The sequence below is a fragment of the Falco cherrug genome, chromosome 4 (genome assembly GCF_023634085.1).
Source record: "Falco cherrug isolate bFalChe1 chromosome 4, bFalChe1.pri, whole genome shotgun sequence".
In the NCBI taxonomy this organism is placed as follows: Eukaryota; Metazoa; Chordata; class Aves; order Falconiformes; family Falconidae; genus Falco; species Falco cherrug.
The window spans coordinates 81,345,580-81,485,971 of record NC_073700.1 but is presented as its reverse complement, the minus strand read 5'-3'; the positions used below and the strand labels follow the sequence as shown (position 1 = coordinate 81,485,971).

Genomic DNA, 140,392 nt, shown 5'->3' with positions numbered 1-140,392 from the left:
TTTTTTATAGAATTAGATTTGATATACATGGGGATTATGCTGTTTCCAAAAGCAATATACCAAGATTTTCCCTGTATCTGTGTGTCTAGTAGCTACAGTGAAATTTTAGTCATCCTACAAGGTACCTACTTTGGTATGCAATATCTATATGTGGAAGTAAACTATTTGCTTCATATGCCATTATTATGCAATTATTTTTAAGATGAAGAGGTGTTTTAATGCTGAAGGTGAGAGGATTTACACTTTCTCAAGTATTACACAATGACCTTTTTTTAAAGTCCTCTTAAGCCATCACTGCGGAGTTGATGATGCTCATACAAAACACTCAATTATTGATTTTTAAGCACTTTTAAGATTCTCAAGATGCAGTTTATATGCTTGTATAGTTCAGAAGATGCACCACAGCTCATGCTTTGGAAAAGATGCCAGATATTTATGCTTGTATTTCACACATGACTTCCCAAGGAAGTACTCCTATAGTTGAAGTGCAGTCAAATCAAAAGAATAGAAAAAAGTGAAATGCTTTAGTAATAATTAACAGTACCTAAAAACATCAGTCTCTAAAACCCAATAGGCGCGGCAATGTGAAGCACAAATGGCATTTTTCTTTCCATGTAATTTCTTTCTTAAATTATTTCTCAAAATCCTTAGATACTTTTATAGACACTTCCTTTTAAGTCATCGACATAGCCGGATGTCAAACCAGAAAACTATGGTTAGCCTTTAGCATACTGCAAAGTGATGGTGGTGTTTAGGGGTGAGGGGTTTTTAGTGCTTTTTTTTTTTTTTTTTCTTCTTTACATTAAAGAACTTAATACACAGCACTTTCTCAAGTAGGTAGTAGTGCTGCAGCTTAAGACCAGATAAAGTTTGTATGTGATCTATTGTAAAATCCACAGGAAGGAGTGTCTTTTTTACTTTTTTGAGTAGATGTGGATTAAATTCACCAAATAGAGAACACAATCTCATTCACATACATTGATAATAATGTTTTCCTCCAAGTTGTTGACATTTAGGATTATATTTATATTTTTCGTTAGACTCCTGAATATGTTGGTAATGCATAGCTCCTATTGAATTCAGTATGAGTTAGGAGCTTCATATCCCTCTGTCTCTAGACACCTTTATACCTGTCAAAACCATAGCTTTAACTCTCTGAATACAAAGTACTTCCTTTCAAAAACAGGAATTGCATCAATTTGTTAATGAGTTACAAGAATGGATGCTCTAAACCAAAAGTTTAGTTTTCATTAGTAAATACGGATCTAAGTAATTTTCTCAAATAATTTTGAAGTACTTCTCAGCTTCATTTTTAGACTGAAATTCAGAGAGTATAGAAAGATAACCTCTATTACTTATATTTTGTGACAAAATTTTAAAAACTTATCATTTACATGCAAATACATGAGGTGTACTTACTAATACTGTTTGCAATTTCTGTTTGTAGCGTCCTATCAGAAATGTTTTAATAATTTTCTATTTCTTGGTTAACAATCTAGTCTCTATTTAATAGAGTTTTAAATAGAACTAACTAATTTTTTTATGTGAGAAATATATTTGTTCACAGATAAGACCGAGGTGGAATAGTTTACTCACCAGTTTGGGTTTTGTGATCAATGAGAATTTTAAGATGATGCCAACAGTTCTGCAGATTGCTATAAAATGCAAATCATGGGCTATCTTTAAGCTTATTACTGTTACAAAATCTGCTACTTCTGTTAGAATATTTTAAAAGTCACAATTGTCAGGTTTCATTAATGAATTATTCTAATATTTTTATAAATATTTTCATATATTATTGGTTTTGCATTGCTTTTTTGGCAGAGTATGGTGTACTGATTTTGGCTGGGACAGGGTTAATTTTCTTCATAGTAGCTAGTATGGGGCTATGTTTTGAATTTGTGCTGGAAAGAGTGTTGATAATACAGTGATCTTTGTAGTTATTGCTGAGCAGTCCTTACACAGAGTCAAGGCCTCTTCTTCTCCTCACCCCACCAGTGAGTAGGCTGGGAGTGCACAAGAAGCTGGGAGAGAATACGGCTGGGACAGTTGATCACAGCTGACCAAAGGGATATTCCATACATGATGTCATGCTCAGCTTGTAAAGGTGGGGGAAGAATGAGGAAGGGGAGGACATTCAGAGTTACGCCGTTTGTCAAGTAAACATTATGCTTGATGGAGCCCTGCTTTCTGGAGATGGTTGAACACCTGCCCGTAGGAAGTGGTGAATGGATTCCTTGGTTTGCTTTGCTTGTGTGTGTGTGGCTTTTGCTTTACCTGTTAAACTGCCTTTACCTCAACCCACAAATTTTCTCGCTTTTACCCTTTCAGTTCTCTCCTCCATCCCACCAGGTGGGGTGGGGGGTAGCAAGTGAGTGGCTGCATGGTGTTTAGTTGCCAGCTGGGGTTAAACCATGACAGATGGGTTGCACAATATATCCAGGTGAACAAAGAGTATAGCTCAAGGGCGGATAATCTGGTTTTACGTGTCCGGACGGAACAGTCAATTTCAAGTCCATATATGTATAAAACTGAATATTTCTTCAGACATTTCAGGGGAAAAAACAGCCATATGTGTGATTTCATGGCTGAGAACTCTCCCTCGCAGGCTATCTGCCTTGTTTCTTTGCAGCTTCTATGTTGCAGTCTGTTAAAAGCCATGTAGTTTGGAAAAGGGACGCTTATGTGCTTTTGGCATGGCTGCTGGATACTGGGCAGGGAAACCTTCCAGATGAAAGGGGAGATTAGACCTTTCCTAGGAGCAAGTAGTCATGCATAGTTGGCAGAACCTTCTGGGATATGGCACGGAGTAGCTGAGGTACTCGCTGTAAAGAATATTACTTATTAAAAAATAAAATTTAAAAAAAATCCACTTTTAGAAATGTAAAAATCTTCATTTCCAAATAAGAAAAAAAAGTGCTTACTTCAATGAGAAGTTGCAGGAAGTTCCCATTAAGATATTGGCAAACTTGGAATGTAATTGTGCAGGTAAATACCAGACCATTTTATCAGATACCATTTTGCAGTGGGCTGTGCTCTAAAAAATTGCTTTGCTGTTTAAGGATAGTACTTTAAACAGTAGATCTTGCTGAAACCCTTTCCCAGGTTTTCCTATTGATTTGATTCCTTAAAAATCAAAAAGTCAAACCAAAAAAAAACCAACCAGTAACAGCCCACACACACATTCAGTTGCAAACAGCACAGACTGAATGTCTGTATGATGCTACCAAGGGTTGACCTCTGTTCTTACAGATGGACATGGCTGCAGCGTTGGAGGGCAGAAGGAGGTGTGCTATGTAGTACTGTAGCTGTTGTCTTATTATGCATCAAGGAAAATGCAGAATTCTGAGTAGTATTGTCTGGCACTGGTGACATAAAAGTAGGAAGGTAGTAAGGATGTCATCTGCCCCCCAAAATCCCTGTCTAACCTCTGTTAGAGATCCAAGATTTAACAGTCTTGTTGAATCTCTGTGTGGTATGCTGATTTATCACCTACAGAAATGAAGTGCTGGCTCAAGTGAAGATTATAACTGAATGCAGTGGATGCTTGTTAAAATTCTCTATTCTACTCTGTTGCAGTTTCATAGCAGAGAACGGATGGATTAAAAATGTGTGCTGATTACTATACAGCTGGGACTTTTTAACAAAACGGCTGCATACTTGTGGTACACCAAAGAGCTAAGCTATGTTCTCAGAAGCACTTAAACTGTGAATCTATGAGGACTCTTACTTGTAGGGATGAGGTCTGGGCTTCAGTCCCTTGGCATGCTGGGCTGTGTTCCTTGTATGGGTGATGTTTCTGGGAAGCATAGGGAAGTTCTGTGACTCTCTTTAGTTTGATATGGTTGGGAGAAATACAATGCACTCTGCTGCTTTTTGTCTTTTTGTTTCCTTCCACACACTTGTTTTGTTCAAACACAGTAAAAGGAAAATACACCATATTGCATAAAACCCTCACAAACATTTGAATTGCGTTCTATTTTCACTTTAAGGAATTAATTTGCTCCAAATGCTAGGCAAATTAGGTGAACTGGAACATGCAATTAACGTAGCTTGCTAAGCTGAACAGAGCTCAGCTCTAAATATGGTCATTGCTACCACCTCGTCTGTAGAGTGTGGTGTGTGTAAGCTGAAATCTAAAATCAAAATTTGTTTTGACTTGAAATGAGAGAATAACTTTTTCCTTAAAAAACCATTTTCCTCAACATTTTTCAAAACTTTTCACTGAAATTCTAAAGTATATATGAAAGCTTAAGTAGAATTTCTGACTGTAAAAATGTCAAGTACCTGCGAGTTTGGCTATGCCCATTCTATCTGTCTGTGTAGCATTGATGTGATCGCGTTATTTTTTTACTGCATGTGTTCTTTGTTTTGCCCATCTCCCTGGGGGGAAAAAAAAAGTAATTCCTGTAAATCAGACTCCTCAGTTGATATTCTACATATACCACCACCTTTCTGGAGAATTTCTTCCTCTTCCCAGTTTTGGTGGACATAAAGGCTATAGGAAATGATCTGCCTTTTATCCTTCAGTACAAAGCTGAATAATAGCATATGACAAGTACATGCTTTCCTTGTCCCATCTCAAGACCTCTAGACCCCACTAATATTAGTTACACTGGGCATTACCAAGGACAGCCCTCTAGTTGTCATACTAGACAAAAAAGTCCTGAGCTCATTCTGCATAATTGTTACCTCTACGGAAATCTTTTTCAGAACAAGAAATGTAATGAGTTAGGCTAGAAAATCAGACTAGTATCAATAATTACAATGAAAATAAAGTGTGCACCTGATGACCTTGGAGTGAATTGGTCAGCTCTTGCTGTTTTCCAAATCTCTTCTTTTGGATTGCTAGATGTGGCTCATTTGATACTTAACATTTTTGATAGCTCTTTCTCTTTTACTATAACAGTTACTAAACCACTGCTTAAAAAACCCCCTGCTATTAATAAACAGCATATGACACTATCATCATCAGAGTAAGTAAGCAAGCTACTTTTTTTTTTTTTTTTTTACTTGTCTTTCTGGTATTTACTAATTTATCTTAACATTGATAAATAGGATGAATGTGGTTCTGTATTCATGCTGAGGTGAGTTATGTTTAGTGTTTCACTTTAAAGCTATCTGTAGTATTTTTGTAATGGTTGATTCTGGAGATGTTTGTACAGATAAGAGAGGGGTTCTGAACATGTTTCTATATACTTATATTGCATCATAACATTCAGAACAGCAGATGATATCCATATGGAAAGCATAACAAATATAAGAAATGCTATATTCAGGCAGAAAAAATAAATTGTGTTTAGTGGTCTTGCAAAAGCACCATTAGAGTTGGCAAGAATACTTTTCTTGTTGACAGTCTTTGCTCAGAAGCCTAAGCCTAAATGCTCATCAAGACTCAACTGCACTCTTGCCATAGATGTGTTCCCCTTGGAAAAGCTGAGGGATGTTTGTCAGACGGTACTGGCAACACAGATTTTCTGCTATATAAAACCTAATAGAAAACTGCTACTTTTAAAATGTGCAATGTAGAGTTGCCATTCCAGCATTTTCCCAAAGCACTCCGTTCCCTACCAGCTGATGTTTTTTCATTGTTGATTTTGTTTTGGTTTTGTTAAGTAAATGCCAGAAGTATTTGGTCTGTCTTACCTCTAAGCAGGGAGGTACTTGGGCTTTCAGGAGAAAGCCCTGAATTTAAGCTCTGAGTGAGCTTGCAAAATTTTCATAGGCTGCACAACCATGTAAGCTACATTTAGCTGGCTGCCTCACAGACAATAAAAGACCTATTGCTAAAAAGAGTCACAGAATAAATGAGAAATATTTAGAAGTTATAATAAATTATCTCTAATAGTCTTAATTTACTACACTGTTGTTGTAAAGTGGCATGGAAAGACTATCTGAAGAGCCTGTGCTAGTTTATGCAGAAGCTATTTCTGTATCATCAGGTGCATTCCTCAGAATCAAAAGCCACTAGGAAGCAACCTTTAGTTGGAAAACGGTGAAATTGCATCCCTTTTCTAAAGCTGTCGAAGGAATTTTACAAACACTAGCTCAGTCTTTTGTGACCTGAGATCAAGTCCTTTCTTCAGCACTAAAGAAAACAGTGCAGTCTACACTTGCTCTCCTCTAGGAAGGAGGAAAGTTAAAACAATTACAGAAGCACTAGTTCAATCATCCTTTGTTACTGTACCATATACTGGAAATTAGGCCAGCATCTCTCTTTGTAGCCACTGGTCATTCCAGATTAAAACTATGTGAACGATTGACTTTTCTCGGGGGGGGGCAGTTCCAAAAATGTGAAATGTGAATTTGCTCCAGAACAGCTAAAATATTTTTTAAAACTCAGTCATCAAAAGTATCTATAAACTTAAAGCCTGTCATTTCAGGTAATTTCAAATATTGCTACCTACTATTTTCAAACATTTTTAAGAAGTGCCTTGTATATTTCTAAAAGAAAGCTAGAATCTTTTACTTGAAAAACCAAAAATGTTTTGATTTGTTAAGACATTGGTAGTCATTCATACATGGTAGGCTTTTTTGTTTGATTTTTATTTTTTTTAATGGGAGGAAATCAGGAATACCCAACAAATTAATGATACATTTTTGTATACATGAAGCTGGACTTCTCAGCTGCAACAAAACCCATCTCATCAAATAAACTTGACTGACAACCACTATAGCAAAATACTTCTGATGAAACTAGAAAAATTTGATTTGGAAAGCACCAGAATGTCTGCTACATGGAGTATCTAATCTACCACCTTTAAAAGTGGAGTTGAAGCTCAATCATCCATCCAAGGTCTACATTGTTTTACTTATCAAATATGCAACAGCACACAGGAAATGTACAATTTTGTGAGGGATGATTTAAAAACAACAGCAAATGTATCTCCTTAATGGCTTGGTGGAAAGGTTTTAAAGTCATGATGGTAACTATGAGAATTTCACAGATGAATTACTATTACAGAAGAGAAATGATCATATTTAGAGCCCATGGACTGAGTAGCTTTAATGCCCTCCAGTTCTCCACAGTATACAATATACAGTGAAACCCAGAATGAATTGAACTAATAAAGAAACAGAGTAAAGAAGTAATAGAACAAGTGATACATATGAGCCAAGGTCTCAAAAGTATTTTAAGCTCATGCTGAGGAGCTGCCCAAGACCCAACAGATAAGGCAATTTAGCATTAGAGATGCCAAACGGTCCTGGTTAAACTGTTAAAGCAAATGAGACAGTGACACATTTTGTAATGTTTAGCATCATATTTAGATGATCTATCCATTTTTTTTCAGTAACTGATAACATTCAGGGCATAGTAAATGGTCTGCAGCCAATTTACAATGGCTTCTAACAGGTTCTGATCATGGACGTGCCCACAGTAAGACACCAAGCACTCCCCTTCTGTGCTCTATTTTACAGAAGCAAAAGGGTAGAAGTAAGGAGAACAGATCTGGAAAAACTAGCCAGCATCATGAAAATAAAGCTTGTGGAACTGTGCAACATTAATCAACAAAATATCTGTAAATATCTGCGAAGTTCTCTAATTTCTGTGAAATTCCAAATGCTTTTCTTATATGAGAAGCAAGAAAATAAAAGGCAGCCATATTGATTTCTCCAGTTGCCTTTTTTTTTTTGTTTCATATTTTTATTTCCTCTGGGTGAGGAAATAACACTGTATGTGCATAACCCTAATAAAGGAACAGTGGAAGGAGAATGTCTTGGCAAACCTGTAAGTCTTTGGCTTCTCTGTGCTGGTACAAGGACAGGTGGAGGAAGGGGAGTTTTTCTATTTTTAAATTCAGGGTGATCTCCTAGGATCCTTATACAGCCCTTTTAAGTAATAATTTTATTCATAAATGCCTTTTTTTTAAATTCAATTTTAGTTCTCTGATTTCTTTGGGGAAGCAAAGTTTCAGTTAAATCTTCAAGCCAAGTCAGAAATCACTGTTCAGAAAGCAAATCTAGGCAAAGGTCCCTACAAAAGAGACTACATGCATAGAAAGATTACTCCTATAGACCAACAGAATCTCTCGTGATCCTCTTTAGACTGTGAGAGGAAATGTGTTTTTAATCAACTAGTGCAAAGGGGTTTAAGTATAGATAAATCTTTCTATATTCATGTCAGTGAAAATGAGCACAAATACATGGAGGTCCCAAGTGCCTAGGAGATACCAAGTAGTTGAACAGAAAATATTTGCTTTGTGTGTATGTAACAAGTTTGTGTAGTGGAAGTTTCTTTAAATAGTACACTAAGCTGGTGCTTAGTAAGCAATATCTGGCTTAAGAATAACTACTATTTGGATGATGAAGGCGTTTTTGACTTACTGAAATGCAGGCTTTTAGCAGAAAGTAGATTCATCTTGCTTTTGATCAAGGTAAGAGAAGATGCTTTGATCAGAGTAAATAAGTGATAAATATGAAATTTCAGTGACCTCATGAATCATGATGACTGTTATTAACATTTTGCCACAGGTTTGTAGCATTGTGAGGGGGGGAAAAAAGGGAGAAAAAAGTCCTTCTAATTATGTTTTTTATAAGCAGAACTTAGTTGAAAAGTCAGTTTTACAGAATCTAAGAAAAGAAATAAATCTCATGGTATGTATTGTAAGGTTGCTGACTGATACCTTTGAGAGAACAAAGTGGTTTTAAGTCTGAAATGATAGGATCTATGGAAGATGTTTTCTTGAGCCTAATCAACAGATTGGTATTTTTCAATATTTTTTTAATTTTTTTTTTAATTTTCAATGGTACGATTGAAATATAAATGTTCTTAAATAGTTTGCTAATTTTGAACATCCAGAATTTCCAAATATTTGCTTTCCTGTTTTTTAAGGTTAATCTTATTTTCTCTCTTTTACTCTATAGGGATATATAGAGCACAAATCAGGAAATCTTAATTGCAGATAGTTTTATACTAGCTTTTTATGGGAAACTTTCAGATCCATCTAATAATAAAAAGGTGTTAATACATTCCTGTATGAATAAATGTGGAAATATGTTAAATAAGGAGAGGGGGGAATTTTTCCCTGCTTTTGTAACAAACATTTATCTAACATAGGTTGTCTTTTAAGAGGTGACACCTATTTTAGAGAAGTAACTTCTGATTTTGTCTTCTTAAATTTTTAAGCTCTCAGCTTCAAGGTTAAATTTACTCTCTTTCTGCTTTTGCTGGTCTGGATTCAACATTCAACTCTGGATATGGATATGTGCTTTATGGACATCCATATTTTTACTGTATGATTCAGCCAAAATACTTAGGTATTTTGTTATTTTACCTTGTAATTTGTTAATGGCTTTCTTAACTAATTTGACTTTATGTATTACCTGTGGCATCCTTGTTCTCAGTAGTTGAGCTGAATTGCATTATGCATGACTAACAATTTCCTCATTGCTTAGGTTTTTGATCATTGTCCAAGAATGTCTGAACAAACTGACCAGTATCTGTCAGGTACACCATCTTTACTATCCTAAGGATAGGATTGGGAATGGAATATTTAGGTTTTCAATAATTTTAGGTGTGTCTGTGTGTAAGTGATTCTTTGTCTATGTTACTGCTCCTTTGTGTCTGTCATCCAAGAAACTTGTACCAAAGATGGCATCTTTATGATGATGACATGAACCTCCCTGGGAGGCAAGAATAACTTTCATCCTGTATCTTTTAGTTTTTGAAATTAATATTCTGACACCCTATGAAGAGAACTTGACAGTTAAGAATAGCATCTAGGCTAGAGAATGAAACAACAAAATCATTGTACCGACTTAGAAGACTGATAGTCCTCCTTGGAAGGTTTTTCTTTGACTGGTAGTTCACTGCTAGCCCTCCAACACTTTGTACATGTTTTTTGCCAGGAACTACATTTACAAAATGTAATTTAGTAATCACAGTTGATAAAACCACGTTAACAGAAAGTGCCATAATTCAGGTATGTTTTCCTTTGTATCTTCCCTGTGGAAAAAAAAAATTAAAAATCACAATGACTCAAGGGGCTGTGCTTAGTAAATTTGATCTTTCTTTTGTAAGATGTGAATAAAAGCCAGCTTCGTTTCTTAGGCCATCATCAAAAGCATAGCGATGATAATAGAAAGAGTCAACAGAGTTTCTAATGGTAACACTCTGAATAAAGTACCAGATTTCAGAGATTGTAACCTTAGATATAAGAAGTCTTATATTTTTATGGTTTTCCTGAGGCAAATCTACAAGCTGAGGACTTTTATGCTTTTCTGAGCTTCTGTTCTTATTTGTGCTGGATCCTAACTGAATAAGATTTTTTATTATTTTTTTTTATAAATATAGCCTGGCCCTGCTCACAATGGGATTCCAACATTTCCTGTTAGAATGTGATTTACCAGGAATTTAATTAATCTCCAGTTCAAACTGTACTGCAGGCCTCTAAAATTAAAAAGAAAAATAAACATAGCAATTAACATTGAAAGAGAGCTAAACTTAGCACTTGAAACTAAAATTACAATAAATAAAAATGAACCCAAACCAAAATTGAAAAAATGAATGCCAGTGAAGCCTATTGTGTTCAAAAGCCAAACACAATTGCTGTATTTTAAATCTAGAGTTAAGAAATAAAATTATCATTATATGAATGGTATAATGTCATTAAATAATCTGAGTCCTTATCACATATACACTGTACCTTTTATATTGCCGTTTCTCTTAGAGACGTTTATTTCTTCTCCTTCCCTCTTTCTCAACCAAGATGTGATTTCAAAACACAAGCAAATAAATGTCAAATCCTTCTGCCTCTGTTCTGCCATTCCATTTCTGAAAATCTGCCAAAGTGAAAATTTTCATTCAGACTGACTGGCATTTGCTGAAATGATTATTTTTTTTAATTATTATTTTATTTTAACACTCTTTCTTTCAAAGGTAGTTGAAACTGTGCAACCCTTGCTGTGTCTATGTATGACGCTTTACAAGCAGCTGCTTCTGCAGATCTTTTTCACAATAGTACATTTTTTCCTGCAGATGCTCTGAAATCCTTTCACAAAAAACTTCAGTTGTAAGTCTTGGTCTGTGTTGTTTCCAAACTTATATGTAGAGCAGGTACCACCCAATTTAACACCATGCCAACCTAAGAAATACAGACACCAAATGAAAAGCTACAGTAAGGAGTAAATAAGACGAGTGGAAAATTTGTTAAAATTCTAGCTGTTTACTTATTGAGGCAGTAGAGAGTTCTCAGAATATGTACTATTTTAGTTATAGAACCATTTTTTTAAAAATATACAATAATGGAAAGTCACTGGTGAATTCTTCTATGTTTGTGCAGACCTGAAAAGCCTAAAACTGTGGATCCATAGCAAGATATTTCAGGGAGCAAAGATGTTCCTTTTCTGGGCAGCTTCCTTTAAGCTGCACTCCTGCCATCTTCTTACTTCCCTATGGTGAACCTGTAGCTGCAGCAGCAGCAGCAGCAGCAGATAGAGCTAGGCCATATTTGGCCTTTGTCATATGTAACGGGGCTTCAATTCCACCTCCTGCTTTCAGTTCCTTGTTTGTTTGTTTATTTGAATGCAGGAGATATTTTAAAATAGAATTTATTCTTCAAACCAGACAAAAAAAATATTTATGACAAAATAAAATTCAATATGAACCAGTAACTTAATGCCTTATTAAAACATGATACTTTAAAAAATGAAATTCCTAACGTTCAAAGATTGCATGTTCTTCCCTTCTCCCCTCTTCTTCAAATACTGAAAATAATGAATTGCAAAGTTGCGAATGATGGTAACCTTGTGCACTCTATGTGGAAGAAGCCTCTAAAATCAGAGCTGAGTTTGGTGACCCAATATAGCTAGGTCAGAGAAGCAATGAAGTCCTTGAATATGACTGAAACCCTCCCAGCATGCAACATTTGTCCCTCTTCTTGATCCTTGGTATACTTGCAAGTGCCTAATTTTCTTATTTCTAAAAACAGGGGTAATTATGCTTTCCTACCTCGCTAACAGATTTTGGGAGGTGCAAATGTAAGTTTTTAAGCACATTAAATTCACTGAATGAAAAGATCACTTCCTGCTTCTAAATGTTCTGTGCCTGTTATGTTTTCTATGGGTTCAAATGTTATTGTGTTGGTATATCCTCTGTGACATTTATTATTTCTGTGAAGACTTGCACAATTCGTTTAGGAGGACTCTGGCTTGTAGTTCCTGTACATCCTATTTCATCTGTACATATAATCATAGGCTCCATTTTTAAGTGATTTCTCCCAACCTCGAATTTTTTCTTACCACATGGATAAAATAATTATTTAGTCCTCCATCTGAACCTTGCTAACATTAGCTTTTCCCAGTCACTGCCTACCTGAAATTTTCTTATCTCTGAACTTCACTTTCTGTTTTGGTGGCACCTCTACCTACTACGGTAGTGCTGCCAAGGAGTAGTTCCTTCCCTGTATTGCCATCCTCTCCCTGGTCTCCATGCTCTTCTCAACCATCTTTCACAGCAGCACCCTGCTTTTGACTCTTTGCAATGTAGTTCAACCTGACTGTGATATTGTCTGCTCTAGGTAGCTGCCCAATAGCTGTAATAGCCAAACAAGCAATAATAAAAGCCTGTAGTGACCCGCATCTGCTGCTTATTTTCTGCATTACACGGGAAAAGTTCCCATGGAAATCGCAGGAACCTCATGAGTTGTGTTCTTTCAAACACTGCCTTAAAACCTCTGATTTAAAATGCCTCTGTCTGACACATAGAAGCCATACCTAGCTACTGCCTATTTCATTGCTTCTGCCTCTCAAGGGTACCGGGTTGGGGCTGGAGGGAGGACACATTTTCATTGCTGTTTAATGAAGGAACACCTATGCTCTCTAGGGCAGAGACCAGCATCTTTACTCGGCACCATAACAGGCACAATAGAGCCCCACTGTAAGGCTGTCATTCTCAGCAAGCAAAAATTACAAAACCTACTAAATATGGCAAACGTGAGAACATAACGTATATGATCTGATTATCCCGACAGAAGTTAACATAGTCCTTTTCTCCTATATTAGCTACTCTGTAACAAATACATGCTCCCTACTGCCAATAAACACAAAAAATTAATTCCTCACCTGAACACAAAGGGCAAAACATCTCTCTTACCCCGTCGCTGGCAAAGTAGCTTCCTAATTAACTGGAGATTGGGGCAGGGTTTGTCTCTGAAACAGCATTTGCAACAAGTGTGCTCTTCAACTAACGTCATGGTTTACTTAGGTCTTCATTGTTTCTGCTGTTCAGTCAACTCTTTACTATTTTAAAAAGAATTAAGAAACACAACTCGCTGCCTCTTAATTTTTTCTTTCTTTAAGTAATCTATACCTGCTTTTTGGTGTCTTGCTATTTTAAGTGCATGGAGCTGAGCTTAAGATTTTGTCCTCTTTCTTTGACTCTAGTATTGTTTCTCTTGGAATACTCAGACGCTATATTCAGATATCTGGGTTTAAGGATGGTATGCATGTGAAAAAGGATGGTTAGGTCTGAATGGTTATAGGTGTTTATGGTTTCACATGTGTGTATGTAGCTCCAGAAGGGAAGACTAGTATATAAAGAGGAGAGCATAACAGGTGGTTAACATTAATAATACAGGTATGATAATGCCAATTTGATGTAGTATCAATATAGCCATTGTCTGCTAATAGTAATAGTTTTGATAGTTGCTGTAACAGCCAAAATACATAAATGAACATTTGTAAAGAGAGGAAGTATTTTGTACTAGCCCAGTTGATGCAGCTACTGAAGAACAGAAGATAAACTTAAGGCCCTTCTTTGGGTTCAAAAGCTTGTTTGGTTTTTTTGTCATTATAGCCACCCATTTAATAAACGGCATTGCTTTTTCCTCCAGACTTCTTGCTGCTATGTTAATATCTGTGCTCAAGCTCTGAGCATGTCCAGTAGTGATCTTGAGTGAGAGTCTGTAATTCTGAAAGGGCACTTTGTATCATTTTTGTGCCTTCTGGATTTCAGGCTACTAGAAGGGCTTAAATTCAAAAAAGCCATTTAACGTGCAGTGAACAACTTCTAAACGACAGATTTTCCAGCAAACTTAGTAAACACAAACTTTAAGCATTTCTCTTCCTTTTCCTTCTTTCATGTTTGTCTTAGACTATAACTGCATCAGGAGATTTGAGGTTTTGTACAACCCTTATGAAATATGGTGGGGCAGAAATCTCCCATAAAATATGTGAAGGATTCTGAAGTGTTTGCATGATTTTCTCTTGGTATTCATAAGGGAGGACATGCAAATTACAGCCATCTGTGTGATTAGGGGTTGTGCAGAAATTCTTTGACTGGCCTGATATCCAAATGACTTCTAGGCTTCTTCATTATCACTTAATCATGGCTGGCCATTTCATGAGTGTAATTGTAAGGACAGCAAGCTGGGAACCTCCCTGACCCTGCAAGAACCTATTACAATTCACGTTCCCATGTTTTTACTTGGTTTGCTCTTCCAGTGGCCGATATATTGCTATATTAGGTCCCGGGCTAGTATCTTTTTTATCTGATTTTGATTTGTTCAGTTAGTCAGGAAATGAACATTGTTGAGACAAGGCAGTGATGGTTTATATGAGTCAATCAAACTCATGTAACTTGTTCTCTGGTAGTCTGTGGTAGAGGACTGCTTACTGCTTTGCCTGCGATGGTATGTGGAGCTGGGTGTTCTTTCCTGAGCATCAGTTCACAGGTCTAGATGATAGTCCTCCTTTGTAGCAACTGTTATTGAAGTTATTACCTATGTGTAGCATGAATTTGGCCCTTCACTGATTCAGAAGGATCTAGATTAGGACATTCCAAGGAGCTATGTGCAGTCAGGATCTCCACAATGGACTTTCTATTATTTTCAACAGTACTTCTCAAGTGAAGAAACTGTCGTCTCACTTTATAGGCACAAACCCCCCAATGAGATGACAGGGGTTGCTAGTGCAAGGATTACCTAGAAGACTATTAGCAGAACCTGAACAATACTGAGATTACTTTGCTGCAACAAATGGGCCAGTTCCCAGGCCTTCTCATTTCTAAAGCTTTTCTAGTCAACCCTAAGTTTGAAGTCTTAGTTACACTGAAGGCTGAAAATACTGTTAAACTAAATTTATTTCTCACCTTTCTGCAATAAAAGATTTGTTTGGGCTTTTACCTTCTTGCACTGTTTGTGAAATATCTTAATTTTAGTTTTCCTGGCTAGAATAATTTTCTAGTACATAAATGTTTACTGAAAATTGCCTAGCATTGCATTATCAGGTAAATGGGCATGTAAATGGAGTTACTTATGGAGGCCTCTAGGTTTGTGCAATGGTAGTTCTGAATTATAATGATGTATGCAATGTGTTAAAAACAGCTAAACTGGGATTACTTCTTTGTTTTCCTTCCTCTTTCTTTGAAGATACTTGTTTGCATGTACTTTTAATTCCACATCTGATAGTTTAGCATATGAATATAATCATCATGTGTTTTCTTCCTACTGGTACTTTCCTTTTCCTAGTTTAAGATTCAGTCCTGGATGCTGCATTTCAATCAAAGGCTTTACAAAAAGCCATGCTGCTGGGCAAGTATCTGCCCTATTCCTTTCTCTGTTTTTTTTTTCTGTTTAATTTTGCCATTATACACTACTTTGTTGTATGTCAGTAGCGTCATGATAAAATAAGCACTGTTAACCTGCTGTAAGAGTCAGCATCAGAAGGTTAAAATGTGGTCAAGGGTTAATTTACCAGACAGAAATCTCATTAGATTTTCATGGTTTTGCTGTACTCAGTCCCATAGTTAGTTGTTATTTTATTGAGTCTGCTATAGATTATGTTTTAAAAGTTGCTGCTAAACTGTTGTTTAGATTGATGGCATCCCTTTTATTGTATATCAGACCCATAAGTACTTCACATTTACTGGGAAAATGCCTGGATGGAGTGGTTAGGTTAAACAATTTCAGAAAAACAAGTAGGATTTTTTTAATTTATTGATATTTTGAAATTTACTTGTGTAGTATATTTAAATGGTGACTATCCTTTTTCTGAAGGATTTTCGTTAGCGTAAGCATATCTTATGAAGGTGTCCCAAAAGGTTTATTTTTCAGCATAAAGCATTTTTAGTGTGATTCTTTGCATTGTTATAAAGTCAGTTAATATTTTTTATTATTGAATTTAGATTTTATAATATTGGATTATGATGGAGTCTTTCTTCATTTGAAAATATGGTTAAATTCTTCTCACATTTTCCAGAAGAGACTGGTGTTTATCAAATCTTCTCTTTGCTCTATCTGTCTGGATTTACTTCTATTTTTTATGTTACAGCAATAATTTGTAGCTCCATAGTGTGCCAAATCAAGCAAGAAATATATATTTCATTGTCCTCTTTCATATTAGTGTGTGAAGTATATATTGCAATTATGAAATGGAAATAATATATAATTTTCAATATATAGTGAAGCTTCACAGTGTAATTGAACATGTCTGTTTCTAAAAGAAAACAAGTATCTTGCTTCTAAAGCAGTACCATTAGAAAAGCTGGATTTTTAAAACAATTTTTTCTAGTAATTTTTTTTTTAGATTTTTTTTAGCATATTTTTTAGAATATTTTCAATTTGGTAGAAACTGTTCAGTCTTTTAAGCTAAAAAATAAAGTGATTTTGAGATTACTTTTTTTTTTCTAAAAGGCTTATTTTTTTAAAAAAAGGTATTTAAGAGTACTATTTTCTGAAAATAGTAGTTAAAACATAAAAACTTTATTACAAAAAAACCCCAGCAAAACAAAGTTGCAAGAGTTTTGGACAAACATGCAAAATTACAAAATAATTACGGTGGCCACACCAATTTACAAGTAGATGGGTGTGACCTGTGACAGTAAAATTCTGCATTTCTGCACACAGATACTGGAGTGCATTGCCAGTAGGTATGTCGGTTGGTTGTGGGGTGCTTTGGGGTTTTGTTTGTTTGTTTGTTTTGTTCCCTGTAAGCATCTACTTCTTAATAGTTAATGAAATTTCCCTGAGTAGCACTCAGCACAGTGGATGAACAGACATGAGGATAAAGAGGTCTTCAAAATAGCTTTACTCTTTCTTTCCTCCCCAGCATGTCTGAAAGGGCCAGCTAGGTGGAGGAGGGAAGGAAGAGGCATGTGGTGTGAGGAGTAACAGCAAGCGATACAGCATGCCTCCTGTCAGGACACCTTTAATGCATGGCTTCTCTTGGAGTTCCAGCCCAGCCGGGAGTGCAAAGAGCTCAGCTGCTGCAGAGTGCTGACCTCCTCCGGCCCGGTAATCTAGGGTGCCAAGCCTGTGGCCGTGTGTGTGTGCTGGAAGGTGCCCCTGCTACCGTGCCAGTAGCCTCCGAGGTGCAGGCTATGGTGTAGGGAAGCACAAGATGGGAACCAGTGGTGCGCATTTCACAGGTGGTACATAATACCTGATGGGTCTGAGGTCCCTTGGAAACTTCAGTTGAGGGTGGTTTAATTAGCTTGTCTGGCTGACACACCTACAATTTTTAGTGCCCTGTTTAAAGATAAGACAATCCATCACTGATTTTGGTTTAGAAAAATACACGGTAAAAGCCCAGCGCTTTGGGGGTTGGTTGATGGTTGGCTCAGACACCCCCTCTGCAGGGTGGGGTGGACAATTAGAGATGATAGCTTCATCAGCCCTCCTGGTCCAGGGGTTAAAGTGGCCACATTGCTCCCCAGGGATAGGATAGATTCATAGCCACAGCCTTCCTACAAGCGCAGCAGCTACTCTAGTCTGGCTATGAGTATAAATAAAAAAATGATGGTCTCATTACCCAGGTAATTTCATTTATACCTGGAGCATTTGGTAGAGTTTTATTCCCCTGTAATATCACAAAAGTGGCTTACAGGAGCAGCAACTCCAAGACTTGGCCAAGAACACAATAAAATGATTATAGGTTTATACAACATTTAGAATGTCATTACTTTCATGTAATTCCAGGTGTGCTTCTGCAGAAACAGAAGCAGCAAGAAAACAGAAAACATACTGCTGGTGGTGGATGCTTTTGCTGAACCAGGCAGTATGGGAAGGACAGAAGCTGTGGGAATGTGGTGCTTTGCTCTTCCTTGGCTGGACAGGACAAGTGGCAAGTGAGTACGAATAGTGAGATCAGAAGCGGGGGGGAATCACATCAGAAAGTAATATGCTCCAGAATAGACCGCAGTGAAAAAATTGCAATTTTCAGAACAGAGTAGTACAGAAGATTTAACCTGAATATTGTTAATATCACTGCAGGCTATTTATGCAAAAGCAAGTTTCTTTAGTTGCCTTTACACCCTCAGCTATAAAACAAGCCCTCAGAAGGGGCTGAGGGCAAAGCTGGACTCGCTAGCTTGGGGCTCTGCCTGTTAATTGCAGGACTACATCATAGCATAAAGATCTGAAACTTCATGGCTCGCAGCAAGCCAGCATCGTGAATACCTAAATATACCACCTGATTCCTGTGATACCTGGAATTCAGTGCTCAAAGAGAGGACAAATATAGCTGTTATGAAACCACACAATCTGCTTTGGTGCACTTCGGCAGTTCAGAGAGGGAAGAATTTTTGGACACAGCCCTCCAACAGCCACTCTGTACAGAGAAAAGAAAGCTCACTTTCTTTGAGAAGTCCTCAGAAATCCTGAGATTGATAGGTCCTGGCACCACTGCAGCAAAAAAACCCAACAAAACAACAAACCAAAACCAACAAAAACCCAACACCCTAGATCCGGTGCCTGGATGCTGCCAAATTCTGTCCACAAAACCTAGAAATTATGTCATCCTAGTAGAAATAACAATTGCTTTCTATGATTCAGCTAAGAAAAAAAACAAAACCAAAAAACACACAAAAGAAAACAACAACAACAACAAAATCCAACCCCAAACAAACAAACGGAAGAAACCAACCCCAAATCCCCAGAGCTCCGGGATGCCACCAGCTCCTGACCGGGCAGCGCCAAGCGGCCGCCGCCGCGCTCCCCTCTCCCGGGCCGGGCTCCCGCGGCGCTGTGCGGGGCCGGCTCCGCCGCCGGAACGGGCGCGGGGGTGGGGTTTTTTGTTGTTGTTGTTGGGGTGGGTGTTTGGTTTTTTGTTTGTTTATTGTGGGTTTTTTTTCTTTTCGGAGTCAGGGAGGCTAAACTTTTTTTATTATTATTTTTTGAAACCAGTTCTGTGCGGGGAGGGGGTCGCCGTGCCAGCCGGGGGGCGCAGGGAACCCGGTGTGCCTGCGGCAGGATGCCGGGATGCGCGTGGCGGCACCGAGACGCGATTTCCCCCCGCCCCCGGCCCCCGGCGGGGGAGCCCAGGGGAGGCCGGGGGCTCGCCCCCCGCGTTGGCGGCGGGGCCGGGCGGGGGGCGGCGGGGCCGGGGCCGGGGCCGAGGCCGGGGCGGGCGGGCGCGCGGCGATCCGGCGATCCGGCGGGGGGCGCGGGGAGCCAATGGGCGACGGGGATCCGCCGGCGCGGCTCGGGGGCCCCTGGAGGAGGAGGAGAGGAAAAACCACGGGATTGAGCTCTGTCAGTGGCGCTCGCCGCTTCCAAGGGGGAAGTGCTGGGGAATAATTAATGTTTTTATTAAATTTGGAGGGAATTTTTTGCAGCCGATCGCCGCGCGTGGCCTTCAGGTGGGTCTTCCCCGCAACTTTGTCCGCCGCCCCGCAGGATTGCGCGGTGGTGGGCTGCCAGAGCGACCCTGGGGGAGAAGGTGGCGGGGTGCGTGTGCGGGGCGTGCGGGGGGGCGCGCGCGCGTGTGTGTGCGTGCGTGTGCGCGGCCGCGGGTGGCGGGCGCCGCCGCCGGGAGGTGCGCGGCCAGCCCCGCCGATCGCCATTACGAGTTGAGCACACGTTAGCGAGAGCGGGGCTGCCGCTTGCGCGGATCGCCCGGGGGTACGGCGGGGAGTGTAAATAAACCCTGCCTCTCCCCGGCTCGGCGGCTGCTCGAAGTGCCTTTGCGCCGTGTTTTCCTGGCAGAAGCGTGTAACCCAGGTGAAGGCAGAGAAGGAAGGGTTGTTTTTATGAATGGGACTCTGAGGTTAATTAGCTATGCACATTCAAGCAGTTCATTCATCGGGTTTTTTTTTGGGGGGGGGTGTTTTTTGGGTTTTTTGGTGGTTTTTTTTTGTTTTTGGTGGGTTTCTTTTTTCAATCTAAAAGCCATCTTGTATTCCCCTCTAGGCTGATTGAAGTCCAGATCCCGAGGAAATCTCCAGATCAAATGCCCAGTAAATAAAACACTGAGCTAAGACTTCTGGAAGAGCTGCAGAATGGATGGATTTTATGACCAGCAAGTGCCTTACATGGTCACCAATGTGAGTGATCAGTTCAAAGTTGGTGTTTATAAACTTGACTCCGACTTATTTCTGTGGGGGAGTTTTGCAGACAGATTATCTGCTTTGTTACCACTGTAGGGGCGACTCTTCAGCTGGGAGCTTTGCCTGTGAGATGAGCCTGTCTTCTTAGTTATTTCAATAAAGCGTCATGTTCTTTTAAAGACAGTTTTGGGGATGATTAAAAAATCATGCAAATGATTAGCGGATGAGAGAGGCAAGAGCAGCAGCAGCTGCATTCAAAGTTTCTGGCAGCGTTTGCCTCCACTCTCAGAAGAATGAAGTTGAGGCAAATGTTAACATTTGCCCCCCCTCCTTTTCGCCCCCCCCCCCCCCTTTTTTTTTTTCTTTCAGGACTTTGCAAACAATGTTATAAGTAACACAGGGAAACAGAGCAGTCTGTTATAATCTCGTATCTGAGTTCTCCTGCATAGCTTATGCAGAGGGGATTTATGTGCTGTTGTGTAGGTTTGTGTACTTTAGCTGCTAAAAATACATGGTTGGTATTGTGTTGCTGCTGCTTGAACACATTATGTATGTATCTGTACAAATAGATGTCTACATAGATAGATAGAAATGTGTTTCATTTAGACACAGGAATTTTTTGGAGGGTGTTAGGTGCTCAGCAGTATCTTTTGCTAGAAATTGGAGGCTGCAAGACAATCATTTCCCTGCTTGAAAATGTAAAGGATTCTTGGTTAAATGAAAAAAAAAAGGGCCAACAAACCAACAATCAAACAAAAAATCAAACCACCTAAGATTTCTGAAGTAACTGATCTTTCCTGTTTATAGAATCCGCGTGGGAGAAACTGTAATGAGAGACCGACAAATGTCAGGAAAAGAAAATTCATTAACAGAGACCTGGCTCATGATTCAGAAGGTGAGGGCTTGTCCAGTGGCTGTCCCCCGTCGGTGTGTCTCTGTCCCGTGTCCGTGTCGTGTCCCCCCCCCCCCCCCCCCTTTTCTTTCTTAGACCGCTTTATTTTGGAGGTAAATATATCTAAATCAATCTGAATAAACCAGGCAAGAAAATTGCATTTACTACTGTGATTGCAAACTGGCAAACATAATAAATGATAAAGTTAATATTCTTTCCTTGACTTACCCTGTTGTATTTTAGGTACTGCTGCACGTGCCACATGGATGTCATGCACTGAAGCCAAGCCTTTGCAGCATCTGACACTAGTTATGGCACCTGGCTTTTTCACCTTAAGGCCTCTTGAGATTCAGGGCTTTCCTCATTCCTCCCATCTTTTAACATCCTTTTCACTGGTGTGCATTCACCAGTGTTAGCAGGAGCGAGAATGCTGGTGTGGACGTTGTTGGTTTTCACTCTAGCTTTACTGTAGTGCTGTTAGTCAGGCTCCTGGTGTCTGGCAGCCCGTTTCTATTGCTGTGTAACACTGGTAGGGTTAAAAATCCTGGGAAATTCGTTTAAGGGAGTCTAGAGTGGGCAAAGTTTTAGGTGGCCAAAGATCTGTAACTTGGTCCCATCAGTAGACACTCACATGGTTGTAGCTTGAGAACTGTAGTTGAACAATAGCTGTTAACACATCTTTAGGTTACATGGCCGGTATAGATGCTATGCCTACACCCCTGCGAGTACAAAGACGTACAGGAAGGTATATAGGGACCTACAGTTTACCCCTATATACACCTTCCTAGGTTGAGGACACATGGATACACTTTTCAAAATCTCTACTTACTTGTTTGGAAAAGTTTATTTTAGGGTAGATTGAAAAGAAAACAACTTGCTGATTTTAAGTTAAATGATTTACCAATGTGAACATGAGGTATCAGTCCACAGAATAAATGAATAGCCTCTGTCATTTAAGTGTATGTAAATAGTTATCTGACAGCATTCATAAAGGAGGAAGTCTCTCTCAAAATACAGTAAATTAAAAATAAACCATTTATCTTTTGAAATATCCTACCTAGTAAACAGAATTTTCTTAACTGAGTTTCTGAGCTTTGCAAGTAAGCTGAATGCTGCTCTGGTTTACACCCATTATGAGCAATTGATTTCAGTGAATTGCAAAAAAATACAAGCTGCTGCAAAACTCTGTCCATGGAGAAGGTGGTTTCACTTTAAGTACAGTGAGTACAACATAGAGGAAACAGTGGTGATTCTCTTGTCATACAAAGTAAAACATAAAGGGAAGTACAGAAGATTTCCCATTTCTATTTGCTGTTGCAGCAGCTCAGGTGTTTGGTTCAGAATTTTTATATGATAGTTATGACACTGTGAATAAAAATACTCAGTCATTGCTCCGGCGGGACTCCTGTTGAAGTCTGAGAGAGCTTTTTCTGGGGCAGACACTGCAGGAGGAGGCCCAAATTGTATAAGGAAAAATAATTCACCTTCTAAGAAAGGTTATAATTTTTAACTTTCTATGTATTACTGAATAAGCCTTTTATACTACAAAGTTTGGTTGAGATTCTGGTTATTATTTTAAGGGTTGATAAAACAATTCAGTATGTACTTCTTGATTAGTAGGTGTAGAAAAATCAGGAACTGCAACCCGAAAATACCTGCGTGGTCTATATGTTTGACTGCCAAAATAGAATTCATATACATTGTTCTTCAGGAAAAATGTGTTTTCAAACATATTTTAATCTTACAAGGGATTAAAGGTATGAGCCTTTTATCCATGTCTTCATCTTTTTGCAGAACTCTTTCAAGATCTGAGCCAATTACAGGAGACATGGCTTGCAGAAGGTAAGGGAAAAAACTGCTTGTAAAAAGAGGAAAAAAACTCTGGAGGGGGAGAAACAAAACAAACAAAAAAAAAAGTCCTGAACTTGCTGTCTTAATGTTCAGCCCAATTAATTGAGCTCTAAAAGAGCCACCTCATGTGTCATGCATACATTAGAGCCTCTGATGAGTTTGTCTTTGGGGACTCTGGGGCTGCTCTACCCAGTGTCATCACAAATTACCAGGAGAAATTGCTTCCAGCTCACAATCACATCTGCTTTTGGCAAGAACTAATGCACCAAGACTTCAAGTTCTAAGCCTCGGTTCAGATTTTAATTGCAATTGATCAGGTTTATATTATTGTACCTCGAGAGACTACATACAGCCAGAACTGGGCTTGCTGTTTCCTTTAGAGCAGCACATATAATTATTTGGTGTTCTGGTGGAGTACTTTTCTGATGGCAGAAATTAGTTTCTCTGGGTTCATCGGGACGGGATGCTTCAAGATTTAAGTGCAAGTGTCTTCTTTCCACCTTGTTCACAGCACAGAACATTAGGTGTGTATGGAATACTTAAAAAGTACTATTTCTTTTTTTATTTTTCTTCTATTTAATTTTTTCCCTCCAGAAACCTTTAAATATTTTGCATGTTATTTTTGTCTTTGTATTTGTAGTTGTGAGACTGTGTAAGGGGTGATTGGAAAACTGACATCAGTCTGTTCTACACCGGCTTGTGCTTTTAACTATTTCAAATAATCTTGCAGAGGACATTGTACTGAAGAGAGAAGGTTTAAGACCAATAATGTAGAAATCTGAATTTAGAGTAGCTGTTGAGAGAATCATTTAACAATAGCAAAAAATGAGCTGCTGCATTAAGAGAACTTTTAACAAAATGCAAGGTAGCTTTCTGCTTGTTGAAGTGTATTTGTTTTCTTCAGCTATGTTTTCTGATATTTTTTCCTTTGATATTTATAATAGTGTTTATTTTAAGCATAAAGAATTTTATGTATTGTCTGTTCTTAGTGTTTCTGGTTCAAATTTTTATGTAAACTGCATCTGAAATAAACATGATTTTGATGCAAGTTAACATAATCTCTCCAAATTTATCCTGATATAAATGAATCTGAGTATTCACATATGTTTAATTTTTATCATATACTGGACTGTGAACAGCTGTTCATATACTAGGTATTCTGTTTTTTTGGGAAGGAGGGATGTTGGAGTGAAATGCTTGCTGTTGGTTTTCATAGAAAGAGAAATATGCTGATGATTACTTGCCTACATAGTGATTCTGTTTGAACAGCTTTATATGTAGTTAGGCAAGTTCTTAACCTTTAAGTAAGTTGTTGGGTATTGTTTATTTTGCTGATGTTTTTATTCTCCTAGCATTATTTTTAGCATGTAGTTATTCTATATATAATCAAAAAGTTCTCTTTAAATTAATGGAACAGAGGATATATTTTTATGAATTAATATGATTCTTTCCTAGTCACTGAAAACAGGATGTTCTGTACTGAGATCATTTTTGTAGTATAATGATCAGATACAATTGTAATTGTCTTCCTGTGGTAATTTGCCTAAGGAACTCCTTATTTTGTGTTATCTCATTCATTCTGACAAGCCAGAAATATGTTAAAATGCTACTATTTCTTGGCGGAGAGGAGAAATTTTAGTTTGATTTTTCACTGGCATGGGTGTTTTTATTTCTGAAAATGATTAAATTTCTTTGATCATAAGTCAGAAAAATAGAGGTAGATTCATAATGCATGTGCAGATAGTAATGAAAGTTTGAAAAATAATTTAAAACTGATTTAATAATTTCTGTAGGTACATAGATTACTGTAATGGCAATTTTTATTCTGGAAGCACTGCTTATTTTAGAATGAATTGTTTGACAGCCTTTTTTTCTCTGTAGTGGAGTCTATTTCACTGACTAAATTTGGATAGGTTTTGAGAGAGAAAGGTGTCTAGTCCAGTGTCAGCTAGGTTGAGGAGCCTTTGTAAAAGCAGATAGCATCATCTGGTAAGTATTTAAAAATGAAAAAAACAGAAGTTGCCTTTTCATCTAGCAGAGGATAGTAAAGCTAAATAATGTTATAATTATATTTTCCCACAGCATATTACAACTAAATATTTACAGGTGTTTCAGTGTTCTAGAAATACTTTAAGAAATCTATGTGTTTCAGGCCATGCCATCGTTTTAGGTGTTCCATAAAACACAAACTTTGCACAGCTTTTCTAAAGGCTAAACTAAAGTTGAAATAAAAAGTCAATATGAGAAACCAAAATATTAAGCTATTAACTTTATCCCATATTTTTATTAAAAAAACCAACAAAAACCAACAACAAACAACTAAACCCACTTTTGGTAGTCTTTGTAATATATTAGTATTTGAGGATATTATAGCTCTGCTCAAATGTCTACAGGGATGAGATTAGCCAGGAAACAGATTTTGAAATCAGACTTGTTTACCCATTGCTAGATGTGTCCATTTATGTTCTTCTGGACCTTCATAGGCTAGAAGTCTGCCAATTTGGCAGCGTCAGTAATGTTTACATATTTCTTTTCATAATGCTCTGGAGCCAGGGAAATGACCATGAAATTTTAAAACATCTTGACCCTTTTTAAGAAAAGCAGTGGCAGCTGACCAGGTTTCTCCCACGAGTTCAGATCCCCACTGGGGAGTAACCAGGTCAAAAATCTACTTATTAGTTAGGAGAAGAAAGTGAGTTGCATTTTATGACACACAAAAAAATGCTTGTGGGTTTCTTTTTGTTTGCTTTTCCTGAAGCTATCCTTACTACATCACGTATTTTAGCCTGGAGATTTTTACAGTTAGTGTCACCTGTGAGAAGTTGGTGGTAAACAAGTAAACAGAAAATAAATGTGTGCTTTTCCCACCAAAAATGGTAGGAGGTTCACATGTATTAAAGAATTAATCCAAAATGTAAACAGTTCAGTAACCTCTTTAATATTTTATTGCTCCATAATTAACAAGCTGAATACGACTTACAGAAAACTTACAGATGTGTTCCACTAGCTGCATACTAGATTTTTATGGAAATTAGTTTTTCTTCTTACTCTGTTTAACATGAAATATGTAAGAACATCTAAATGATTTTGATATAAAACTTACTTTGAATAAGATTCCCTCTGGCAGTTGTTACGCTGGACAGAATATAGATTGTAACAGTTTCCTGATGCCAGAAACTTGAAAGTGGGGGGAGCCTTTAATAATTGTTTCAACCTTCAAACTTGAAAGGAAATAGTTAAAATTACCTATTGCTAATGAAGGCAAATATTATTCGGATACTATCTTTTGTTTTATATTTAAATAACTTGATGGCAACATTTTGTCATGATAATATTATAAAATGACTATTGATTCCATATATTTGGAATCAGATAGGTTTTGGCAGATTGCAATTGTTCAGTGACTTGATAAAAATAGTTCAAATATTAATCTAATGCTAGCTTATCATGGTAGCTGTTACTTCTTGTTCTGAAATAAAATGGACAGATAGAAAAAATTCTTAGTGAGTGAATGTCTCCTTTCCATGGTGAAAGCATTTGGTTTTGGGGTATAATGGATTTACAACAAATCAGTTTTTTATTTAAACTTACCCTTTCAGCGGCTAGTTTCTCCTGCAGCTTGTTAAAGGTATGTAAAAGGCATCCCAGGCAAAGACAAATAATGAATTTGTGCACTGGATCTGCTTCTTAAAGCAATAGATAGTACGCTTCTCAGATGTTAATAAACTGAAAAATAAAAATGTTTTTGGGTGACTTGAAAAAAACACAAAAAGATTACGTGAACAATAAGTGGTTTGAAATAATAGCTACAGGTAACAGGTTCATGCCTCTAGTGCAGTTTAGCTAAACAATGGATGGGCTACTACAAGCTACCGGTATTTAAATGGCAGTTCTTGTTATCACAAAGTTACTCCTCCGAAGTAATACCCGAATTTGGAGTGAACTTTAGGAAATAAGTTTCTGTCCTGTTCTCCTACTGTGAAGGATACAGCAGTGTTATGATGTCTAAGCTGGTGTTGACTTCTAGTTTTTTCATTAATTGAAGAGGTATGAAAATAAGTAGTTTATAGTTCTTAAAGTTTTTTTTTTTAAATAAAAGTACTAGATCTTCAAATATTAGCCTAGTTAGAGTGGCTTCGTTTAAATCAGTGAAGATGTGTAGCATCTTACTCTGGCTGACTAGCTTTCTTCTGCCAAAAAGTTATAAAATCTATCCAGTGTAAGGTAAATGCTATGTAGCCTTATGCGAGAACTATCCACGTTTTTATAGGAGCAAAAATAATGAAGAGATGGTAATTTACACCTCCGTGGCTGAGAGCTATCTGATGGGGGCAGACACTCAAAAGCAGTGAAAAGATTTTCATTTTGGAATCTGTAATACAAAAAAAAAAAATCCATTTTTTAGTATCATTATTCTAGTGACCTAACACATTTGGCTTTCAAATACTTGTAACTCTTGATGTTAAATATATGTGCACAAAAAAAGGAGAAAAGTTAATTAGGTAAAAAGGTGTGTGTGTGTGCATTCTTTTAAAAAGAAACCCAAAAGAAATAAAACCACCAGAAATGCACAAGTCTGAAAGTCTCTGTAGTAACAAACTTTTTAACGTTCCTTTTTGCTGGAGTAGTAAATGCCTTTTATTCAAAACAATAATTTCCAACGGTATAGTGAGTTTTGCGATCCATGAAAGATGCAGCAAAATGTTAAATGCGAATATTCCTTTTAAGCTAACTTTTTTCTCATTTTTAATGTAGCAGCAAATGAAGAGCAGATTCTGCAAACCCATCTTCATATTCCTAGGGATTATTCACATAAGGAAGAATTTTGTAATCTGGAGCTAGTTTTGAACTGCATTTGAGTTTATTAGTCAGAGCATCTCACGTTATGTAAAAAGGGGTTTGGATTGTTTTGACAGCAAATCCAGTGCTTATGGGAAATAATATTTTTTACCATCTTGAAATTTGTCACTGTTCTGCCTTCTGAATTCTCCTTTGTTAGAAACAGTTGTTCCCGTAGGAAAAAAACAACCAACAACCACCACCCTCACACACACCCTCACCGCTGCCCCCCCCCCCCCCCCCCCCCCCCCCCCAGCCCCTGCTCTTTCAGGGATACTTCCAATTTACACAATCTTTCAGATACTCAGAAGTGACAATGAATCAAAGAAAACTCAATAGAGTCATTACTGTTGAGGCCTGAAGTCTTATTTTAGCTGCAGCCAAAATACTGCTGTTCTTATATAATTTCCTGCCAATTTCTTTTGCCGCTTTGAATAAATGATTGATATTTTAAAACAAATTGCTCTTAGCTCTAAAAGTGAAGTGTGAGGTCAGAGAACACAGTACCGCAGGAAGTGTTCTGCTGCCCAAAATAAAGTTTTTAAGTGAAGCGAGGCGGTTTGCAGCTTCTTGTTTTTCTGGAAAGTTTCCGTTTTTTAACAGGAACACCTTTCCCTGGCGTGCAGCTGAGCTTTTGGAAGCTGTTTGTGATTGGGAGAAGGAAGAGTTAAATTTAAGCCCTTTATAGTTCGCTTAACTTGTCATTTATTAAATAACGTTCCTCGGCAGGTCTGTGCTGCATCTTGAGACAAAGCAGTGAAATCAGTGTGTTTATGCCTAAAGTTCAAGTTTACTTTGCTGTAGCTTTCTGGAAGGGTGTGACATGAAAAGCTTGTGGTTGGGGCCACATGGTTCATGCTGGACTGTGTTTTTGTGAATGGAGGCAGAACTCCAGTTCTGACTGCTTGTCTTGAGGAATTGCTTCGGAGATCAGCTGTCTCATTCACTGGCAGAAAGAATGACTCATACATCTTCTGCCTTGTTTGGCTCCAGGTCATTGTTACAGTGGATAGAGCTGGTTTTAATTAAATATTAACTCCTTTTGTTCTGGATACTTGCTAGCGGGGACTTTTTATTTTTGTTTACTTGCAATGAAAGCCAGCTAACAGGCCCTAGTTCTAAACCTTTTTTTGTTTGTTTTCTCAAATTGCTTTCCATTTTCAAAATGAGCCGTCAGTTCAGTTTTTCCAAAGGCTTTTTAAAGCTCTAAAAACTACAAACAAGTTTTAAGTATTTTTGTGCTGTGAATGTTTGCTTTTGGAAAACTGGTTTTAACTCAGTAGGTAGTGAAACTGTAAAATCTAAACAGATAACGTCCTCAAGATCATCATTAACATTTCTGTACACTTCCCAAATCCTCTTGAGACGTTATAGCTATCAGAAGAAAAAGAAAACTTTTGGTAATAATCTAGGCTGAGCCTGGATAGTTTATGCTGCAGATGTTGTCTGCTTCAGGAGTCTGAGACTTGATGGCTCTGAATGTGAAATGAACTAATGTAGCTGCTTCTGCTATTAGCAGTAAAAGCCACGTGCTTAATATCCTTCAAAACCTTTTATTAGTCTTTTGGAATATACTTGCCTTCTCAAACCCCCATAATTAAGTAGCTCAGGGAAATATTCTCATTCAGTTAGATGATCATTTCGGATATCTTTTTCAATTTTCCTCTGAATGGCAAAATGGAAAAAAAAAGTTTTGGTGATTTATGCATTGTGTCTTGTGTTGAGTATGTTAACCGAAGACCAGTGAAGATTTTATGGCAGCCTTATTGAACTGCAGTATTTGTGAGTAAAAGAAGAAAGGAAATGAATGGCATACATAAATGTGCAGACAGTTGCAGCGCTGCAAGTTAAATCTTCCTTTCAGACATTCAGGTTGAATTGTCCTTACCTGTCTGTTTAATTTCCAATGAAGTCTGCCTGTACTTATCCAAACTCAAGGTACAAAAGCCCTCTTCCCTTTGAGTAACAGAATGATGTATTCCAGCAGTTTGCCCTCTTGTAGCAAGGTGCTGGGGCAAGACGTGTATTTATTGGGCCTGATGGTGGTTGCTTGCATTTCTGCAGTATGATCATGAGCGAGTTTCAGTTCTGCTAGTTTAAAAATAATAACAGATTAAGTGAAGGAATAGTTGAAGTTCTCATTTCCAACAGTTAACAGGCCCTTTTAATTTCTTTGTATAGACTTGTGGGCTCGTTTCTAAGGTACTGCTGCTGCTAAAATTAGATTCCAGTAGGAAATACATGTTCCTGGGTTGAACACTTTGGATGTTGTTATTTGTTTTGTTTATATTTGGCAGGGTTTTAAACACTTCTTAACTTGCTGTATTTCTTTTCCTACAGAGGCTTTAAGGCTATGTTACTGTTGTATTTAAAATACATTTTGACAGTGTAGTCTCCATCTGTTTCTAGAGTACTGATAAAGTGATGCGCTTTGATCTCTATTAAATATGCCTTCATCAATTTGGGGCATCTATGAATTAAGTATATTTTTCTTATTTGCTCCAGACCAAATCAGGGGTAATGACAATCTCTCTAAAGTAATATATTGGTTTTCCATGACAGTTCAACCAGATGTATTTTATTTTTTCTTACTTTTTGGGTGGGGAAAAAAAGGACCTTATTTGTTCTGGAGTAAGTCAAGTTAGACGGATAAAACCTGAATAAAGCACCGGTGAAGCAGTCTGGTGCACAGAGTATGCTTTAGAAAGTTATGTAAGATTGCTGTCCCGGTTCTGCAATCACTAAATGTAGCCTCCTGATTTCAACAGGAGGGTTTTTGTTTTCTTTAAGACTTTTTTTAGATATCCTGGATTCACAAATTAACATATATATATATACGCATATATATGTAAAACACACGCATGTATGTGTATAAAAAAATTAGGCGTACTAGCTTTCTTGCTGCATTTGAAAAGGATAGCTGGCTTAAGAAAATGCGTGGGATGGGAATTCTGTAAACAAGAAATTACTTGATACAATTCCTTTAACTGAATGTACTCACAAACCCTTCAAAAACAATTGGAAATGTAAGAAATCCTTAGAAACTGATCTTTTAAGTAGGAGACCTTGATTTCATGGTCAGATTCTTCTGTGACAGTCAAACATTTGGCATTTTTGTAAGGAAGGTGCCGAACATTTGCATGCAGTGAATTGCCTGAAATGTCAGAAATTGTGGAGCGTTTGTGTCTGGCCTTAGGCTGTCCCTGTGTTAATTTTTGGTAAAAGTTCTGTGGTTTCTCTGGAGGAAAGAGAAATGTAATCCATGAAAAATATTGGGAATATTTGGGTCGGTAAAATACATGTTTTATACAGCTTCAAACTTCGAGGAGCTAACATGTCCTCAGAGGTACTGGTTTCTCCTAAAAAGGATAGGTTACTGTATTGTGTTGTTTTCTTTTTTGAATTAAAAACCCCAAACAACAAAGCAACAGTAGCTGTGCTTTTTTCCAGGGTAATCCTAATTACACTTTTTGTATTTATCTTACACTTCTTTTCAAATCTGGGTTTGCAGATTTCCTAAGGTCATTTGTTCTTAAAGGGTATTTGCTGCAGTTAAGACATTAGGACTTTAAACGTTTATTTTAAAACTGAGAGCAAATAATTTTTCAGTATAATGAGCCTGATTCTGAACTCTTTACCCAGGAAAAAAACTCCCAGTTAAGTCATTAGAAATATTTCCTGAGTTAAGGAGTGGAGGTCTGGTCCATGAAGAGTACTATAGTGCACATTCAAAAAAATTGTGAGTAATTATAATTAAATATGTATTTTTCATTCAAACAAATTCTGTTAAACTAGTAGCAGTTCACATATATCAGGGGGAATATACGCTTCCTAAACTAAAAAGTGTTCTGAGAGCATTAAAGTTACATTTTATCATTTAGCGTATTTTATTTAATGGTTTGATAGTCATGGTTTTGATAAAAGATTATATAACCAGTATTTACCTCTCAAATCTTATTGGGTAACCAGATCATGGCAGATGTTAACTTTTAATTAAGATCATATGAATTACTTGCTTGTCTTTAGACAAGAACTGTGTAAATTAGAGTATTTTCAAACAGATAATTTTATGCAGCTTTGCTGTGATGATTCTTGTTAGTGTATGTTGAGGAAAAGATGACAAAGTTCAGAAACAATAAGCTGGATCTCTCTTGGGATGTCGAGTCATGCTCCGAGGATGCCGCTTCTCAGTGTCATGTTCTGCAGTTGTTCGAATGTATTCACCTATAATGTATATTCAGTGGTATTTCAGCTTAAATGGTTTACAGAGTTTAGAACACAGTATGAGAGATGGCTAATGTCTTAGACACATAATGAAAAGGAACTGTGGTACCACAGACGCAAAATTATGTATCAGCAGACCGTGAAATGATTGTATTTTATAGCTCAGATTTGTGATAAAAGTTTCCTAAAAGCACAGATGATCTTACGCAAGGTGAATGGATGTTAATAATGATTCTTGCTTTAAGTAAATAACTTTTTTTGATGCCTGAAATGTTGTCGTTGAACCAGGAATTCTGTGGTTTGGTAAAACAGTTCTTTTTGAGTATTTAAAATAATAACAAAAAAAAACCCCTACTGTGTTGGCTGACTGCCATGAGAAATTGGAATCACTTTAAGTAAGATGAAGGTGTGGTAGTTTGGGGTTAAAGATGTGTAAATGTTAAACACTTTATGTAGACTTCATGTGTACCTATTTTGAAACTGACAAGTTTTACCAGTGGCATGGTAGGTCCGGGCCCTGATGCAGGCAGTGAGGCAGGGCCAGGGCCAGTGCCAGCCTTCACGGCCTCCCACCCCTGTCACTGCGCCGGGGCTGCTCTGGACTCGCAGTGTACCGCACAGCTTCACCCCAGGGTTCATCTGATAGTAAAATGGCATGCTTGCCTAATTTTCATGCTCAACAATGAGAAAAAAAAAATTGTTAGTTCTAATCTTGGCTGCGTTTCAAATTAAGCACAAGAGTCTTTATTTATGCTTTAATGGCTTCTTTTAATTCTTTCCTTGTTTTTGTTTTTTGTTTGTTTTTTTTTTTTTGTTTTTGTTTTCCTTTCTTCAGCTCAGGTACCTGACAATGACGAGCAGTTTGTGCCAGACTATCAGGCTGAAAGTTGTAAGTATAGTATGAATCATCACTTTGTTAAAAATTAGTATATTTATATTTGAGTTTTCATATTTGTGATTTATTGTGTCATCTGCAGTCATGTGATAGCTCCTTTTGCTGGTCGGTGACATCAGAATGATGAATAGATAAATCAAGTGGCATTTTGACATGCAGCTAAAAAGAAGGTTTTTTGGTCTGAAGGTACCACCTTTAGCAGTTGGCCCTCTCCTGTAGTTCCCACCTGCCAGCCCCAAGGGAAGCAAGGAGAGACGCAGATTGTGGAGATGGGGGTGTGTTTCTCTGTCCATAGAGTGAGGAGTGGAATGTGTTGAGGCAGGACAAGATCAGATGCTGTGTGATACTCTGATACGCTGAGCAGAAATAGGGCTGCTCAGTATGTTTTGTGTATAAATAAATTCACCACATAATCAATCAAATACAGTCACTGCTGAAGCATTTTTAAGTTGTCTTAGCATGTGGCACTTTGTTGCTCTAACAAAATTTCCCTTTGAATTAATGGGAGGAAGCAGGAGTTACGTTAAGCTGGATGCTTTGCATTGTTTGGTTTGCTACTTTACTTAGTATGTGCCCCAATTTGCTTTTTTTTAGCCTGTGCTCCTCAAATCTTGCCTTTACTTGCTGAAGTGCTGCTGTTCTGTTAAGCACTGATTCCCCTTCGCTGTACCTGCTGTTCTGTGATTTTGGGTGGTTGCAAGGGCCTAATAAAGAAATGGCATGAGAAACTTTATCTGCCAAAGTCACGGGATTCTTGGAGCTTCTTTATGCATCTTTCTTCCTCATGGCAAAGCTTCTCTTTGTCATCGAAGGTCTCTTCTAAACAGTGTCTGCTGATTGCAGCAGAGCGCTTGGTAGCTTTTGCGTTTTGCTAAATAACTTAAGTAATTTATCCTATCAGAGTGAATTTCTGCAGTTCACTAAAGCAGATAGCTGTTGAATACAGCATTCATGTAGTGAAATGTTAGGATTAAAATTAGAAAGATTCAAAAGAATTGCATTAGAGTAGTCTTTAACCCCACAACCAAATTCAGACTTGTTTTCTTATAAATCTTTTAGAGGATTTTTTCCCAGTTATTTAGAAACTGTTTTAAGAAGAATTTGAGCATATTCGTAACAACATTTTGTAGGGAAAGAAAAGAAAAAAAAGATGATTTTTTGTCCCCTGTACTCTTGATAGTATACCTGCACAGCAACAATTTATTTTTGTTTTTCTCTAGAAGTTCTTGTACATATACTAACCAGCAGTCATGGTCACTTTCAGACTTCGAAAGTTGGCTTTTGTAACAGTTGGGTTTTTTTTTTTCCCACCTCTGGCTTCAAAGACTTCTTTTTTTTTTTTTTTAAATGAAACTATATTATGAAAGCCAGAACAGTCTGTAAGTTGAAAATCAGTTATGTTATCCTACATATGAAGCTGTGTCCAAATATAGTCATGTATGCATACATCCTTTGTGTAAGAGTACAAAGTTCAGTTAGGGCTTCTATTAACCCGCAATTATCGTTACACAACAAGTCAATGATTCCTGGAAAATAATTTGTGAACAGTGAATGAAAAGCCTCATTGAAGCTGGTCACTGCTTTTGGTGATAAAGAAATTCTCCTAATATGGCTATTTTATTAATGCTGTTGTATTTCAAAGTTCCTTAGCCACAGCTTACACATTACTATCAAAGGAACATTTATTTCTTCATTTCAGTTGGTTTCTTTATCTTAAGTAAAGGTCAGGAGAGCTTCCTGGAGTGTTATTCTGGCAAAGGTTGTGGAGTTTCAGACATATACTTGGATATAATGTATGTTGCTGTGGGCTCTGCAAAACAGGAACGGAGATCAACATAACCAAAGCCATGGGGAAATTACTGCTGCAGAAGTAGCACAATTGTGACTGTTATCTCTGGGATCCAAACCTGCCTCCAAACGCTATTATAATGACTATATAATCTATAAGTACTTGCCCTGTTACTGGCAGCAGCCTGGCAGGAACACTTGGCGCTTTTTTTAAATTTTTTTATTTTAAAAAATGTTTATTGTTTTGAAACATGGGAGAGGATGGGCAAGCTTTCGTAGGTTCAGTCTTTAGTACACTTAACTGAGCCATAAGCAGTGAAGGACAGAAGTGTATGCCAGTGAAGGGGGTCACAGTCGCTTTAGTTCACAGGCAACCAAACTGTTGTTTGCTGCACAGATTCAGTTTATGGAGCCGTGTGTAGGTAAGGGTGTGTGTGTGTGTATTGTGCAGAGTTCGTGAAGAAAACAAGTGCTCCACTGAAACAGTTATAGTCTGCAGTCCAGGTACAAAAATTAGTGAGGTTTTATTTCTAGTGTCATTGATAGAGAAATGGGCTTTAAACCTGAGGTAGGTTTGTGGTCATAAATGGAAATTTTTAGCACTGAAAGAACTTGTAAGAAACTTTGGTAACAGTAGCAGTGCTGGAAAGCTGTGGTAAAAACTTTCTTGCCTAGAAATCACCAAGTTAGTTAACTCTTGAAGCAAAGATAGGGAACATAGTAGAGGAATTGATACTGCCAAGATCATGTGCTGTGTCCTAGTGCTGAGCAGGATTAAATGCCCCTTAAAGTGCCATGGGTTTTGCGTTTCTTTTCTGTAATAATGATTTTAACTAGTGAAACTGCACTGGTATTAGTAACTAAGGGAAACATTTAGTTTAGATTAGATACATAGTCCACTTTATCCACTTTGGGGATTTAACTTCAGAGCTAGTGTGGAAGCCATGAATATTTCAATTATGAGTTGCTATTAAACTTCACTCAGTTTTCAAAAAGCAAACATAATACATATATTTATAGTTCAGGTGTGGGCTTTAGATATACGAATGAGATCAACAGCTAGCATGACTTCATGTGATATTATTGACGTTACTAGAACTGTGCATATTTCTACTAGCTAAGGATCCAGCATAAGCTTTGCCTTAATGTTTTAAGCTTCAGTTTACCTGTTCAAAGCTGAATTTATTTTGTTATTCCATTATGTCTTCTTGAAAGTGGTTCTTCCTGCCATAATAATCTTAGAAATGTCTGCATTTCCAATCCTTTCTTTTTTTTTCACAGCGTCCAAAGCCCCATCTTGCCCATCTTGTATTACCTTTTTATTAAGTATTTTTTTAACTTCGAATACTTATCACAAAGAACCTTTTTGTAGTTTAGCTCAGTGTGAGCGGAATGAAGAGTAGATAACAGCTAGCCTGTTCGGATGAAATTTGAAAAACAAATCGCAGTTTAGTTTCTTGTAACCTTTTGCTTTCTGCAGTGCCTGAACTTTTTGAGTTCTAAGGGAGAAAAACATGTTTCAGAAAGACTTTTGGGTATTTTTTTCGGCTTGCAATTACAGTGGAGAAATACCACAACTGCATATTAAATAATGTAGTTTTCTTACTCTTTCATTTCCATTCTCATTAGAAAAAAATCCACAAAAAGAGGGAGGAAATCACTTTTACAGGCATTTGCTTCGAAATTCTGTGTTAGGCAGATTGATTTTGCCCCATTCTGAATCTGCTTCTACACTTCAGCTGACCTGTTTGCGATATATTCAAGTGACTTCCTAAAGACTCTTCTGTTAGTAATTACATGAAAAATCGTGTAAGGCAAAACCACAACATCTGTTTCTCCAAAAAGGTGGATGTCTCTTTTTTAAAAAAAATCAGCATTCTGTATGTGACACTGTTCCCAAATTCTTATCTAATTCCTAAGACCTAGTTAAGCTGTTTTTCTGCCTGTATAAAGTCAGTATTCATGTGTGGAGAAGGGTGACCTGTGTTAACTTCCTCAGATAAGGTTTCCTATTGTTTCAAATCCATTTTCATATACTGAGGAGGAGCCAGATCCTGAACCTGTTGTAATCAGTGGTGAGGCTTTCAGATACTGTAGAACAGCAAGGACTTTCCAGTCTAGGAGTAAAAATGAATAAAGTGTTCAGCTTGCTTGAAGTCAGTAGCTGTTGAGGTGAAGATTGCTTGCTCCCATTGTTTGGATGGTTTCTATGACAGACACAAGAGGAAGTAGGTAGGATTTGCTGATGTTTAAAGGATGTAGTTGGCAGAGAAAACTCTGTTTTGTCAACAATCCACTGATTTGTAAATCAACCTTGGTACAATTGGTTATAAATGGGGATTACCCTGCACCAAACCAGATTGCCTGGTGTGTTAATAGCATAATTGTGTTTTGTTTTGTTTGAATAATATGTATTTACGTTGCTCTGTTCTTCCAGAGTTTGGGATGCTTTTTTTCCGTTTCTTCTTTTGCCCCAAAATGTACATTACTCCTTTAAAATTAATGATAAACTCTGTCTTTTTGCTCTTTATTTCTTACTGAGTTTCTGCTAATGAGGATTTGTGTTGTGCTTCACCTTCTTGATCGGTTTCCTTCCTTGTCTTTCATTTTGTTCCTGTATTGTTTCCCTGACCATCAGAGCCTTAACACTGCCGAGGGGTAAATGTTAATGTTAGACCACAGCTGTTGACAGTAAATGGGAAGGGCTGGCTGTAAAATCTGTGTTCCTCCATGTCTGATTCAACTTTAAGATAGGAAAAACACTTTTTTAGTAGTGATTTTGTCACTCATCTTTCACAGCCTTTATTCTTTCACTTACCTCTGGATTTTTTCCTCCAGGGTTAGCAAAGGAGCTCTTTCAACGTAGATTCCAGGAGCCTTAAATTATTCAGGGATGTGCTTTTTAGATGCTCTGGCTTGCAATCTTTAAAAGCCTGTTAAAGAGAGATTCTTTACATAGGCTTCAGGTAGCTGTATTCTTCTGTCATTTTAACTAATGGCTTAGGATATTCCAAATGCGGTTTAAATGAGGAAAGGCTTTAATATTTATTTACATGTTCATAGCATCCAAAATCATACTTTTTTTTTTTTTTTCACGATCAGGTGAAGAATGCTTGGTTTGTTTTATTTTTGTTCTCTTTACTTTTGTGGCTTAAATTCCAAAAGGGAATTTCAGAACTAGAAGAGCATTTCCTGTTTGTTTTAGTATAGCAAAAGATGGTGAGCAATTGGTAGAGGTTAATTTTCACTTATTTTGACATATTTTGGAGAAAAAACCCCACATGATTAAAACAGTAGAAAACACCAGAATGATATAAGTTCTGATGGGCCTGCTGAAGTCAAAGGGAGATCTGTTTACTGGGTTTGTTTTTGTTTATGATGCAGAATGTTTTAATTTTGCAGCTTCTAGAAAAAAATTTAGTGGACTGAAAAAAATGACATTTTTTTAACGTGGTGATTCACTACGTAGGCAGCTGGTAGTCATGTCTTGGTAGTGCACAATGTCCTAGAAATTGCAGTTGGTAGTGTTTTGGTTTTCTCTGTACGGCAAGTTGCACACACTAGTGTGTTTTCAGGTTTGGGGTTTTTTTTCTACAAATTTCCTTTTTATTTCTTTTTTTTTTAAAGAGCCTATGTGGCTGGTCTCAAATGTAGCTCTGCAAGTGTGGTACTGTAGCAGGCAGTCTGATAAATATCCTACAAGGTGGTGCTAGTTATTCTTGGTGCTTAGCTATTCCCTAGTAGGGCTTTCTACTGCAGCTGTGTTTTGGTTTTTGCCACTTGTCTTGAAACTACTTCCTTTCATAGGTCAGACACTGTCAAATACAGAGACATTTACTTATTTATTTTAGTGCATGCCCGACTGTGACAGATTCTTTCTAAAGGGCTGCAGGAGTCAGGGCTCTGTGGTTTGTTCTGCCCTTAGCTTTGCATGACCTTGGGCATGTTGCTTAACATCTTTGTTTCTCGGTTTGAAGTAGGTACAGAAATGCATGTATCATGCTGCTGTGAGATATACAGCTTTCTTAATGATCATTTATCTAGAGATCTCAAAAGCATTTTACAAAGAGTGTCCAATGCAATTGCTGTTGTAAGAGCTGGAGAGGTCAGACTGAGGAGTCCATGCAGACCACCTTATCTCCCTTCATAGTTGCCTTAGATAGCCTTGCTTCTTTCATTGTGTCCCTGGGCACTTGTTTCCTTTGTTTAAAGCAGGACTGAAACTGTTACCAGCTGTTAACTTTCTTTTTCTTTTTTTTTTTGTTTTGTTTTGTTGTGGGGTTTGGTTTTTTTTGGTTAAATTCTTGTTCAAAAGAAATTAGGAATTGGTGTTTTTCAGAGAACCTTGTGGGCTCATTTTGTGGTTCATCACTGGGCATCAGCCTGTGCTAATACAGATTTTATTTTTTTTTCTTCTTCTTCTAGAGGATTTTTGGAAATATTTAAAACTGCCATAATCGTGACCTTTTCCATAATTGCAAGATTTAATTCTTGGAAAAGTTTTACCAAGAGGCAGACTGTTGACCATAATGCCTTTAATTTGTGATCTTAACAGTAGAGAATTTGTGGGTTTGCTTTGATTTTAATAGGCAATTTCTGTTTATTTGCTTTTCTGCTTGTGTTGTCATGCTGAATTTTCCAGCTTTGAAATGGTGAAGACTTTAGGCTCTCCTAGATTCTAGTAGTGGTAGTGGCACACAGGTTGTGTAAATACTAATGGCAACAATAGCACTGTGAATTGAATTACAAGACCCCATCAAATACACAGGTTTTGATTTTAAAAACTTTTTAAGTGGAAGCTATTCCTTTCAGAGTGCCCTGTATGCCATGTGAACGTTATTACTAACGAAAAAGTACAACTGGGCATCCCAGCAGAGATGGCAGCCACATTATGCAGATTTTAACTGCACAGGGCCACTGTGAACCTGATGGTCACCAGCTCTATGGGGCATGGAGGAGCAACAGCACCTGGACAGGGCTCTTCTTGTGGGGTGCTGCCCCCCTGGCTGCCCCCTGGCCCTCCATTGGCATGTCCCTGCTCAGCCAAACTGACTTGATTTCCTTTCCTCAGAGCCTCATCCTAGTTTGCTGTTTTATTGCAGATTAAAGGCTTGGGTTGCATGTGGACGTTATCAGCTAATGAATAAACTTCAGTCATCCTGTCCTGTGATAAATCTGCCTCCTAGATCAAAGATGAAGCATGTAGACCTTTTTTCTTTCAAATGGTAATTTCTTAAGGCTGTCAGATCACTTCCTAAAGTCTGTTTACATAAAAACAAAAACATTAAACATATTTTATTCAAAATGTTGAATTTTTGGTTTTGAAAAAACCTTCTATTTCCTCTCCGAGGAAGCCTCCCCTCCTCCCGTCCCCATAAGGACTCTGTGAAGATCCCATCTGTGGAAATACAAGCAAGCCTCACATTGTGACTTGTAGTCATGGCAGTATTTTCTTAACACTACAGTTATTTCTGTTTTAAAACAGATAGTTGCTTAGTTAATTTCATCAGGAGTATGTATATGTATTAGAGCATCTGTTCAGTTCCAGTTGTATTAAAGTATGCAAAATTTGTTTCAACTGTATTTTTGCACAGAAACCAAACAAGGCAGATTGAAGGGTCTTTGTGATTCTGTTTTGATACAAAACTGTTATTCTCCCTAAACTGCTTTCCATGCAGTGTTTTTGCAAAATGTGTTTTGTATTCCAAGAGCAGCCTAAATAATGATTTGAAAATCCATGAGCTCTGAGATGGTGTAAAATAAGGAGGCAGTCTGCAAGCTGAGTCCATCTACTTCTCTTTATTTCATATTTGATATGTTTAAGTAAAATGTTTTTACGATCTGTATAATTTCTGTGTCTTTTTTCTTCTGGTTGCTGCCTCAGCAACTGAAGACAGAAGTCAGAGTCTCCCACAGACTGCCATGAAGTTTTCAAAGGGTACAGCAGGAAGAAGAGGGAGGAGAGAGTGATAGTCCTCAAAATATCAGTTAAACATTGGAGAGTCTGTGACATGTTCATGTCATGTAGGACTGGTATAGCTAGCCCGCTGTAAGCATACAGGAAAAATAGCCTTTTGTTTTTTCAGGTTCTGTGTCCTTTTGTTTTGGTCTTATGCATTTCAGTACTGAGAAGTAATTATGGTGGAGCCATTTATAAGCAGAGAAATATGCGGAAATGATTTTTTTTTTTTTTTTTGAGTTTTAGAAGTCATCAAGTGTTTCTCCTAGGAATGATCTAAACCTAGTCTAAACTGGCAAATGGAAAACTGATTACTTTTTCAAGATGTGCTCTAGTTTTTTCCCTGAGAAGGATTCTTTTCTTTTCCTTTCACTTACTCTTCATGGTCTCCTTGTCTGCAATACATTAGTCTTACCCGTTCCTGGATTATAGTTTGACCTTGGTGAGGTGAATAGGGAAGTGAACTGTCTTGGTAAAGGATAACTTTATTCTTTCCTATCTATTTGTTCTGTAAGCTGAGGATTATGCATGTTAGAAAAGAGTGAATCATTAGCAGCTTTATTTCTGGCTGTCTTTTTTCCCGTGGCTGTTTATGAACTTATTCAGCAAATGTGGTTGCCAGTAAGTTAATGTAGTGAAATATTTTTTAGCAGTGACATTTACTGCCAAGTCCTGCAGTCACTGAATAGGAAGGTTACTGACTGGCCAGGTTTTTGTCTTTAAATTTATATATTATGAGTCGTCATCAAGGGCATTTGAAAAATTACATGTGCAAAAACAATTCCCAGTCTTGCTAATTTGATCCTCTTTGCTCAAATATTGTTTCCGTTCTGCTTCTAATGTATACCTAACAAAAATACTTAATTATTTTTTTTAATTCTCTGTCTTCATGCTGAAACTGAGTGCAGTGTTTCCTTATTAACCCATCTGTAAATAAAATCGCACATGACCAAAGCACTAACATAAATGGAGACAAAAGAGACTTTGAAAAGTGTCAGTATTCAGTGAAGACCGAAAGTTTAAAGCATTTGGGATTAGAATCTGGGAGCTGGATTTGTACAAGTGTATGTGTATATGCAAAGTGTATACTCTGTGTATACATATTCTTTGTGTATATGTATGTATATATATGCATGCACACATGTAAGAAATATACATGCCATGTAATCATCGGTATTACTGATTGCATGCATGTGTGAAATAGTCATACAACTTCAGGAGCAATTGGCTTCAGAAAAAATGTGCAGTGTGCATATTGGTAATGTATATTCAGTTGCAAGTCTCATATACAGTTAAGAATGCTTTAAGTAGCGGCAGAAGCCTTAAATATCTGTGCTGAGAACCATGAGCCTGTTTGCAGGTGGTCAAAATTCCGCCAGCTTCAGAAAGCACTTTGCTGTGAGTCTTTGAATATTGGGCTACTTATTTAAGCCCTGACTTTGTTCCTAGAGGTAACCACTTCTGACAATGGCTTCTTTGTTTCCCTGTTGAATCAGTGATAAAACTTGTGAGCTGAATTTTATTGTCGACTTAGTGCAATGGCCAGCACCTTTTCCAGTGGAGACCGCAGTTTTTTGCAGTGGTTTTTAGTAGTGGACTAAAGATTTAGATTTCAGCCTTGCTCTTATGAATTATAAATTAGATCTGTTAGAGTTGCCTTACTGGTGGGCATTTGTGAAAACTTAACATTGAAGCATGAAGGACACATGTATTTAGAGTAGTGACAGTCTCGTTCTTCTGAAGGAGTGTACGAAAAGTAAACAAAAAACTAGAGAACGAAAGTAAACAAAAATCCCATTAGCTACCCTGAGTTAGTGTATACTTGTTCTATGAATGTATACACATTTTTATTGTTAAAGGCAAAATCAAATTAAAAATCATCTTCTCAAAATGCAATTTTGTTTCTTTTAGTGCTTATTATTGAGAGTTGCTAAAATAAAAAAAATTATAAATATTTTTAAATTAGTTGTTTAATTTATGCTAGAGAGTGCTCACTGTAGTCCGTTTCATTATTCATTGACTTCTCTTGCTTTTGCATATTCCTAAGTAGCTAACTGACAGGCATGATTATCCTTAAGAGTAATCTTTTATTATGATGATACTCCTGTTTTTACAAGGAAGCAAACTGACACACTGCTTATGAAACTCAGAAGGTAGGATCCTAAGACTATTTCAAACTAGAATCAGCCTTCCGACACCAGTTGTTTAGGTTATGAACAACAAATGGCAGAACCAGAGATTAAATCCAGTTTCTTTCACATTTTGTCCAGCTGCAAGTACAAGATCAGCAGCCTTCCCATCTATAGCTGGCTGTTGGCTCTTAGCACGGATACAGCAGAAAAGAACAAAAAATAATAACTAGATTGATATAACTTGAAACTTCCATAAGAGAGGAAATGAGGCAGAGTAAGTTCCTGTTTGTTTTCTGCTGTGGGCATGCTTTCCTAGATACCAAGTTGTTGATACCTTTGAAACAATAAATACAAAAAATATGAACTAGTTTATCTTAAAGCTTATTGTTACTTCTGGCAAAAATTCTTGTTGCAGCCTCCAAAGTTTTCTTCATAATTCTGTTTCTACCAAACCTATTAAAATCCAGACGTAAACTGTCAAACTGCAGATTTACATGAAGTGGAAAGTGTATGTGTGTGGAAAACGCTGGGATATTATCTCACTTGGATATTTTAGTAATGGAAGTTATGTAGTGCTTAGCCATTACCTCTTACAATTTAAATTAAATTTTGGAAATTGCTGCAAATGGAAATCCTGTCCTCAGAAAAGCACACAGATCCTGATTTAGTGGCCAGCTCTTCTCCTTGCGTTTAACTTTATTGGTAATTCCCAGGTAGGAATACAATTTAGGTTTTCTCCCAGGCTTGGTTGTACATTAAAGCCTTTCTCTTTAGCAGGATCTCTAAAGGTGGATCTCCTCTCCGTGCACTCTCCGCCTGGGAGCCTTTGGAGCCACATATATTACAAGTAACTGTAGGAACAAGTGCCCCGACCTCCTCCCAGGATTTTAACACTGAAAGCTAATGCAGATGAACAGCAACCCTGTTTCTCTGTGGGGTCTTGGAGGTTGCAGATCCAGCATAGAGGGGTTAAAAATTCTTCAAGATTTCTTTTTTCTCCTACAGTCATCTTATGCTATTCACAGGTTTTAGATCAATTGCTACAGAATCCAGCTGGCTTAATTTTTATTAGGTTACTGCTTCCTCCTCCAGAGAGCACTAAGCTGCTGTTTATTTTGGGGGCAGGGGGAGAGGGAGAGCTCTTCCTCCTGCCTCACCTACTCCTCAGACATCAAAGCAAGCCAGTTTGCTCCTCCTAACTTAATCCTCCCTTTCTCCCTCCCGCCAGTGTTCTGCAAATTTCCTTGTATTCTTTTCAGAGTTCCCGGTGCCCGTGGTATTTGTCAGCAGGTTAACTCCTGCCCTGGAGGGACTTGCTCCCTCTGCCTGGAGGCAGAGCTCCCCTGGCAGCCCTTTCCCCTCCACTGCCTGCAAGTACGAGTCTCCTACAGCCAGACAGGTAACTGTCTGGAAAGGAGAGAGAGCACTGTATGAAGGGGACGTAAGTCACAATAAAACAGTGGCCGTGACAGCATTTCTGTGAGATTGCTGCTTTCGCAGGCTAAGAAACCATGTCAGTAACTGCAGCTCCCACTGCATGAAAATATCTTCTAGACAAAAACTGGAAGCTGGAATCTTTTGGGGGTGGAGGAGAAGAGGGGTCAGCTAACCAAAATCACTTCGAACCATTCCTTTGCTTGGGGGTAGAAGAGTAGAGAAAGTCTTAGAATACTGTGTGGCAGTTCAGCTGCCCTAATACAGTGTCAGTTTAGGCCAAAGGACCTATAGTATCCTAACAAGGTGTTTACTAGTAGCCTCTTGAAAAGTTTGCTTGGAATTGCTCATTTTGGGGTTTAGGGAGTAGGTTAACTGTTACTGATAATTACTGAAAGCTTCCCCTGTGCCCCTGCTTCTCTAGCTAGGTGGCTTACCCTTCTGGGTGGGCTTTTTAGGTTTTACTATACTGAACATACTCACAGACTTCACATTTCAACCGACACGTTCCTTTTAAATGAGAAGCCAAGTGGCTACAAATATCTGAATTATCTCAGTGGTGCTTTCAGCATTTCCAGCATCAGAAAGCTGCAGGTGTACCTACCCTCAGTAACTAATGAATATTTCAGAAATTGCAACTGCACAGACAAGCAAATAAGGGATGTCTTGCACTAAAAATAGGGATTTATAGCACTGAACCAATTATTAAGCTGTATGGGTGCAACCTCTAATATTGTGCCCTGTCTTCCACACTGGCTGAGAACCCCTCCATTGCTTAGGAAGGCTGCATCTGTCATGGCAGGGGGGGTCTTGAATTAGCTGCCCAGAAATAGCTAAACTGGCAAAACTTTTTAGTATCTTAACACCCAAGCTTTAGAAAAGCACGTTTCAGTTAAAGAATAATGTTTATTTCCATTTGTGAAGAAGCATCTAGAACAATTTCTTTGCTGAATAGGGGCAGAAGTATCATGTTTAGAAGGCAGAATAAGCTGTGCTGTGGAGAAGTGGCGTGTGTCTGCTTTGTAATGACGATTTTGTTGGTCTGGGTTTTTTTTCTTCCTTTTTTGTCTTCCATGTACAAACGCCCTCATATAAACCCGCTTTATGGATAGTGGTGCAGCTTTGATGTGCTGTAGGTACAGTGAACCTGTCTCTGTTCTCTGCTTCAGCCTTTTTTTGGGCCTCACCTGTTACCATCGAAGGCTTTATGTTGATCTCAGATCATAGTAAAAATGGAGGGGAAATTATGGTGGATATTTAGAATTAACATACTCTAGAGATGAACAGTTGATTCAATTAATTTAAAACTGGTTTTAATCCATACTTGGTTTTTGTCTTTTAGTCATTAATCTGTAATGCTTTTTGCTTTAAAAAGAAAAGGAAAGGAAAAACCTCTCTTACTCCAAAGCAAAAGAAAGTTATTTTAACAATTCTTGTTAAAATGGACGCATTACTGCAGATTTTGAGGTCCAGAATTTCCCAATATCACTTGTAGGAAAATGCTGTTATTTTCCATCTTGAAGCTCTGTAGTGGTAAACAGGAATAAATTCAGTGCTCAGTGCAGTTCATCTTCACCTGCTTGCTACTTTTTCCTAATTCAAATTCAGAATCAATATTTTTTTTCTTCTTATACCATATTATCTGAGAACAGTCCATGCAGACTTTAAGGACAAAATCCCACAATTTTGGGCTGTCTTTTATTGTTCACCCCTCCCATCTCTCCCCACCCCCTGAGGATTTAAAGACTATACTATTATGTAGCATTCGTGCATGCAGTATTCAAGTAGATGGTTAATTGACATGCACGGTATCGTATACTTTAGACTGGAAAAGAAAATAAGCAATTTGCTTCATTTTGCAGAGTGAGTTCTAACTGTTATTAAAGTGCATTTGTAGTTGCGTATTTTCCAGTAAAGGTGACAGATTACTTCAAAGCTGGTATTTTCTTTTTGTTAAATAAGGTTCTCAAATAGATCCATCTTGCCCACATATTCTATTCTTGCCAGTTGGCTTTGAAAGCTGGTGCTTGGGCTCATCTTTCAGAACTAGCTTCCAAAAAATGAGGTCCCATGCTGTTTCTATCTATTGAGCTGGTAGGGGCTGGAAGGATCTGATCTGAAGCCAAGGCAAAGACTGAATTGATAGAATCATATCTAATGGGTTTGCCAAGTACTGCCCAGTCATGAACTTCCACTTTCTGGGAAAGAGCACTGAGGCGAGGGGTGGTAAGAGCATTTGCAGTGATACCAGCTATCCTCAGATTTCCTTCCCTGGGCGTAGTCAGGCCACCACATGAAAGAACTAGCCTCTTGTTGTTGGTGAATGCATTTTTGCACATTTATGTCTTGTTCCTTCCTTCTGCATACTGCTTCCTCATTTTCTCCCCAGTTACATACATGCATCTGAAGAGGAAAAGGCTTACTGCCCTTTATTATGGTATTGCATGTATTTTGACCATACATAATGTATCATTGCAGAGGCGTGATTGCACATGTGGTATGCTTACTGCCATGTGACTCTGTGTGCACACACAAATACCCATGCAGACTCTGTTTTAGATGAATTGTTACCACTTAGTGGGACTAGATGGAGGCCAGTTGTCTTTAGGGCCGAATTCTGCATCTTAAGCAAGTTCTATTTTTCTATATACAAATATACAACCATACACTGGAGGGTAAGAACAAGATCATGCATGTCTTTGAAAAACTACTTGACATGATCAGTGTCTGCAGTGTCAGTGTGTGCCCTCTGCCCCACCCCCACCCCCCCCTTCTAGCAGCTTTTTTTGTGAGGTAGTGAAAGCTCAATTCTCTTGTCTATGTTCAGTTTTTATATAAACTGCCAAGATTGTCTCTGAAGCCAGAGTGATGATACACATCTGTGTGTCAGATATCCAATTTGTCACCAGCTTCTTCCAGTATCTGGCAGAGAGCAGGACCTAGATGAAATCCAGTTGACTGGAGCTCAGCTAAGATCTGATAGAGGTGACTTTGATAGATCAAGTGGTCAAAGAATTTGGTGGAGCCTGTGTAGATGTAATCTGTACAGCCACTTCTAAATCAGTCCCCAGTCTTCAAGTCTTGCTCATCTATGCAGCTGTTGCAGTGGTCAGAAACAAAGGGGTGGTTTTTTGCCATTGTCTAGGCAAGAGATTGCTTAGGGTGAAAACAATTGCAGATCTTGCCTCAGTCATCCATCTGCCTTCAGCTGTTGCAGTGGTCTGTATGTGTAGGCTTTAGTTCAAAAACATTGGGAACAATTTAGCTGGAAAGACCTGGGTGCCAGCCTTTACTGTCTTTCCATCCTCCTACCTCTCCTCATCTGCCATCTCTCCAATGTGGTGGTTTTATTTCAGTTTTTGGTTCTATACTAGGCTGCGTACAGCATTCAGCTGCAGCAGCAGTAACCTCCAGAGTATGAAGGAATGGTCAGCTGGCTCTAGTACCTGCTTCAGCTAATTCCTCCTGTGCATCCCAAAGATTACTGGTAAAATTTCTCATCTTAATGTATAGTGGAGTGAAATGGAAAGAGTATGCTACTTTGGCATCCCATTGTCTTTAATCAGATGCCTGTTAAATGGTTGTTGAAATTCAGAGTGCAGCTGTCTACAAAGGTCTGTAGCTCAAATCATAATGATCTAGAAATAATCAATAAATAGCCTCCAGAATGCAGAAGGCTATTGTTCTAGGAGTTAAATATGCATTTTTTGAAATCTTATCGGAAAATATGTAGAAAGCCTGGCAGTCTCACCTGCAAGGTCATATAGAAAGTAATTAGTTTCGTAGCTCATTTCATCAGATACCCAAATACCTGTTACTGAATATATGGTTCAAAAGGTAAGTAACTGTTGCAGAAACAGAGTGGTTTGGGCCTCGTGTGAACCTACAATGCTGTGTTTGGATTTGTTTAAAATGTCTACTGATAAAAGCACCTAGGTCATTACTATCACCTCAGAAGTAACCAGCACTTTACCATCCTTGATGAACTGTTCAATAAACTGTTGGTTTTCGAAAGTAGATGTTTTTTTTAATTATTTATTAAAATGCCTACCTGTTGTACTTACAGCATAAATAATTCGTTTGAATCATCAGGTGAGTGCTGTTAAGTTATAGTGAGCGAGGAAAATTGCAAAAACACGAATTAGGGTCCCTTTCCTTAAGTGTATTTCAGTTTGCATTTTGATAGCAGTTTAGAAATGTTATCGCCTGTTTTGTCACAGACATAATTCACATCTTTCTTCAGGCACTGTAAACAAGAGAAATGGTTTAATGGCTCCATAAAAGGCACTCTGCGCTGATAGCTGAGATTAGACCCTTTAGTAATGGATTTTTGTGTGTTGGGGGAAGGGGAGGGCTTGGCAGAGGTAAATGTACTGGAAAAGAATCTTGGAGAGACTCTGATATATCTGAAGTGCCTGGTGCATTTCTGTGTGTATTGGGAGATAGATTTAAAGTGTGACAGTGCTTTATCAGTACAGGGACCGCCTTTTCTTGCTTTTGACACAAAGTACTAACTTGGGTCACTTCAATCAGTTTAGCACCTGGAGTTGTGGCAGTAACTTAAATATTTTTACATCCTCTGTCTTTTCATCTTGCTGTTAAGAAAATCAAGTCCCCTCTATTCAAATGTGTTCAAGAAATCTCTCTAAACTTACATTGCATGTTGACAGTGTTGCTTCATTCAGTCATAAAAATGGATGAGTTTATTTACGAAATCAGGTTTAGAGGGTGATTTGAGAGCATAAATGTGAAAAGCGGTTTAGAAAACATGCAGCAGAAATTTTTAGGGCAGGACATACTGTGACTCCTCAGTTACTTCCTTTTCTCTGCACTTAATATACAAATGTAGTATTAATTAGGAGACATTGGAATTCAGTGGCACAAGCAAGGTTGCTGCTGTCAGTTGATTTTCTACTATATAGTAAATGCTCTTGCCCTACAAGTGTTGACAAAAAGACATCTTTGTCTCTGGTCAGTGGAGTCTAGTTTGCCTGTTGTTAGCCAGTGTCATTGAATTACAAGCAATATTTCATGCCTTTAAAAAAATATGTTTAAACCAGTTCTTCTTCATAAAATAAAATCGGATTTTATTTTGTGTTCTGGGCAGGAATCTGAAGTTTGGAAATTATAAAATAACTTTTTGCTCAAAGGAAAAATTATTTGCAATTTCATGTATAATATTGCTTATTTCTTCTTCATCTTGAATAATCATCTCCTGAATTGAAAAATACTATAAACCATTGCTTTTATACTTGATGCAGTGCATTTCTGGCGTTTCTCAAAAGAAGTGATTCGGTTCTAGCTGTACAGAGGTGGTACATTTCCTGATTCTCAGGCTAGAAAGTATACAAATCGGTCTCCTCTGAGACAGATTCCTCCTTTAATTTCAGAGTTCTTAATAAAATTGTTCTTTGTTTGAGTCTTAAACTGGGTGTTATTAGAAACAAAATTTGGGGATTAGGCTGTTGACAGATAGCAAAGAAGAGCAGCACTTCAAAACGAGGGGTAGTAGGTTTCAGCCTTTGCAAGTTCTGTGTGAATTTACTTCATGGTGAAATTATTTTATATAAAATCTAGGTCTGTACAACAGCACATTATATATAACACGCAAGCTTTCTCTTTCTGCAAATATAGATCTATTTATGCACAGAGAATATGCATACAGTAACGTATTATACCTTAATCAGTTTGCTGCAGATGGTAGCAGTCCTGCTTGCCTTCTATCTGCATGTGGGGCTGCAGAGGATCTCCGGGCAGGGTCTGTGGATTGAGTCCGTTCTGATACCGATAAGCCTGACTTTCCCCAGTAGCTGAGATGAGGTGTTGAAGCCATCCATCTAAATACACCTTGTAAGATTGTTTGCCTTTCAAGTCGGGAGGTAGTTATCTGTAAGTAATCACTCGGGATGAAATCTTGGCCCTTGGTCACTTCTTAATAAGATCGTTATTAAGGCAGAGTGCCCGTTAACTTTAATAGGGTTGAGACTGTTCAGGGGTTAAGTAAAATGAATTTGCCGTCAGGAAGAAAGAAGTGGTGAAGAGCTGGTTGTTTGAAATGTCATTTTGTTAATTTGGATGTGTTGGTAGCTTGGTATGCTGCACTAAAATTAGATTGTATAAATAAGCAATGTTGCTCTCCTCAAAAGAAAGTGGATTGAAAACATAATACAAAATCCAGCTTAACAAAATGGTGTATGTTTAATATCTGTTTTAATAGGTGCACTATAGAGTGAGTGTCACACTAAAATGCAGGGCGATGGGTAGAGGGTTTCAGTGATGATACGAGAACTGCTTTGAATATTTGAAATTTTGTTGTTGGAATAAGTCTGTCATCTTCAGCCACACTTAAAGATGTGGTTTGAAAGGTCAAGTAACCTTCAAGAAAGCCCCCCCCAAATCCAAATGCAGTAAGTATTTTTGTCAGGGTTTTTTTTTTTTTTGTTTGTTTTCTGTTTATTTTTTTTCTTCTGCCTCTAGAAGTGTACACTTAAGGAGTTACAGATAAAGCTTAGCATGGTGACTGTGTCAGGGGACTGCCTGAGGAAGGCTTTAAATTTTACAGCTACATTATCTTTCTGGCCGTAGTTAAGATAAAGATCTAATATAAAATCACTTTGGACTGTAATGCTTTCCCTAAATGAAATGAAGGTGTTAACCTACTTGATTTGATACACTTTACCCTGCTTATAAAGCTGGAAGGAAGGTGAGGTAAACTTTAATTAAAACTGTAGCACAGATGCCTTCTAGCACTCTGCCCTGTACCTTGCTAGGACTGTACAGTAAGCAAAATAAAACGTACCTCGCAGCCGAGGCAGCAGGCTGGAGCCGTGTTCAGTGAAAGTAATTTAATTAGTGTTGATCATGACTCCAGATGATGGTGATTTGATAAGGAATAATTTAGTACTTAACAGCCTTTTACATGCACCAACTCCATGTGGGAAGGTAAAGCAAATTGCACAAAATGAATGTGCTGCTTTCACTTGTGCCTGTGCCAGTGAGCTGGAAAACTGCCTGTTAGCAGACGTTCAGGCTCTCAGCGCTGTGATGAAATACCCAGCCAGTTCTCCGCACAGGGCTGTGGTGTGGGAGTCTCTGTACTCCCGTTATTTAAAAATAAATAAGGGAAGTAATTTTTCATAACGGATTAACTCCAAGGAAGTAGCAAAGTTAAAATTAAAAAAAAAATATTAAAAAATAGAGCAGCATGGGGCCTTTGTGCGAGTATATGATACTGGCTTTAAAAAAGAATCTTGTTGCAGTTGCGTTTTAATTCTCCGATTCAAGTCAGAGCGATTGTCTACCTTTCCGTCGGAGCCTCCATCCTGTAGTTGTGGGGCCCATCGTACACATGGAATGTGCGCTGTGCGTTACCTGACCAGGACATGCAAGGAGAGTCAGCAGCAGAAGTTCACTAGCAGAACCTGAAACAAACTACTGGATGACAGCCTGCTTAGCAGTTATGGTGGAAAGCTGACTGGGCTGCATTTTGACGTGTTATTGAATTTGAGAATCTTTATTCAGGAAGTCTGTATGGTCTCTTACATTAGTGCAAGTCCAGGCAGTTTTATTTAGAAAGTGTTCTTTCCGTGTTGTGATGTTCACCAGTTTTCATCTCTGTTTCTTAAGTTACTGTGCTGTGCGTATGTATTTGTGTACCTGTTTTACTGTCTGCTTTTCCTTTATAATCTTTCTAGATGATTGACTGTTACCCATCAAATATAATAGCTGGATAGTCGTTTTAGAGACAATTCTTCCAAGTTTTGTGAAAGTATGTGGCAAAATAATACAGTGCTCTCTTGCAAATGTCTTGGGTGAAAGGCAGTAGTAGAAGTTGTCATGTAATAGGGTACTAGAGGATCCATTTGTGAGAGTCCTCTGAGCATTGCCCAACTGTGAGAAAACCTGTGGTGAGAATCTGAAATCCAGATCTTACTCGCAGATACTTAAAAATCAGTTTATTAGTTCTGATGCTTACTTCTTAGACAGCGTTTCATTTACCTCCCCCTCCCCATCGGACACATGCATGTATATGCCAGGTGCATTAGTATCAGAAAATATATAATGTGTAACAAATTGTCTTTCCTAAGTTCAGGTGCAAAGGGAGGGGCAAGATGCTACTTGATTGAATATAATAATGGCCTGATTTTGTGCTGAGGATCTCTACCAGGGACTGATGCACATATGTAGATTTCCACAGAGGCACAAGTGTCTGTGTCAGGCTGGAGCGTGATGTTCAAACCACAGTCTTTTGGTGACAACATAAAAAATTGGTGATAAAATTGATCTGTGAACTCTAGGCTTCTCAAGAGTTCAAAAATGTATTTACAACCGCATTTTATTTAAAACTTGATGGGTATGTTTTCAAGCTGTTACATACCTGTCTTTTAGTCCTTTGTCCTACTAGCTGCTTTAGATTTGTGTGTGTCTGTTGAACTTTGAATTTTTGTCTGCTTTAATTTTGGTAAAGGTTGCGTATGAAATAAGAAAAGTTGGCTGGCTTAAACTAATATGCTGGTTAACCTTGACTTTACCTTCGGCCTTTCTCTTAATCCAGACCAATTTGTGCTTCTAATTAATGCTGCGTTTCTGTCATACTCCCTCTGTTCCTTTTACCTTTTAAAAAACGATTAATAACATCTATTATTACAATACATTAATGTCTGTATCACATTTACTATTGAATTTGGTGAGACCAGGATTTTCTTGTGTATTTTTGAGAAAAATTAATGAAGCCATTTCTTGTGTATTATTTTCAGATGTTACTTATAACTAAAGGCACATGTAGTCATCCAGTTTGATAAGTTTCACTGCAAATTTTCATGTGTTCTGTGAGACAAAAGTATTACTGATCATGTATTTGAGGCTGACATAGGAGAAATTTATTTTGGAGTCATTTGTGTGGCACTCTTTGAAGTAAACTACTGTTGCATTTATAGCTAAAAGCTACCTCACTAACATTACTTAGAAACATTTGGTTCCTGGGAAGTATTTTGCCTTTGACAACATTTACAGTAGTTAAGCCAAATATAAGTGGGCTGTTATTTTCCTGTTAATGAGATGGGATCCTGGCCATCATTCTATTAAACAATAAAAGTGCTAATAGCCAATGCGAAGGATCTGTGGTGTCTATTTTTCAATTGACACCTGAATAAATACTTGAAATGTTTATTTCCTATATTCTTTTTAGTATTGCAGTGGTTTAATTAATCATGTGTTTAATTAGCAGTGTCTAGCTTACTTGAGAAAGCTCATTGTTAATATTGTGCTTGGATTTTAATTTTTTTTTTTTTTCTTTCCAGTGGCTTTTCATGGTCTCCCTGTGAAAATCAAGAAGGAGCCCCATAGCCCATGTTCAGAACTTGGCTCCTCTTGCAGTCAAGAGCAACCATTCAAGTTCAGTTATGGGGAAAAGTGCCTGTACAATGTCAGGTAAAGCAATCAGGAGCATGTTTGCAGTTAGAACTGCTGATTTAAATGAGGACTGACTAAAGAGTAATAAAACCGTAATAGAGATCTTACAAAAGTTACCTCTTCAGCAGATAACAGACTGATGAGATAATGCATTTAGCTGATGAACACTGATGGAGTTGTTTACAGTTGTATCAAACACTTACATAACCATTTTAAAGCAGTGTTTTTCATCAAAATGCATATTCTCCATGGGAGATAGCCAGAGTTTAAAAACCCAGGGTGCAGGCATGAAATAGAAGGAAGGAGTGTCTTGCTTGCTGAGAGTTGTATTGAAAGTACTTCCAAAATGCATTGCACACATTAGGAAGGAGAGAGAGATCTGTGTAACAGGCAAGAGATTGGCAGGTCTGAGCAACACATTACGTATTTGACAAGTTTTGCAGATGTTACATGTGTGTATTTGTGGGTGATTAAAATTTAAAATAGTATTTCAGTAGGCTCTGCACCTTTATTACCTATTAAAAATCAAGTTGTCTTCTTTTTTAGGGATCGATAAGAAAAGCTTTATTTATTTCTGGGTAGTGGAGGGGCTTGATACCACTGTGTTCTTTATTGACTCTTTTGGTTTGCACTTACATGTCACTCCTTCCTTTAGTGTCAGCAGTGAAGGATTTCTTATTGACGTTTCAGTCTATTTCAGAATCTTTCATCTAGCTTGTGAGTTTTTATTGTCATTAATGTACTACAAAAACTGTTAGCACTTAAAGCATTTACATTTAACTTTTTGGATAGGAAAAGGGAAAAATTAAAGAGGACTGGCACCTTTGGCAGTCACAGAGGAGTGATTCTGATTTCAAAAATTGAATGCATACATTGATGGATTTGATGGGCACTAGGGGACCTGACAAAAGGAAAGTATGCAAGTTCATGCTTACTATCTGCCTAATGTTTGCGATTTTCCTGTTTAAAAAGAGGGATGATCAAAGTGTGCTCAAGTCCTTTCCTGATTTGGGACACCTTTGAAAATAGCATCTGCGTTATTTGTAGGACCAGTATTTTGGGGGAGGGGAATCTGTCAGGAGAGGCTGCTGACATCCTAGTGTGGGTAGCTAAGCCAACACACCATTGTTTTTCTGGGTCAGATCCCTTCCCTCTAGCCGTATTGTTTTACTGTCTAACTTTGTGGTTTGTGCAAGCTCTAAAAAAGTCTTGACAGGCACTGCCACCTCTTTGTTGCTCTAGTTCCAGGTGTTTCTACTTTTATGTATTTTGTATACCTCCTGTTAAAATGTCATTGTTAAGACTGAATCCTTTAAAAATACATTTCTGTGCTCCAGAGAAGAAAATGCTGTGTTGAACCACTTGCCTTTAACATGATCTTTTTCTGTGCTCTTTGCAATGTAAAGTAGAAAATTCCTCTACCCCAGACTGGTAAATAAGGTAACTATAATAAAAAGCTTATAAATGTGACACAGGTTTACTCTGGATGTATATACCACCTTTTTTTTTCCCCCTCAGATAAAATAACCTGACCTTCTTTCCCCTTACTCATAGTGCCTATGATCAGAAGCCACAAGTGGGAATGAGGCCCTCCAACCCACCGACGCCATCCAGCACTCCTGTGTCACCGCTGCACCATGCCTCCCCAAACTCAGCTCAGACTCCTAAACCTGACCGGGTTTTCCCTACTCATCTCCCTCCATCCCAGTCCATTCAAGACAACAACTTCCCTATGGACCACAGGTAAAACACAAAACACGTGAGAGACACACACGGGTGGTGTTTCAGTTGTGACTGCAAGTCTTTTACGTAGGGTAGCACCAGCTTCCTGCTCACAGCTATTGCCTTTTGGATTGGGGGACCAAGGTGAAAACCAGCAAGGTTCAGAGTGTCAAAAATACGTGTTTTATGAAGGGCTAGCACCTGGCTTGGTGCACTTCAGTAGCAGTTTATATTGGCAGTGACAGAGTTTTAATGACCAGCTGCTTCTGTCTTGTGTGATTACAGGGTGCTAGATAATCTCATCTAGGCTCCCTTTCCCATGAAAGGTTGGACCAGATGGTCTTTCAAGGTCCCTTCCAACCTGGGCTGTTCTAGGATTCTGTGATTCATTTGAGGCTAGTAAGCCCTACAAGTTAAGGAAGTCACTAGCAGGCATGATCTTGGCTATAAATATCTGGCCTCTTGCTAAGCAGTTCACCGAAGAGATAAGTGGCCACGTTATGGCGTTACTGCTTCAGAATATTCTGTGGAAGGGTGGATCATTTTTCCAACCCCTTTTGAAATGTAGCCTTTCAAACAAAGTAAGATGCCAACATAAACTGTGCTTAAATAACATTAGTCTGAGTAAAAGCCACAAGAGCTAGAGACTAGAATTAAAGCTTAAACTGTCCTTAAGTCACCCTGTTTTGTTTTGATACGTTAGAAGTCCCCAGACAACTGACTGTCTTTCTTAGCTCAGTTTTGCAACAGATAACGTTCAGTGGATTTCCCTGATTTTTGAGACCAAACACTTGTTTGTGGAATTCTGTTTATCCTAACCTGTATTGCATGAACCTGGTTTGGTCTGTTGTGTTGTGTGATTGCTGTATTTAAAACTTCAGCTGTATGTAAAGAAAGTTGTGTGTTCAGAAATTCGACTTAGCTTTTAAACATGAGCAAATTAAGAAGTGCCTGAAAAGGAAATCAGTTGTTGGGAGTGTGATTTGCATGCTTCTGCTCTAATAAGGGCTATTATCTCCAGGGATTTGTGCATATCGCTTCTGAAGGGGGGTGCTAGGGTTTGGATTGCTGTTTCGTGTTCTGCTGAGATAGTTTTAAATACCACCCAAGGTTATATACAAGCCCTTCTGGTGGTGAAGAAACGCTGAATCGGCCCCTTCAGCTGCCATAGTCACCATCTTTTCCCCTTCCGTGGGCTGTGGTCTAACCACGCAAGCCCCCAGTGAAGCCAGGCAGTGGTTTCGATTACAGGATGGTGCATAAATTGTGTTTCTGTATATACACCAAAGTGAAGTTGTCAGGAGACTGAGATCTCCAGAAGCTAAATGGCTTCTGTGCAGAAAGCGGTAATACGATTCTTCAGATGAAAAAATGTTTTGTTTTAGAGCAACTTGTAAAGAGAGTACTGAAGCTGTATGTCATCCCGGATTCGAGTGTTTATAGAGATTTGCATACACCTGCCCCCCGCCCCCCCCATCTTTGATATTCATGTTCTTTAGGGCATTTTGCACTAATGCTTCCCTTCTGTAATAGGACATCATGTGTTCTAGTGAAGTCCAAAACAGCTGACTCAAGCCAAAAAGATCTAAGTTTTCTCCTTTTTTAAGGAAGATACAATTGTAGTGGAAGATATATTTTCCCCATTTTCTTATTTGTTTTGAATCTTCTCACTTCCTGTTGTTTGAAGGAAGTGTGTACGTTGTATTTCTGTGAAATTCAGAGCTTCCTGACTTAAAAGGTGATATGCTACTACAATGAGTGTATGCAATGAGAGAGAAAATGTCGTTTAAACAAATGGCATACAAATGTGAGTTCATGTATAAATCTGTAACTCAAAGCTTATTTCTTTGGAACATGCATTGGTGGCATAAGATGGCATTAGTATCTAGAACATACAGCCCATACATCTTCATACAGGGCATGAATATATGAACGATAAGTGGTCCTAACAAGTACCAACAGGAATCAGATCCACTTGTATAAACAAATGGCTTGATTCCATACAAAGCTTCCAGTACAACAAGTATTATTAACTTCCTTTGAGGCTTTGTGAGTGAGCCTGTTTCTTATTTTAACTTCAAGTTGCAATTTTCTGATTCACTCCTTGACAGTTCTTAATGATAATTTCTGCTTCTTTTTTTGGCTAATGAAAAAAGGAAAAGAGGGAAATGAATGCAGTGCCAGTCAGCCTAACTGTTTCATAATACATTTGAGTTTCTAAGTTTATTTTCTGCAGGTGTAGGTGGAATTGCAAAACCCAGTGTTACAGTGCAGTACTCTTTCTACTGCAAAATCTAATATTTACACCAGCATTACAAAAATTAATTTTATCTCCACTGTTACATTGTAATAGTTTCTATCTCTGTAGCTCCCACAGTATTTGTAATTAAACTATGACAGTAAATATTTGTCAGACCAAGTTCTCAGTATTACGACAGGCATTAGTAGAGATTAAATTGTTTCAGAAACATGTACTACATACGAGTTGATAGTCAAGGATTGTATTGCCTGTGCAGTCAAGCCCTTGCATTCTTCTTCATTCACACAGTTTTCTCCAAGAGATTGTCTGCTTTTGCTTGCAGGAACCAAAGTCAGTTCAGATCTAAAGTACAGGAAGGTGAAGAATGATTAGTTCTTGGGGTGTTTGTTTTTTTATTTATTTTATTTTTAGTGTGACAGTGAGAAATTTGCAGAGAAAGGCACAGGATTTGGTGGGGTTTTTTTAGTGTCTTGTTCATGATGAGTGATAACAGGACTAGTAAGCAGTTTGTTGCAAGAATGTTGCATCTGCTGTGGATTAGTGCAGACAATATTACTACAGTGGTGGTTACCACTACTGTGGTAATCTGCAAGAGATGACAGGAAGACTTTGTGCGCTTCATTAGGGCACGGTGGGAAAATAGCATCCTTGTGTTCTTCTCTATGCTTGCGAACTTGCAGATACCCAAGTAAATGCATTCAGGCCTTTTAGTTCAGGTAGGTATGGTTTATGGAAGAATCAATGAGGATAGATTCTTGAGTAGTGTTGCATGTAAATGAAGTTAATTTAAAACTGAATTCTCGTATTTTATGCCTACTGAAGAGCATTTGAGAGTAGTAAATAGCATCATGGCTTGCATGGATGACTTCTTGCATGTAGAAGTGACCAAGGGAACAGGTTAAGGCAGGAGGAGAATTCCTAAGCATTGTTTCTGTTAGCAAAAATTTGCACCCTGTCCTTTTTCAGGGTGTTTACTTTCCCTTCACATTAGGCCTGCAGTGCAGTGCCAGCCTTGCAGGTAGATCTCCCACGGCACTATCCCCAAGAGGACAGAACTGTGGACTTTTACCCTGGAATGATTCCAGATGTTACAACAGACAATACTCTTTATTCAAAATGTTTGTGTTTGTTGTGGTCAGAATGGTTTCTGTGTGACAGCAAGAATGGTAAGAGTAAATTAGAGCACAAGCCATATGTTGCTAATACTCGTGAAAGAACAGAGAGCTCTCTACCTAAGCATCTGTAGTGTTACTGTGGTAGAATGTCAGTCTTTCTACTGATTTGAAGGTGGTGCCTTTCCTCTTTGCCTCTTCTGTTGAGAGAAGTTACTGAAAGCAAAAGAGGGTGGTGATGGGGACAGGTCTTAGAGCTGGTATTAATAGCTGGGGTGTTTTGTTTCTTTGCTGGTTGCTGTTCTACAATGCAAGTCATCCTGGTGGCAGCATTTGTCATGATCATAAGCAAAATGTTTGCTGCTGAGAAAGTGATACAGCCAGTAGTCATGACCTGTGAAGATCTTTGGGAAATGGAATGTAGCTCAAGTCCCTTACATGACCTCTCTAACTTGTGTCCTAGATTTCGCCGCCAGCTCTCTGAACCTTGCAATTCATTCCCACCTTTGCCTGCAATGCCAAGGGAAGGACGTCCAATATATCAGCGCCAGATGTCTGAGCCAAACATCCCTTTCCCGCCTCAAGGTTTTAAGCAGGAGTACCACGATCCAGTTTATGAACACAACGCTATGGTTGGCAGTGCAGCCAGTCAAAATTTCCCCCCTCCTCTGATGATTAAACAGGAACCTAGAGATTTTGCATATGATTCAGGTAGGTGAGACTCTCCTTTAGTTCTGCATAGTAAGACTCATCATAAATAAGTCCAAGCCAGTGCTATTGATGTTTTGATCATATGAATTGAAACTTGCTCTTTTGGCTTCTCAGTCTCCCAAAGTAATTTATGTCTGAGATTGCTTACAAAGTAGTAAGATTGCTACATAGTACAGTGTGACTCGTGCCACTGTTGCTTGCTCTGTAAAGGATTTTGTTTTCTAGAACTCTGTCCAGAAAATGCACGCGTTAAAGAAGCTGCAGAAGTAGAAATCATGGGTGCAAAATTGAGTTTTACTTAAGAGAGGGTTTGTTCTGTACTATCTCATCTCTGACCTCTGAATTTGCGTGCTGGATTTTACAAGCTCTTTCATTTGTCTGCCAGAAATAGAGGACTCTCTCCTCTTGCTTGCGCTACTTTAAATCAGGAGTAGCTCCACTGAAGTGGGGTTTATACAGCTATAAAACCAATGAGGGAGAAGAATCAGCCAAATTGGTGTCAGCTTCTCAGTTTGTGCATACTGCTGTGTTTTGTGGAGGTACATAATCTGGGATGCCAGGTTGCTGATGTAGAGAATACGCTGTTGCTATTAATAATGTTTATTATGATTGTGCTTATAGGGCAGCTGGAATGGAGCCTTATTGCTCTACTGACAGTACAAAACAGAGGAGATGGTGGCAGAGCCTGCTCTCAATAGCTTCTGGTCAAAATAGAAAAGATAAGGGATAGAAAGGATAAAAACATAAATCAAGGGAATACCATTGTAAATGTTTGCCACGATTTAAACATAAATATTTACATTATACTTGGGAAAAGAGAGAATTAGGGAAGCAAAAGAAAGAGTTTAGAGTACCAGGAAACAAGGAGAAGGAAGATGGAAGGGTGTTAAGGAGAGAAGCCGACTGTAAAACAGAATGGAGTGGGCTAGATGGGGTAGACAGTTGATCAGTATGGAGCCAAGAAAATAAAATCAAAACACGTGTTTCAGTCTAAGTGATTTCTGCAGCTTCTCTTCAGTCTCTGCTTTTTTCCTGCTTTGTGTGTGCCACACTGAAAGGGAGGGGTTTCAGCGAGTCCCTGCTGTGCTTCTGGAGGAGAGTACATTGCTTTCATACACGTCCATGCGGAATTGAGCAGGGGGAATGGGCAGCCCTGTCTGACTTGAGTCTGATTCTTCTTCTGGATGCTGCAGTACCTGCAGTGCTTTCCTGCTGGTTCAGTCTCTGGCTAGATGCTTTTGCACTTTATTTCCCAGAGGCTACATGACAGCTGAGTTGAGGTCTCCTTTCAAAGCTTAGCCCATGACAAACTATTTTGCAATTTGATACAGTGTAGAACTGGGTTTTATTGTCTTTTCAATAGCTGACTTAACATTGTCTGTCTAGTGGGGTATTTTGTGTTACTGTTAGTGTAAAGTGCTTGTTTTAGAGTTGACCTCTATGTTAGAACGGGGAAATTGGGAAAGTAGAGCTGCTTTCTCCTCCCTTGCTCTTGACAAGCAAAGAGCCAATCCTTAGGCAAATTTGGGTTAGGCCTAAACAGGGAGGGAACCAGAGGTGAAATACTTCTCCAAGTTGAAATACAAGACAAGCTGAAAATAAGTTCAGATTACAAGAATCAGATCTAGAACTCGGCCCTATCATTGATGAAGGTTCTGAGATACATGGTGGTATGTACGTATCTCAGACTAAGGATACAGTTGTGTATCCTCAGTCGTACAGGGCAGCATGGGAGAGACTGTCTGCATAGTTAATGTAGCAATGGATAATAAATGGGGGACTGCAGCTTCAGGCACTGCCAGTCCCTTGCAACCTTCACAAGCACCGTTATTCATCCTGCTAAATTAAAGGCTGAAAAAAGGTCCTTTTGTAAGCATGCTTCATATTTGGCTAGGAAGTGGGATCTCCTTATGGTGTACTATTACTTTAAATCTGGGTTGCCTGCTAGCATTTATCTTTCTTTGGAATATTCTTTAAAGCAGGAAATTTTATTATTCTGAAAGGAAAATGTGCAAACTTGTATCCAATTCTGTCATGCCTTTCTTTTTTTTTTTTTTTTTTCTGCCGGCAAGAACATTCCACTCTATAGTAATGATGTTCCAGCAAAATTGTTGTTTCTTTTGTAGATGAATAATTAGTTTTTAAAAATGTAATAGCTGTGTAACCAGTGGTCATGAAAAATTAATCTGTTGGTATCAGGAAGTACTTTTATTGGCCTCAGAATCACTGCATTTAAGTTGACACATCTGTACACTCTGTAAATTGCAGTCAACAACTGTGGTCTGTTGATATTTTGTCTTGTTACCATCTGTTCTCTAGAAACCATCATTTTCCATCCTTGCTAAGAGTACATTAAATAACCCCTTAGGAAACATAATGTATTTGTCACTGATTCATTGATTTCATTTTTCACCTATGGATATTCAGGGAAGAGGGAATGCCAAAGTGAAAAGTCTTTTTTGCATGGTATTTTATTGCAGCTCAGATAAGAATATAGAAACATACTTCAAAAGTTCATTGTAATACACAGAGATGTTCCTTTTGGGATGTTTTTGAAAGAGCCTCATAAAAGTTCATTGCTTTTGTGCAGTATACTTTGTGGGAAGCTGGTGAATGAAAAGCATTATTATGGAATGATTATAACTCTATTAAAACATGACATTAATTATGACATGGGAAATGGCAGATCAATTAGTTGTAATTGTAATTGCAGGTATGCAATTTCTACTGCGAAATGTTTGAGATAATGGAAAAAGAAAAATGTCAACAGAGTAGAAGCTTTTCCTTATCCATCTACACCTCGAGAAGTCACAGTGCATCATACGTGTTCAATCGATCAGACCTTAATTTTCTGACATGGATTTTTTTTTTTTTCCCATGGCTACCAGTCGGATGTATCTAGTACTTGATGCTATATCTAACGACTTGAAGCACAAAGATGCAGTTAAGGACATAGAGAGCTTTGATTTTCCATTATTAATGAGTATACTCCAGAAGGCTTCCCAAGATCTTTGTTTACAAGGACTAATAGTTGGCATTCCTGTACAATTAGCACTTCTAGAATTCAGTTCATGTATTTGGGTACTTAAACAAAAAGGCCAAACAAGATAACTCATCTGTTCTGAGCTTTATTTTTAAGCAACATCTTTGCAGGCTTGATCCTCTCTACATAATGTGGCGTATTTGCAAATATGCTAACATACAATGGTAGCTATGCATGTACATGTATTGATTAATACTAAAATTCTAGTTTTAAAATGACATCTTAAATTACTAAGTTTAAATACCTTCTCCCCCCGCCCCCCCCCCCCCCCCCCCCCCCAATTGAAAAAGTTATTTTGGTTGGAAAGTTCTTTTGTGACCATGTGTTTGGGAACTTGAAAATGTGTTGAACAGAGGTGCTAGAGGTAAGTAGAGGAGGAGTTGTTGTTTGCATGTACTTATTACTGATTGCCAGGAATTTACCTGTTGAAGTCTAGATAGATTTAGTGTTTTCTAAGCACGTTAGAGGCATTAACAGGGATATTCTCACAGTTACATTTCAGGGTAGCCTCACCATTCATACACTTGAATGGACCTTAGAAAATTTGGTTTCTCTCCCTGTTGCTTTCCAAGTTTTCTTCTAAGATACTAGTTGCATCACATAAAGAATGAACAATCCAGATAGAATTATTAGCCTCCACATCTTGTTGAGTTGCTCATCCCTTTAATTCCTGAGGCCTCACAAGCAAATAAATACCTTGTGTTGGCCTCCATATGTGAACTACCCCTCTGTTAAACAGAGGGATGAGTGGAGGCAGGAGGGACACAGCAGAGATACTTCGGATACCCAGTCAGGAATGGATAATTTCTAAAGAACATTATGTAATACATATGTTCAAAGCTTAGCTGCTAGAACCTTTCTTTGTATTTCTAGCTGAGGAAGTACAAGAACATCAGATGAGGGTCCCTGTGCATGCACTGCAAAAATAATAAGTAAAATGAAAAATCTGGCAGAAGCGACATGACTACTTTGCAAAACTTCATTAGGGCTGGAATGGGTTTTGTTAGGGCCTAAAATTGACCATCTAGCTGTATTAATCTTGAGGTCATCTTTCCCTTTCTTGAAATGTTCTGCTTCATTAAGTACACAACTTCCAGCCTCTGTTACAAATGAAGTAGGGGCTCCACCTGCAAAGATGTTTACAGCAGGGCTCTCCCTCCCCTAAACAATTTTGACCTGTGCAGTCAAGAGGCAAGAATGCCAAGACAAAAGGCTGTATCATAATTCATTTGCAACAAAGGAGTTGTGTCAGAGTTGTGCAGGAAGTTGTAATTATGACACTTCTTAACCTCCTAAATTTGCTCTTATAGGTATAGGATGTTGTTAGTATGCTAACAGTCCTGTTACAAATGTGCATTTATCTACTGACTGGGAACAGAATAAAAAACAAGAGTCCTTTCAAATACCTCATGTGGTGGTTTTTGAAAAGCAGATGAATGTGAATTAATGTGGAAAAAGATCCCTAGTAGTTCATTCTTCCTTAGAGATCAGCTGACATGTCCTTAAATTTGGGAGTTTGCACACAGTGTAAGAGAATGTGTTGAATTAAAACTTCAAGGGGAAAAAGAAGTAAATTTATTTCTTAGAATTATATTTAGTTGCAGATTGCTTTTTTCTTTTACTTTTTAAAACAACATTTGTATATTCTATTGTACTTCTTGGAGGTAAAGTTTAGACATTTGGAGATGCTAGTATGAAGGAAAAAAGGAACTCTCAGCTGTCAGAGTCAGTGCAGATTTGCTTTTTCCAGGATATTCTTCAGTGCGTTGACCAGTGCAGCATTTAAAATGACAGCACTCATGGTGCTTCTGCTACTGTCTTTAATTATATTGGCTAATTTTTGTACAGTGCTTTGAAAACATAAAACGTTGTATGAGTGCTAAGTATTATTACTACAATTATTCCCCTGGGAGATTATTTCAGAGACTAAATAGACTTCACAGTTAAGAAAAATTTCTTGATCGTAAGCCTAAATTTTCCCTTTGATCAGTTTCATTCCCTTGCTCGTAGCTACACATCTTTGGCTCATCGCAAAACAATTCCTTGGTATTAACGCACCACCTCTAAATCTCTGTAGACAGCTTACATGTATACTCTCAGTCTGTCTGTGTGACTTGTTCTTGAGGTCTTGCTTCATAAGTCCTCCAGCTGCTTAATCTTTTCCTCAAATTATCTCTAGGTTCCCGCCCGCCCACCCCCCCCCTTTTTTTTAATGGTGAGACTGCAAATATTTGCAGTGGTTTTGAACATAGTTTTATAAAATGCTCTGTGATGTAGAACCGACTCCATCATTTTCCTATATATGGTGCTTCAGTACATGCATCTCAAAACTGCATCTCCTTATGGCCTTAAAGGAATTCTTTTAACAGAGTACAATTTTTATCAATGAAAATCCGGCTGGCATAAAGGCAGGAGGGGCAAAGGGATAGGGGTTTCCTCTTGAGTTCAATAGGTTTAGGAAGTCTCCCCCCACCTCATTTTTGGTTTTGCAGTTTTCCTGAGTCTCACTTCTGTGGTTCAAAATGTTTCATCCTGTTTTTTCAGGAGCTTGTCTGCTGTGTTGCTTCAGTGAATGAGCGTGGATTTTGTTGTAGATAAACTGCACAGCTCTTTGTACTTGCCCTTAAAACACATAAACACAAATCTGCTGTTGGATGGTGTGACAGTAGAAAGTAAGAGCATCTGAGGGGGAGACTTTGGAAACCTGGACTTCAGAAGATTGCTATGAAAGGCAAAATTATAACTTTTCACTTGCTTCCCATCTAGCTGATTTCCTCTGTTCCCTAATTCTGTCTGAAAGAAATCTGTAGTTAGAATTCATTTTTGTTATACTACCTTCATGAATGAAGGAAAACCTGAATACCAAGTTAATGTGAGCATGTAGGCAAGAGACCATGCATCTCTTTTTTTCTTTTAAAGCAGACAATACGATCTGAAAAATTGTCCTGTAGTCCCTGTTTTTTAAAGAAATGGATAAATATCCTCTAAATCTACAGTTACAGTAAGTGGCACTGGCTAATGATTTGATTTGAGGATTGAGAGCGCAGTCTGGATTTACTCTTTGTGCATTAACGCAGGTCAAATGGACACAGGCTGCATTTTAAATCAGTAATGGAAGGCTGAAGCCTGCCTTAAACCAATCACATCAGCCTTACCCAAGACTGATTGATCCCGAGAGACCGAGCCCTGTGAGCATAGCTTTTATATGAATGGACTCTGTGCAGCCTGAAGTTTCATTCATAAAATGGATGCTGAAGGGGAGGGGAAAAAAAACAAAAAAAAAAACCCAACCCACACTCGCCAAACCCTGGAATGTCCATTTATGCGGAGCTGAAGGGTGTAGTGTTCCCTCAGCTGCTGCTTTTGCCAGTTGCCTTAAAGTAATGATTAATGCGCCTTGGCCCTGCCTGCCTGTAACCTGACTCCATTTATGGCCGTGGTGTGTTTCTAATGTATAGTGAATGAGAAGGCTATATTCTCAAATCAGAAACATAAACAGGAACTGGTTGGTCTGAATTCCATTCAAATATGTCACTTCAGCCGTGCAGTGTTTGTCCAACTTCAATTTTACAGGCAGGGGATGGGGCGGGGGAGAAAAAGCAACACAGACATTTTTGCAGTAAGATCACCAACAAAAGGAGCGAGGGAGAGAGAAAGTACTGCTGCCTTTTGTTGGACTCAAAGAGCAGCGATGTTTAAAATACATTTTACAGTTACTGAGGTTAATAAAAGCAAATAAGAGATTTTAAAGTATGCTCAAAAGATCAACTCCATGTGGAATTTCAATTCAGAGCTGAATGTATGAGCCTTTGTTTTCCTGTTCTGCTGTATAAAAAGTTACATATCGCCTAGACAGGCTGTTGACATCTGGTCTCAGAAAATGCATTAGATGTTGTCATAGATCTAAAACCCAAAGTTGTGGAAAGGAAGATGTTTGCTTAAGGTTTTTTTTCTGTATGTGTGTAATAATTCCACTTAGACGTGAGCTGGTAGGGCCAAATCTCATTCTCTGGTAGGTTTTTGTGGAGTGAGATGTAAGAAATTAAATGTTAAGTAGCTATTTTTTAGAAGGGCATGTATGCGTATCTATGAGCACACATACTTGTAGATTCATTTTTTTTTACCCGAATTGCTGTTACAAAGGCTAGTGACAGACAAAACAATGAACAAAACCTTCCATTCTGAATGTTTTTAAACTGCATAACGATTTGGGAAAAGAATGCTTAATTTTTACGTTGAATATTGGAAAAGATAGTGGCTTTTTTCACCCATGTAACTTCAGTGTACCTACATTTTCATGCTGAATCTGCTAATAAAAAAAATGCTGACTTTTGTATTGCTAGGATTTTACCAGTTTGTAGGACTCTGTTGTAATTACATAGATTCTGAGGGGATAGTTCTTTTAAAAGTGGTTGAACTAAAACCTGATCTACCAGCATCCGAGTTGTGAAATATGCTTAAACAATTCCTGTATAGGGAGATTGTTACTGGTTCTAGTATTTCTACCTGAATGTCTCTTTTTGGAGAGACATACAAGTTTTAATCTAAATGTGTTCTGCAGATTTACAAAATCATATGTTTCATGACCAAAAAAAAAACATTTGGTATTTCTCCCTGCAAAACACACATCATGCATTTTTCTTAGTGATGCCTGGTTGCTGCCTTAGCCACTTGTTGCAATCTAGTTTGAAGAATTGCCTTTCTTACCTAAAAAACCCTGTCTGTTTTCCGGTGACTTCAGTTGCTCTTCACCCTTGAGCTGGTCAGAGCTTCTTGGTGGTGGTAAACAGCTGCTTTCCACCAGGAGGCTAAATATGTTTCAGTGGTGGGTGAAGCACTTCTTTGTAAACAGCTTGTCAGTGCTCTTAGAAATCAATGAACAGAAAAGTTACTTGCAGTGCGATTGTGATGTTTTAAGTTTGAGGACAAAAGTATGATGTGTTCTAGCTTGAACATTTTATTTTTAAAAGGCTACCTTTGTCTCTGCACTTGGTAAAAATATCTCCATTGCACCAACCACCTCTCCGTGTACCAGAGAAATGCTTGTATTGCTCAAGGAAGCGCTGTGCAAAGCTCTGCAAGGCACCCAAGCAAGGACTGGCGTACTCACAGTGTGTAACAAAGGGTCAGGCTGACATGTGAGTGAGGTGTGGGAGCTGTGTTGGTCACAGATACCCGAGGGGCTTGTGCATGCCCTTCTGTGCCCGGTAGCACAAAGGGAAGGGATCTGCGTGTGCTGTATTTCTTGCCTGTGGGAAGACCAGTGGCACAGCACACTTAAGTCTGTTTGTATAGATATACCAACTCTGGATTGCTGAAATAGGAGCCAAAACCCATGTAATTACTTTTCAGACCAAAAGGGCAATTGAGGAGGATACAATGTAAGTTAAATTAACAGGACTGGCTGAGTCCACTGCCAGTGGAGTCCCTCCAAAGTTTTTGGGAACTGCTCCTTTGGGAACAGTTCCTTTTGAGAACTGTTCTTAATAAGACTTAGCTGGTGGTAAAGTGTAAATCAAAAAAGAGGCAGGCAAACAGTAAGAAGGCTCCGGTTTTAGTGTCATCACTTTGTTTTATACCTGTAAGGAAGTAGGCAAGTTTCACGTATGAGTTGTTTCATGAGTTTGAGTGACTTGTTAGCAGGCTGGCTGCATAAGGCAGCCGCTCGCCAGTACACTGTACCAACCACTCACCTGAGCTGCCACGGGGAGACCAAGGACAGGCAGGTGGCTCAGCTTCTTCAGCCACCCTGTTCCAGATTGTACGTGCCTGCTAAGCCTTGGCCTCCCTGTCTCTCTGCAAGTGCACGTACACAGTGCAGTGCCTCTGGATTGCATTGTGCTTTGTCACATCACATGTTCGTGGGTAGTGAGTGCCCTGGGTCTCCAAATCTTGATGTTGATAAAGTGAAGGAAAAAGTTAATTCAGAGTTACAGGGTAGTGTAACAATGTGTCCTTTAGTTAGGAAGGCTGTGTAAGGTCAGAAACGGGAATGGCCAAAGAATAAATCCTGGATCGGGTTTCCAGTTCCTGCTTTGCTCTGTGTCATTCAGGAGAAGACAGTCACTTTGTCCCATTGCCTGCAGAAGCTTCATCTTCCCTATGCCTCATGTGGCTAGGGATGCAGGCTGAAATTCTGTTTCTGTGCAGGGTGTGATTGTGGGTCTGAAACCTGGTCCATATCTCTGAAAAACAATTGAAAAAGAGGATTTAAGGATTCATTACCTGCTTTGAGTTATACAGGGCTGAGACAACGTAGCCCTTTAAATTCTGATATGATAATTAATGTGAAATACTTCCTTACAAAGGGACCCACTCAGTTGTCTTACTCGATAATGAAACCTAGAACCTGTGCTTGGTAAACTCAGTAGCAGATTTTTCCTGTCCTGAGGAAGTCTGGGCTTTTTCTGTATTCATGTATTTTAACTAAGGCCTAGGCAGAGGTTATTTCTAGTGTTTTACTCTGTGACAGTCCCAGATGAGAAGGCATTTCTGCAGTCTCTAGATTACATGTAATTTTAAAACAACACCTACTGGGAAAAAATGGTTTCAAATCAATGTGATATAAGGACCATGTTCATTCTTTTAAGATGATTGCTATGTTGCTGTTAGCAAGAGGAGCAATGAAGAAATGACCTCTTAAGTATTCAAAATTAATAAGCAAAGATAAGTTAATTTTTTAATGTCTCCATATTTTTAGTTAGCTTGATCTTTTTAAAGGGACTCTGCTGTTCTAGAGATGATGTACCTTTACAATATGAATTACTTCATTAAAAGTCTGAAGGAATATGCCTGTTGTGTGTCCTAAATGAAGGCGCGGTTTTCTTTTGCTAAAAGGTGATAGAATCAGTCAGCTGAGACACTTGGATCCTGCCCTTGCTTCTGTCTTATTAGTTGTCTTGAAACAATGCTTTAAGGAGAAGAAAACATATAATTGCTCTGTAATTTCTGCACTAAAATGTTTTCTTTTGAAGTAGCTCTGCTTAGCTTGTAAAAATACTTCTGGGTCTTAGTCAAGCATTTAGTACAATTTAAAACTGCAACACTAAATTTCATTGGTTGGACTTTTTATTAGATAAGGTAGAAATGAAAGCAGCAGGCAATTTAATTAGCAGTAATTTTTCTGGGCAAGTCATTACTTTGATGAACTTCAGAGCAATGTTTATGGCTCCTAATTAACCATGTTAGTCATTTGATTGAATAATCACTTTGGAAATGTTTCTACAATTTGATTAGAGTCTGACCCACTCTGATAGTCATAAATTAACTGATAGCACTTTAGGATAACAAGACTCTAGTTACTTTACGAGAAATAAACTCTTCCTTGCTGTATTCTTCAGTCCTCTGTGGACTGTTTAAGCACAAGCTAACCAGAAGATTAAGTAATGTTGGTACAAACAATGCTTGCCTTAAAAAGACTCCAGATGTTAATTATAATTGACTTAGGAGCATGGGAGATGAAACCCCAAATTGGCTAAGAACACAATTTCTGGGATGTGTGCATAATTCTTTATTCTGTACACTCTGCTGTATCACTTTGCAAGAGTGGAGTTCATGAGTCAAAAATGGTTTTGCTGCCAATACTAGTGAATTTTTACCTAAAATAGAAAATAGCATCTGTTTCAGTTTTACAACTTCCTCCTTTTTTACGTAGATTTTTCCATTCTTCTTAAAATTCAATCTACTTGTTAACATGAATGATTCCTTGCAGGTGAGCCACTACTTGCAGCCTTGACTTCTGGTCCATAGAGCTATACTTGACTCAGGTGATCGCTGAATCACTGATTCGTATCTTTGATCAGAACAGCTGCCTGAGAGGTTAGAGATTGTGCAGGCCTGAGGGGACGGCAATGAGTGTTTCAGTGAGAGTGGAGGTGATGAAGAGTTAGGCACTAGGCACGGATGTGCAAGAGAGACAGTGGACTGTTACAGGAAACTTACTGCCCTGTGTTTCACTTGTTCTGTGAAGTCAGTGTAAAACCTCATTTTCTTATCCTGCCAAGTCTTTGATACTCATCACTAGTCGGAGAACAGTGAAATTTGGAATTTCTGTCTGTAACAGTCTGAAAGAGTTGTTGAAAAATAATGTCTGGTCTTTCAACCTCCGTTGGCATCTCTTAAAGAGTTACAAGTTACTGGTAACAGATTGCATAGCTTGGGGTAGGAGTTTATCACAAGATCAAACAGACTTTGTTAAGCAAGACTTTTGATACCCAAGAAGTGGGTTAAACATGGTTTAGAAGGGCAAACATTTATGGTCTATTTCTGTTTGCAAGTCCCAGTGCACAGGATGTGGTTACTTGAGGACAGTGCAAGGCATGAGGAAAAAAATAGAAAGACCTTTAAAGAACACCATTTTCATTAGTTCTGTTTGGTTTTCCTCATTCTTCTTACAGATTTGAGTAGAGGTGGGGAAAAGCAAATAAATATCTGTATTACTTAGAATATACGCAGTAATTTTTGGGGGGAAGTGGTGTCTTTTTGTTTAAGGATGTACCAGTGGAGGGTGAAATTGACGCATCTTAATTCCTAGATTAAATGCTTAGCAATTACAGAAAATTTCATTAACCCTTCAAATCCTTAACTAGAGTCTAAAAAGCAATATCCTACTCTAAATTCATTTTGACATTCCTTGTGTTACTGCAGCGTTTATAAATCTCCAGTGTGACGGCATGCTTTTCTGTGCAGTTGATGTCAAATTAGTTACAAAGATAGAAGTACAATCACAGGGTTTAAAATGCTCGTACTGTCTTGTGTGGACTTTTTGGTCTGTGAATAGTCTAAAGTGTAATTGTCATGGAAGTCAGCTTTTAGCAAAATTAATTACAATAAGGGTTTTACTTCAGGTGCCTATGTGAGATGGGATCTTTGATCCTCATGTGATTTTCTCCTCTGCCATGCCTTGTGCATGCTGCTCTGAAGTGCTGACTCTGTGTTGACAGGTTCCCCCTCGCTGTAACTTGCATCCTTTTTTGTTGCTCTTCTGCCTGCAGCCTGTCTCATTGATAACCTGCACACTTTTAATTCCAGACAACCTTTTGATTAGCATTGTCGTCTTCTCCTTTCAGAAGTGCCTAGCTGCCATTCCATTTACATGAGGCAAGAAGGCTTCCTGGCTCACCCAAACAGAACAGAAGTTAAGTTTTCTATTATGTATCACTTTTGTATGAGAGGAATGTGGAAAATTAAAAAGCCTGGAGGGTTTTGGGGTTCACTGGTTTAATTGTGCTGCTGGGAAGACTTGCATCATCTTTCCCTTCCTAGTCTCAAGTTTCTGATGCACTGATTTTTTTATTATTTTTTTTTTTGGTAGCTTCTTTTAGTGCTACAGGTTGGTCAGGATAGAAGCAATGTTATGAATTTACTCATTGTGCTTTTCAAGGCCTCTAGCAGTTGAAAGGAAGAGACGCTTAGAAATTTATCCATTTCACCATTCTGTTTAAGTGATATTTTTCCAGGTTATTTATGTGACAGGCTCAGTTAACTGTTAAGTAATCCATTTTATATTTTAAATTCAGTGAAGGGTTTTGGCTTTTGCTGTTGTTAAAAATTTTGCAATGTGTTGATGCTGCTTAACCCCAAATTCTACAGCCGTGTGATATGTACCAAAACTCCCAGTGACCTCAGTAGGGCAAAACTTAGATCATTGTCAAAATTAGTAATTCTGAGTAAAAGTAGTTTGTATGTATTAAAAATAAGAAAGCCAACAGAACAAAATAAAAATGAATGTTGGAAGAGAGGTTGTACCATGCACTCCTGCTTGGGTGTATCTTTCTTGTCAATATGTGATTTTTTGTTTGTTTGATTAGAGTCTATTTGTTTTTCTTCCAAGGGACAAACTTCACAAATGTGAGGGAAGTTGTTTTTGAAATTGATGAAAATTCAGACAGATGTGTGAATTGGAGTCCTCTAGTAAGACTTCATTCGCTAGTAAAAAGAAACAACTAGAAAGATAACAAATCTGGCTAAAAGGCCAAGTGCTTCAAGGGGTGGAATAAATTTAGAAAATAGAAATGGAAGGTAGAGTTTCACAAGGAGGGTGAAACAGGAAATGGAAATTTATAACAGTCTTGGTATATGAAATTATATGAAGTATAAAAAACTTGTCAAGGGAGGTGAAAGCCATCGGAGAAAAATCCACGATCAGCAGGGAGGGTTAAGGTCAACAGATTTGAGGTTTAATCACAGTACAGATAGGGAAAAAACAATCTGAGCCATGTTATGTACTTGTAAGTACTTGTGAGGTGGTAAAATTGTTACGAATTATGTAGAAAAAGAAGTGATGTTCTATAAATACTTGTTTTCTGTATTTGGAATTCAGTCAACATGGTTTTGTGGAATAAAGGTCATGTCAAATCTGATTCTATTCTTTGCTGAGATTAAAAGTTTGCTTGATAAAGGTACTTGTATCATATAGTTAGGCTTTTTATGATGTTCAGTTTGCTGCTGCATTAGATTCTGATTAAGAAGTTAGCACAAAGTAGTGTCAATGAAGTACACATTAAATACATTAAGACCTGGCCAACTGACAGATCTAAAAGTGGCTGTCACTGGGCAGTCATCTCTGAATAGATTGTTTCTATTATATTTCTGCAAGAATTGATATCAGGAGTGTTGCTATTCAGTATTTTCATTAAAGATACAGGATGAAGTTAATAGATAACTTTATGGCATAAAGATAGGCAGAGTGGTAAATAACAGGCAGGACAGGTCAGTCACACAGAGCAACTTGAATTGTGTGGTAATCTGGGCACGTGAAACCAGATGAGGTTTTAATATGCTGAATGTAGACGAGGCCTATGGAACCGGGAAAGAGTTTGTTGGAAAAAATGATTTTTGAGATGGGCCCTCCTCCTCTTCAGATTCACAGTGGGAAACCAGCCCAACCAAACATTGCAACTGTATGGCAAAAAGACCTTCTGTAATATTTGTACAGTCAAAAGGAGGGTCACAGGGAGGCAGGAGAGGAGGAGATCCTGTGTCTCGCTAAGAAGCACTGGTGAGGCCGATACTGGCAATGCAGTACAGTTCTGATTAAGCAAAACATTAAAATAATACTGAAAAGTAGGGAGTGTGTATAGAAGAGAGTGCTAGAAAGAATGCAGGACTGCAGAGAATGTCTTTTAACCACAAAAATTAAATTCTACAGTATGATCTTAATTGGAGGAAACATCAGGTGAAGGGCTTCTGTGAGTGTGAGGAGGAAAAACGGGCAGGACTTTTTTAGTCTCAGAGGGAGAAGACCTGCAGGAACTAATGGTTAAAAGTCAAAGCCATGCTAGTTCAAACAGGAAATGAGACAAACATTTTGGAATAAATCATAGAGAAAAATGGGTGCGTTTTCATTTTTGCAGGTGGAGATTAACAGTCTTTTGGGAATGCACACATTAATTAAACACCCCTGTACTGAGGCCAAAATGTTGTGATTGGGCGGTGTGTAAAGGATGTGGGATATTAATCTGATTCCTCTATGACTTAGTGTTCCCTCTGGCATTAAGCCTATGATCTCTTCTTTCTCCATGCATCTTTTATATAAACACCTCTCCTCTCTCTTTTTAACTTACAGGCTGTATGTATGAAAAGGGACCTAGGCAGTTTTATGATGACACTTGCGTTGTTCCAGAGAAGTTTGACGGTATGTATGACACATCTTTCTTTTTCTTGTGTGGGGAGATGAAAAAGGAAGAGATGAGGGACTTTTCTCCGTTGCTGATCAAAAAAGCTTGGTAACATTCCAATTTAGGATTCCTTAACACACCATTTGCGGTGCGCCCAACCAAAGCTGACCTTTGCCTCTTGAAACCAAAGTCTCGTCTTCAATAGGATGTCGTTCAACTTTTGCCAGTGAAAGATGCTGTATCCAGAGCTGTGGCAGAGGAGCTCAGTTCCTGTACTGTTGAGAAGTAATAGGAGGATTTCCATTGCACTGATGATCACATACCACTGCTTGTTTCAGATTTAATGAAAAGCTCTTCTTATAATTAACAAAACGGTGGAGAAAGCAGCAGCTTTGGTTTTACTGAGGATTAAGCCTCTTGTCTCGCTGTCTGTGAAGTGATGAATAGTGGGGAGTGAGTGTATAGGGCATTTTTGTGTTTGTGTCAATGTATTTGCACTAGGTTAAACATTTTACTAGTGGTTTATTTTTCAGTGGGATTGATAAATCAATGATCTTTTCACAACACTACCCATTGCAACAGATTTTTTTCAAGAGGGATTCTGAGGTCAATTATAATAAATGACCCAAATTATCCTCAGTTACTCTGATGTAAAATCAGTTTCCTGGTGTAAGCCAGTTTATATCAGATTTATTTCATTATAGACAAAGTAGATGGACTCAGTATTTCTCGCTAGTGACTCTGTATAGCCTGCAACTTTGGGAAGTAATTTGGACACCAATTACTTACGTTTCCTAGAGTGGCTTCTCTGTGTTAGTGTATGTATTTCCAGCTTTATTTATTTTAGCAGGAAAGAGTAGATAATTTCTGATAAACTTGTGAACAGCTTTCTGACCATAGCTAAAAGTAGAGCTGGAGAACTCTTGAGGTTTTTTCTCTTGTTTGTTCTCCCCTGAGAATCACTTGCATGGATTATAAAACTGCTGCACGCCTCACATCATTTGTTGCGTTTGCTGAAAAATGGGAAACTCTAAAATGAAAGTAAGACAAAGTATTACACATTCCTAATGGAAGTATTATGTGCATTTCAGAGTTGGTAAGGAATAGGAAGAAATAAATAAAAGTATTTTAAATAATGATAGATGTAACCGAAGATTGCTCAGTCCAGTATTGCATTGTCACTGGATTGGCATGTTCACTGAAAGGGTGATTTATTTAAAGTCTACTTTATGCCCAGCTTTGGAATGTACACTAACCCACCCACCCCACCCCACCCCACTCCCCCCTTTTTTTCAAAGCACATTATGTCAGGGCTTTTTCTTCCCTCAAAATGACTGTGGACCTGATCTGTTTTCAGTACCACCAGCAAATTCATATTTACATTTCTTGGAATAGGTCAGACCCTGTACTGAAGAAGTTAAAACTCTTCAGGAGTAGGGATTGTCTGTGTCTTTCTTGAAAATCCTTTTTGTTTGTTTGGGTTATGTACAGGGAAGGAATTGAAAATGGAGAAGAAACACAAATAAAGTAAAAGAAATAAATGTTTGGAAATATTTGTGTTGCAGTCTGTTGCTATCTTCTATGACTGTCCATTCAGAGAACACCTTGTACTCTAGAAGATTGATGTTGTGATACAAATAGGTGGGTTTATACTGCTAGCATGATGACTTTTGAGGAAAAAATAGCAGATGTGTCATCATGTTTTGGTCAGTAAAGCAAAAGTGGAGTAAGACCAGGACTAGTCTTGATGTTTCAGAAGTAGATTCTCAGCTGCTTCATTTGAAATCGAAGATCGGCACAGGCGAAGAATTTGATCCTCTCTAATACTGTACTTGGTATTTGCACATTGCTCAGCTATCATTAAAAGAAAAATCCTGTCCTTGAAAAAGAAGGCCTTTCAGGACTGGAACTTGAACCTCACATAAACTAAAAAGCCTTGTGTTGATTTATTTGTTTTCCACAGCTATTGACTCAATTTTCTTTCCTGATTACAAAAGGAAATGCTCCATTTTTAATATTATTATTCTTACTTTCACTACACAGAGCCGTTCTGTAATGGCAATCAGAGCATCCTAATGTTGTGGTTGAATGTAAAGTCCTGGCTTTCCATACTTAACAGGTCATGCTGCTTATTGGAGGGTATTGCTGTTCTGGTAGTTGAAATGAGGAATTTTACCAGCATATTAAGGATGGCTGTCATAGTGTGGAGAAAGAAATACTCTCTGCTTCAGCATCAGACCTCTCAGCTGTTGTTGTTTGCATGCGTTGTTTAGTATGAATATAATTTAAAAACAACAGAGACACAGTATGGGTATAGCAAGATGTTTTTTTCATTGGCAGTTTGTGGAACAGCTAGCAGAATATTATTATTTATTATTGTTGTTTTTTAGAAGCTTCCTCTGGACTTGAAATTTTAGAAAAATTAACTTACTGCTTTTCAGGGGGAATACTAATCCTGTATGTAGATATGAATAAAAGTAATATGTGATTATATGCAAGTCCAGTATGCCACAGAGGAACTTGCGTATCTGCAGGATTTGCATACCTATACATAAAGCACATGCTGTTTAAGTCCAAGTCAAATACTTTGTCAAATTTTCCTTAGAAGCATTTGCATGCAAAAGAAGTTTCACTCAATAGGGTTTTGCAGCTTTATGAAGCGTACATTACATTTCCAAAACTGGGGCTTGTGCGAAGTATAGTACACAAATGCAGTTCTCCAGGCATCAGAGTTGCTTACAAAAATAGTTCATGCTCTTGCAAATGGAGGATATTAAAAAATGGTTTGCAAGCGAGATTTGCATGGATCAGAAGTAAATGGGGATAGGGTTAGAGAGGCTTCCATAAATTATGACTGAATTTAGGTACTTCTTTAGTATATTAATATGTTATTGTAAGAGTGTTTGCAATTAACAGCATTCAGGGGAATGTTGCATTTGTGGGTCGCTGGGTAGTAACAGTTCTTTCTCTCTGTTTTATTAGCCCTAATGATTGCTTTCGTGGTTAATCTAACAAACTAAGTGATGATGCCGTTTACGCACTGCTCATCTAACATTGTCACTATTCTGTGCAGGTGACGTCAAACAGGAGCCAGGCATGTACCGTGAGGGACCCACGTATCAACGGCGAGGCTCGCTTCAGCTGTGGCAGTTCTTGGTAGCTCTTCTTGATGACCCGTCAAACTCTCACTTCATAGCATGGACTGGCCGAGGCATGGAATTCAAGCTGATTGAACCAGAGGAGGTGGGTTAGACAGGCAGCATGCCCTGACATTTACTGCCCTGTCCTGCAAATTTAATAGTGTTCCTTTGGACTTAGGCCTTGTTTTCCTTCAGTATTTTGCTTCAGTAGCCCTTTAGGAGGGTGACAGAAAGGACTGGCAAGGGAAGTGCTTCAGTTAGGATAGAGGTGTGGTTAAGCATAGACTTGATTCCTGGTCCCACAAAATAATAAAAATACTGCAAGTACTAGAATTACAAAATAGTCTGCATTAATTGTGGGGCCTGGATTTTTCAGAACGACTTCATGAATAGAGGTGTGTTCCAAAATCCTTTGAAAACTTTTCCCTGAATATTCTTTCAATACCAAATATTTTTCAGCATGAAGATGTGGGAACTTGGAACTTTTAGGCTGTAGAGCTAAAGACCCCAAGTCTGACAGGTGGCAGGGGAGGAGATTAAGGTTGTTAAGCCATAAAATCCCATCAAAATGATACAACTCCCCTACTTTTTAGTCTTCTTCAGAGTCTTCCTGCTTACCTGTATCATTAGATTGTTTAGTGCACACTTAGATCCTAGGTTTGCAAACACTCATGCATGTGCACAGCTCTCATGAACCTTGAAGGACTCATGGGGTAGATAAAATTACTTGTATTCATGAATGTTTGCTGAAGCATAACTTGGTTCACTTGTGTGATAAACAGGAATAAATTGAATGTTTTATTATGTAAACTTTTTTTGGACTAGGTAACATTATATAATCTATCGTGTGTTCTAAACAGCCATGGAAGCTGTTGGGAAAATCTGGTGTGCGTGAATTTTATTGTAATACTGATGTGGGTGATTTGATTAGGTTGTCAAAAAGCAGTATTATTCTTGTTTAATTTTTGCCCCTTGGACAGGTTTGGGTAATAGAGGAGACTGCAGCAAATTTTCCCTCAGGGTCCCCACTGAGTTGAGTTAGGGCTGAGTAGGAAGACTCGGGGGTGTAAGGCTGCTTCTGCGTTCCACCAGCTATTTCTGCTGTTCGCCATCCATCTGCTGGCATAAGCAATCTGAAAGCTTTCTTGCATTTAAGTTACATCGTCTGCCAGCAGCCCAAAGGGGATGGCAGAGTATTTGGGGATGGTGACAGGACTGATGTCCCTTTCCTTCCTGACGTGGTCTGGCTGGGGGACAGGTTGCTTCAAGGATTTGTGCGCTGGTTCTTCTTTGTCCAAGCATTACCTCTACTACTGATAGTCACCGTGGCAGATCCTGGTATTGTGCATCTGAGGATCTGACCACAGAACAGTCTTAGTGGACTTGATACCAAAACTTTGCTGGCAAGCCTGATGATTCAGCAAGCTACATGGACTTCTTAGTTGTGTTATCTAGCCTAGAGCTGAGTGAAATCTCTGGAAAGGCTTGTTTGATTTTGATGAATGAGGTATCTAATTTTTCCCACTGCTCCAGTCTCGGTGGGTTTTTTTACCCTCTTGTTTTGTCTTTAAAGAATGCCCAAAGTTTTTCAGAATTGAAGAAATTGAAAAATACTTTCCAGCAGATGGTGCAAAAACTTTATAGATTTTATTAGCTGAGGAAGGGAAAGTAGCAAAACAAAACCCTAAAGTTTTCCTTACTGAGTAATTCCCTGAAGAACTGGATTTTCTGATTTAACTTAACCAGATCATCTGCTTGTCTGAATTTGTAGCAGTTGCTTTATGTTTTTGAGCAACACTGCATCCAAGATCTGAAGGAGGTAGGCTACTGAAAACTTACCTTGCTCCTGTGTGCTCTTAGGAAGTACAGAGGAGCCTAAGTTGTTTTCATACTAATGTCATGGGTCTGACATAAACTGGCGATTAAAATAAGAATAGCCTATGGGAAATTGCACACTTCCGTTGGTTGCCAAGTTTAAACTGAAGTCAGAGAGCTTGTTGGTTCAGCTGTGGCAGATTAGGATGTCAATGGCATGACTTTCAGATCCCATCTCTTTCTGGAGCTTTATGCCCTTGTAGAAAGGGTGACAACAAAAATGTACGTATATCAGTTCCTTGAGCACCATAGTTCATTCAGAAAGTAGGTAACTGTGAACTGTCAAAGCTAAGAATTGGGCATAGGCTCATTGATGCTGCCTTGTTAGAGGGACCGTAACCTTAAGCAGGAAGGTGGGATGGAAGGCTAGAAGCCTAAATCCCTTCAACGGAGCAAGACTTGGTAAGTCCTGTGCAGTTCAGGGACAGGAAGACTCGCTTAACAAGACTTCTTCTGGAGCTGCTTGCTTATTTAGGAATGTCAAAATACTACACAATATAGCATATTGTCAACCATTATTTGGTTGTTATCTCTGTTGTGTATTTATTTGTTACGCAACCCTGTTATCTTGGGGACTTTTAGGACAATAATTAATGCAGAAAAAAACTTGGCAAGAATGAACAAAGAGTGATGTGAGCATGTGTTACGAAGATAAATAGGTGAATCGAGGTTACACATTAGGCCAGATCTACAGCTGGAATAAATTTACATGATTGGAGGTATGTTTCAATACACCTATAAAACAGCTGAAGTTAGAGAGCCATGATAATGTACATAAGCCTGTAAAGCTGCACCACTGAAAGGAAATAATGCCTTCAAAATAAATCTTAAAAATTATTGTCCAGATGGAGATCAAAGTAGTGGATTTTGCTGTTGGTACTTAGTCCCCTTCAATTCTCAGTGCTGCGTGTCATCTATGGTTTTAATCAAAAGGCTCCAGACACCTATGGGAAAGTTTCATAGAGCACTCTGCAGAGAAGCTGCTCGGCTACTCTCTTTTCCAGAGCTGTATGCATATGCACCTCAAACATTTTTATGAAATGTGCTTTAAAGAGTTCATAAGCTCTGAGGTTTTTTCCCTCTGGTGACATGATAGTCATTTGTACAGCCAGTAATTGAAATGTCACCAACAGTTGATTATAATTTCAGGTGGGGAATAAGCAGTTAAGCTCTTTAAACAAAAGGTCTCTTTATCCAGTACTACCTTTGGCAATAAAACGGGAAGCGTAAAGGCAAGTAGAAATTGTAAGTCAGAGCAGAAGGCATATTGTTACCTATGGAATAGCTTCACCAGTTGCTTGCAACTCCCCTTTTTATTACTATTTTTTAAGGCAGATTATACAACTGCAACCATGAACTTTCTGTCCCATTCTTCATACTACCATATAGTTCTTCCAAACAATTACCTGGCCTCCTCTGATAATTCCTTTTCTTTGCTGAAGTGATATTTAAGTCTGGGAGTTGTCTTCTGACTTGTACCTCCTAATAATCTCAGCGTTGCTGTCTTTCCATGTACAGTCTGTATTAGTCATCTTTTTGTATGCTTTATTTTCCTGTAGTAAAAAACGAAGAAAGAAAAAAAACACCTTAACCCTCCACTGCATTTTTAAATAATTAAGTCTGCTTCAAATTTAATGGATGACTGTGTGTCCAATTAAAAGTCATAGTAGTACATGGGAAATTCAGGTCATGGCAACATTTTCTCTTGTTTATTAATTGCACCTGCAGGGTTCCCTCTCTTCCATCCCCAAATAAAGTATCTGATGATAAGATCTGCTTGTTAAGTGCATTTAACAAATCAATGCTAATCCATTTTTGTGGCAGGTGGCACGTCGCTGGGGGATTCAGAAAAATAGGCCAGCTATGAACTATGATAAACTTAGCCGATCACTTCGCTATTACTATGAAAAGGGAATCATGCAAAAGGTGAGTAGCTAGTTTTGTATTAGATTTCACTAGTGTATTGCAAGGAGTACTTGTAACTCTATTGCTTAAGTAGGTTTTTCATCTACTTAGGCAAACACTAAGCTTTTTCACCTACCCTGTCCAGCATATGCATCAAGATACTTTTTTCTGTGTAAAAAAATACCTGTGGTATTAGTTCACACAATGCATGTCATCATTGTAAGGAAAGAGGTAACATTCAAAAATATCCAAAAGAGTTTCCTGGTACCTGGGAAAGGCAAACAGAGTACAGTATGAATAATGTTTTGTAGATCTAAATTAGCTGCCCAGCGCTTGGCTTCTTTGGTAAGTACACAACAGGGGAGAAAAACGATACCTATTAACATACCAAATACTTTAATATTTTACCAATAGTGGTGTTGTAATACGATTTTAAGTGGAATTTAATAATTTATAATAGGCTGAATTATGAGAAACATTTAAAAATAATTTATATATAACAGCCTGGTCTTGCTGACAGTATTCAGCCCATCCTTCTACTGTGTCTTGCTGATTTAAATGTATGTTTTTAAGTCTTGCTGGGCAGTACTATGTAGATAGACTGAGAAATCAACAGGAGAGAGCTGTCTGCTGCATCTACAAAACTGGCAGGTGTGGTCAAAGATCATAACGAACACCTTGTGCTGTAAAACTTGTTCCATATCTTTTCACATTAGTTTTGTGACCTGTGGTGACTAATATGTTTAAACCTGCCTTTTGCCAGTTCCATGAATGGAAACAATGCTCTTGGCTCAAGTTACTGGACAACTTTTCTGGTAGATTTTGTGAAGTCTCGGTTTAGAGCTGCCTGTTAACAAGTTCTCTTGCTTTGATTATGGCATCGTTATAGTGCTCTCTTCTTTTCACTATCCAGGAGTCAACTTGGACAACAGTCTGGGCTAGCATAGGCTCACGGTACTTGAGTAGCACAGTGCCTCATCCATTTCTGTGTGTCATGTAACTGTGCATTGAGTCTTTGTGGACTGTAGATTGGGTCTGGTCCGGGAGAAGCAGAAGTGCTTGATTTTGCTGGGTGGTGCTTCAGGCAGAGGAGTTGCTGGTTGCAGGTTACAGCTTAGCTGCATAGTCAGTTGTGGCAGCACCGTTCAAAGGCAGCATGGAGGCAACAGTAAGTATCAGAGTGAAATAAGTTGAAAAGGTGAGAATGGGAATTCTATAAGGCTGGTAATGCTGCCCAACCCACACATCCATTTAGAAGGGAAAATTTAGAAATACTATCAACAGCTAGCTTGCTGCCTCTTAAACTACTACTTATTAACTACAAGATTGTATTTAACGCACATTTTAAAAGCTAGTTTGGATGCTTATTTTTCTGACATAGCAATGTTTCAGGTTTGCCCTAGGATCACCCTATCTTGCCATTTAGTATATGTTGAAAAACTAGTGGTGGTCGTAGATTGATAGCAGGTTTCTTTACTGCAAGGTTTGTATGCACATTTTTTTCCCCTTTTAAGTTAGGCAATGGTAAAACGGGTTATACAAATGCCCAGTTTCTGAATGCAGCCTTCAGTCATGTCTGAGCTGACATGAATTTGTTGAAAAAAAAAATTCTACTGCAGATATACCCTCAACCAAAAATTTGCATTATTTGTAGAATAAATAAGCTGAAAATTTGAGGAGGTGCTTCACACTATTTTGCATCCATAGGAATAGACTTAAGTTTGCAACACTTTTGCCACCTTCATTGACTTACTTCCAGTGCCTTGCCAGCTGGCATTACAAGAAGCAGACAATCCAGTCTTTATTTTAAAATAATTTTAATAAGCCATGAGTGTGCAACATAGTTCAAAATTTTTTAAATAAGGTGCTTGAAAAGACACTACATAGACTTTTTTTTTTTTTAAGTAAAACAACAGTTCTGTATTGGTTTTATCATTCTTTAGCTTTTAGGAAGATGAAGAGCAGACATTCAGTGCTATTTCTGAATAAGCAAAAACATTAGGATCTTTGGACAGGTTGCCCCCCCATAAGCAAATCCAAATGTCCCAGCTTTGCATGAGCAATTGCTAAGTACATATTAGCCTACGTATTTGCTTACGCTGTCCCTGTACAATCAGCATGCACTATTAATTTAAGTGCTTTTATACGTAAGTATGAATCAATCTGCATTTAGGGAGATTCAGATCTCTATTGTGCAATGTGATTCTTTCCTCCATGTCACACATAAAGTGTTGGACTTCGTCATTTTATTTTGCCACTGTTGTGACAATTTGTTTACATTTCCATTTCCCAGTAAGAACAGCTCCATTTGTGGCGAAGTGTAGGAAACGATTGCAAACAAATGTTTAGAAGTACAATACCTAGTCCCTCTTCCAACTGGATATTACATGTGGCAAAACCAAGGGTGTTATGCACAGTCTGCTTCTGCAGATTCCTGCTTTCTAGGCTAGGTCATTGCCTTACCAGTTCTGCCATTGCATTATTAATTATGTAACAAAGGTGAGTTCTTCACAAGACTGTTGAACGTGGGCTTGCAAAACCTTGAGGCCTTACGCTGCATCTTTTTCTCCCTTCTGTTGTCCTAAGGTGGCTGGAGAAAGATATGTCTACAAGTTTGTTTGCGACCCTGAAGCGCTTTTCTCCATGGCTTTTCCAGACAACCAGCGTCCCTTACTGAAGACTGACATGGAGCGCCACATCAATGAGGAGGACACTGTGCCTCTGTCCCACTTTGATGAGAGCATGGTCTACATGCAGGACGGTGGCTGCTGCAACACCCACCCCTATAACGAAGGCTATGTCTATTAACAACAGTGACAGTGAAGGGGATGTTTTCCCCCTCCCTTGGGCTTCTCCTCTTTCACAAGACCCAGAGGAAAGCTGAACCGACTTCAGTTTGTTTTTTAAATAGTACACTAAAAGGGGCTTTTCCTGTTGCATTACTCCTATGGTCTGCCATGGACAGTGCACTTTATTTGAAAGGGGAGGGTTGGAACCTAAACGTTATTCTGTGTAACAGGAGGAAAAGGGTGGGTTTGCTTTTTACTTAAGTTTGGGAAGGGAACATACAGGTTTTAAGTACAAAAAAAGCTATATCATGTCTGTTTTGTTTCATATCAGCATAAGATATTGTACATTTTCTCTGGGTATCCATAGTACAGTTAATTCTTATTGTGCAAAATAACCACTTGATGATGATATCAGCACAGCATGCCTAGGGCATTTGTTTCTTGCCATTCTTAATTGTCTTTCTGCAGTTACAAAGGAGAAAGAAAGCATATACCACAGCATTTAATTTAGAAGCTTGCACGGCAGACCTTGCACCTTGCCTCTGAAAACAACCAGATCTCACAAGAGTTTTTCCCTTTTTTTCTTCTTGTCTTTTTTTTTTTTTCTTTCAGTATGGCCTACAAAAAAATCCTATTTAATTACTGAATGACAGAGTGGCGACAGAGTGGCCATAAGTACAGTGACCAAGCAGCAAAATCCCAGACTTCAGACTGCAAGCTGCATGCTGTATCTGGTGCCACGTTGCTATGCATATATGTCCCATGCTATGGCTTAGACCTTTCAAGATCCATTTGAGGGTAGTAATTACATGTGGTAGGCTTTCTGATGATCATGTCAGCATTAAATACAGGATCATGATTGGGAGGGAGAAAACATTTTGTATCCTTCCATTTCCTTTGGTACATAAATAAGTTATTTAATCAATAGGAATTAACTGTACTAAGTCACATATCTAATAATGCTGTTTAGACACAGCAAGCACTCCTTGAGAAAAATATCCAATACACTAAATAGGTACTTTAGTAATTTTTAGACACGGTACCCATTAATATGCATTTAAACCTTTTACTGCTGTGTTATGTTGATAACATATATAAATACTAGATAATGCTAATGCTTCTGCTGCTGTCTTTTTCTGTAATATTCTCTTTGATGCTGAATTTACTATGACCATTTATAAGCAATGCTGTAACTACAGGTAGCATTTCAGGACAAAATAGATGACTTGAACCATTTATTGCTTAGAAAATAGCTTACGCCATAGCTGTGCTATAAGCAGCTTTTATGCGCATCCACAAATGACTAGTAAGCTTCAGCTCGCTGAGGAAAGCTCTGCAGAACCTTTTGTAATTTTCAGTGGAACGGAGACTTAGACGAACTGTCAAGGAATACCATGAAGTCGCTGTATGACGTTGTAGTGCTGGCACTGATGTTACCAATCAACTTGTTGTGGACGCTAAATGTAAATGTGATCAGATACGCTCAGAAGACAATTTAAATTTTGAGGGGTTGGGGGGGTTTGTTATTTTTCCAAATTGTTTTCTTTTTTGAGAGGGGTAATCTTGAACACAAGCCACACATGCTATTCTACATGTAAAACAAACAAACAAAAAATAACCCTGACAAAACCCTAAAAGTTCTAAATATTTATGAGCACCTTTTCTGAAATGTAGTATTTCCTAGTTTGAAGGGAAAGAGCGGGGGTAAGATCTGGATTTCTTTTTCTGCCCAGTGAAATTTAAATAGGTGCTATATGGAGTACCTCATTTTCCTGTATTCCTGAGAAGCAGGAGGAAAATGAGTGCATAAACATAAAACAACAAGTAGAATTTTCATCATAATGGATGGATTTCAAAGACAATCCTAGGTGGTGGGTTAATTTTCTATCCTGTCAGTTAAGAAAGTAGTTAAGCTATGAATATTTTAATATGCAGTTAATCAAAGGTAAGAAACGGTGGTCACTAGAAACCACAGGTGCATAGAAAAAATTGGGTAGGTATTCAGTTTACTCAGATCCATAAGACAACATATTTTATGGGAGTTTATATATGCCTTAATATGTCACCTGTCATCTGTAAGTCTCAATGGCACTTAAATTTTTGGTAATCCCAGAATCAGAAGTCTAAAATTGCAGAATTGGCAAAAAGGAAAGGGAAAAGGTTGAGTGAAATTGTTTTAAAAATGTGGTTTCCATTGAAATAAGGTTCAAATGAAACATGCTTTGATCAAAAGTTCTTGGATTGGTTTTGGTTCTTTAATGTCAGCATGGAGCGCCTCTTGCCTGTGGCAGGATGTGGGTATTTGGGAAAGGGGTTGGACAAAAAAGTAAAAAAAAAAAAAAAAAAAAAAAAAGTAAAAAAAAAAAAGGAGAGGAAAAAGTGCATCAAATGTGTAATATTTAAGAAGAAATATATATATATGTCTGTATATGGTAGTGACTCACTGAACAAAGCAAGCAATCAGACCAACATTACATGATCTCTCAGCAGAAGATACAAGTCTTTCACTGAACTGATTAACCCTTTTAAAAATGTACCTAAGAAGTTTATTTAAAATCTGTTTTTATTCTACTTTTTTGTTCTTTGGGTTTTTTCTTTCTTTTTTTTGTTTTTTGTTTTGGTTTGTTTGGGGTTTTCAGGTAGAATAATAAATCTGGCAGATGATTTCTGCAAGGTTGTTGTGTATTGGATTCCTAACCATTTGGACTGGAGAGGCCGCTGCAGTAAGTTTCTTCTTTTGAAAGAGGAGATGATGGTCTGTTCCCAGTGCTTAGAATGGCTTCCTGCAAAATGTTAGGAAAAAAAAAACCAAAACACCCAAACAAAAACAAGTGAGGAGCGTGTGCAGTTAATGTGTACATATATATGAGTTGTAGCCAGGAGTTAAGATTTCCAGAGTGTCGTATTTGACTGACGAAGGAGGATGGCCCATGTACATTTAGAGAAAGATTGATTCCAACTAAAAACGCTGGCACGTTTTCACAGGGCATCTTAATACCCTACTGAATTTGAATGCGGGGTGTTTGGGGCTGGGGTGGGGGTGGTATATTTTCTTTTGGTTGGGTGGATGGGTGGGGTTTTTTTATTGTTTTCAAGGTGTGTCACAAGTGGAAGAAAACGCAGGCCTCAACTCTGATTTCAGGAAAAGCTGTAATGAAGTTAGCTTGTGCATGTTTGCTTGTGTGTCTTTTTGCTGGCCAGAGCAGTGGGCAGCCCAGGGTAGTGCTAACCTGAAGCAAATGTGGGAGGCATCCCTGTGGGATGCACAGGCTGTGGCTGTAGGTGCTCGGGTTTCCTCTGCTGTGACGGCTCAGTTGCACCGGTAGCTGAGCGGAGGTGAAATTAGATAAGGACTTGGCAGATCCCCTCAGAATCCATTTGAGAGGGTTAAGATTACAGGCTTAGGGCAACACAGAAATTCTGCTGTAGGGATATGACTTTCCATGACAGAGAGCCTAAGCCTTTTCTCCAAGGTCACACCAGGCTTAACTTCCCACACACCAACTACAGTGCAAATCTTGATGTTTCATATGTCGTCAGACCAAATCTGCCTGCTTACTTACAGTTGACTGCTGTGGTAACTAAGGGAAATGGGATACAACAACATTAAGGATCATTTTCTACAGTTATTCCCCCTAAAGAGCCCTTTACTCAGAATCTGTCCATCTTTGGGACTCTCTGGTACCTGGCACCCCAGGGAGTAGTGCTTAAGAATTTTACTGCCCTTGACATCTGGCTGGTTTGGGCTGCAAGTTCATCTTCGCAGGACAATATTGTCTAGTAAATATTTTTGCCTTGTTTGTGGGGTTTTTGTTTGCTTTTTTTTTTTAAGAGCAGGTAATAGATTAGTGTGTGCAAAGGGTATTACAAGGAAATCTTTGAATTGTTAATGGCTGTACTTTCTCCTCAGAAGACCGTTAGCTTCATTTCATGTACTAGAGGTAACAGCACCCATGAACAGCCCTATTCAGTGCTTGAATTAATAGCACAGAGGACTTTCCCAAATAATCTTTAAAGATGTTTTAGGAGTCTTAATTAACATGGTATCTTACATTCTTAAGAATCATCACTCTGAAATACCCCGCTTGGATGTAGCTGTGAAAGCCTAGGAGATAAATTTCTCAGTTTGCTTTGCTGGTTATTGGGGATTTTGTTGTTGTTGCTGTGTGTGGTTTGTTTTGTGGTTTTTTGGGCTTCTTTTAAAGCAGAGGCTACTCTGCTGGGAAAGGAGGGAGCAGCTGGGAGCAGGTGCCTGCACCTCAGAAACTCCAAGTCCCCTGCATTTTGCTAAGATACAGGCTGAGAACTGGAGCATCTGCAGTAGATAGTGGAGCCCTAACCTCCATGTTCTTCCGCGGAAGAGGGAACGGAGTGCATCGTCTCCTGTTGCTTCTGCTTACTGGACTGGTAATCTCTGGCAGGGCAGGGAGATGGGAAGCTAGGGGTCATAGCATTTTAAAACTACGATTACCCACAGGATGTCTGTCATCCCTAAGAATCATAAATGCACCAGCAAAGTGCTGTACCTTACCACCCAGCTTTCGTGACTGCGTAGGTAGATAAAGTTAACTTCATCTTTTACTTCAGGAGGTTGAAATAGTGGTTTCCCTCTTGAACACCAATTTAATTTCTGTGGGAAGGAAATATCTGTGCCATCTTCTTATGTAATAATCTGAAAATGCCTATGAAGAGTGTCTTTGACATTTTCCCAAGGAACTATTTTTGTGTGAAAATGACACAACATCACCAAAAGAAGTGGTAAATAAACTCCAAGAAGGTATACATACAGCGTGTTCTCCAAAACTGTAGCATTATTTGACCTAGAAATGTATCACGTCTTTAATACTGCTGCAGTATTATCCTTGTTGCGTACTCCATTGGACTGACCTCAAAAATACACAGCCTGCAGTTTGTTTTAGGTTTGATTTTGGGTTTTTTTCAGTGTGCTTCCCTGCTGTTAGTAAAGGTTACAGGAAGGTGGCCCTGAGTCAGGGTCACAATCAAACGTTTTTATACCTGGTAAACCGTAATTCTGTCTTTGCTCTTGCAAAGCTCAGTGAGCATTTCTGCCCATGTCCACACTTTTTAGTTGCATGGTAGAGAGGTGATTACGGCTCTTGGAGTTGGTTTGGTGGAGGGTTTTTATGTTAGTTCACGAGTAGTTCTGATGTGTTCTGTTTCAGAAGAAATGTCTCTGTACTTTTTCCGCACTCCAGGTAACCAGGTAGATGCTTGGGGTGCAGAGCAGCACTTTTTCTGTGTAATCCACACTACAAGCTGTGGCAGTTCCTTCGCGCTGCCCTAAAAAGGGGAAGAGTAGAGGAGATTTCACTGTTTTGTTTCCACCTCCCCTCTGTGATAGGACCCGGCTGATCTACTTGAAGACAGACTAAGCCAATTCTTTATTCACCCATGTTATTTTAGTGAACAGTGTGCTTGCTTGTTAGTACAGTGGCACTTTATAGAAGCTCAGGTACAGAGTGTTTTGGGTGTACTCAAAGAGCCCTCTGTGGTGGCTTTCAGTCAAACCCTCGCTTGGGGAGTGGCATATGGCTACGTGACCTAAATAGAGGCAAAAGGAGGTGTTTTTGCAGAGGTGCCAGCTTGTCGGTGCTTGAGGCTTTTGCTGAAATAAGGAGTTAAGGCTGCTGCCTGGCCGGCTGGGGTGAGCCTGTTCTGGAAGAGCTGGCGAGGAGCTATGAGTGCATGTAGAAAGCCAGGGAGCACGTGATCCCAGCGTGCCTGGGTGAACACAGAGATGGGGAAAAGTCTGTCAGGGGCAATCTGGCCCTACCAGCTAGCTAATCCAGAGCTGATTAGTACAGGAAGGAGGAGGTTATATGACCAATATAGTAAATCACAGAGATAATTACTTGAAAGACATACTGCAGTAGAATCATAAGAAATGATGGAAAGTAATAAACTCTGTAAACAGCAGTGATTTGTTAAGACCCCGGTGCTTGTGGGAGTGCTTCAGGAAAAGGAAGAGAGAAAGTAAAACACAGAAAGGGACAACAATATTAGATGAGGACAACAGGAGTCAAATCATGAACTGCATTAGGGGACCTGGAAGATTGCAGTGTTTTAGATAAGGAAAGGACTAAGATAAGTATAGTCAGTAAACTGAGATAAGAGCAAGAGAGAGAGTGTAATTGGAGGCAATGCACTTTGTGGTCAGTGGGCCAAATGTGTTAGGCTAACAGAGCTGCACAAGGGATGTGTTTGGCCCTGGTAGTATATCCCCATAGATGGGAATATCAGAACTGACTTTGGAATGATTGTTGATAATTTAGTAAAACCATCTGCACAGTGTTTCATAGCTGTTAAGAAAGCAAACAAGATATTGGAATATGCAGATAGTGTTCTGGGCTATAAAAGTAGTGACTTTATTGTCCCACTATGGTTTGTGTTGTTGTTTTTTTTTAAAAAAAAAATATCTTACAGGATAATGGGTCAGATTGTGGGTTGGTGTAAATCAGATGGATTTCCTTGAAGTCAGCTAAATAGCTTTATGCTAACAGAGTCTGTGGCCTGTATTTAGTAAAGTGTATGCCTGCCTATTGTGGTATATACACAGGGCACTTTTGGTTATTACATTATTCAGAAAGATAAACAAATGGTCAAGACCTGGGACGTAGCATAAGACCGATAATAAAAGATGAAATTAAACAAAAAATAATATGTCTTCTGAATTCTACTGATGTAGACAACTCATTCCATTTTTGTATAAAGCTCTCTGCTGGAGCTCTGTGCAACCCTTTAATCCTTACAATGGTCTTCTGTAACCAGTGCTGGCAGACTGTACATGCTGGAGTCCCTGCTACAAGTGGCTCAGCATTGGTCTCTGCAAAGGTGGCTGGGGTTTGGAGGGTCAGGCTGCCTTCTCAGCTGTTGATGAAGGTCATGTGGACATTACAAGTCTTGAGGAGTGCACTAAGCTCTCAGACATCTCAGGACTAGCCAATTTCAGGTACATTGCAGATTTAGCCACAAAGGCTAGACTTGCAAAGGATTTTCTGCCAGTGCTCTGCTTCATATTACAAGTCTCTGTGAGCGCAGCTGTAAGTATTTAGGATATCTAAGGGCCTCCACAAAACCTTTCAAAAGCTGGTCAGCTGAATCAGGGGTTTTTTGCTTCCTGCAGGAATGAAAAGTGGGAAAGACAGAATGAGTGAAGACCTAGATCTACATCTACACAGAAATAAAATGAAAAACACCTCTGTATTATGATCTTAGAGTTTCAGTGTGACACTGCAGGAAGGGAGTACATAGGAGCTGAGGCAGTCAGATGTTTCCTTGGAGCCCAGAATAGATTCCTACACCCAGAAAAGGACTGATAGTTTTATGCAGTGCATGCATGTACTCACTAAAGCTTTCATTAATTTGTTATTTCGTATTTATTAGGAGTATATTCTGCCCAGTAACAAGTTAACTTTTAGATACTATAATACTCTATAGTATAGAAACTTTCCTTGTGAATCTAGCCTTTATGACTGAAGAAGCACAGCCATGTCAGGAAAGGTCTGTTCCTGGAACTGCATCCATTAAACTGAGCAGTTTCTATGATAATCTAGGCTTGGGTAAGTGATGTAGCTTGGCTATGGGAAAAACAGTCCTTGAACCTCAGGTTGGCTTATTAATGCTTTATGCTAGCTAAATACCAGGAAAGCAGTGCCACACATCTACCTTCTCTCACCCCTCTAACCAGTTCTGCAGTTCTGATCCCTACACCTAAGGTTATGGGACACCTAGAAAGATACTGGGAGATGCCATAAGAATAAGCAAGGCTTAAAAATGGCATTTATATTAACAGAAACTTCAAAGGATTCAACTTGGGACAGATAGTTGAGAAAAGGAGTAAAATCAAAGTATAACATAATGAATTGTTTGGAGAAGAAAAGCAGGGAATCAAAATTTACTGAGTCTCATAACAAGAATTGGGGGGGCAATAGGAAAAAAACAGTTGAGGCATTTAAAGAACATGAAGCGCTTTATCACACAACATGACTATTAATTTGTGAAATTTATTGATGTAAGCTATATTGGATGGCACAAGTCCTAAATTAAGAAAAATTGCTTAGACAAATCCATGGAAGAAATAGCCAACAATCATTCTCAGCTATGATGGTGAGGTTTGATTCTCCAAATCCCCATTAGCGAGTCCCTAACACAGAGAATGTCAGACCTTCAGAGGACATGCCGCGGTCACCTTCTTCCCATACTCTCTGAACGCTGATGCTGGTCTATCCTGGGATGGATGGACCTTTGCCTACAGGTCAATTGGGTATCCCTTAGTAGTCAGTTTTATTTGAAATGAAGGCAGAAAGTTCTGGTGGCACAAGGTGGTCTTGTATATCCTTCATTTTGTTTGGGTCCTGTGATTGTACTAAAAAGGTTATAACAAAACTGGTTTACATAGTTTGGGTGTTTTTACACTAAATCTGTAAATTTGAACCTGGAATTCTTTGTCTCTAGGATTTGTTTTCCTTGGTAACAAACACACCTTTTACAAAGGGCTATCGTCGACTTGCTGACATTGGGGTTGGAGTTATTTTTAAAGGGAGAAGAGAAACATTGGCCCATTTGTGTTTAGCTGGGAACTGCATGTCTTTCAAAAAAGAAGAAACAAACAAAAAAGCCCCACCAAGAACAAAATTTGACCAATTAGTGAGTAATATTAATTTCATATCCCTACACTTAACACCTAACATTTCACCATGATGCTTTATCTCTGTGTGGCATTTTTGCATGTAGCAAGCTAAGGCCATTTAGTAACATGCAGGGTTGGAGCAGGACTCAGAAGTTATAACCCCCCAAAATAAGGAGAGAGAGAAAAAAACACACTAATGAATGTCTTTCCCTTCTCATATTGCCTCTAACTCTATCAATAGCATATTCCATAATGCTCTAAGTTCCATCCTCAACAGATAACATTAAGCAGTGCATATCCTAATTTCATCAGACTTGGACTCTTGCTTAAAACCTTTGGTGACTTCATGCATTTGTATCAATTGCATCAACAGACCAGTGTATCTTGACTCTCTGACAGTATGTGCGGATCCACACAGAGATTTCTTATGAGAAGATGGGCTGGAGTTTGATGGGATGATTATGGCAAACACAGACAGCAAAAGACCTAAATCTGTCATGTAAAATAACAGAAAAAGCTCTGGAAATACTGTCTATTGGGGGTCTTCAGTTAGTAATATTGTTGGAAGACAATAGGCAGGTTTATTTGGCTGATTTGTGTTACTTGGGGATGATCCTGTACATAAGCTGTAATGGGAAATCAGTATTTCTGAAAAATTACATAAAAGGATTAAGCCAGTGGTGTGACCTGCTGACTCATTGTCCCAAAATGGTATCAGTCTAAAATATCATTGCAAGTGTGAGCTGAATTCTCATACAAGCCCTAAATGGGAGAGACAACAGTTCCATACATTAGGAGGACAGTGTATCACATATGGCTGTATCCAGTAGGGAAGAGCAAATAAACTATCCTGAGACCGTTAAGCATAAGAAAAGAAGATTATAGTTCTCAGTCTTGCTGCAAATTGGCAACTGCAAGCTGTAAACTCAGAAGTGAAAATTAGCTTGGAATGGCTTGCTCAGAGACCTTTTATTCTGGGGCATCAGATGAGTTCAGCTTCTGTCGGACTGCACACCCAGGATCTCCCTTCTATCTGGAGATGTGACTCCAGCCAATGAATTTTTGCACGACATGAAGTGGTCTCAGATTTGCCAAGAAAAAGCCCAACTAGAACGTTCAACCAGACGTGTTACAGAAAAAAGCCATCACGTTAAAAAATGCATCTCTATATTAATAAGATAAAAAATGAGAATCAGTACATAGACAGTGCCACTATTGCTAAAGCAAGTATCTAGGGGTACTTATATACATAGCAAAAAGGACACAAAGAAAAGCAAGCCAGTCCAATGTCTCAGTTTTTTTAATGTTTAAACCGGTAGCTTCCTTTTTTGCATGACCCTGCTTTATGATGGAAAAATAAGCTTCCCCTTAAAAAATCAATAGCTATCAAACTTCCTAATCTTTTTCTTTATTCTTGTTGTTGAAAGATGAAATTCAGATCTAAAGCTGAAGCCTGTAACCCACTCTTTACTGAATGCAGCTGTTGTTATGCCATAATTACAGAATACATCATGGAGCAGTATGGTATAATGTTTTTATTGACACGGATGTGAAGGAGAGGTATTACCATGCCCGAGCTGCTTGTTATTTCCATGCTGTTTATTTGCGAAGGCAGAAGTACACTTTACAGATTCCCGCCCCCCCCCCATAAAAAGGCTTTTATAGGAACGTTCCCAAGCATCTTTTATTCTCTCTGAGCCCTATATGCTGGGAAAAAAAGAAAAAGAAAAAAAAAAAAAAGAGAGAGAAAATATTGTTTGAATGTTTAGAATTTTTGATTAATGACACAGGTGTCATCATTTGTCTGCCTGTGAAGTTAATGGCTGTGATGGAAAGTCTCAAGTCCTGACAAAGGATTTGAAAGTGACATCAAGGTAGAGTGTCTCAGAGAAGCAGCACAGATGTGTTAGCTAATATTTGTGTATTCACGCACATATTCAAAGTGCTTCTTTCAAGAAAAGTTATCAATGATTTCAGGCATTTATAAGAGAGATGTTGATGGATCCTGTCTTGTCTAATCTACCAGAAGCTGAGTTAATGTGGTTGAATCTGTCTCAAGCTGTTTTCTTGCTCTGTTTTGTTGAAACAACAAAAATTGTTTTGGCTCTCTCCTGTCGTGGGTTTCCCTGGGCCCAGGCTGTCTGAGGAAATGCACGGGTTCCTCAGCCACCAGCCTGCCCAAAGCCTTTGCAGTTCAGTTGTGGCTGTGGAAATGGAGAGAAAGGCAACAGGAAGAAAGAAACCTTCCACCTGCAAAAAATGGAGCTTTTGAGACTTTTTTTATACTGCACCGTCATCATCCATTTTAAGCTGTCAGTTATCATGTTCTGCATGGTTTTCTAGATGTAGAGAAGCTGTTTTAAAGGAGGATCTGAGCTTAAACCACATTAGTCTATATAGGTTTTTAGTCTGTTGTAATTTTGGAAGGAAACTTCAAATTTTGTGGGAAAAGGAGGGAAACTTTATCAGAAAAGAAAAGAAAGGAAGATTTAAGTTTTCCAGGGTGCTGGAATGTGAGGTTGCCCAGTGGAGCAGGAGAAAAAGTTTAAAATGCATGGATAATTACAGTTGACATATAGTTTTGTGATTTACTACATGGATACTGTTCACGTACACAGACTCTATAGGCACTTTATATAATAGCCATGTAATTAATGCATACATTATTAATATAGAAGTGCTTCTATTAAGAGATGTCATTAATGATCCTGCCATCCTGAAGCTGTAAGATACAACTTACTGTGATCCCCATCACTCATTTGTTCCGGTCTGTCAGAATTAGACAAAAAAGCTGGAGTAAACTGTTCCCAGTACATAAAATCTACTAATTAAACTGTATGAAAGCAACCAGTCTCATTGCCCTGGAAAGGGAGCACACGGGCCAATTTTTGGTAAGACATGTAGAAAAGATTTGGCAGTGGATCAAGGAGAACTTAAAATACACTGACAACAGTCAGATCTCTAGTAACAGACCAGGGGAAGAACTGCATCAGTACATAGTATGTTCAGAGTGAAAAATACAAAACTTTTTGCTTCTCTGTCCAGTTTCAAAATAGATGTGGAAATCAGAAAAGGACTGAGAAGCAGTTCTGGTGGGAAGAGCATTTAACAGATTCCTGTTACTGCCATAAGACAATCCATTTATTTGCTGCAAATTTCTGCATAACAATAGACAACTTTCAGCTTCCCCTGAGAACTGTAAAACAGCATGTCTTCACAAGACTTCAAGAAAACAATAATTAGTGAGTTTAAGGTTAAGTATAATAATTACAACAGGTAGCAGAGACTTCAGGATTGCAAATATAATTAACTTTGTCAAAAGAAGTTAGAGGAATATTTAGTCACAATGTTTTAATGTACACACTTCAAATGCTTTCTCAGTCTGCCTTAAGGTCTATAGGCTTGGTGTCCCTCTGCCTTTTTAATACCTCCACGTGGTACCTGGTTTCCTGAACGTGTGAACATCCTCTGCGCAGGTGGAAACCGGCACTGTGAGGGGATGGAGATCAAGGGCCAAACACAATCAGAAGCATCAGTTTTTGTCAACATTTGCTGGCAAAGCAACTCCATTTAATGGCTTGGTAAGATCTCCAGCAGTGGTGCTACAAATTTTTCTGTACAGTTTAGAAAAAACATGAACCCTGAACAGGACTGGGCCCAAGATATCCTTACTCTACCTCATTTTCATATGGATGAAGCTAATCTTGTATGCCTTATTGGTTTTTTTGTGTTTACTTGCTATGAGAACACTGATTCATTCTGCCTCTGCCTCTTCTTTATACATTTATATTCTTTATACATTTATTCTTGTATAAAGGATGTGAATTGAGCAAGGTCAAACCAATCAACACAAATGCAAATGAAGATAACAAGTAAAGAACTGGGCTTGGCATCCAGTTGTTTGCTATCTTCTCCATGCAAATCCAATAGTTCTGCCGCCTCTGTGGTATATTTTAAGCTGTAACAGACTACTACTTATTTTTATTCTGTATCTCTGTCACCACCAGAACATTGTAAACGGCTGTTTCTTCTCTTCAGATGAGAAAAATCTTTTTTTTTTTTTTTTTTTTTTTTCCCATGTACTTCACTTGGCTTGGGTTTTTCTTCCGTGTTTTACACTCTTTCATTGTGAAAATCCCCTTTTCAGGAAGCTAAGGCAGACAGATCAACTTATTCAGATGAGTTAACACATCTTACAGAGAGTACTGTGGCAGAGAATACGAAATGCAAGTATCTACAATATTTAGTCTTAGTGTATGAAATATTTGAGCATAAAGACCACTATAAGTCAATACAAGGATACGATGCATTATTAAATATATCTTCCTTGCTGAAACGTATGGACAGAACTGTTTACAACCCTTACTCAGTTTACCAGATCGAGAGGAAGGATGTTCGTAATCAACTTGCAACCCAGACAGCCTGGTGTTTACAGCACTGCTGATGCCCTTTTGCAAAGCTCCTTCTTTTTCTGTTACCCCTTGCGACCAACAGGATTCTCCTGCCCTTGTAAAATGCTCTGAGATCTACAGTTAGAAATATTCTGGGGCAGCTAAGAATTAAGGCTATTGACTGATTGTATCAGCCTTTGATGTTCAACCTGCAAATTTTCAGTCCTGTCTAATACCTTTGGGTCATGAGTTTCTTCTTAGAACAAGAAAACCCTAAAAGACCTAAAATTGACACTGTATTTCACGTCTCAGATTTTTTTTGGATATCAGGCAACCTGCAATGGTGTTTGAGAGAACTGAAGTATATAGCTTATGTATGTAAATAGTTTCACTGAGCCTCACTCAACTCACCTTTTTCTTACCTGCTGATCGAGCTGTAACAATGTTTCGTCATTGAAGCGTGTCCTGCTTACACCTAGAGTACTACTGGACAGCAGCTCCCTAAGGAAATATTAAGTATCTATTTTGCAACTAATAAATTATGAAGATTGCAGGAGCAGTATAAAACTGTGTTTGCATCAGAGACAGTGGGAGAAACTGATTCCTTTCCTAGCATGTGTTTCAGCACATGATTAGCCTTCCACCATGTACAACGTCACTGTAGAGGACGTTACCTCACTAAAAGTCACTCGACCTCACTTGAGTCAAGGTCATTTGTTTACTTTGGAGATACAGCCTTATGAAAAAGATAAGCAGTTACCTGGGGTTCTCCATATTCTTAAGCAGTCATGAGCTTCCTAACTGCACCGAGTGCTATATAATTTTTCCTCACAATATTATGGGATCAGAAAGTGTATTTCCTGCTTTATAGGTATATATTGAGATATGGGTGGGGAATGGTCCCACAAGGATTCATTTGACCTGGAGCTGAATGCAGCTGCATCCAGTTTGGTGGCTGTGCACCAGGTGCAATGTCCTACTTCACACACAGGGTCTCTAAGGAATTCTTCTGATGGGGACTAAGAGACCCTCGTAAGGAGCAGTGCATTCAGGCAAAGCTCCTGCACTGAATCCCAATCCCACCTTGGTTGTCTGCTGTGGAATCCAGCAGCACTGCAGAGGTGGTTTCCCAGACTGCCATTCTTTCCTAGACTGGAGGTCAAGATAGCTGGCAGGAGTTTGGTGGGAAGGGAGAGATACAGGTCCTGTGGAAAGCCCAGTGCTGTGTTTTGGTTGAGAGCAATTTCATGCTACTGTGTGCTGCAAGCCGTTATGGGAGCCAAGTACTCCACTCTCATGTTTTGGTGCTACTCCTATTTGAAATTCCCACAAGATGTCTTGGCATCTGACATATGGGCCAATCCCTGATTTCCGAAGGAGTGCTGTCAAGACAGGCATCTCCGGCTAAGCAGGACCCATAACGGCAGCTCCACGCAACTGAAAAGGGTAGGATCAAGTTGGTGATTTTGAAGGTTTCATAACCTTGGTAAGAGACAAGCTCAAACAGAGTGCTTGCACATCAGATATACTCTGCATTTACTAGGAGGTTGTTGTGTCCTTGTACAATTCCATCTATCTCTAAGGTATTTTGTAGTGTTGAAGGAATGATGGAGCAATACTGAACAAGTAACATTTTCACTACCATTCCCTGCCTCACAAACCAGCATCTGTTGCATTTGCATAGCTTTTATTCATAGAGGAGGGGAACACAGGACAATTCTTTGTATTTCACTCTTACTTCTAATAAATTAATTTAGTAGTTAATAAAAACAGGGGCTAAAAATCTGCTGTGTGAACTGCCCAAATCACAATGACCTTTGTTTGAATGTGAGCTATCAAACAAACAGCATAAGCGTGGCTCATACAAGACCTCAAAATTTGTTTGCTTTTGCACCTAATGCCAGAACTTAAACTCTGTTCTCCTAAGGCCAAAAGGCTAATGTACTAATTTACAGTGTTATGCAGCTGCCTATTTGGTTGAGGTTTTTTTTCTTCTCACAGAAGGTTAATTTCCATAAAAGGGATTTGATTTGACTGGGCTTGTTTGGACAAGATTTTATGGGATTTGGTTTCAGTCATGGTGTGTGATGTCTCTTTGCACAAAGAAATATAGCACAAGGACAGAGAATACTGTTTAATTTTTCACTAAACAAGCCTATCAAGTGTCTTTTTGTTTTAAATGTGTGTGCAGTTATGTTATCCTGGGCTAGTGGAGTATTTTCCTGCATCTAACACTTAGCAACATTATGTTAACCTAGAACTCTTTATCACTCTGGTCTTTGTGCTGTCTATTTTCAAGGTATGCGTACCAGAAGATAAAACTGATTGAACTGAATGATAGGTGGTAGGAACCAAGTAGCTTCACGTATCAGGTCCTGGGTTCATAGTTATCTGGGGGAAATATTTGATTGCTACAAAGTCACTGGGGAAGATTTCCACAGTCAAGCATTAAAAGTGTGGTGACAAGCACACAACAACCCCAACAAAACAAAGTTAAAGTAGTTGATAGATATGCTCTTGATCAAGGCATATGGCTCTTGAAGAAGCAGCTTTGTAATTAGAGCTGATAAAATTGATTAATAATAGAAGAAAGGTGAAAGAACCTGCCGATTGTTGTTACTCATATTCGTTTGGTGTTCTGGGCTCTCTAGCATGCAAAAATCAAAATGTAGAACAAAAATTTCCATCGAGAACCTGTAGTATAACTAAAATAAAGGGAAGAAAAGTCTCAAAGCAGTAAACAAATTAATCTTCTTTACTGGATGAAATCCAGGTTGAGTTCAGTCCTCTACAACCTTGCTGAATTTCAAGCCATCTGCAGGGGGGTAACTGATGGCAGCATTTGCCCCTGCTACTCATTTAGAAATACATCTTCATTTGGCACAATCCTGCAGAGATGAAAGACAGCAGCACTTTGTGAGCTTTACCGAGCCAAAAGGTTTAAAGCAGCTGACAAATGTCATAAGATATTGTTGTACCAGTTTGTATTGATTGTGCTGGAGGGCACCTCCTTGTGGAAGAGGATTGATTTTTGTGTGTTTTCACAAAGAGATTTTAATGGTCTTTGTACTTGCTGTCATGTCGCAAAAGCCCACAAGCAAGATATGTCTGATACCACAACTTTAAATGGTCAGCCCTTCAGCCTCCAATAAGCATCAGCTGATACTGTATAAAATCATCTCCAATGCAGTTACACTGAAACCCAATTTTTATATGGTTATAAAGGCAAATTACGCACTCATAGCAAAGAAATCAGTGCCATCCAGGAATTAAATTAGCTCAGCTTCAGAGAGAGATTAAGAGAAAGGGTACACAGTTTCTGATTCTTAGTTAAGAAGGTCATATTCTTTCTTAAGCTCATGAAAATGTGAAAGCTGTTAATTGCAATCATTTGAGTCATTGGATAGAAAATCGTTCCTAGAGTTTTTCTCTTTTGTTTCTTTACTCAGACATTTCATGCATCTACCGTTTACTGAAGTAAAAATTCATGGAGAAGAAATGACTAGCTAGTTAACTTTTTCAAATTTGGGCAGAAAAAGCTCTGCAGAGAGCATGTATTTTCTTGCCTTATACATGTAGGCATGGTCAAGGCTTATCATAGATCAGTGATATGATACTGCTATTAATACAATAGTAGTTCTCTGTATAGAAAACTCCTGTAGAATTTAGCAGGGTTGAAAACATTAGGTTTCTGTTGACTTTAATGTAATATAAAAAAGTCTGAATATAGTGGAATGCACAATAACGTGTACAGATTTTCTAAAAAACATCTTTCCAATAATAGGATAACTAGTAATTTTCCAAGGGTGTGTCAGGAAATTTCTGTTCACTTTTATTGTGCTTTTCCGTAAGGTGAGGAAATCCTTTGAAATTTCACGTCCAGCCTGCCAGCCCTGTTGGGCTGCAACGAAACATCTGCTCTAGCAGAAATAAGGCACTGGTTGTCCCAGCTTCTCCAAACAGTAAGTGGTCACTTGCAGTTTCTCATGACTGCAGTGGGTGATGCCCCCTCCTTGACTCCATAGTAACTGCTGGAATTGCCGGGCTGTTACAGGTGCCATTGCTCAGCCATGACTGTGCTTGCGGTGCATGCCGCGAAGTGCTGAGCCCTGCATCCCAGCTGCATGCCGGTCCAGATATCGTTCTCTTCTACTTCCATTCCTCCTGTAGTTGTAATTCTCACCTTCTTACTTCATATATCTTATTATAGGCCTGGAACAGAAACTGAAGTTTTGCCCCAGAGCCAACAGGTAGTGCAATTCTCCTGTCGCTGCTGTTCTGATCTGGCATTTAGAAGCAGCACCAACAATGCACATGCCTAAATTAGTTACCCAAAGTCAGATAGAGACAATATTCTCTGCTGCTTTATTTTTTGTTTTGTCTTAGCAGTGCTCACAAAGCTTTTTGGATTTTCTGGAGGTGTATATGTGAGTTGCATCCATTATAATGCAAATTACAGATTAAGCCCAAATCAACATGGAGGTAAATAAAATTAATATGACTATTTCTGCTGACATCCATAGTAGGTTGATCTGAGTTAATAAGATTTCTGAAGTAAAAGCTGTATATTCATGCAGTGTTTTGTGAAGTGGGGTCTGGAATCTGTTTTTTTACTGCTGCTGCACTAAAAATAGCAGTGATGTAATGTACTTTGCAAAAACTGAGCTTTACTGTGGAACCTACAGTTGTAGCTTCTAACTTTTTCTAGTCTGTAACTTTTATTTGTAACTCTCCTTGCATATTCACACAAGAAAATCTCAATGCTTAAGTGTTGGGAAATGTAAGAAGCAAAGAAATAAGAAGATGGAAAATGTTGGATGGTTCTTAAGAAACAAAGATGGCTTCTATTCAAAGTAAATTAAATTAACCTGAATTTAGTTGCCTGTTTGTATAGGGCATTGAAGATGTGAGGGTGGACAGAAAAAGTGTCCTTTTTTACTGAAATATAAACCTGGAATATTTCAAGACAAATCATACTCTGGTCATTATCAGAACCATCAACACTATTTTTTCCAGAACAAATATGCAAACAAAGAAAAGACTGCTTCTTTTGTAAAATACTGATCAGAAAAGTAGAGAAAAGAGTAGAGAAAATGTGGAAGACAGACAGAGAGAGAATGAGTAACACGACTTTGTGAATCAGCGAGTATTGGCAGTGCTCCTTAAACTCTTAACCAGCTGGAAAAAGTTGGCTCTGACTGTAAGCTTGGATACAGAATATTTATATTCTGCAGGATAGCAGAATAAAAAAAGAAAATATATTAACTAATTGTTTGAAGATGAAAAGAAATTATAAGGTTAGCTAATATACATATAAAATTCTTTATTTATACACTATATGTTGTATATTTTATATTTTGTATCTTGTACATGGGGAACAACTACTATCTCATCCAAGCATGTGAATCTTTATTTCTAGTGCAAGATGCTGGTAAGGCTTCCATTCTTCAGTAGTTTTTTGGGGGGATGAAAGCACAAATTCGTTTGATAGAGACTAGCTGAACAGCAGAAGAATATAGAGATGATGAGGTTTTTCCCATAAAAACCCTGCATGAGAACATTCTGCCTCAGAGTTTATTTTGAAAGCCTGCGGTGCTGGTTTGTGTGTGTGTGTGTGTACATATATGACACAACCAAGAAGTTTTTAAAAAGAAGATGCAATGTGAGAACAAAGTTGACATTTTAGGATAAAAGCAATCAGATCCAAAGAGCTTTACCTAATTAAAATAGTGGATCTTAACAGTCAGGTAAAGGTGTTCAGGGATCAACTGCATAATTCTGTCACTCAAGGAGTACAGAAGCCTGATCACAGAAGCTTATAAAAATCATTAGTTAGAGACAGAAAAATACTGTATGTGGATTATCTCATCCAGCTCTGTTATGTGACTGTTTCATACAATATTTATTCTACTTTAAAAAAAAAAAAATATCACTACTTAACTTCCAAATCTGCCTTTAAAAACAATCCTGAGTAACTAAGAAAATATTCCCATGCAAATATGATGATTTATTCTTAGAAGTAGTATGGAATAGGTAATGACAGCTCGGTAATTTGTTGTGTTTGTATAGCTGATACTGCATAGAATTTAACAGCTACTATTACATGTCTGAAATAAACGTCAAATCTTTTCTTATGCAGTCATCAAACATTTCATGTGATCTTCTACAGAATCAAAGAAATCCCTAGCGATCTCTTTCTAGTTCATTGGCACCGTCAGAGATACAGCTGGATTGTGGTTGCAGGACCTTGCAAAGATCTGTGTGTGTATATCAGCAGATATGTTTCTCTGACAGGAAGGTAGAGTGATGGCAATTACAGGTCAACCATCTGAGAAAAGATGAGAAATGAATGAGCCCAAGGGCTCAATTCTTAACCCAGAAACACGAGCATGTGTGGTTGGTTTGCTGTGTTCCTTGTCAGTTTAACTCTTTTGGTTGTGTAACATTATCAGTGATGCAGTATGTTTTCATACTTAACGGTGGAATTTCTTCCTAGATTATATATTTTCACTTTGGTATGAAAGACTTTAGATGGGTGACTTTTCTTTAATGTTTATTGGGGGAAAGTATCTTAAAATTTGTTGTCAACTATTTGTCGCATGAACTACAGGCAGCTAGAAAAAATGAATGAGCCACAGTGCCGTAAGTATAGCAATTGATTATTCAGCCTTCTACGAAGACTAAGGTTTTCCAGAAATGGCTCAAGTGGTGGTCAAGGGAAGAACATCTAAGCATCCAAGAAGCACTGAAAGCTCAGTAACTTTTATTAAACAGTTGACTGATTTTTGGAGCATGGTTGTTGACATTCGTAGGACACAAGTTAAGTGTATGACCACAAGGGGAAGGTGGAGAACTGACAAGTAGGGGAACAGAGGAACATGTATACTTCCGTAGAGATTATTAAGGGGGAAACAATGGGAAAATGAAAGTGGAGTGACAGGGAAAGTAAAGAAAAGGAGGAAAGAATCATGCTGTGACTAGAGCCATAGGAAGAATAAGGGTTGTTGGAGAAGGACTAGAGGTTAGGAGAATATCTAGAAAAGGCTAAGAATGGAGAGAAGAGAACAAGAAAGTCCTAAGTGAAAAAGGCAGATACACATGACCAAGGAATACTAATAATTTCTATCTAGCCTTGCAGTAGTTTGTGCACAGAAATACCTCCTGCAGGAAGATGTGATGTGGTAATGGAAAAGCAAATATGGTTCTAGACTAGGTCAAGGAAGTTATCGCCATCAGAAATCGAAAACCGTCAGTGTCGTTGTGTTTTGATGTGTTGGTTATGTACTTCCAAAAGGACCTGTAACTGTGATGGATGTACAGAAAAAAAATACTCAGGGCCTGTTCTTTTCTAGATTGGTCACAGGACTGGAGAGCCTGTTATGTGCCAAAAGACTTGAATGAGTGGTTACAGAAAATGGCATATGATTAGCATCTATAAATACTTTCTGTGGTTCTAGGCAGCAGCTAGTGCCTCTAATTGCTCCTCAGTTCTTGCTCCTCGGTTCCTAGCTCTAGTCCTATATGGCACATAGTATCTCTTTAGGATGCTGATGGTGTAAGTGACATTTTCTAGGTGGTGCATCTGCCACTCTCCTTGTGGAACTGAAAAAAGCACCATAATATGACTCATTTAATGTTAAGGAGGCTTTTGGCTTTATCATCAGCAAATTTTACTAACTCTCCTATATGCAGTAGATTTAGTTGTATAAAAGCTAAATACAGAGTAGGACAGTGTTGTTAATGGTGGAGGAATGCTGCAATTGTGCACAATGTATAGTTTTCCAGCTGAGCCATTTGTGGTGGAATCCAGTCAATGAAATACTGCTGAAAGTTGCTTGAGATGAAAACCTGCTGAAATGACAGGAGTTCAAATAGAATTTTAAAAAGAGGAATACTGAGAATCTGAAAGTTACTAGAAGTTGCTGCTAGCTATATGAGATGGATTTGGTCTCAGAAGTATGTATTTGGAAAGTAAAACCCCAGCAATATTAACCTACCAGTTTGTTACACTTTCAATAACGGTAGAGTATTCCAGGCTAAAAAAAAAAGTTATATTTAAACAGACCATGGGAACTAATTTGTAACTAAACCACCGATGATATTTTAATGCTTATTATCTCCTATCATTTCAGAGGAAGATTAAGCTTTCCACAGAACCTATAAACATTTAGTTTGTTGTAACTACAAATTTTAATGGTTGAAAACCAGGCTCATCCATCTGTTGGAGACCAGCAAAACAAATACCTTAAGTTACCTGTACAAGCTGCTTTCTCTGTAAATGTAGTTCTAAATAGGCACAACAAGAACTGATAATACTGCTCATTTTTAGACAGGATGTCAAATTTAGGATAAATGATGCTAAAAAATATTGTAAAATGGTCCCTGGCCTCTGTCAGTGCAATAAAATGATCACAGCAGTTTTTTCTCTCATCAAAGCAGATGGCTTTAATGATTTTTCAAGCCATGCTTAATTCATCTGCAAACAACAGAGATCGGTTTGCAAATGTGTACTGAAAGAGAGAGATGTTACTGTTCATACATGCTCTGCAAATTTGTTTTGCCCCATCATTAGTGGCAAATGGTGTTTACTTAAGGTAAATTATTTTTGTGAACCGTCTCAGAGTCAGTGTTGCAGTTGCAATAAATTGCCTGCAAAATGAAATGAGCATCACCTGGTTAATGCGGCTAGTACAATTGACCTGACGGAATAAGTAAAATTACCTATTTTCTTTTGACTTAAAATTGCATTTTAGAAATTATAGCCATCTTTCCCAAATACTTGCTTGCTTTGTGCTATAAAACTGAATGGTTTTTTTTTTCCCACAGTTTTATGTTGTGAGTTTCGTATTGCTGTAATGTTCTTTAGCACCAGGCAGACAAAACCACATGATCAATTCACATATGGGTTCATATTTAAAAATAGCTTTGTTTTTGTATAACATCAGAAGCTAGTCAGACAAGAACAATTGAAGAACCAGTCTGTATATGATATCTTATAGCAGGGGAAGCTTTAAAATACACTGAGTAAATAAAAATGTTGATTCTGCCTTCTTTGTGTCCTTAGAAATTCAGTTATTCCTAAAATTATGTCATTCCTCCATTTACCTAGTGACCAAACTATAACTGGAAAATAAATGTTAGTGTTTAATGAAACAATAGACGTATTTCTGAATACTGAAATTTAGTTCTGAAGAGGCTTTTTTCCCATTAAAAGCTCTGGATTTATCAATAGCTATGTTGCTCCAGGCCATAAAGAAACTGAAAATTTTGTTTCTGTCTATAGATATATATCAAAACTCTGAAAAAAAACCCAGCTTTCTTTTCCAGAACAGGCATTTATCACTTATAGATGTGAGTAATGTACCCAATTAGGCCATACAAGACTTGTTTTCTTTCTAAACTGATTTTAGTTGAAGTTAAAATACGTCTCATGATTTATGATTGATGGCTTGCCAGCTAAACCATTTAAAATGTAGCAAGAATAGACAAAGGTGTTGGGATGACACTGACTATAATAAATAACATGAGATATGTGTTAAGAAAACTGTGAAATTAGATGTTGAAGAGCATTGGTCCTTGGGGTTGTAGATGTTCTTGATTTCAAACTAGAATTATAAACAAAAGAAAGTTGTCTCAAATCATTTAGAAGAAAGTTAGTTGCAAGTGGCATTCCTGTTACAAACATTAGATGTTTCTTTATAATGCTGATCTTGGACAGTCTAAACATTTGCACTCAAGCCTCATCAAAATGTTGATGCATTTATGCAATTAATGAAAATTATTTGGTTCCTTTCTATGTCATACTCTGCACTCTTCCAAGTCACTCACTTGTGAGGGTGCTCTAGAAAGTCATGGTCTCCACACTGCTCAGGTCAGAAAGGAAAGCTCAGAGCTGTGCTGGCGCAGAGAATTTGGGTGTGCAGAACACAGCTGATCTCAGGGGTGAGGACACTTGACTGAATCATCAGCTATACAGAAAAGATTTATTGGCCACCCTTATTTCAATGGGTGGTTACGCAAAAAGCCTTTTCTGATTTCACAGAGCAGGTTTCTCAGACCTTGGCTTGCAAGTCCTGATAAGATCGGGAGTAAGAGATACACGTGGTTTATATGCTGATATAAAATTTTAATTAGGCAGACAATAGAAGAGATCTCTTCCAAATGACTTTCTTGTTTCACTGTTAGGAAGAATATTTTAAAATCATCCTTATTTCAAAACCTTGCTGATACAACATTATTCATGATTGTTGTCTGGGAGGAAGACAAGTCCCTACATGCAAAGTTGTGACATTTCTGAGTCACAGCCATTAGTTCAGTTATCTAACACAATACAAGTGAAAGTGAGAAAGAATGGGCCAGAACAAGAATAATCCACAACATGCCTTTCAATTCAGAGAGGGGGTCAGGGTTATAAAGATTGCATTCAAGATGTCAGCAACAGTGTTAGAGAGAATAATTTAGCAGCGACGTTCATGCCTAATGCCAGGAAAGCAGCTGGCATCCTACAAGGAATACACTTGAATAGAAGACAGTTCAAGACATTCAAGACCTTTCTGAGAGGTGAAAACCTAGATGAAAATGCAGTCTCAGAGTATAAATGGAGGATCTGTCTAGCACTATGCTTTTGGCATTCTGTTAAAAAAAAAAACAAAAACAAAAAAAACAGCAAAACAAAACCCAACCAAAAAACGCCCAAACCACCAAAAACAAAAAACCAACCCACAACAAAATCCGCAGCTGGAAGGTGGGAGGAGGGGATTGTATCCTGCTAAACTGTGAGTTTCAGTAATAAGGCTTCACTAAGAAAAGTGCAGCATAACTAAATTTAACATACATTCTAGAAGAGCAATCAAATCATATAGCCAGAGCTTCAGTGAATAATTCATGTGAAACCTGATGAGATAAAAGGACTGACATGAGAGAACACCATAAATAACATACTGTAAAAAGACTGAAGACCAAAGATCTAGTCTTTCATCAGCAGATATAAGGCAACATCCCCCTTTGGAAATGCTGGTTCTTCTTCACTCTATCTAGTCAACTTGCATTTTCAGTTTTCAGTTGGGAAACTGACAGAAGGCAAATTTCCCAGCAGACAAATTTAGTATTGCTAACTTGCTACTAACTCTAATTCTTGCCAATTATCTAATTTTCTCAAATTGACATTTTGCTGAACAGCATAATAAATATGGGACCTTCTTTCCATTTCCAGAGACTGTGAACACCGTGACAACCTCTCCTGCTTGATCTATAATCCATACGACACCTTTAACCATTTCTTCCCTTCTGGGTACACATCTCTGCCTCCTTCTCCTTTTCTTGATCTTGTCTTCTAGTTTTGAAAAGAGAGATGAATAGTGCACACACACATGTGCACAGACTGAAAGACTAAAAAACACTTTGATGGGAAAAATGATGTTTATTTGAATATGTCTCTGCTGCAAAATATTAATGGAAGTGAGGCAACACTTTAAAAATAGTGATAATCTAACACTGCAATGGCATTAGTGGCTGCAGTGTATCTGCCGCATTGCCTAAAAGCCCATCTCTGTCTCTTCCACTGCTATGTAGCTGTGTTACTCTTACCTCGGAGTTTTGATTGTGGCATTATGACTAGAACAGTGTAGGGTTTTGTCTTTGCTCCCTGTCCCGTCTGTCCCGTGTCGTGTGTCCGTGTCGTCGTGTCGTCCCCAGCCCCCCCAACTCCTGGCCCAACACCTGGGACAACTTTGTCAGTATGCACCAAACTGTAACGTGGACAGTCTCTATTATTTCTTCTCCTAATCTAACAGGACACCTATGCTAGTGTAGTTTACCACAAAGCCATGCTAAAGATGTTTGTAAAATGTCTTTACATTATAGATGTCTTATGCTATAGCGTGAATGTTCTCTGAGGTGCAAACTGCACTCCTTCCTAAGCTTTTGCCTTAGTCAACATACTTCTGACTATGTGTCAGGATGGGATACAGGTGTGGTCCCTTCTTTGTAAAGAAATACTGATATATAGGCAATATAAAAGCATCTGTGACTCCAACAGATTCCTTTGGTGTAAATAATCAGAAGACCAGGATATGTGGTGGCCTACGGAGTGTGTTTCCACTGGTGGGAAAGGGTCAGTTGGAGACCTCAGCGAATTGCAAACTATGCAGGTGCAGTATACATGCTTGATTGTTCTTGAGTTTAAAGTCAGATATGCTTATGTACTTTACTGGACCAAAGCCAAGATGCTCAGTGCTATGCAAACCCAAAGCTCTTGTAGCATTTAAATTAGATCTGGTTACATTATTTTCCATTAACTATTAAATCTGTGAAAAAATGCAGACATCACCAAAAAAAAAGTAATTTTTTTGCTGAAGGAAAAAATCAAAACTACATATATCATTATGGTATGATAAATCATAATCTCTCAACAACATTTGATTTTGTTAAACTAAATCAAACTAATTTCTTTTCAGTTAAGTTTAATATTAAATAGCAGTTTGTGTTTTAACTTTATGGGAGCAATAGTTCAAGAAACTAATTTTTGCACGGCCTGGGTGGTTTAGAGTGTTGTCTTGTCTATGTTGGAAAGTGGAATTCCATTTATACCAGTTGCTTACAGCATCTTTGGAAACCCAGAAAAAGTAGAGCAGTATTACATGGCTTTGTGACACATTATTAGACTAGACAGTTTCGTAGAAGAAAAAATGTTTGCCAGCTTCACTTCTATTCGTTACAATGAATTATCATAATGAAATTAAGTGTGGTGCTGAAATGACCAGAAGCAAATTGCTTCACCTTTAGTACCATGACAGAAATGTTTTCCCACTGTACTGTATGAATAGTTCTCTTTCAAGTTGTCACCCTGATTTGGAATCGTGATAAATGTTGACATATGGCTATTGCCTATGCAGCATCTCACTCCTACTTAGCTTTCAAAACCTTTTCTTCCTGGCCTGTCAGAGCCATTGCATCTTAGTGAACATTTTCTAAAACAGCAAAACGGCCTCCCACAGCCCATTTGGATTGCTGTGGTGGGCCAGCGTCTGGTTCACTGCAATGCGGTGGTAAGCCACAACATCCCGAGAGTTACCGGACTTTCTGAAATGCAAAGCTGGCATTTGTCATTTTAGCCTCCTTCTTTTATGTTCTGCTGAACAGCTCTGCCAGCCCCAAGGAGAAGGGCCAGAAACTAACCTTGATTAACCATTGGATTCATTCATCTGGCTGTTCCTTTAGCTGATAATTCTTTTTTTTTTTTTTTTTTTTTTTTTTTTTTTGGTCTGTGAAGTTATTTCCCAGGCTTTCTATTTATAATGCATGTAATGTCCCCTACTGGTGGTTTATTTGTGGAGTATAGTGGTACAAAAATATGTATTAGAAGCAGACAATATTAGTCCTAGACGTGCTAGTTGCCTCTGAGTTTTATTGAGCAATTGTTTCTCTTGCCTGCAGGCACTGATTCATTACATCCCAATCCAAAAAATAACCTTGGATTTCAAATAAGTAACTGAGGTCAGAAATTTGGCATGAAACACTTAAACCAATAGTGGAGGAAATTACTTTATTACAGAGTTAGGCTGATATTTTCAGAGGCAAGAATAACTCCCATTAACATTGTTGGCAATCACGCAGCCTAATCCCAAGCACGTAACTTAGAAAACTTCCCCCTGTGTGGACAACTGTTCTCAATGAGTTTCTAAATTTATAGAAGCCTCAAAAGCCCATAGACTCTATGTTTTGTTGTTAGAGTCTACGGTTAACTCCCAAAGGTGGGACTCCAGCATAGCAGCAAGCAGCATTTTTACTAGGCCAACAACATTCAGCAAAGAAACATTAGTGTGTGTATATATGTTCTTATTTTTACACATAATTTTCATGATTCCTTTTTAGCTCTATTCCCAATAGATGTCTGAAGCACCATTGCTCTAATCTCTACTGACTAAGAAAACATGCAGTAGATTAGGCAGTAGTAATGATTACCAAGTGCAGGGCCCCTGCTGTTAAACTCAAATGACAAGCTCATCATGAGCTCTGTTTCTGATGTTCAGCTACTTTACTTCATTATTCTCCAAGAAGCAAAGTTGGCAAGTCACCACCCTGCTCTGAGAACAGTGACAACATAACAAGAAAAGTCAAGGCTTAAATCATGATTTTCAAAGCACAAAAGCTTCCAGCAATATGTCTTCTTGGTTAGTGTTTTCTTTTTGTAACTTTCAAGGACAGTATGAAAAAGACTTATAAAATAACAGCAACAACACTAACAAGTTGCCATGACCTATAAGTTTGTGTTATAATATCTGTTCGTAGCTCCAACAATCTGTCTGAAATCTAAACGCAAGTCAGGCTCGTAGTACTACTACGTCCTGGGGTGCACAAAGCAGAAGTTCCTTGTGGAACAATTTTGTTCTTGAATAATAGAAAGTTGCAAAAGCTGTTAACACGTCAGAAAGAGAAGAGGCTGGATCAAGAATCTAAGATCTGGATATATCCTGAAGAGGCTCACATTTTCTCAAGGAGGTGAAGGTATTACTTCCTTTGCTTTTTTGGTTTTGCAATTGCTATTAATTCTCTTTGGATAAAATTCAGCCCCTCGCTCTCCTCACCTTCACAAAGACAGAGCTTCCAAGTTCTCTGTCGAGAAATCTTGAGCCAGAGAAACTGGCAGCTCCTCCATGTTTACTGTCTTCTTGTTTTGAGGCCTCAATCTGTATACATTCATATGTAGATAGATTAAGTATATTCCGGTAGCTCCTGAAACATTGGTCTGCTTGTTGTTGGCAGACAGCCCCTGTATTCAATTACCATAATTTCTTCCTGGGAGGGAAAATGTGGAAGAGAGACAGTACCATCTGCAAAATGAATACATAAGTAAATAAAATGCACAGAACAGTCTTCTGAAATCCTCACCTTCCTCTGTCCTGGTTCAAGCAATAAAGACTATGTGAGCCATTAGTGACAGATATTCCCCATCTATATCTGGCAACATGGTTACGTTTATTTGGCATTTTACTATGAAGACCAACACAAAGATACCATAACGAGGAGTGCCTAGGATCCCAGCTTCCTCCCAGGGAGCAGAGATTCCTTCTCACTGATAGTGTCTAGGTGGCACCAAAACTCTTGGGGGTCTGGTGTAAAACCAGTCCTGAAGCTGTGTGCCCTCTCTTTGGTTGATGTTTTGGGAAGGAAGAAGCAATAGCTACACAGAGCTGATAAAACCTGACAGGAGCAGATCTGGTATGGCCTACAGAGCTAATCTGATGGTGACATGAAGCAGGGGTGGACACCTACAGGGCTCAACCCGGTTTGTGAATGAGAATAGTGGTGTGTTGTTACTGTTGTTGTCTGGGTTTGGACAGGATAACAGAAAGGCTATTTAGTCCTGATAAAATGAAAGGCAAATATTTGGCGTGAGATATTTGTCTGAGAAAGACAAATAGGGTGCAGATGATGAGTTATGTACGAAAGAAGATAGGAAATCTGTGTAAGTCATGCAGGACAGGTGGGTAGGCCAGGGAAAGTGGGAGAAAAGCGGTTACCCATTGACAGTTGGGAGGGCAGAGATGATAAAATAGTGGGAGGGAAGAGTAGACGTGGAAGTCTTTATAGAGAAGGGAAGTGAAGACTCACGAGTCTCCAGTTTTTTTAACTCCATTGGGAGTAAAAAGGTAATATCGGCCAGAGAAGGAAGGCATTCCTGTGGCTGATCAAGCTATCTTCCTGCAAAATATTTGATGAAAAGATAGGCATGACTCCAATAATGTTTTGGGGTTTTTTTTCCAGAGAAGCCATTTAGAGATGAATTTTCACATTGCTGTTTCAAAGGAATATGATTTTTTGAAGACACTGGGAAATACAGAAAGTCTGGGGTTTGACCCACTCATTCTTATACTGGCTTTTAGCCATGTTGTTGTAGAGAGGACATAATATTTTTACATTAGGAGAACCAGATACTTTTTCTTACTAAAACTTCTGAAATCCTTTGATTATAAATTCTTCATTACTTTGATAACTGCACCCTGTACAGAGGCACCTTAAGAAAGAACTGTATAACTAAAGTAAGTCAGTTCTCTGGCACCAAGGTTAGATGAAATATTTACTATATACCTGTGGCAAGAAAACCACTTTAGTTATATTGGCATTTTTATCTTTTTGTCAGTGTACAGTTTAGATTTTTTAAAAGTGGAATCTATTAACCCTGTGCTTCAGCTTTACTAGGTGTACAAAGAAAGGTAATGCAGAAGGACCTCTCTGGACTGAATACATAGCCCTGCTTGTGACAATCACCCAGCTTCTTCCTGGCAAGGCCAGTCCTCTATGTATTCATTTCAAAGCCGATGTGTGCAAATTGCTTTGCAGTGGTAATAAATATATTCCTGGTAAAAGGGGGAAAAGTAAATTAATTCCCTCTTGAAAGTTGAGGTTGGTGATGAACAGTGCAGGCCTATACAGTAACTTTCTAAATTCTGTTGCTTCTAGGAAGGTAATTCAGGACCCATGACTCAATCTTTAAGATACTGTATCCCTAGGTTTTTAATGAGCCTAATTAAAGAACATATACTTATGAATAAGCCGTCCCAACAGGCATGAGCTTAGATGTATAGCTGGAATGAAACAAGGTGCTATGAGCACCACGTTTGGAAAACAGTTCAATATCAGCGTAGGGGCAATTTTCACAGAATCAGAATGGCTGAGGTTGGAAAGGACCCCCCGAGGTCATTTGGTTCAACCTCCCTGCTCAAGTGGGCCCACCTACTGCCAGTTGCCCAGGACCTTGTCCAAACAGCTTTTGAATATCTCCAATAATGAAAATATTTAATTATATTTAAAATCTAACTTCTGCATTTCTGAAAATGCTCCTCCCATTCCCCTTCATAACCGTTACTGAAGCAGCAGGCTGTACACTAACGTGTGCAACAAATCACTGGGAACTCACAAGTAGACTGAAAAGCTTTGGTGTGAGCATGTATTTACCCCATCACTCAGGGTGTTGTTTCACAGCAGTACACAGCAAGCCAAGGCCATAGGGCTGCGTATTTCCCCCCCGCAGCCTTTAAGAAGAAAGCAGTCTTCTGCTGGCTCAGCTCCATGAACTAGCTCACTGTCAGATCACAGAAACAGCAGCATAGATGAGAAGGAGTGCAACCGTATGGCTGGGGCAGAGATGAGGGGGAGACAGAGCTGTGGTAGTTTGAATATGACTTAACAGTCTCATACATTTGATATAATAGGGAGAATTGAAATGCTATGGAAAAAGATGAAATACAGATTATTCTCATCTCGGTACATGTTGATGAAGAGCTGATTCCTCTTTCAGTCCACAAAGTGCCTTTGGCATCTAAACAAGGTTTATATTCATGTATCTTTACTGAATTTTAAAAATAGTCTATTGCTATTGCAGGGTAAGGTAGAACACAGTATAAATAATGATGGAAATCATATTGATAACCATGTCTTTCCTATCCAAACTTACTATCTTCTTTGGTTTATACCCTTAGGTTTTTTATTGTAAGAGGTTAAGTATTTTTCTTCATAAATCATGGACAAATTAAAGCTAAAGTATTTTCTCTCATTCCATGTCATGCTCATCTACAAGAGTCAAACCCAGTGACTTCAGAAGTAACAAATTATGTTATTAACGTAAGTGAGCAAACATTGTAAGAATATAAAAATGGATTAGACCGAAGTGATTGTTGAGTTTGCTGTTTCAGCTGGTTTGGATTTTATCAGAAGAAATTTATGTATCTTTTCTCTCGTGCCATGTATATTCTAACTTTTTTCCCACCTTTTATTTTTTTAATAGAAACATTGTTATTTCAACCACATAACTGTACAATGTGGAGCCCTACATGGGCAGTGATTTGTGAAGGATTACTTGAAAAGCTTACAATATAATTGCCTGAAGGAAAAAAAAAAAAGAAAAGTAAGAAGAAAAAAGAAAAGCTTACAGTAATGTAATGTATCCTGGTAATTTCAAATTGGTTCTACATGCAGAGTGTCAAGCCTGCTGTCTTTGTAGCAAAAAAATATCGTTTCAGGCACTGTAGTCAAAGAACAATGATACACTTGCAAATAAGTTTTTGCTTTAAGCTGTGTCTTAAGGTATGTGAAGGTTTCATAAAAAAACTGATAATAAAAATAAAATTTGAAACATCATCATTATTATTATTATTATTATTATTATTAATAATAATAATTATTATTATTATTATTATTATGCCTGGGGTAAAGGAGCCATTTTGAACTGATGAAACCAATGAAATTTCTTGTCATGACTAGCATACCAGCAGCACACCTGTATTTTCATCCCCCTGTATTACCAGATACTTTATAAATCCCAAGGCTTAATCATCCAAGCTGTTGTTCACTGTGTGTCTGACCAAGGCAACTACGTACCACCTTATTCATGTATGGAAAACAGGCAGAATAATTACACTAATCTCTTTAGCTATACCATTATAACCGCCTCAGGTACAACCTGCAGTGAACTGAAGCTGACAGTGCATCAGATGTGCTCAGTCCTGCACAAGTGCTGAACTGCTGTAGCTGGAGGTAAGCACCACTTCATGCATCATTCCTGTAAATATGGGGGCTGTTAGAAGTGTAAGAGAGGTGTATGCGTGAAAGATGACACATGCAACTGGAAAGCATATTTATAGGGGCAATCAGGCCGTTTGAAAAGTGAATGCCATAGGAGGAGTGTAAGATTTGGTCCTTTCATTACCTGTCCATGCAGCACAGTGAAACACTGATGCAACACATTTTATGTGTTCTTTGTCTTCTGTGATGTTAAATTGTCTTTAAAAAGATTTGTGTAACTTGTGTTTGTATGTTACTGAAATGTGCTGAGCTTCACATGCATTTCCTTTCTATAGGATAATCTTTTCCTTTAGCTTATTTTTTTCTTTAGCACTTCTTCATACCACTGTTCAGACATCATAGGACTTAAATAGAGCTGTTGTAAACCTTCATAAACAAAGTTGGTATTTACCTCCTTCCTTGGTTGTGCCAAGGATGAGGAGCAGGGACCTGACAAGGTTCAGGACTCTCCTGCTAGAAGAGCCAAAGGGGAAATCTAACAAGTCTATGGAAAAATGGACTAGCTTCTTGTGACGTTTCTGGAGGAATAAGAGGATAGGGTGGGGACTTATGCTTCCTGGGGATCCCTCCACTCTAGAAGTCACAACCCGTACACTCCAAACTCTTTCTAAGTGGCAGGGACAAGCCTGTCTTCCTTGGTAATTGGCATAAGCAAAAGATGGAGTCATGGCTTCTCTAGTCTGTTGCTGTAGTTTTATGCCTAGATCTGATCTTCTTTATAACATCAGAGTTCTGTAATCACACCTTTTTCGTATTTCTTGAATGCCTTTGATCGTTTTGCTGACTTGCTAGTCTCCTTGGCCAGATGCTCTAAGGGATTTATGTGCCACCTCACTTTTAATTCAATGAGCATTAGATACCTAGATGCAGGCTGGGCACACAAATAGGTTTGAGGACTGAGTGCATGTTTCCTTTGCTGTGATCCCTGCCTTTCCCTACTTCAGGCTTCAGCTATGTGTTATGCTGCAGTGTTTAGCCATTTGAAACAGACACCCTTAGGATATTTTACTGTAAGTTCTGTTCTGGTGAACTTCAAATTGAGCACAAAACAGTTTTCCTACTGACCTCACTCAGATTTAGGTTAGGCCTAGATGCTGGGGCAGGGCAGATATATATTTTAAGGATATAAAGTTATGCAAATTCCTGCATTTTAGTAATGAGAAAGTAGGGGATGATCCTTTCAGACAGTTACCTGCCTCTTATGAGTGATGTGAAAGATTTTCGTGTTCTGTGTGGTGTTGTACTGGCTACCTGAAAATGCCGGCTGGGTTAGGCGGTGTTTTCAGTTCCTGAATATGTGCATGTAGGATGTTTCAGGATGGCACTCAGTGTCACTTGAAATTGTATCACTTCACATCAGTGGAGGTGCCCAAGACAAGAGCTCCCAGCTTTCATCCAAGAGATTTAGGGATGGCAAGTATTTTGAAGGAAGGACCCTTCAATTCAGTGTTTAATTCCTACAGTTGGTTTCATATAACCTGGGGGCTAGGGAAGAGGGTTTGCTTTATCACATGCAAAAAGTATCTGTTAACTCTGGGCTTCCTTAAAGGAGTGGCCCAGGGGTCAGTGTGCTGCCCAGGCAGAGAAAGTCAGGGAAGGATAGGTAACATACTGTGAGTGGCCAGCAAGTGGAGAGAGAGACAGCAGTCTAGTAACTGCAATTCTTTACAACTATAAAACCATCTGAAATTTTGAATGGACTTTTAAACATTTGTAAAGCTATTAATGTTACAAACAGGCATTTGTTGCAGTGAAATTGAAACAAATAATTCAAATAACTGTTGCTTCTAAACATTGATTGGCAGGTCTGAACTTCTGACAACCTAAAGATTAAGGTTTCCTCTTTGGAACCAGCTGATCTGTTTCCCGAAGAATAGAAAAATAAACTCAAGCTAAAGAAAAAACCCGAAAAAAATAAAAAGAAAAAGCAGAAAATAAAAGGAGAAAGAAAGCAAAATAAACCTGAGAAACCAAGCAAAGTCTTTCTGGCTTCTATTTTCTCTTTCTCCCCTTCTCTCCCTACTTTCTCGCTCCACCACTTGACTGTATCGTACTGTGTTGCTGGTTGCTGAGGTGCTGCTTCACCTTCTGCAATGTTGCTTGATCTTTGATTTCCTGTGAAGCACAATGAATCTTACATTAAAGTGTGCAGAGTCAGGTGGTGCACCATCTGTTTCCCAAGCTCCGAAAACACTGAGTAACAGAGAGCAACAGAAAGCAACAGCTACACCAGTTTCATCAGAATATTCATATTCACACAGTTACAAACAAGCAGATGACTCTGTTTTCAAGCACAGAAAATCATTTTAGTTTCCAAAATGTTGAGGTGCTTTTTTTAAAAACAAATATTAAAATGCATTTAATATTCATTAACATGGCTCAGTCATAAAATATGTTAACCAATTCATACTACTTAGGTGATCTGATGTTATGGAGACCATGTAATACAGACTGCAAGGTAGTGCTAATTTAACTGTATTTAAAAGCATCGGTGCATGTAGCAACCAAAAGAGCTGAACAGCTGCAAAGCTGCGGTGCTAACATAGTGAAGCACAGGTAATGCAGAAGACTGGTGAATTGCTAGCTGTCAACCTATAACCCCTTTTTTAAAAAAAATGCACACTAACATTCTCTTAAGCAAGTATTCTGTGTAACTGGCTTGCCATTAGGAATCTCTGTGCTACCTTACTAAACAATGATTATGAATCACAGGCTACAACTATTTAACGGTATATTTTCTCAACTGAGGCTTAATCAGACAAAAAAGAGCTACCTTGAATGCCTTAGAATATGCTTATTGGTTGAGAATAATTCAGCTATAGAGTCAGAGTTGCTGAGACATATGCTTCTAAGTCTTTAATGTTCCTCTCCATATTAATGCTAGAACAGCTTAAGTCAGATTTACAGGAGCCCAAAATTGCTTTAACTACTTTGCTAAATATTGTGCTTATTATAGAAGAAACTAGAAGAAAGATTTATCACATTTTTAGAAACCATTTAAAAAGCTTCATTGATCTTCCTGCACTTTAACTTCCCAACATGCTTGTTTTGAAGCACTATATTACAGGGAGAATATAAGCGTTATAAAAAAAAAAAAAAAAAAAAAAAAAAAAAAGTGCTTCTGCCAAAAATGAGGAAATCAGGGAAAGAAAGAAAGAAAGAAAGAAACTTGTTTCATAATGGTGTATCAGTACCCTCTCTAATTCCCTCCATTTTGCAATATACAGCACAGAAAGTGTACCTCCTGGCTGGGTTTGCCTATTCCCAATTGTGCTTATGATTTGATAAACAATCTTGACAAAGTTACTATGTACTATAGTTTATCCAGATATGAGTAGGAACAATCACTATGATTTTGTGTATACAGGACCTTTGACTCAGAAATGTTCACATATTTTACAACCATGCATTTATCTTGCTTCACAACTACCCTGAAGGATTACATATGTCTAGTTGGCATTCACATGTAGAGTTGTATGATCACATAATACTAAAGTATACTACTATTTGTATTATTTTACGTATGTGCATATATCTGTATGTGCTATATGGATTATATATAATGTATATAAATGTAGGAAAATGTATACAAAACCCCTTTGTCATGAATAAGGTAACTGCATGGTTATAAGACATTTGAGGATGTCTGCATCAAAGACATTGTACTAGCACAAAATAAAAAAAAAAATCCTGCCTAAAAAAAATGCTGAGCCCCTCACTGTTGTACACAGGGCAATGGGGGAAAAAGTCAGATGACTTAAAAAGCTGACACAACCATAGTCTGTGGACTTGGCAAGTGTTGGACACAAAATTGATTTTGCATTGTCTGTGTTTGGAATGTCTGATATTGAGATCTAGCTGTTAGTGTGCAGAGGAGCTAAGACTTTTGGCAGATAGGGATAAACACAGAATATGAAAGTAAAATGCACTAGGAAAAAAACCCGTTAAATCTGATTTTCAGCTTGGGCAGAGCTCAATGCCCAGCTGGCTCAGCCTTACGCTTCATGTCTAATCGGGATGATCAATTAAAAGATTTCTCATTGCTTAATGCGCAGGTATGTCCTAGATCAATGAGGCTTAGAAGTCCTGCAATCAGATGTCCTAAGCTTTTAACCTTTGATAATTGAGCTGTAAGAGATGCTTCCTTCTCATTCTTCTCCTTGAAGCCTTCAGGAACACGTGTCAGTTTATTCTTTGCCTGTTAATTGTTTATTTTGGTGTAAGAGAGTCTGACCCTGCGTTCACTGACCTAAACAGCAATATTTCCATTGAACTCACTGGATTTGACTGCACTGTTTCTGCTTGGGGGTCAGCCCTCCCTGCACCAACCTAAACACATGGGTGTCATGTATGCTGGAAAAAGCAAACAGCCCAGCAGAGATAAGCTGTTAGTAGGAGAGTAAGTCTGATGTTTTTCACCAGCCTGTGTAGCAATGCCTGTGAATATAAAGCATGTTGTAGAGATAACTGAGCTACCTCTAAAGGAGGAATTAGGAGCAGTCCAGCTGCAATTTCTTCAAGTTGCATCCTGTCTAATTTATTTTGCTCTGAAAAGTAAATGAGGGATATCTAATCCAGCTCTCCTACAGCTATAGCATGGCTGAGAATGATTTACTCCTGCAGATGCAAGGAAGCACAGCCTCTGGTCTAAAAACAGACTACTGAGGCAGAGTTTGGGCCATGAATTTGTCCACACTCCCACTGGAGGTCTGTGGCAGAGCTAGAAATCGGGGCAAAATACTGCTGTATCAGGGTGACTGGAGCCTTATTCCTGTCCTTTGTATGTAATGCCAGCTTTAGGCTAGCTAAGGATCCTTGTTGTGGGTTAAGAAAAGGACACCATCCTCCCCACCCTAGTCACACTTTTGTGCATGTAGGTTCACCAAACAGCATTTGGGTCGTTCATCTGGGGCCAAGTTTTGAAGTGATCTTGCTTGTACCCTTTCGAGATATGAGAATTTTCTGAACAACATAGTGATGACTAGGACAGTTAATGTTTTCCAATAGCTGGTCTCACAATCAATTTAAGGTTAACTGAACTGATTACTTTTTTCTCTTAAAGTGAGGGTGGAAGTGTGTGTGTGAAGCTGAATGGGAGCTTGTAAGTACAAAAAAGTAGTCCTGAGGGTAGGAAAGAGATTATTCTTCAGTTCATTCAAGGTGCTGTGGGATGTCGGCTTCTGTTCAGGAGCTCCTGGGGTTGAGTCTTGCCAGCAGTTGCTATGGACTGGCCTGAACTGGGGAGCATCCATGTCTTGGGAGGGACTATGTGCAAAGACCAGCCAGTTGCCAGGGTATTGGCACCAGCAGCAGCAGAAAGTGAGTATATGCTTCTAGGAGAACGTGGACAGAGTTGGGAGGGGGAGCTGGGATTGTGTGAGATTGGACTTGATATATATATCTGTTTGGGTTTAAAACTTTAACCATGTAATCTGTTTCTTTGCTGCTTTCTAAAATTTCATTATCTATTGCAATACAGGCCTAAATTTAATTTAATGCTGACCCATTGACTTGAATAGGTGATGGCTCTAAATTTCAGGGAGCTGAATTTGCCTATGTTCACATTTCCTTCAATTACAATGACAGCAGTTTTAATTTAGACTAATATTATCTGGTACATATTTATCTTGCTGCTGCCAACTAGGATCTCCATGGAGAACCTGAGAGATTGTGACATAATTAGTAGAGATAATTTCCAAAATGCCAGAAGTGAGTAAAATTGCAGGCAATCCCTTCTTGAATTTACTTGCCAATCTTTTTTGCTAAAATGTGTTATGATTCCCATTTGTTTAATATTTATGAAAAACTACAAAGTATTTATCAGTAGCTATACTCTGCATTAATCACATTTTTACTATTATACCTGTTTATGACTTCATTAATTGATTAGCATTCATTAATAACGTTAAATAATGTTTCTATTATTTTGTGAGTGTATTCATGTATTAAAGGCATTCTGTTAAAGAAAGTGGCAGTGAAATATTTTGAGGCCCACATATAATTGAAAAAGATGATGCCCATCTGCCTCTTAAATATACAGTAGAAACTTGCAATGATAGATGCAACATGAAATTATCCCATAGCTGAAAAGCTGTCACACAACAGATTTCAGAGTCTTGCCTGATGCAAAATGCTAGCAATCTCTATCACTATGTACCAGGCTCTAAGCCCTAGTTGACACTTTCCCAGACTGGACGTGTTCAGTCTGAAACATCAGAACGATACTGAATCACAGTTTAACATATATTTTCTTTTATTCAGACTACTGCACGGATCAGTCCTGCTCAATATGTGATTTCTGAATGCAGAAATTCATGCCAGGATCTATGCACTAATAACCACATTAATACAAACATAGGCTGACAACTGGCTTCTCATTGACAAGAACAGTAGAATTTTACTTACTTCTTTTGACCAGATTAAGCCAAATGCCTGATATCACCCTCGTATTTTGGAAGGTAAAATCACATCAGTTATTCATTCTGTTAAATTTTGTGCTCTACCACCTGTGCTTAAGGAGAAAATTGCGTTTAGTTTCAAGCCCAGTTGTGAATATGTATCAGTCAAAGTTTTTGTACACAGTTGACAAAAAACCTTATTTGTCAAGATATGCATTTCCTTTATCCCAAGCTAATAACCAGTTTCATTTGCATCAGCTTCAGACGGTATGTGTGAAGCTGACACTGAGATTTTGCCTTTCCTGATTGAAAACAGACAGGTGAAAAAAAAGTTAACACCCCCCACCCCCTCCACCAGTAGATTTTAGAGAAATCCTAACTGGATGGTGTTCATTTTGCTGAAGAAAATTCTTGCTTCATTTGTAAGACAGTTCTTGACTTTGTTTTTTGACATGCCATATCATATTTTGAGAAGACACAGCATGTCTTGATATTGATATTGAAGTATAAAAACTATAATACTGCTTTACTGGGGGTTGAGTTAGAGCAGCAATGTGTAATACATTGGCAATGCCTAATAACTTCGCAGCTATGTATATTCTTATACCTTCACATGTGGGTGGTAGCTTACCCATCAGCGAGAAGGCTACCATATGAGGTTACATGCTTTGCTGCTTAAAGTGCCTACAGATAAGTTGGACTATTTGAACCTAGTTTGATTATATTTACAGCTTATTGTATTTAAATAGTAAGCGGGTATCTTTTTTTTTTCCAAACTGAAAAGATCTGTATGCCTTTTGACCCTTATATGTATTTGTCAGTGATGTTTGACAAATAACTCATTTTCACTGTACTTGCCTGATTTATTTTAATGGCTCAGGAATGTGAGCTAGCACTTGCAGCCCTCTTAGTAATAAGAATAGTGTCGCATGTGAAACAGGACCAAAAAACCACATTTTTTCACCATTTGTTATAGAGTTACAAAAATGCTTTAGAGCTGGGTAAATCTGATAAATGTATAAGTTGAAAGATTTCTTGCATATGAGTGTAATTTTGAGTTCAAACAGAGGAATATGGGCTCAGTTCCCCTGTTCCTACCACCAGCTGAGCTAAACGTTATAGTAAGCTGGAAATGAGAGATCCTTCGTATTCAGGATACATGGAATAATGGAAGGAAAAGACTGGTGAACTCGTCAACTTGACAGTGGTTCTGTGAACTTGCCCACTGTTTTTCAGGAACACTGACATTACACAAGTTTCCTTATAAAAACTGGAATGAACCAAAAGGCCTATATATTTGTGTGTACATAGGTATTTTTGTTCAATATAAACCAGACATAATATAGGACTTCACAGTACCATTTTTCAGATGTTATATAACCAGTAAAACAAGTTGTTTTGAATTTAAACTGTTTACTCAGCTCTTGACATCTCTATGCATGGCCACCACTATCACCACCACAAGAAAACACTCTTCCTCTGAAACACAGGTAAAGTAATAATGTTTTTCTGCTTGTCCTCCTGTTGCATGCTATATCTTCTGATCAGCAAGAAAGTACATTTTGATGTGAAAAATCATCCATAGGTTACAACAGATGTTTGGCTTGGAAGCATCCTAAGAAATTTGCACCACAGGATACAAAACCACCAAGACTCACAGAAAGGGCAAGTTATATCAAAAGTTAGTAGCATCTGAATAAATAGTGCTGGATTTTTCAGGAATAGTGTACTATTGCAGGTCAATGCTCCCTAAATTCATATGCTTTTAATATCTCCACGTGTGCTGTTGTGCTTTGCCCAATGCTGAATTTTTTTGTTCTTTGCAGACTATCTTTAATTGGAAAATTGTTTAATAAATCCTCACATTTTATCTCATCAAAGAGAGACATAGCGTGTGTAAATATTCATTACCACTTCATGTTTAAAACCACTTTGATAAATTAACTTCATAACCTTTAGAGAACAGGAAGAGACAGGAAGCCTGGATGTAACAGAGACAGTGCATTAAAAAATGAAAAAAAAAAAAAAAAAGTAACTCAACACAGTCATTTGAAAATGTGCTTAGAAAGATTTTGATTGTGTCTATTAGTAGAAAGGAGATTCACAGCAGCTGTCTTAGAGGAGAAGATGAATTACCTTCTTGAACTGCCAATCTTACTCCTCTGTCTGTAGAAGTAGCTTTGGCCACTGCCTTAATATAACTTTATAGCTTTAAGGTCACTGCAAATCTAACTCCTGTGGATATTTAATAACCACCAACAATGACATACTGTAGGAAAGTTCAGCTGTCCTAGACAAGCAGGAGATAACACCTCTGCCTGCTGCCCACCACTCCCACTTGCATAACAAGCACTAGCCATCTAAGACTTTAATGACAGCATGTCTTAATCCAATTTTGGCAACACAGTCAGGTGTCATGGGTGTCATGCAAAATGCTGTTATGATCATTTCCTTAACTCATTTCTTCAGTCCTTTAAAGGATCACATTTGTCCTTTCTCTGCATCTTTTCCCATGTTTGTTATGGGAGCTCTGCACTGCTTGCCTTCACCCTTAAGGTTCTCCAGAGCTTGTCTCCAGCCCTCCATATCCTTCCTATTCACAGGTGAGTCTTCACTATTCACTTCTTGTATCTTCAGTCACCTTTGTGCTTTCTCTCCCTCCGCTCTTCATGCTGGGGAAAAACTCCTTGTAGCTACACAGCTACTTTATCATCCTCCTTTCACTCCCTCCTTAAAAACCTTTTCTTTGGGGCCATAAATCTTAGCAAACAGCTGACAACAATTATGATGTGAATCTGCTTTGACCCCTATCAATCTTAGTGACCAATATTGTCTCTTTTTTTCCCCTTGTATTCCCCCATATGTCTGTATGTAGCTATTCTCCCTTATCATGCACTTCAGGTACGTCTCCATAATATTTACAAAGCTAGCTGCAGAATAGAGACAAAATACCTAAAATAACTTCAAATGAAATGGTTTTGTCATGGGCAGTAGTCTCATGTACAGTATAGACATGTCCTTAAACTGTAAGCTCACTGAAGAAGAGCCTGGTTTTTTTGGCAGGACTAGCATAGTTTCAGTTTGTAAATAGGTCTCCTAAGTACGAAGGCAACGCAAATAATTACTAATAATGCCAACAAAAACCATCCTGGTTACCAGACAAGCTGATTAACAGCTGAAGCGAAAGTAGAGGTCTTGTCTGTGTGAAGTGTTGAGAAACAAGCAAATAAAATATCCTGTATCACTTTGTACCAGCCCTCTTCAAGGTTTGCTTGTGCTAACGCTTAACAGCATATGCACATCATGCAGTTTCTTCTGGTTTAATTAGAGATCTGTGAGGAGTGAATTCTCTGGAGATAAAATCTTCTGCTTATCCTATCCACTTTTTCTTTGAACAGTTATTTGATATTAGAATCTACTGTTCTTGAGTAGGAAAAAAAGTTATTCTGACCTTTGATGTGACATAATGCATAGTGAATGAATATAGAGAACATGATGAAATGTGGCTAGATAGGTCTTTGGAGTGCTCAGATACACAGCACATAAATAAAAAGGATTATATGAATAATCTTGACAGATTACTACCTTTTTTTTTAAAAAAAATACTAATATTAATTTAATTGCAAAACACTAGATGCTGTTATACACAAACCAGTGAGGTTTGCTTTCCTAGCTAGTTTGGTTTGGTGAATTGTCAATTGTTTTACAGTACAGTGGGGCATTATTGTTTCTCTCTATTGCAGCATGGTGTGAGAAATATTTAAGATGCTGATGCACCTTAAAAGAGCTCTTACATAAGTGAAGAGGGTAGAAGGGCAAAATAATTTTGGCAAAAGGTAAAAAGAATGTCAATATTACAAAGCTGGTACTGACACAGTAGCAATGATTAGCAGCAGCTGGGTGCTACTGTTCAGATGTTGTCAGTTTTGGAGATGTTAATATTTCCACATTTTCCTTCACAGTGCAGCTGTATAAATTAGGTTTGGTTGTTGCTATAAGAAATATATTTGCAGGGATCCTTGCTGCAGTATAGCAGGTAGGACTATGGTGTATTAGAAAATCTCCTGAGGAAGTCGAAACAAGAAGGTAGTACAAATTGTGGGCAGTCACCCTTTTCGTTGGTTACAACCTGCTGTTCAGTCCTGGCCGTAAGAGCTGTGTTTGCTTTGCCCTCAGCCACATGCTGCTCAGCTGTGTGCAGCGTTGAGGGGGTGGGAGGCAGCCAGCACCCCTCGGGCTCGGGGGCTGGAGCAGCTCCTGGAGCTGCTAATTTGATGCCCCCTCAGGCTGAGGAGGGCCTGGTCCTCCCTCACTCTCCTCGGGGAGCACCTCTAGCCTCTAAGCTATTACATGTGGTTCCTCCTTTGGGTATATTTTTGAAATAAAACAATGAGGTCTGCTCAAAGAGCAATTGCTAAAGCTTTCCTCAGGAGAAGATTTGGGGCTGAGGATCCCCAGTGAAAAGGGAGTGTCTGTCTGCTCACAGCCCAGACCTGGGAATCGAAATTCCAGAGGAGAGGAGGGATTGCAGACAAGATTGGCATTTCCTATTAGCTAGACATAGGAGATTCCCAGCTCCGTAGGAAGCTTCCTTTCATTATATGATTCTTTTTGGGAGCATCTTTTCAAGGTGCCTAATTTTTCACCTAAGTGGCTCTGAGAGGTCATGATGTCTACCACAGGTCTTGGGACTCCAGCTGAGGGTTAGAGGTGCCTGGCGCTAACAAAACTGGGAGTAGTAGCAACAGATTCTTGACCACGTCATGCTCTCTACCTTCACTTTGATTTATTAACTATCTCGGATCTGATAAAATGTGACTCTCTTCAAAGGTCTCAGGTAGAGGACATTAACATACAGGGAACTTTTAGCTTTATTATTAGACAGTGTCAGGTTGTTCTTACCCTGACAACTGAACTCTACATGGCAGTCACTGACTTCATAAATTTCTGACCTCTCCTTAATACACAGCACTGATGTAAACCAGCCAGAGGACCAAAACTACTTTCTTGTGTAAGAGTCTCCAGCCAGAAGCCTTGCACCAGTTTTATGCCTGTGTGACTTCCTGGACTTCTGAGGAGCTACTTCTAATACGTACTGATCAGATGGGATCTAAATCACGTCTGTAACACGGCAGAAAGTTCACTTTGTTGCTCTGACTTCTTTGTCTTCCAGTATTTGTTATAAAGTTAATGTGTTTATAAGGAAGGCATAAATTAATACAGTAAATACTGTAGAAGTACTGGAGAAGGAATATTTTCCTTTAGACAAAGTGTGTGTGTATATATATATATATATTTTATAAAACAGACTTGGCCACTTAAATAAGTCCCATGATACTTTCACAGAAGTAGGAGCATTAACAACAAAATCCAAGCATATTTTCACGCCTTACTCTTTCCAAATAAATGGTTTTGTACTTGGAAGGTAGAAGTGCTCTTGCCTGCACCTGGAGCCAGGCAGGTCTCCTAGCAGCCAACCCACACCCACCCCAGCCAGACCGAATTTTCAGGGACCCTATCATTGATGCTATGCATCATTGGCCTATACAGAAATCATAGCTCCCAGTGAACAGGGACAGTTAATGGCATTTGTACAGACAAGGCCACTTTGTCTGATAAAATGTAGATATCTAAATTCAAAAGAGGGAGTCAGTCTACTTTCCATCACTGCCTAACTCTTGATGGCCAGAATGAAAACAGATAACTGGGACAGCAAATCTTTAGCTTATTGATTCAGGACACCAGCACAACGCATGCAAGATCTGGATTTTGATCTGTGTTCACTGGACTGTTTATGCCTTGTTACATTCAATGGTCTGGGTGAATAACAAACAAACAGACAAATGAGACTGGACTGTGAGAGCAGGCCCTGGTCTTCTGCTCGGGTAGGCGCTGCCTGAGACCACTAAAGACTGCTGAAGGGCTGCATGCCCCCACCGTGGTGGCACAGCTGCTGTGGTGGTCCCAGCACCTTTGGGACTCTTCTGTTCTGCATGGAGTCTTCCCTCTGGAGGTGCAGATGTATACTTGAACCCCTCAAAGACTGCTGAGGGAACTGAAACACAATTTTGTTGACTTACAGGCAGGACTGTTATGAAAAAGATGTGCTGTGACAGGGAACAAACTGCTCGGTAATTTTGTATTAACCAGAAGGGCAGTTCCGAGGGCTGCTGTAACTCAGAGGGGCCTGGCCTCTTGATCTTGAAAGGTTCAGAAATAAAACCTAGCCAGTTTGAGCTGTACCCTTGCACCAGGTCTTGGCTCTCTACTGAGTTTGCAGAAGTGTAGTTCCCTGCCTCGTAAACTACCTGCCTGTCTCCACAAACAATACAGGGTGGTGGGCAGCCGCATACGTACTCTGGCTTGCTTACCCTCCTGGGCTGAGGGAGCATCTTCTTAGCTGGCCTACATTTTATTTATTATTGGTCTTCAGCACCACTTGGTGTTAAACCTGAGGCTACCTCTATGTTTCAGCTGGGGTCTAGAAAGCTAAGCCCTAGAATAATTTTTCATCTTGCTGCTGGAAACTGTGTAGCCATAACAGTCTTAGGTTAACATAACTTGCCTAGTTTACCTGGTGTTTGAGCCAGATTGCCTTAAGCTACATAAAGGTATCTCTGTATCAGTCTGATGTTTGCAGCACAATGTGCTTAATTGTGGAATCCTCCACAGTCTTAACTAATTCAATCTTTATTTTTGTATTAACATTTCTGATTAAAAAATTCAAATTTCAGATCACCTTTTGCGATGCTGACCCAGATACTCTTACAAAAAAACCTTTGAAAAATAACCTTTTTACTATGGAAGAACTTGCAGAAGCACAAAAATGTAAGAAAAGCTAGACAGACAAAACCTGCTCACTCTGATATCCTTGATTAGAAATCCTGTAATTTAGAAAATTAACTCTGCCCCAGCCAGAACCAGCAGAGGTATCAAGTCAGTTATCATGTTACTGGCAGAAATCATTTGGAATACATCTAAACCTCTTTTCTTTCCTTCTCTCTCATTTGGGTGCCTATTCATGCATAACATGATAACCCTGGGGTGCAATTAATTTTAACATCTACAGAAGTTAGTATGATAAAAAAACATCAGCAGTGTCATGTGCTGAACTGAAGGTTGTATGATATCACCTTTACTGAGGGGAAAAAAAAAAAAGGAAATTAATATATTTGTGTCCATGGCTAATTAACTTAATAATTAACTAATGAAGTCAGCTATGTTTTATGATAATGCATTCTACTACTCTGTCACTCTCCCAACTGTTTCAGATCTTTGGAGGACTGCCTAGCAGGAAAGGTGTTCAGTTCTGGGGAAGGATGGAGTGCAGATAACTCTCAAAGAAACCTAAGCATAATTGAAGTTGACTGTTATTCTGCTTAACACAGGAACTTGATTTACATGTTTCCTAAGCAGATGTAGAAGGCATATTCTATAACTTAGGCTAATACATGAAGTAGCAATAACAGTTTTCTCTGTGAATATAAAGAAAATTCATCTATCATTGCTAAAATGTCAAGATTTATACTCTCAGCTTAAAAATGGTTTTATTTTCTTACCTTTCTTTTGGTTACTAATGACAGAAAAAGAGGCGTGGCTCACTCAATCCAGAAGTTCTTTTCAGAATAATAAAATAAAATGATGAATAGAAAACTGATGCAGGGATGAATTCTTTTTTCTGGTCATGGAGATTGTACTAAAGTTATGGCCATCTTTGAGGATGGTTCTTCCTGACTCAGAAGCTACAAGGTCCTCGTTGTTACCCTCAGTTCTGTTGCACACTATCCTAGGTGTCAGATCCACCTTTCTAACAATTTTTAAAGTGTTTTACAAATGTGTCTGGTTTAGGCATAACAGTGGCAGAGGAGCAAACAGAGATAAGAACTGTGATCCAAACCATGTCAAATTACCCGCCTTTTTTCCCCAGGAGATGAGAAAAAGCCAAGGGGTCTTCTCACTTCAGCAATAAGTTTTCCTCCACTGTCCTGTTGTGAGCACTAAAGAGATAATGTTTATCAAAACTGCTCCCATTTTTCCAGCCTCTGCCATAATTTGTAACGGGAACGTCCAGCCATATGAATGTATCTTACTGTTCTTTTCTTTCTTGAGGCACAGAGATTTATTTCTCACTGTCCTAAGGGGACATGGTAGGATTAGTCATCTCTTGCTATATTGGGTTATTGTAAATAACAAAACAATTATATGCAAGGGCATTGGGAAGATATTAAAAAAAAAAAAAGAGGAGAAAACAAGTTGAGTTGTATATTGAACTAGGGCAGATACTTTCAAAAATATCATTGTAATAACAATTTTAATTATTTAAAATTAATTAAGATTCAGTCATCTTTTGAAGGACTAAGGACAGACCAACCATACCATATAATGTAGTGGTATTTCTAACTCTTACTCTTACTTTTTCTTTTTTTTTTTTTTTTTTTTTTTTTTTAAATAAAAGACAATTATTGTATGGTTAGTGCTACTAAATCTATAAGGGCCAGATGGAGCTCTTCACTTGACTAAAGTCTGAAATACTAAGACAAGTATATGATACAGTAGAAGCTTGTTAATTTTCATTCTGATAATCTGCCCACTGCATAATTAACACACAAAAAGACATTATCTTCTCAGATTCTCAGCAAGGATATGATGTTCCACTGTAAGCAAGGATTTGATGTTTCACTGTTATAGTATGGTTTTTGACTCATGAAGCATTTGTTAGTTTTATAAGTTACAATACAGAACATCTAGTATGAGTTAGCATAATTACTATATGGTAGTATACATTATATTATTATATTAATATATTATTACATTGTATCATATATTATTGTAAAGAACATGCAAGTTATATATGTAATATTATTTTACACAGTAATTGAAATGTAAAAGTTCTTTTTTTTTTAAATGTAATTGCTCTTTCTTCTTTTTTTACAGCTGTTTCCCTGCCATTAAATGAAGGCATGATATACCCAGAAACTTCATCCTCTTCCCTGAGAATCCCTCTCCAGCTTTTATTAACGAAATTGGTAGACCACAGACATGAATAAGTGTAGCGGTTAATGGTGACTAGTCTCATGCTTTCCTCTTTCCTTTCTTATGAGAGATATGGGAAACCACTTAGGAACTGTTTCCTGTTGCCCTAAGCAGGCATGGTAGGACTAGTCGTTCCTTGCCCTATTTATTGTTGTTAACTGTGTTGTAGGTCGAGGCTACTAGCCAGGATATTGGGGAGATTTTCAGAAGATGAGAACAACTTAGGTTATCTACTGAACTCTCGCAGGTAGATTTGAAAAATCATACAATTAAAATTTGAAAATCTTTTGACAATATAAGGACAACTGATTTACCTATGTAAAACATAATTGCTATGCTAAGACTTGATCTTCAATCCAGAATATACTTCCCAAACTAAAATATTTTTATATTTTTCATTAAGAGAGCTGCCCCCAGGGAACAGATCTGTATTCATAGAGCCCCAACTTTGGCAGCTCAGATGTTGAACATAGACTTGAGTCCTTCCTCTGTATTTATCTGATTTCAGCTGATGACAGTTATTATTGTTTTTAATAATTAAAAAAAAAAAAAAAAATCAAGCAAAATAAAGCCCGAAATGACTCTGGTTCTTCCATGTCTATTGCTCAATTATAAATCCTAACAAAATGTTGAGAATTGCAACACTTCTTGCATTCTTATTTTATGAAGAATGACTAGAACGGTACCAAAAACTTTTCAGAATTATTCTTCATGACTGGGTCATAAAGCTAATTTTAAAATATCATGCCATGACTATGCATGAAGTAAAAAAAAAGAAAAAGGTGGTTTTGTCCACCATCCAGAAAAAAATCTTTTCAATAGCTCTACTTAAAATTGATGACAGCAGGAGTACTTATTCTGTGTGGGTTAAACTATGTTTCCAATAGGAGTAACATTTTGAAAATGCAAACGGAATATTCAGTGACATAGGGAAGAAATTTGATGAATTACAATGCACCTTGCGATGTAGTTTCAAAGGCATAAGCACAAAGAACATCAAGAAGTCTGAGTGGTCATCATTTCTCTAGATAACTAAATGCTGCTGGCTTGCTGGTAGTATATGCCCTCTGCTAAAGAAACCATTGACTGACAATGACAATCTTACTCGCTATCCACGTTTTATACCGAAAGAGGTTGTGATAAGACAATCTATTTTGTCTAAATGCACTGAGCCTCTATACTATTTGGGAAGCATTTTGACCACTTTGGTAGAAGATAGTGTAGAAAGCATGCCTAATGTTATCAGTAACTTTCCACACATGATTGGAAAAAGGAGCTTGGAAAAGTCCATTCTGCTATGTCAGCAAGGTGCATTTTTTTGTTATTGAATCGAAAATTAGCATCTTTTGGTTCCAGGATGGGAAAGCCCTTTCAAGGGCTTCATTGCAAATTTCATGCCAAATACTGTAGTGCTCTTAGGGATCTATTCAGCTGAAATTATACACTGGCTTTTATGGATCTGGCTTTTGTACCTAGATAAGCCATTCAGCAGGGGTACTAAATAGGGCAAAAATGCATCTTTGTTGATACAAGGAGGTGTCTCCCCAACTGGGCTACATACGTGTATGCCTACATATACATATTCTACCTTCTATAGGTGATCCAGGAATCACAGTATTGCAGAAGAAATGGTGTTCCCAGGCAGCTATAGGAAACACAGCTTAATTTTAAAAAAGGACTCTTCTTTAGCTAGCTTAATGATGGTATATTCCTTTAACCATTGGCACAGAAGCTCAGCACAGACACTCGTTCCCACACACTTGGATGAGATGCTGACCTATTGTACTCAAACGTGATGCACATACTGATTCTCAGCATGCCAACACTCATGCCCATCTGCTAGCATGGCACTGTGCCCACCACAAAGGTGGGATGCCATTCTCAAGAGGCCTAGGTGCCAATTACCTATAGATCTAAAAGGATCGTTTAGAGAATACAAAAAGTGACACTTTCATTGTAGGTGTCCTTTCTGGTGCCACAAACTAGTTCAAACATTGTTTGTGCCACACAAAATTTTGCTAGTTCTGCCTTATAACGAGTATTACCAGAAATATGGTCTTTGAAGTGATACATAGACAAAATTCCAGACAGAAGAAAAAAAAAAATTCTTAATAATCTTACTAGGCAGAGTCAGCAACCATAATGCAGAAACTCCCCCAAAGTTGCCCCTACTTTTGAAAAGAAACAATTAGGGATCTGCTGAAGGCATGAAAGCCAAGAAACAACTATCTGGAGGGGGAAGCCACCACACCCACTGCTGGGACATGGAGCCTCATACAGCTGTGTCTCTCCCTTCTCATTTCTCCTTTATTTTGGAAAATGCAGTTTCTTTTGAATCAAAGTGGTTGCACACAAAACTCAATATGCAATCAGTCAGATTTGTAAAAAGACTCTGTGTACCAAAACAAATGTCCGTATTCCTCTCTGGGTGAAATAAAAGAGAACTGGGGTGGGGGAGGAATATGACTCTCAGATCACTTAGGTTTGTTTCGCCTTTTTCTTTTGGCTTAGTCCTTTTAAGGATAGGAAATTTCAGTTTACTAAAATCTTTCGGACCTCCAAAGTCCTCAGAATCTTCCTGGAAGCAAGCAAATACCATGCTCTGATATTAGATGTCTGGATATCAATAAACTTGTATCAGAAACAGTCTTCTGTGGGAAACAGTGAGTGATGGCAGTGGGAAATCACACAAGTTAAGGCTCTGCTGGAGGCATCGCAACCTAATACACGTTAACGGGCCCTGGAGAGGAAAAAGTAAAAAAGTTGGCACTGGTACAAGTGAGGGGAGGCAGAATTAGTGAATCCTGTTCCTGAGTTTGATCTATTTAACAAAAGCACTGTTCCTTGAGTCGCCATCCAGACCACTGCCTTATCCAGTTCAGTATTATCGAAGTCCCCAGAATGGGTCAGGTATGTTTGACTACCCAGTTACTGCTAAGGGAAGAGTTGCAGAGGGTCAGTGCCTTTTGAAGGGGTGCCCACTCCTTCGCAGGAGCATATCTGCCAGGACCTGGCTATATGCTGTCACATCCACTGCTTGTGTCACACACACAAGTCACTTCCAGAATCTGAGGGAGCTTAGGTCTTAGTATCACACTGTTGATGAAAGTTACTCTTTTAAACCCTATTTTACAATGAATTTGTCAAGTGTGTATGTTATACTTTTCACAACGAATGCAAGAAGTGTTGCAATTCTCAACATTTTGTTAGGATTTAGTTTGCACACAAACACATAAATGTCTGTACATACTTATTTTACAGTAGGTAGAGAAAGAAAAAAAAAGCTTATTACAAAAGCAGTATCATGGAAATAAATGTTGAAATGTTTTCACTACATCTTAACAGAACAACCTCCTTAAAAACCGCAGTAGCTTAAGCCTTAGCATTTGGTCTTTACTCAAATCTATGCCAGAACATGAAAGCAGAACCCAAACAGCCAGTCAGTTAAGATACTCCGGTTACAACCTCAGCAAAGCAGATGAGAGATCCCTTATCTCCAGATAGAAGTATTTGACATAGAAAAGGAGATGTGTAAGAGACATTCTACACCAGCAGGAAAAAATCTGCAGCCTTTTTATATCTTGCTGAGAACTTAATTCTCTTTGGAAAGTTTCAGGAAAAAGTCTAGATTTCTTCTTACTCTCTGCTTCCCATTTTCCAATTTTGAAAGTGACTAGATGTGTTTATGGAATCGTTGCCATGATCAGACATTAACACACATTATTGAGCTCGGTACAGGGTTAACTGGATGAAGTGTAATGGCTTGTGATTTACAGAGGTCAGACTAATGTTCCCTTCTGGCCATCAGACTTTATGAATCTGATTTTCTCTGAAAGATTTTGGTCTCCTCAGAACATTAATTATAAAATAAACTAATTGGAATCAGAAACAAGTTTCTTTTCAAACTGCTTACATCTCATTTCTGTTTCTGCTGCTTATCTTGGCCATATGAAATATAAGATATGGAAAATAATCTGAGCATTAAGCATGTATGCTTAGCTAATTTTGCAAATACCTTTGAAGTTATATATGTTATGCCTGGCTTATATAAAATTAACGGGTTTATTTTCCTCTCTTTCTTCCTCTTTGTTTTCCTGCAAAGCAGAGACTGTGCAAGTGGCCTATACCCCAAATCAATGGTGTCTGCACAATTAACTACTAGAAAAGAGCCAAGCCCACTAGGTAGCTGACAGCTGCTTGAATTTAGGCTGACACCTTTAAACACGAATAGAGATAGCAAACGTAAATGATGCTGGGATGTCTCCATGGGGAATACGGTAGATTAGCTAGCTTAGGATGTAACTTCTGTTGTATAAATACAAACTACTGAGCATTTTATGGGCCTGATCCTTTGAAGCACCAGTCTGGCAGCATCTCCAGATCCCACTGAACGTACAGGCGAAGTGAAGATAGCCACATTATCTGTAGCATTTCCTTACAGTTTCTGCTTTTATAGATCAGGTCAATCATTTTTTAAGTCCATTCTATGGAGCTAATGGAAGAGTCCTGCAGATGCTTAATTACGCAGAGAAAGGAAGAAAATCAGACAATGGACAAAAACAGCATAGAAATTGATCCATTGTCTAACCACAGTGAAGTAGAACTGCAGGACTGAATTGAAGAGCAATAGTTCGTGATTGGATGAACTCCAGAAGGAACTCAGACATTAGCATGAAGTAATTTAACTTTCAATAGGTCCTCCTTCCTTCCTTTACTTTCCTTCCCCCACCCAGCTCACAGTTTATTCAGAAAAAAAGTTCTGGAGCTGAAAATCTTAAGCATAAATGAAGATGATGCCAGATGCATCTTTTCATGTTACAGATATTTTCAGCACGTAATGAGAGATGTAGGGACACACGTTAAAGACAGTACACTTAAAAGGACCAGTTCAAATCACTGTGCTGTCATTTTAACTTTTCTCATAGTCCGTTCAAATTAATCTTCTCAAGAAGTAGCTAAGATTTCCTAGATTGTTATGATAGATGCAATGCTGAGTTAGGAACCGAAATGTGATTATCTTATAACTGTGTGTAACATATCCTACTAAGGATGCAAGCATTGAATCAATACAGGAGAAGCAGTCTTTTCTGAGGGTTTTATGCTCTAAGTAAACAGTCAAAGACAGAGAGAAAAAGAAATATCAGCGTCCCCATGGGGAGAATGGAAGGCAAGGCATGGAGATTTTGAGCATTCAGCACATGGCCATGCAGAAATAGGTGGCAGCTGTAAGATTTAAACCAGATCTCCTGACTTTCCATCTCATCCAGCTCTACAATTATGTATTTCATCTGAAAAATATGCCAGCAGAAAAGTCTTATGCTGCATCTGGTAGTAGACTGAGAATGTAGACCTTTACACAAGAAGGTTTACTATCATTGCTGGCATGCAACGCGAGTTCAGCAGAGCTATATTCTGACTTTTCTTGAAAATTCCTTAAAAAAAATAATCAAAGAATAGCATCCATTATGGACTGACAATAATTTTTCAAAGCCTCCAGATACAACAGCTGAATACATCAGCCTTTCAACTCTTATTTGCAGCAAGGGTTGCTTGGCTTGCCTTTTTTTTTTTTTTTATAAATGTGCATGAAAGAATAAATCTGAATAATTTGGTGGTCAAAGGCATAGCCAAAAAATATATTATAGTTGTCCTAGCTGTTCATGTCCATGACTAACTTTGTTAGTCCTTGTAATTTTTGGTGCAAAATAGTCTTTGACTGATACTGATTAGCCTGCCCTGGTTTTAGGCACACAAAACAAATTAAGAGGTGGTAATTAATATTGAAAAAAAAAATTTCAAACCACAACAGCTGCTGCAAATAGTTAATTCTTTATTTAACCAATGCACATCATTTTTTCATGCAGCTTACTATTCTAAAAGCTGTAATACCCATGTTTAAAGGCATTAGTCTTAATTCCATAGTAAATGGAAGTACTATATAAAAATCACTTTTGATTTGTAAGTGAAAACCTAGAAACAGCTAAACATTGTTTTGCTGAGCAATAGTAGTGAAACATGTATAGAGGATGAGAGTACTCATTATGCGTGTGCCTGGATGACTATTTGCTTTCTTACATATTCACATTTACCTTTGTTGCTTCTGGGTCCTCTCCACCTCTCTCTCTTTGCTGGATTGCAGACCTGCTCATTTTCCCCTGCACTTCACTACTCCTAGTCTAGAGCCTTGAAGACCTCTGCAAGGGTCTGATGCTGGTACCTGCAGTAAATGGAACCCTTCTTTTTCACCCCCTAACGAGACAAGATACGGATCATTTTGAACTCTGTGTCATTGGGGGGGGTATCCAAAACAGAGGCCTGGATCAGTGCTGCTGATTTGGAATCCAGTAATATTCCCAAAGAGAGAAAGAGGTCCTGAGGACAAAGTCAGTTTTGTTACCACTTTGCAATGTCAGCTAGAGATTGTTATTCTTTGCTCTCCTTTTACTACCATAAAGTACAAATGGCTGCTACTTTTCTCTCTTCTATTTCAGTGATAGATCAATGCTGTTACACCTCATTTGTTGAGCAACTCTGTGTTTCACAAGTGAAAGGTATTAAGCTAGGTTGTTTTGTGTCTGCTCTACAATATACAACACATGGGGAGAAAGTTTCCTGGGTACAAGATTTGGGTGAAACTGATGTTTACATTCCTGTTCTCTGGCTTACGTTTAAGGAGTGCCTGAGGGTGTTCCTTGAATGCCACCTTAGGCTTTAAGAGACCATATCCCTAGTACTAAATGTAATGGTACTATGATCACACCAATATCAGCCTGGGTAATATAAAGCCATCTCTGCTCCACACTGTGTGGTTGTACCTACGTGCCATATGATATTTAGTTTACAACATATGATCACTTTGCTGACTGTTACACTCTAAACTGACTCCACTTCTGCTTTTAGTGAAGTCTTCCAATCAACCAAATAAACTTCCTTTGCTCTATATTTGTGTGGCAAACCAAAGACTATTTTTAGAAGTTGACATTTTTTATAAACCCAAAAGTACACAGCAGAAAAAAGCTGTGAAAAGATAAAAATCTCTATAGGAAAAAATGATCATTAAAGTTATAGAAGATAGTTCTTTAAAGCAGTAAATCTGAAGACCATGGTAGAGAACTAAAGAGGAAAACTCATGTGAACAGGGAGTGGAACTCATGATGGGACAATTAGCCTAGGACTTGGGAAAGCTGGAGTGAGCTCCCTGCTCTGCTACTGAGATCTGGCAGAGTGCTGCGCAAGTTAATAATCTCTCTGCCATCAGGGTAGAACAGCAAAAGATGAGGACAACAGCACTTCCCAGCCTCACAGGAGTATTGTTGGGGTAAATTATTGAAAGACTATGAGATATTCAGGTGTCATGGTGATGAGGAAAGAAGAGGAGAGGGAGGGAGTGAAAGAGAGCCCTGGTGGCCGTATACTACAAACAAGCGACAGAGAAGCTCTCATGCAAAGCCTGCCTCAGATACAAAGGGTCTTGTATCTGCTGGTTTGGGGGATTTCAGGGCATTCAGCATACCATACATAAACTGGCCCCTGAATATTGAAAGGTGTAGGCTTTCCACCTGAAATAGACAAAAGTAGTTTCATGGATCCTGTTTCCCATTGCCCGATCCTGTCCTGAAGACACATGTAACAGCTACTGTCCTGCTGTGGTGGGTTGACCCTGGCTGGATGCCAGGTGCCCACCCAAGCCACTTTATCACTCCTTTCCTTAGCTGGACAAGGGAGAGAGAATATGATGAAAGGCTCATGGGTCGAGATAAAGACAGGGAGAGATCACTCACCAATTACTGTCACGGTCAAAACAAACTCATCCTGGCAAAATTGGTTTAATTTGTTACCAGTCAAATCAGAATAAGATAATAATAAATAAACCCAAATATAAAAAAAAAATTCCTCCCAGGCTTCACTCCTGATTTTCTCTACCTCCTCCCCTACCAGCATCACAGGGTAACAGGGAAGGGGGTTACCATCAGCTCACCACACACTGTCTCTGCCGCTCCTTCCTCCTGACAGGGAGGGCTCCTCACACTCTGCCCCTGCTCCAGCGTGGGGTCCCTCCCACAAGGGACAGTCAGTCCTCCATGAAATTCTCCAACATCAGTCCTTCCCACAGCCTGTAGTTCTGCACAAACTGCTCCAACGTGGGTACCCCATGGGGTCACAAGCCCTGCCAGCAAACCTGCTCCAGCCTGGCCTCCTTTTTCCACAGGGCCACAGGTCCTGCCAGGAGCTGCTCAAGCACAGCTTTCCACAGGGCCACAGCCTCGTTTAGGCACATCCACCTGCTCTGGCGTGGGGTCCTCCACGAGTTGCAGGTGGGGATCTGCTCCATCATTAACCTCCATGGGCTGCAGGTGGGGATCTGCTCCACTGTTAACCTCCACGGGCTGAGGGGGACAATCTGCCTTACTATGAGCTTTACCACAGGCTGCAGGGGAATGTCTGCTCCGGCACCTAGAGCACCTCCTCCCCCTCCTCCTTCACAGACCTTGGTGTCTGCAGAGTTGTTCTTCTCATGTATTCTCACTCCTCTCTCTGGCTGCAGTTGTGCAGTATTATTTTTTTTCCCTTCTTAAATATGTTATCCCAAAGGTGCTACCACCATCGCTGATGGGCTCGGCCTTGGCCAGTGGGTCTGTCTTGCAGCCAGCTGGCACTGGCTTTATGGGACATAGGGGAAGCTTCTAGTAGCTTTCCACAAAAGCCACCCTCATAGACCCCCCCTACTACTAAAACCTTGCCACACAAACCCAGTACACCTGCAGACTGAATCCTGCACCTGTGGCTTGGGAAGGTATGACAGAAAGGCAGGAAATATGGTCTGAATAAGGTTGACAGTGGATGGCGGAACAATCTCCAGGCACTGTGGTGTAGGGTGGGAGGGTGCACAAAGTAGGAGATTTGGAAGGTGCTCAGACTATGCAGTTCCTTATTTGTTCTTACCACAAAATGCAGGACTACACTTCAATTTTTGCTTTGGGAATTATTATGGCTAGCTCTGGCATAATTACCTAAGTGAAAATACTAGTTATTATTGCCATGTACTGTCAATAAAAAAGACATTTCATTTCCATGTCCTCATGCCCATTAATTGCTTCCTTAGCAATGATGCTTTGCAGAGTAGTAGTGGCAAGAAGTGAGGCATAGCTCATTTCTAGAATCTCTTTTCGAGACCTCAAGCAGCTTCCTGGCCTGTTGAATGCTGCTTCTTCACCATCACCCTGTGAGGTGGGTTGTGACCTGCAGAACGCTCAGCCCCTGCACAACCTGCAGCACAGCCTGTGCATGGGGCTCTTTCCTGATCCAAATTGTCTGATTTACCAGCACCGCACTGAGAAAAGCACAGGAAATGCTTCATCTCCATTCTTGGCACGGGTGGAAGGGGTCAGGCTGACAAAGGAGTAGGAAAGGAGAGGTGGTAGCCAAAGGGAACGAGGGTCCTGGCTCTCCGTCCATGAATTGGTTTGTATGTTTG

At 38.7% G+C, this 140,392-nt stretch overlaps 1 protein-coding gene across 4 annotated transcripts; it reads left to right on the top strand.

Annotated features, from left to right (window-relative positions):
- The first annotated feature begins 19,371 nt into the window (after positions 1–19,371).
- On the top strand, positions 19,372–86,242 carry ETV1 (ETS variant transcription factor 1). 4 transcript variants are annotated; one of them, XM_055709105.1, is made up of 13 exons: positions 19,372–19,576; positions 20,127–20,260; positions 21,071–21,158; positions 22,950–22,997; positions 32,905–32,958; positions 53,577–53,706; positions 55,243–55,431; positions 59,246–59,493; positions 71,605–71,673; positions 74,103–74,171; positions 77,228–77,397; positions 80,994–81,095; positions 83,661–86,242. In XM_055709105.1, exons 2-13 carry the CDS (start codon positions 20,216–20,218, stop codon positions 83,880–83,882), a joined length of 1,434 nt encoding a protein of 477 aa, XP_055565080.1. In that variant the 5' UTR covers positions 19,372–19,576; positions 20,127–20,215; the 3' UTR covers positions 83,883–86,242. The 4 variants fall into 4 exon arrangements, with proteins under 4 accessions (XP_055565080.1, XP_055565081.1, XP_027655385.1 ...); XM_027799584.2 differs by lacking the exon at positions 19,372–19,576 and adding an exon at positions 19,745–19,937; XM_055709106.1 differs by lacking the exon at positions 71,605–71,673.
- Positions 86,243–140,392: the final 54,150 nt, after the last annotated feature.

Coding starts and splice junctions, on each gene's coding strand:
- ETV1 (XM_055709105.1), top strand. CDS start 20,216: ATGGATGGATTTTATGACCAGCAAGTGCCTTACATGGTCACCAAT. Junction 22,998..32,904: donor GGAGACATGGCTTGCAGAAG/GTAAGGGAAAAA, acceptor TCCTTTCTTCAG/CTCAGGTACCTGACAATGAC. Junction 59,494..71,604: donor AGATTTTGCATATGATTCAG/GTAGGTGAGACT, acceptor TTCTCCTTTCAG/AAGTGCCTAGCTGCCATTCC.